General features: G+C 44.0%; 5 protein-coding genes across 6 annotated transcripts; 3 read left to right on the top strand and 2 right to left on the bottom strand.

The window, feature by feature from the left end:
• The first annotated feature begins 4,154 nt into the window (after nt 1–4,154).
• mynn (myoneurin) lies at nt 4,155–20,018 on the top strand. Its single transcript, XM_083631901.1, has 9 exons — nt 4,155–4,178; nt 5,523–5,807; nt 7,597–7,739; nt 7,830–8,693; nt 10,894–11,053; nt 11,170–11,348; nt 12,775–12,861; nt 16,247–16,372; nt 17,157–20,018. Exons 2-9 carry the CDS (start codon nt 5,542–5,544, stop codon nt 17,753–17,755), a joined length of 2,424 nt encoding a protein of 807 aa, XP_083488027.1. The 5' UTR covers nt 4,155–4,178; nt 5,523–5,541; the 3' UTR covers nt 17,756–20,018.
• A 1,025-nt stretch (nt 20,019–21,043) lies between these two features.
• Nucleotides 21,044–69,495, top strand: LOC310771951 (uncharacterized protein). 2 transcript variants are annotated; one of them, XM_083631957.1, is made up of 13 exons: nt 21,044–21,201; nt 24,563–25,121; nt 26,881–27,040; nt 29,202–29,380; nt 36,201–36,239; nt 37,058–37,633; nt 41,350–41,412; nt 54,664–55,239; nt 59,624–59,783; nt 59,888–60,066; nt 61,726–61,812; nt 64,563–64,688; nt 68,387–69,495. In XM_083631957.1, exons 2-13 carry the CDS (start codon nt 24,686–24,688, stop codon nt 68,833–68,835), a joined length of 3,030 nt encoding a protein of 1,009 aa, XP_083488083.1. In that variant the 5' UTR covers nt 21,044–21,201; nt 24,563–24,685; the 3' UTR covers nt 68,836–69,495. The 2 variants fall into 2 exon arrangements, with proteins under 2 accessions (XP_083488083.1, XP_083488084.1); XM_083631958.1 differs by lacking the exon at nt 36,201–36,239.
• Nucleotides 69,496–78,902: 9,407 nt separating this feature from the next.
• Nucleotides 78,903–92,585, top strand: LOC310771320 (leucine-rich repeat-containing protein 34-like; the record flags this gene model as incomplete). Its single annotated transcript, XM_083631902.1, has 9 exons — nt 78,903–79,008; nt 80,214–80,278; nt 80,368–80,451; nt 82,313–82,441; nt 86,866–86,961; nt 87,856–88,010; nt 90,298–90,453; nt 90,594–90,720; nt 92,172–92,585. 9 exons carry the CDS (start codon nt 78,903–78,905, stop codon nt 92,583–92,585), a joined length of 1,332 nt encoding a protein of 443 aa, XP_083488028.1.
• A 2,678-nt stretch (nt 92,586–95,263) lies between these two features.
• Nucleotides 95,264–105,980, bottom strand: lrrc31 (leucine rich repeat containing 31; the record flags this gene model as incomplete). Its single annotated transcript, XM_083631903.1, has 10 exons — nt 105,919–105,980; nt 104,697–104,888; nt 103,845–103,988; nt 102,495–102,662; nt 99,841–100,005; nt 98,671–98,901; nt 98,060–98,227; nt 97,319–97,483; nt 96,965–97,120; nt 95,264–95,652 (listed from the first exon to the last, which is right to left on the bottom strand). The coding sequence occupies exons 1-10, from the start codon at nt 105,929–105,931 to the stop codon at nt 95,264–95,266; spliced, it is 1,791 nt and encodes a 596-aa protein (XP_083488029.1). The 5' UTR covers nt 105,932–105,980.
• A 1,112-nt stretch (nt 105,981–107,092) lies between these two features.
• Nucleotides 107,093–142,711, bottom strand: LOC310794643 (eukaryotic translation initiation factor 2 subunit 3). Its single transcript, XM_083656633.1, has 12 exons — nt 142,628–142,711; nt 135,723–135,786; nt 128,056–128,183; nt 127,190–127,314; nt 121,679–121,773; nt 117,978–118,136; nt 116,990–117,124; nt 116,263–116,357; nt 115,659–115,803; nt 114,341–114,510; nt 113,284–113,456; nt 107,093–108,078 (listed from the first exon to the last, which is right to left on the bottom strand). Exons 1-12 carry the CDS (start codon nt 142,694–142,696, stop codon nt 108,015–108,017), a joined length of 1,422 nt encoding a protein of 473 aa, XP_083512759.1. The 5' UTR covers nt 142,697–142,711; the 3' UTR covers nt 107,093–108,014.
• Between the last annotated feature and the right edge of the window lie 1,468 nt (nt 142,712–144,179).

A 144,179-nucleotide genomic window follows, 5' to 3' on the forward strand; every position in this document is an offset into this window, starting at 1 on the left:
ATAATGGCCATGTTTCCCACTGTCTGAAGATCCAAGTGTGATTTACAAAAGTACGAGTACATAAATCACTTCACTGAACCTATCAAGCTCCACGAGAGCCTGTCTGTCTGTCTGTCTGTCTGTGTGTGTGTGTGTGTGTGTCTGTGTGTGTGTGTGTGTGTGTGTGTGTGTGTGTGTGTGTGTGTGTGTGTGTGTCAGTGTGTGCGCACGCACACGTGTGCGTGCGTGCGTGCGTGTACAGTATGTGAGAGAGAGAGAGTGTGCTGTGAAGGACCACAGATGAGGAGTCTGACACCCTGACAGAAGGAGAAAAAGAGAGAGAATTCAGTTACAGAATATTTACAACCTTAGCAGAAGACTAAGAATATGAAGTTTGGATACAGAGGATTATGTTGTTATTATTATCATTATTACTAGAAGAATTGTGCGCACACTCAATTTCTAGGGTGAGGACTCTTGAAACGATGAACCAAGCTTTGCATGCTCAATTCTGGGACATCACTGAGTCTCCAGAGAAATCTTGTTCCCTGTTCTGCAATTCGTTCTCCTCATCATACATAATGATGATTTCTGTGTACTTGGGCTTCTGGTTGCTCTCAGACAGGGATCATAACACTTAGGACACAGATCTGGCCGGACATTTTGAAGGGTGCTGGACCAGTCCCCTTGAACTCGATCATCTTCCCATCTTTGATAAGCTTGGAGGCCATGGCAACCATTGTAGCTCCTGATGTTGGCGAGGAACTGGCAGGACTCCGGGCTGTCACTGGTGTAGAGGCTCTGCAGCTCCGTGCTGGGCTCAGAGGGGGTGAGTTTGATGGCTCCATAGCCACAGCATTTGAGCGCTGAACATTTTCCCTCCCTCCTTCTTCCTGGACAACTCCCAGGGTAACCTCGCCTTGCAGTCCACGCAGATCTGTCATGTCTTCCATATGGAAGGGCTGCACTTCGTTGAGGTGGTCAGGCTCACTCCAGGCTGTGCTGGACATGAGCAAGAGTTGTCCAATTTATAACATCAGCAGGGAAGGATTTATGATATCACTGATGACATGATAATGTCTATGACATCACTGATGATGTCATAGGATTGTGGATGTTGATAGTGTTCGATCACTGGTGATGACATCACTGATGAAGTCATAGGATTGTGGATGTAGATTGTGTGGGTGTGGGTCGGAATCTGCCCTATTGTATAATGCAGGGATTTTCAAAGTGGGAGGGGGGCCTCCCCAGGGGGGCTCCAAACAGTTTCAGGGCAGGCTCAGTGAATGAAAGTAAAAAATATTACATTAGTTATTACATTACTTATCAAAAGGAGATCACATAGAATAGCCTGTGTGTGATTTGGTTAAAGAGGTAGTTCAGAGATAGTCTTTTTGGGGAAGTTTACTGTGAAACAAATGCCTTCAGACAGACCTTTTTTTATGTATTTGGTGTAGTCTGAAGCATGTCAACAGCAATATCAGACAATCTTGGCTCAATTTGTTGAGTGGTAATGAGATGAAAGAACATCATCTGATGTGGGCCTTTGTCTGACAGGCAATGTACACCAGATGCGTTACGGCTGCGTTGCGAATCCGGCAAAACTGACGGATCAACTCTCGCCCATGTTAATTGATGGCGATACATGCGGTATGGAAGAATACGCACCTGTTCTATTTTTGTTGGATCCCACATACGTCTGGCAGATTACATGAGTGCGGGTCTGTTCGCAGCCATACCGGAGCCGTATCGTATCTGTTCCCGAGGCGGTGTACATTAGCCCTGAGTGAGGGGAGGCCCAGAGTCACAATTTTGAAAACCCCCCTAATGTATAAGATTATTATTATTATTATTATTATTATTATTATTATTATTATTATTATTATTATTATTATTATTATTATTATTACTACTACTACTACTACTACTACTACTACTACTACTACTACTCGAAAATAAAATAACTTTGGACTCATTTATCCCCATTAAGTGATGTAGCATGTGATGAAATGTGTATTTTGCACTGATGAGCAACTCTTGTGGCTCTAAGCATGGGGTCCTGGGACCACCAGGGAGGGGCAGCTCCAGCAAATTAATTAATTATTAAAGTTATTAAATTTTAAATACGTGAACACAGTAGAGAATGCAGAAGAATGACTGTTTTGTTCAGTCATGGAATTCTGTACAAAATAATTTCTAACAAAAATATCAGATTTTGGTCTGAGAGACAAAATCAACATCTACCTGTTTAGTCTTCATCAGCTAAGGCCTTTAGAATGGAACAAGTACCATTTGTTAATACATGTTAATAGTGAAGGATTTTTGTTTTTGTTTTTTTCTTTTATTAGGTTGGAACATGGATGGACCTGTGGCACTGTCTGCAGCAGGCAGCTGCTGCCATCTAATGTTTAGACATTTGAGTTTTTCCACTTCTTTTCTTTCCAAAATTGCTATAGCTTATAATTTTGAAATGATCTTCAGTTAGTTCATCATCAGCCACCCAGTCTCATCTCCATGTGTTCAAAGCGTTCATGTCAGATGTTATACAAAAAAAAGTACTGCACAGTCCTCTTAGATCTCCAACATCCAGTTAAATCCTATCAATGTTCACATATTACACAGACACACAGAACAATATTTTATCTCAGGGATTCCCTTTAGATGCAAATAAAGGGTTTCATTTCCAAATGAATTGTAGGCCTAATATGTGAAATTCTTTAGTCAGCATTTCAAAAGATATATAACATTACTCCCAGGGTCCAGAATTGACCTTTTTGTCTATGAACCAAATGGCTAGTGAATGTTCAAATTTCACCAGTCATAATAGATTACCCACGGCGTTGTGTTGGTGGTACTTGCAGCAACCTATGTTAAGGGCCTGCCCAGGGGTGGAGTAAAACTGCCGACCTTCGCCTTGGGAGTCCGACAAGTTAACCACTGCACCAAGAAAACTAGCTCCCTTGGTATTTTACCAGCATTTGGGTGGTGCTAATTTTGGACCCTGCATATTACTTAAATAAAATGTAATGTATTAGATTATAAAATAATCTCAATCACATAAAGAAGGTGTTCATGAGAAAGTAGTCAAAATAAATTCAGTGACTTGGATCAGAGTCAGACTGCACAGACTTTCACCAAAACATTCCGAAATTTTAAAAGTAGGCTAATGTTATTGAAGTTATGTATGGTGTGGTGTCAGATATGATATTTCACTTCCATGGGGGCTAAATACGCATCTGAGTAGCCTACTGTTGATCTTTGTTTTTGAGCGTTACATTGCACTCACATGCAGTTGAAATAACAGTTTTTAGATTTTGAGTGCACTGTAACTTTAACAGCAGAGAAGTCTCGCGAGAACCACATTGTGTCCTTCCTTACGTCACCGGATACTGGCTGTTCGACGCGGAATTTAGAAGGTACTTTTCTGCTTTTATTTAATCACTGAGTTTGATCAAAATACTGTATTCGCAGCAATAATTTGTTACTATTTAATATCGTGTTTATGTACCTTGTTGCCGAAATAAGCGTTTTTAACACGTTACGCTAACTTAACGTCACGCTGAAACCGACAGTACCAAATCTTGTCAAACCTTCGAAATAAGAGCACAATGTTTTGCGCGCCGTCGACTGAAAATATTTAGTTTTAGCTTCATAAGTTAGCCTCTTCGGTTAATACGAAAGCGCTTCGGACGAGCTTTGGTATGTTGATAAGATGCTAAAGATACATGTGTAACCATCAGAATGTATTTTTAAATAGTCCACGACAACAGTGTTGACGTTAGCAAAGCTATGGTAGCAGCTAGGCCTCGTTTAGAGGAAGCAGGCACCAGCTTGCTTTTATTTTCAAAAACGGCTTCATCTCAAGTGTCAAGTCTGCTAACGTTAGTTAGTTCAAGAACACCGGATGTTACAAATGTAGATTTTAGACTAACGTTAAGCACAGTGGAGTCCCTATATTAATTTTACTTTGCATTCATCATTAACGTTATTGGAATAATAGTAAGGAGATTACACTAACGTCACTTCTCACCATATCACTGACCAACTGCTAAGATAGACTGTGGATAATAATACACAAAATAGCGCTTTAGGGCTTTAGTGATTTAGTGATGTGATTTATTAAACTGCAGAAGAAAACTAATGATTGTTTTCTTTTTGTACTATCTAGCCCTGACATTGGATTCTCATTTGTGGAGGTGAGTTAAATTATGTAACATGATGTGCATTGTCCCCTGGTCCCATTCAGATTCATTTTTAAGAATAACAATGGAGTTTTCATAGCTGCCTAGAAGGTTAGGCCTACTACATATCGCAGAGCAGATGAAATTATGATCTTAACTCCCTCGTCTTTGGGGTCTGAACTGTATTCAGATTCAGATTATAGTTTTCACTGCATAATAGTAGTCTCTCCCCAGACTCAAAAATATTGCGTTGAATCGCTGCGCTGTGCATACTACATAATAAAGTCTGTGCCACTTTGCAGCCCCCGGCCGCTGCTGTTTTGAGGGGAGAACTGACAAGTCGTAGCACCAATGAGAGAGTGGTTCATTTAGTCTAGTCAGGTTGGGTGGGCGTGCCTGATCGTGACAGTCGTTACTGAGTGGAGGATTCCGGGGCAACCAATCACTGGCCAGGATTTCAACATCAGTTTGGAGTGAGCCGTGTCCCAGATGCAGCGTTTTTTTATTTTATTTTTTTATTTATTTATTTTCTTCCTGATCCCCCCCTATTTTCTCCCCAATTGTACTTGGACAATTCCCCCTGCTGCCCCGGTCGCTGCTCCACCCCCTCTGCCCATCTGGGGAGAGCCGTAGACTAACACCATGCTTCCTCCGACACCTGCGCAGTTGCCAGCCGCTTCTTTTCACCTGACAGCGGGGAGCTTCACCAGCAGGACGCAGCACATGGGAGGATCACGCTATTCCCACCAGTTCCCTTCCGCCTCGAACAGGCGCCCCGACCTACCAGAGGAGGCGCTAGTGTAGCGACCAGGACACATACCCTTAATCCGGCTTCCCACCTGCAGACACAGCCAATCATGCATATATGGACACCCGACCAAACCGGAGGTAACACGGGGGAGCAAGCCTCGTGTTGGTAGGCATGGAATCTACCACTACACTACCCGGAAGCCCCCAGATGTGTTATTATAAAACCCACTGGAGTTTTGGGCAGAACACGCCCTGCACCCGCCTACGCAGCAGGCAAGCGCCGGGATTGGCCAGGAGAGAGCCTTTTGACAGCTCAAATCTCAACCACACAGACACACACACACACACTCTCCGCCCACGGGTCATAGCGATTTCATTAACCAACTGAATTACTTTTGATAGCGGCCATTGAAATAAATGATGGGTCACGTACATTCCTTAATGTAATATATGAACGCTAATGTGGCTTCATTGGATCAATATCGCTCGACCATCCAACCAATATTAGACTTTTATTTATTTTAGTAAGTATGCTACCCCATTCCCTCTGCAAAATTAAACAAGATTTTTTTCCTAATCAGCTGTGCTAATGTTGACTGTGTGTTTCAGCGTAAACCCGACAGCAGTGATGACTCGTATTACAAACCATGGAAAGCTGCTCTTGCAGCGTCTACATCAGCAGCGAGAGATGGACTTCCTGTGTGACATAACCATAGCAGTGAGAGAAGTGGAGTTCAGAGCTCACCGCAACATCTTGGCCGCGTTCAGCAAGTACTTCTCCTCCCAGGCCGACAAGGGTCAAGAGGTCATGACGCTGGACCCTGACAAAGTCAGCCGGTATGCACTGGAGAAGCTGTTGGAGTTCGTCTACACAGGACAGATGAGCCTCAACAGGTAAAGTTGTAGTTAGGTATTGCGCACTGTAAAAAGATTAAACATATCATATGCATACAGACAGACAGTAGGCTATATTTTCCATTTGGTGGATCCCATTATCCAAGATTTGCTTTGATGCAACTTCACACTACGACTGATTTGGTGGATGGTCCCTCTATTACAGGGGTGGGCAATTATTTTTCCTGGGGGACCAGATGAGAAACCCAGATTGTTGCCGGGCATTTGCATTAGACCTCCTGGGCCAGGCAGGACCATGATGCGGGCCGGTTCTGGCCCCCGGGCCGCATAATGCCCAGGTGTGCTCTATTAGGACTGTATCCATCTATGTAGTGATCACATCCAGCTACAGGGATGGTTCACTTAGAGAGGGCCACAACAAAATGTCCTCGCTACCAGAGGGCCAGATTGTGACCGAGCACTTCCACCTGTAGCCTACTGTAACACCATCACTCCAAATTATAGCTACTAATTTGATGAAAAGGACTGGTAATGAAAGTTTATTATACCAACATTTATATTTTTCATATTCAAATTTACTAATTCTTCCACTCAGATGACACCAGAAACTTTTCTCTAGCTTTAAAACAGCCCGCTACAGCAATTTGATGGGGTACATCACCCAAATATGTGATATTAATCAGATTAGTAGTGGGCTGCCAGTTGCCCACCCCTGAGCTACACAGCTTTACCAGTCAAATCATGTATTTTTAGCTGCTTTGGGATTGCGTTTTATAATTTAAAACATAATAAAAATAAATAGAGATGCACCAATACTGATATCGGTCCGATACAGACTCAAATAGCTGGATCGGATATCGTGTCACTGGGCCGATCTGATATAGGAATGGATACCATTATTCTAATAACAATTCAGTACATTTATATCTATGTATTTATTTGTCACATTTTCTTTTACAAAGTTAGGAAAGCAATGTTTAGGTCAAGCCTCATGTTGCCTTACACATAAAAGAATGATCCCAGTCTCTTCCACGCAATGAGGCACCTTATTAATTAAACATTGGATCGGTACTCGGTATGGGCCAATACCCAAAGCCCAGTTATTGTTATTGGGACCGAAAAAGTCTGATTGGTGCATCCCTTAAAAAACCAAAATACAATTAATCTAAACTTTAGATTAATTGTATTTCTAAAGCTTGCTGTCGACCCCAATGATGGATGTACCGGCACTCTCCAAGCTTAGTAGGCTTCCCCCCGACATACACATACCCGATATGTGAAGCGCTTTGAGTACCTTGAAAAGCACTATATAAATGTTGTTGTTGTTATTGTTATTTATTATATTGTGCATTTTACACTTGTCAGGAACTGTTGTTCTGTTCATGAAACACTTCTGTAGCATAACAAGGAAGCCTGTACATTTGATTGCCTGCTGAGGGCCGTTCAGCCGTGGCAACAAGCTTGTTAAAGCATGGGTGTGGATCAAATGTTCAAATCTCAGTATCAACAGCAGTTAGTTAGGCAGCATTCACACCCAACACGCTTATTTGAGCTGCCAGCACCTTTCTGCAATTCATTCTCTATGTAAGGACGCGCTAAGCGCGCTCCTCTTTCAAGGAACGCACCTGCCGTTGGTGGCGTCTAGTTTTTTGGCGGAGCGCTCTGGGGGTTTTAAGCTGAAACATTTGGAGGAAAAGCGTGCCATTTGCCCGCAATGGAAGCGCTCTCGACATGATTTCTAAAGCGTTCACGCGCATCCTGTGTGAACGTCGCCTTAGTGTGTTATTTTATGCAATATGTAAATTTCCATCAATGTCCTTGGTTTCAGTAACAGACTGGCAGCTGTGCGTAGAGCGGCGGTGTTCCTGGGAATGTCTGAGGCCACGCAGTATCTGGAGGAAAAACCCCACTGGACGGAGACAAGTGGGACGACCCAATCTGAGGCAGGGGACGAATCTCCCTCTTCTCCTGGTTTGTCTATCCCTCCTTCTCCCCCCAGTCCCGCCTCTGCCGCCAGCCCCAATACCCCGGTAAGATTTGCACCTCTCTCTATTGCTTCAGCGGTGGGTGAGGAGATGGAGAAAGATGGAGAGAGGGAAGAGGAAGACAGAAGTGATGAAGATTATACTCCTACACCTGCAAAGAGTGCTGGTAGAGGACGGGGCAAGAAGAGAGTGAGAAAGCCAAAGATACCCTTCGGTGACCAGGCGCCGTCCGGCAGCACGTCTGAAGGCATGCCCAAGACTCTGGCCTCCAGAGGCAGGGGGAGGGGCCGGGGGAGGCCCAGGGGGAGGGGCAGAGGGAGGGGGAGAGGCGCGGGTAAGACCGAGGATAAGACCGAGGATGTTGTGTTGGAGGATTCTGACACGAGCATGAAGGACGGAGACATGTCTGCAGACTGGAGCCCCTCGATGGAAGGTGTTAAGGAAGGAGAGATGTCTCCAGACGGGAGCCCCTCGATGGAAGGTTTGAAGCAAGGAGACGTGTCTCCAGACTGGAGCCCCTCACAGGAAGGCGCGAAGGAAGGAGACATGTCTGCAGACTGGAGCCCCTCGCATGAAGGCATGAAGGAAGGAGGCATGATGGAAGGAGACATCTCAGCAGACTGGAGCCCCTCGCACGAAGGCTCCCCGGCCAAGAGAGCACGAATGAGCAGAGGACGTGGGAGGGGTCGAGGTAGAGGGAGGGTCAGGTGGAGTAAGAGGTCGAGCAACCTGGAGGGGGAGGAGGGCGAGTCCGGGAAAAAGAAAGTATTAGAAAAAGAAAAACTCGAGTGCATCGAGTGCAACAGATTGTTTCCAGAGTCAACTAGCTTGCGCAGACACATGAAAATCCATAATGGACTGAAGCCGTTCAATTGCATCTTCTGCTCCAAAAGCTTCAGACAACAGACTCAGCTGAAAACACACCTGCGCATACACACAGGTGAGTGGATAATGAGCACGTTTGTGGGAAGTAACTAGCCTATATTGCATTTATTATAGCAATAATAGCAGAGAGAGCTTTCTTCACTGAGATTCTGGGTCCCGCAGTGCTGCAGTCGGTACGAGAGGACCTTACACAGAAGATTACACCTGATCTAGTCATTAGCCTATCATAACACCGCAGATTACAGCTGCTCTAGTCATCGGCCTATCAGAATACTTTGAATTTTTTGAAGCAAAAGATACCCACCAATGACAGGGAGAGAGAAATCAGTGGTATGTTTGATTTTTCATTAAGAGAAAGCACTGCTGATTTGATACAGTTGCATATGAGTATTGTATCTGTTTCACATTTTTAGGATTGATACTCATAGATACTATCGATACCTGTTGCAAATGAGTGTTGTATCCGTTTCACATTTTTAGTATTGACTTTTATCAATACTATGGATACATTTGACAACCCTACTCGCTAGATATATAAATATTGGTTTGCAGGCATCTAGTAGGGCTGAATATCACATTTAGCTCCTTATTTTTTTTTTCTAATAATTAATAAAAGCAAGGCCACCATACAAAAACAGGCCAACATGACCTAAGTACCTATAATCATAGTAAAGATGGATATTATGGCTTTTCTACAACAATTACCAATACCAACCAACTAGGGGTGTCACAATATATCGTCCCACGAAATTTCGCGATAGTAAAACGTCACGATATGTATCGTTGAGATGAAATCTCATATCGTGAAAAAAAAAAAAAAAAAAAAAAAAATTTTTTTTTTTTTTTTTTTCAAAAGTAGACAAAGAAACGTCTTTGTTTGTTGAAGTTCAATGTGTGGAAAGTAGTTCAGTTGAACAAGTCTCTGAAGAGACACGAGAAGTTATACAGGAGAGAAACCATTCAATTGAGTTTCTGGCAAAACTGTTTACTTGACAGGAAAAACTGAAGATGCATAAAAAATAGACTAAGAAAAGTCTTGTTGTTTGAGTTTGAAGAAAAACTGAAGATGCATAATGAGAATTTATACTGCTGAGAAACCTTTTAGTTCAAAGTAAATCTAAGTGACGGTGTAACTCATTCTATTTCAAGATAAGCCTTATCTCCAATCTCATGTTTTTTCTAGTTGTTATTGTAATAACAATTTCCCACAACAGCATGTTTTGTATTTGTGCATTTCAAATAAAATACTACTTTTCCAGTCATTTATTGTCATTATTCAAGTTTAAAAAAATATTGTTAAAATCGTATCGTATCGTATCGTTATCGTGAACCCAGTATCGTGATACGTATCGTATCGTGAACTGAGTGTATCGTGACACCCCTACAACCAACACATGTACACTCAATTGAAATACAAGATGGTGACAGAGAGGAGGAAAGATTGCTAAGCAATAATTAACATGGAAGACAATTCCATCTTTGACAAAGCATGTATAGATTAGGGATGGGCATCGAATTTTCGAATAATCGTTATTATCAAGGTCGACTTTTAGTATTGAAAGTCGAAATTCGAAAATAAATAAAAAATTTATTTTTTATTTATTTTTTATTATTTTTTTGTGAGTGAAATGTTGCATTGTCTCCCCTGATTCTAAGTACCGTATAGTCGAATCGCTTGGTTTGAGCAAGTAAAACAATTTTTATAAGCATTTTAAGCAACGTTTATGGAAAAATGAATGGCGGATGAAATCCCATGAAGAGGGAGAGGGGGTGACTTTGGCACCCCTTTGGCACTCAGACCTGAGCCTACTAAATATTTAATGAACCACTCATGATTGTCAAAACTGTTTTTTATTTTCGAAAATGTCAATGTCATGTAACATGTTCTTTACTTCAGTGGTGCAATGCTTGTTTGAGCTAAAAATCCACAGCAGAAGCTTTTTCTATTAATTAATAAAGCCGTAGACTTAGAATCAGGGGAGACAATGCAACATTTCACTCAATTTTTTTCTTTTCTTTTTTTTTTACTTTTTTTTTTTTTTTTTTTTCGAATTTCGATTAAAAGTCGACTTTGGCCAGCGAATTTCGAATAGTGTTTTTGCTAGAAATGCCCATCCCTAGTATAGATGGGCCTTTTGTGTCAAATGAATTATGCACGGCCACGGAATTAAACATGCATCATTTTATTTGGGTGAATGAAGTCCCACTGTCTCTAAAATGAATTATCCTGTCTCTTTCTCCATTTTCTCTCTTAGGAGAGAAGCCGTTCGCCTGCTCGCAGTGCGACAAGTGTTTTGCTCAGAAGTGCCAGCTGGTGGCTCACTGCAGAATGCACCATGGGGAGGAGAAGCCATACACCTGTGAGCGCTGCGGCCTGAAGTTCGCCACCTCCTCCAACTTCAAAATACATGTCAGGTACTTGAGCTGCATTCAGAATACATCATATCTTACCTGTATTATAGTTTTGGGAGTTCGCATCCCTTACTGTGTGTGTGTGTGTGTGTGTGTGTGTGTGTGTGTGTGTGTTACAGACTGCACAGCGGGGAGAAACCTTATGTGTGTGACGTCTGCGGTCAGGCGTTCGCCCAAGTGAGCACGCTGACCTATCACAAGCGACGACACACGGGAGAGAAACCGTACCAGTGTGATCTGTGTGGCATGTCTTTCTCTGTCTCCTCCTCTCTCATCACACATGCACGCAAACACACGGGTAAGACATGTTTTTACACATTTATTAACTCATTAACGTGTTTTTACGTCAATTCGTGTTTTCACCGCCATGCGATAGATGGCGCTCTTGGCCACCTTATGAAGTGCTACTTCACTCCGAAAGTCACCCAGAAGCCAGAGTTATTGTCCCACAAAACCAGCCAGCAGAAAAAGCAACAATCTCCCTTCGGGAAAAAGCTCCATAAAACAGCTCCAGCCTGGTGCCTCAAAGTGCTGCAACAAACAGCTTTGCTCGGGCTCGACGCGCTGTCAGACGGACTCGTGACAGTCACTCAAAGCTGAAGGATTTCACCAGACGCTGGTAAACGCACACAAATCACTTCTCCTGTCCGGTAGATTAGTAGTCCGCTTTGTGAACCCTCACATCGTGTACATTTTAGCCGTCAGATATGCCCCCAGACCTCCACACATTGAGCTCCAGAAGCCCCAGCCCCATGGGCAAGATGAGAGTGTGACCCACCACGTCCACTCTCTGAGTGCGGCGTGAATCTCTCCCTCGCTCCGCTACACAAAAAGGAATTTTTCTCAGCTTTCTGGGGAGAGGACGAAACGACCTACATTCAAGTGTCAACTAAAGAACCGAAGAAGGCAGAAACTAACTTTTTCCCCCCATGAAAGTAGAGGCTCTCTTCTTTCTTTTGAGATATTCGGTGTTTACATAGTCACAGAAGAAAATATTCTGTGGATCAACATCCATGATTATGTATTTAATGTGCTGAACTAAAACTTTATTCATTGGAATCAAACAGACATTCAGCTCTTTGGCAGGGCAAACTCATTTCCCCCCACCAGCTACAGATAGTGGTTGGGACATTTTCAAATTCACCTGCTACTTTACCTGTTTGATCAGCTGGTTTGATTTTACCCCGGTGCTGGGCCAGCGGCCCTGCCAGGGTCATAAGATGGAAAAGTCTGGTCAGTCAGTCACGGATGTTTAGCGAGTTTAGTGGGAAAAGGGCCGTACCTAAGGATAGGAAGGTGCTAGAGAGTCAGGATTCGAGGGGTGTGAAGGATTAGTGGCTGGGTGGTGTTGGGGGGCGGCGGGGGCATAGGGAGAGATATAGTTGGTAGAGAGATGATTTGAGGGCTTGGTAGGTGGAGTGGCTAGGGGAATATGGGTGGTGGGGGGTGGCATAGGGGGAGTGGTGCCATGGTCTTACAGTTTTGCATTTGTTAAAACAGAAAAGCAGCTCCAATTAAATCATGTTTAGTTACCTGCTAAAGTGGCCTGAAGCCAAAAACCAGCTTCTAGTTTGTGGCAGTGCCAGGTGGTTAGTAATTTCACTCTGCTCAACACTGTTATTCTTAATTCAAGAAGTCCTTCTTCATTACAGAACAATATTGAATATATTCTGAATATGCCTTTGCTGTCTGTGTTTTGAGTGTTTTTTGTGCTTGTGTTCCAGGTGAGACTCCATACAAATGTTCTCACTGTACAGTGAGTTTTGTAACCTCTTCTGAACTGAAGAAACACATGAACAAGCTCCACGCAGGTGAGCCTCCTCATCCCAGTTCAACATGAAGTCTTTCAGCGTTGGGTGGTGATGCGTTACAGTAATCATATTACTAGTCCCAGTAATGAGTAGTGTAATAAACTACAACTTAAGTCATATTAGTTATCAATACAAAAATAGCTGTTCTTTTGGTTATCACCCGCACTAAATATCAAATTGAAGTTAATCTCGCCACACTTTAATTGGAGAGGGAATAGCGTGGCGCAAAGCGGGCGAGACCTCGAGGGGAAACCAACGAGGTACGGTAGAAATGAGCGATGAGGACGAGGCACGGTAGGCTAGAAAGCACAAAACCACCCACCATCCCTCACAGTTTGTTTTATTCTTGATCAGTTGTCCTCTCAGTTGATGCAGGCATGCAGTAAGATAGCTTAGATGAGAAATGGCAGTAAAAGTTTACTTTCTTTGGGTGGAAGTATTTTCAATACTTCGATTTTCATCAAGCAAAAGGATGACAAGTACATTGGACATCAATTTGGTGTAAGATACAGTCAACATATTTGGTGATGTAAGGTTGGTAATTTACAAAACGGATAGTTCCGGTCCTTGATTATGATTGAATACGTTTGAAGCTGTTGTAAAATACTATAAACACACCCCTGTGACCGCATCACAGTATCACTGTGCCAAACAACGTCTGTGTTGCTGCGTCTGTATGTTGCTTGGCAACCATTCTGCTAAATGTCACGGCTGAAGGACTTAGCCCAAGAATCATTATTTGTTATCAATATTACATTATTTTTTGTTTCTGTGTTTATTTATGAAACTTTGCCAGGTATATGTAGTAACGCTTTTATAAAAGCAATAAGCCTTGTGAGGCTGTGATTTACACAACAGCTATGGGGGTTTTATAGCCTAGGTAAACCCAGCCACCACGTGACCTGCTCTCTCAGTTCCCAGTCACACATAGTGACTGAGAACAGGTCTGAGAGCAGGTCACGTGGGGGATGGGTTTACCCAGGCTAGGGGTTTTAGGCATTCCGCTTTGCATCGTGCTTAAGAACGCCTCTTAACTGTTGTACAATTCACTGTAAACCATGACCTGCTGGGGCTTATTGCTTTAATAACAGTGTAATAAATAACTGATCATATGGAATAATATGTCAAGCAATAATATTAGTTTTGAAATGAGTACGGTAATAAGTACCGTAAATTCCGGACTATAAGCCGCGGCTTTTTTCCCGTTTTTTGGCCCCTGCGGCTTATATAACGGTGCGTCTTATCTATGGATTTTTTCAGAAAAAAAAAAAAAAATACAAATAAAATCTCTCTTTTTTAGCACTCTTTCTAACTATAAATCCACTTCTGTTTTAATTTCCTCTCTTGCCCTCTTTTCACCACACCGCGGACACTGTGTGCACTGTAAAAATAAACAACGGTGGTGTTGTGTTATGTTGTTTTGTTGAAATGTTACGGTAATACGGTAAATGGGAGCTTCCTCAAACAGCCATCTCTTTCCCGACAATCCCCTCTGTGCGTGACCACTTACATATGGTAATTACGGTAAGCAAACGGCCACTCGGCCATCAACTCCCTCCCCCGACTACCAGGAGAAAATCACAAACTTCGGCGAATTCACACAAAGGAAGATCAAGGAATATTCCATCGAACCGGAGCAGATCATAAATATGGATGAAGTGCCTTTGACGTTCGACCTGCCACTCACTCGGACTGTTAACAAGAAGCGCCCTGGAGGATTCTTTCACCAAAAAAAAGCTTTGCTCGTTCTCGACAGCATGAGAACGAGCAGTAGAAGCAACACTCTCACTTACCATGGGGAAGGTACGCAGAAATTCACACGACGCAGCTTTCAAGTTGAAAGCAGTCAATCTCGCATTAAAAGAGGGAAACAGAGCAGCCGCGCGTAACCTGGGCATCGATGAGTCAATGGTGAGGCGTTGGACGGTGCAGCAGGAGGAACTGTCTCAGCACGGAATATTATAGGAGTGTGAAAACATCCACAATCACCAACGGGTTCCAAAACGCTGGACTGCTGCGGGATGAAGAGGATGACGCCGCCACAGCTGGCGCTGAGGGCCGTCAGAGGTTTCAGAGGCTGTTCGATGCCGACAGTGATGAAGAGGAGTTCGTTGGTTTTGAGTGACAATGAAGGAGAGAGGAGAGTGGTTGACGAAGCCACCCTGAACCTGTTCGTTTCCGACACTGAAGATGAGGACTTTGGTGGTTTCAGTACGCAGGAAGAAGAGGAAGACGAGGATTAGTGACTTGACTTCTCTGGTTACAGGTTTGCTGCACATATAGCCTATTGTTGTGTGATTTTGTCTGGGGATTAGTGACCTGACTTTTGTTTTGTTTTGTTGAAATGTTAATAAATGGGAGCTTCCCCAAACAGCCATCGCTTTCCCGACATTCCTCTCTGTGCACGAACCCTTTCATATGGTAATTAAACATCAAAACACCCGCGGCTTATAGACCGGTGCGGCTTATAGAAGAAAAAAATAGTCAATTTTGGTCCCGCGGCTTATAGACCGGTGCGTCTTATAGTCCGGAATTTACGGTAGTATAGTTCTTACATTGTGTGTCCCATGGGATCCTCACAGCACTTCAGTTTTTTGGCATTGTGAACAGCAAGGCTACAATGCTGAGAGCTTGGCATTTGTTGACTGAGTGTGAAGTTACTAGCAGTTCAAAATATTCCAGCTTTTTACAAAAAACAGCACTCTTCTTTCTCATAGCAACAGCAGGCAGCGCCACCGGTGTTGCAGGTACAAGTTGAAAAAGAGGAGCCCAGTGGACACAGAGGCTAAATTGTTTCAGGTGTTAGATTTGTAGACATTCTATGTAAAAAGTGAGGGAGAGTGGAGGTGCTGATTTTCCAAAAGGTTCCCTCTAGTCCCGGGAAGATGCGATTGAGATTGAGACCATTGAAGTAGAGATTGAGAGCATTGAAGATGAGATTGAGAGCATTAAAGCGATAGTTCAGTTTGTTTGAAGTAGGCTCCTGTGAGGTACTTGCATACAATCAGTGTACTGGGTAAAGCACTCTGGACCCATCGCGCACCGTGTATCGAGATCCGGCACTCTCAATGCATCAGGCTCAGAGCTGTTTCCCTGTAGCTGTGGGGGTCAGCTACTAAAACGTAACTTAGCCACCTAAGAGAACGCCCACTTAAACAAATCAATATCAGTCTACGCTCTATTTTTTAAATTTTCAGCGTTTTACTTTACCGTCAAACAGCCCTCTCATTTGGCACTACAATTTCTCTGCACCGCACAACTACTGTATTCCTCCACCAAATGCCTGCACAGCGCCGCGGGGCTGGACTACTCTACTACTACTTACTACTACTTGAAGTATGCACTGTGCAGCATGGTGGTACTGACTGTGGTTGTGTTTGTGCAGAGGGGAACCCCGGGGTGCAGTGTCTGCTGTGTGGCAACAGGTTTGCCAGCGTGAAGAACATGATGAAACATCAGAAGAGGGCTCATGCCGACGAAGAGAGGCAGCACAAGGAGAGAGCCAGGGCCGGTGAGCTTTAGCACATCGTGTGTGTGTGTGAGTGTGAGTGGGAGAGAGAGCGACTGTGTTCATGTTTCATGTCATTTTACATTAATTGAAAATCTCTTGACACTATCATAACAGAGTTGTCCCGGTAGCAGTATTTTGACTTCAACACTAATACTAAGTTTAATATCTAAGAATTAAATACTGCTATGCAAAATATTTCCAGATAGAATTCTTTAGCAGGCTGCTATGTCTCCCTCTCCTCCCAGTAGGCACTGCAGTGCACTTGTTGTCTCAGTCCCTTGTCCCAGACACACCCACTTTTTAACAGTCAAATCAAATTCCTCCCAACGCTATGTCCCGCCTACCGATGCTGTTTCTGCTGCTGCCCAATACTCACACATGCGTGTTTCAACAATGATAGACTTCTACTACTACTTCTTCTTCCTCATCTTCGTCTTCTTCTCCTCCTCTGTATGTATCTGGAGGTGCTTGAGGAACAGATTTGGTGAAACTATCATACATTTCTAAAATTCAACATAGAATTCAATGTTAGTATCAACAGTATCAAGGTGTGTATGTGTGAGCGACCATGTCTATGTTTGGTTTTACTGTGTTCATTTTACTGTTCTTACTGTTTAACATTTCAGTTTGAAAACTAATGTGTGGAAATGAATGGTAGCACATTTCACCATCTCCTTGTTTGATAACTCAGTGCTTTTCTGTGTGTGTGTGTGTGTGTGTGTGTGTGTGTGTGTGTGTGTGTGTGTGTGTGTGCACGTGCGTCTGCGTGTGTGCGTGCACACAGTCATGCTCCTGGCTTCGACCCAGCCAGTTGCCATCATCCAGAGCAAACTCTCCCAACACAGTAAAGGCTTGGTTTCCATCTCTGGCGTGGAGCCTCACAACCCCGAACCGGCCACGCCCAACCCCAGAACCACAGTGGCCGCTGCTGCGGCTGCCGTTGCCGCCGTGCGAGGCTTCAAGACTGAGCCCGACCACCCCGCCGTCACCAGCTCCAACCAGGTGACCCAGGTGACCTTTGCACCCGACCACCCTGCCATCACCAACTCTAACCAGGTGACCCAGGTGACCTTTGCACCCGACCACCCCGCCATCACCAGCTCCAACCAGGTGACCCAGGTGACCTTTGCACCCGACCACCCCGCCATCACCAGCTCCAACCAGGTGACCCAGGTGACCTTTGCACCCGACCACCCCGCCATCACCAGCTCCAACCAGGTGACCCAGGAGACCTTTGAACCCGACCAGGAGCCTCAGACCATCAACTCTGACACCCTGCACGCCCTGGTGGAGCAGCTGCGGCCTTCGCCCACCCATAACCTGCAGCAGATCGTCATCATCAGGACCGTGGACGAGGGCGGGCACAGCGCTCCTCAACAGTGAGAGCTGAGCCCCCTCCCATTTCAACCCATGTGACCCATGCTCACTCACACTCAGGCTTGTATAGAGTACTGCAGGGATGACAAATTTTTGTAGGATTTATCCAGAAATCGCCACCATTGGGTTCTTCAGTGGAAAAATCAATGGGGTTTTAAAATGAGGATTTCACTTAAATGCATAAAAAGGTCTGTGGTTAACAAAGGTTTATGGGAACACGAATATGCGTTCAGCATGATACTCTTTAACAAATGTGAATAACTTTTATGCCTTTTGAAGCATTTTCTAAAAATCGCGTTTAAAGAAAAACGCATTTACGTTCCAAAAGTCATAAAAGTTATTCACGTTTGTGAAGATTATCATGTTGAACCCAGATTCGCGTTCCAATAAACTTTTGTTAACCACAGACCTTATTTTATGTGAAACCACCATGTTAAATCCCATAGACTTTTCCACTAAAGAACCCGGAAGTATACTTCCGGACTCATTCCTGCGGCTCTCTATTCTATAAAAATACAAGGGGCACTAAGGAATCTGTGATTTGACTGACATCTGTCAGTGACCAGTAGGAACTACGGTCAAATTGTATTTGGATAGTCTGGCTACAGAGAGTCTAGAGTATTTGTAACATTTCAACAGCTTATTCATTGACATTCAACAACTGTTTAACAGATTAATGTATATTTGACAATTCATGAACATACCCACATATTACACTAGGTGCAGGTGTGTGGAACGGGAAGCAAACGGAATCTGTTTGTGGAATCTCATCTAATAAGCTGTTAAAACAATCTACCGACAAAATTAATTGTTGAATGTCAACTAATCAGAGCCGAGATCCAGCGGAAACGTCTTCTAGTGAAGAGCTAATATACATGTATCACCCGGCTAAATACTGCTTTGGCATTTGCTTTTTTTTTTGGTGGGAGTATTGAAAATCCAATAGGTGTTGGTGGTTTGTTGCATAACGGAGTACAAGCCAGAAAATTAGTTTTGAAAGGCAGAAATCTCAGTGCCTAGTGAAGTAATTGTTGAGTAATTAGGTGGGTTTCCATCCACCTGTTTAATACGCATTTTCAATTGCCGCATTAAAAAAACTAAGTGAAAACGTGGCAAAATTTAACCAAACCTTGAAATATCAAAAAGAAAAAAAGCTTGAGGAAGGTGGAAAAGTTGGAGTATTGATAAAGGGTAAATGCGACTAAGTGCATTGGAAACAGATTAAGCAAATCTTTAACCAAACTCAATCCAAAAACCATGCAGTTTTAACGGAAGAAGACTGCAGGATAACAGGTGACATTGATTTTATTCACTTGCAGTAACTACTCCGTGGATTATATATATGCCAAATTGAAGAGTGGCGCCTGGTAATCAAGAAACTTTAATGTTGTAGATATTTTTCATAGCACTCGCACGACAACGGCACACACAGGTATGTGTGGCAGATCAGCAGAGGCAGACAGCAGTGTGCTCACCAAGCTTTCCATCAAGTTTTTGTCCTGGATGTTTTCTCTTTAACTTTACCTCACATTTATCCACGTTATTTCGTTGCGCCTCCTCTTCACCGACTCCTTAAATATTCGCATAACAGTGGTGGATGGAAACGGACATAATTTCTCATTTTCTTTTGCTGACTTTCTGAAAATTCTGTGAAAATTTGTGATACACTTGGATGGAAACCCAACTATTGGTATTGGTCATTCTAGTTAGATTGAAGAATCAACTCTAATAGCAAAGAAAAGTTGCATTTAGATTTTATTTTAATGTGAATGGAAGGGAATGTGTAGAAAGACTGTCCTATGTGAAATATCCTTCCTCAAGTCCCAACACAATTTTGTCTTATATTGTTTTAGTCTTTTTTTTACACGGTAATACATGTTTGTTGTTTAATCTGTTTGACTTGTGATGGTGGTTTTATTAACATCTTCCAGTAGCCATGTTGATGCATACCAAGCTATTTGTTTGCGAGATGTAAATGACTTGTCTTTTAAAAAAGTAGCTGTTTGAAGTCTCACTCTCTTATCAGAATGATTTGTGCTAAAATTTAGAAAATGTGCATAATATTGTTGATGCTCTCCTGCTTTCTTTACTCTTATAATTTTTTTTTAGGAAAATGGGTGTATCCCTTGTAATGGAGATGAAACAATAGGAAGTACTCAAAGTTCACCACTGTAAAAAATACATCAGGAAAATAAAATAAGTACAAAAAGGAAAAAAAAAAATGTATGAGTTTATCTTTACTTAATCGAGGTTATAGTCAAATTGTTAATTTGTAAAAAGAAAAAGAAATCTTCAAATGTGTCCTTTGTTCTGTATTTCCATTTGTCTTTCTTACAATTAGACACTGCCTATGACCTACAGTATGTGATTAAAAGCCTGATTGCTTCAACTGCAAGGCCAGGTTTGTATTGTCTCTACAGCTTCTTCAGGTAATATTTCTATTAGATATATCTAAATTTATGATGGGGGGGGGGGGGTTATATTCATAATATACATGACATATTTAATACTGTCTTTACAAATTGAACCCTGATACACAATAGATTTAAAAAGAATAAACCAGAGCCATGTAGATAGAAGAGTCCCGACATCTCCATTCATTCCAATGGACCAGTTTTTTACTCTCAAGAGTTCCAGGAAGTAAGGTCCTGGATTAAGCAGCACTGTGGAGTTGCAGCAGAATAGACAGTTTGTGTTGTACTCTGAAAGGGTCCCCCCCCCCCGGGCCTTGAATCAAATTGTATCAGCTTTATTTTAGCATGCAAAAGTAGCGCGAGACCCATTCCTGGCTGTTCATTGGCTAATGAGTCTCGCATTTTGGTCCTCTGCTGACGCCACTCTCTAGAGGACACTAGAATAAACAAGCTAATAAGACAATACTTTGAATTTGTTGAAGGTTAACAAAAAAAGAAAACTGAAACTGAAATATGAACTCTTATTTGGCAATGTCGATACATTTAATGAGAAGTTAGATAGGCCTATTTAGCGTTACTTCAGAACTGTGTCAACATGACATTGTTTGCATTCTCACGCATTTATTTTGAAAGGATAAACGTCCAACCAGGAAGTCGTTCTGTCTGCCCGGAAGTTGTATATTGTGTAAGTTTTCGCCAAGTCCCGCCCTATTCTGCCTCGTATTGGCTTACCCTGATTTTTTGTTTTTGTTTAGCCCTATCCCAACCAATCACCCCAATCCTCATGCCAATCATTACTCCCAAACCGGGTGCTTCGCTAGCGGATCTCGGAGCTAGAGGACGGCTATACTGCTACTAGCTTACTAGCCCTAGCCTAGCCGGCTAGGCTAGCTGGAGGCGGCAGGAAGGAAGTGAGCTCGGAGCCGACGTAGATGCAGGACAAAAAGGCCCGGGCGTCCGAGATTGCTATGCTAGCTGCTGTTTTGTTGTTCGCTAGCTTGTCACGGTGTTTGGCTTCAGCGTGGTAAGAAGAAAAAGGTTAGTAACGCGTTACCACTGAATTCTGAAAACAACCGATTTTTCACGGTGGTAGTTAGTAGCTAGTAAGACTGTTCCCATGAAAGTTACACCATGAATTCTATACATTATGGTAGCGTTATAACTTTTATTATTTTTATTGTTATAAACATGTATTTTTTTTTAAATAACATGCATGCATGGTGGGCTGCATAGATATACAGAAGAAACATAGCGTTAATACCAGTAGCGGCTGGTGCATTTTTGTCCAGGGAGGGCTATACCAAATAGACACTGCATGTAATAGGCCACGCCCATCACGGGGGAAGAGCTCCGTTCATTTCCACACACCAGCATCATTTTCCTTGAATTAAACATAGCTAAAAGCTGTCACGTGGTGGGCTGCGCAGACAACAAATGTAAAAAAATCATCAGTTAAAATTCTTTTGTACTCCTGAGCAAAACAAGGAAGCCATTGAGAATTGGCGAGAAGAAAAATGTGGATCTAGGTGTCAAGAAGTAAGTTGGAGTGTTCATCTTCCGTATCTTCCTTTTGGTGCAACACGCAACCCAGAGCCGCAGAAGAGTTCCGACATCTCCATTCACTCCAATGGACCAGTTTTTTTCCAGGAAGTAGAAAGTGGAACTCTTGAGTAAAAAAAACAGCACTGTCGAGTTGCAGCAAAATAGACAGTTTGTGTTGTACTTTGAAAGGGTTTTTCATCCCTTGAATCAAATTGTACATTATCAGCTTTATTTTAGCATGCAAAAGTAGCGTGAGACCCATTCCTGGCTGTTCATTGGCTAATGAGTCTTGCATTTTGGTCCTCCGCTGATGCCACTCTCTCTAGAGGACACTAAAGGCTGAATTATGCTCACCCTGCCGTGAAGGGCGCGGGGGTGGAGCGAGGGCCGGGCGCGTCAAATGACGTAAATTTGTTGGGCATGGTTATTCACTAGCTCCGTCGGGCGCTCGCCTTGTGCATGATTTTTTTTCTAACAGCGCGAGCAGCGCACGGCTTCTCTCCAACCATGTCCGCTTTCAAGCCACTGAACCCTGAACACCGAGCTGTGTTTTCGCCACATTTCTTGACCCATGTGGTAGGCTATAAACTTTGATTTGCAACTGTTCGTTTTTAGTAATTTCACCAAGTAAATGTGTTGTGTTGAGAGCATTATTGAGAGAGATTAAAAGCAGCACAGAGTAGGCTATCAGGGCTGAGAAGTAAAACGGCTTTCAGTAAAAACAAGTTTGGTGATTTGATTCCTTCATGTGCTGATGTGCGGTCGTTTGAGAGTGAAAGCGCACTCAGTACTGCACATAATAGCGTTTCATTGCGACTTTTCACGGGCTGTTCTCACCATTGTACAATACATGCTGATCACTTTCTGAGTATAATGGCATCTGCCCCAGCGCGAGGTCTGCACGGAGACTCGCGGGGCCCCACCCCACGGAGCTTTGCTCGAGTATAAGAGCACCTTTACGCAACCATGCACGTGACATAGGAGAACGCCAGGATTGGACAGGAGTTTGTGTTTTCCCCCGTCTTGGGCGTGGTTTCTGAATGATGACCCGTTATGCAGTGTCTCTAATAGGCCTGGACGATGGGGTTGAAATCAATATGATAATCATAAGGATTCTTCTCAATATCAATATCATGTTTCACGTATGCAAAATCAGTGTTCATCTCATTGAACTGAATGGTGATGTCAAACAAACCATATATTTTCAAATAATATTCCTGCCATACCTCATTTGATCAGTTTTTAAGTAACATTTGCTTGTTGTCATCATCAATTTAGACAGCAGAAATGTCACTATTAAAATAACTTCATATCATCACGATGATTCCACTGAAAGACAACAATAATAGGCTATTGAATTATCGTCCACTCCAGCCCTAAATCAAGCAAGTAGTAATGGAACTTACTAGCTACTAGAAACGTCTGAAAAAGACCCGAGTGTATTTTCTTCCTCTGTCTGTAGCCTGTTGTTTAATGGCGAGCTCATTTCTTTCTGCTAGTGTTTATATATACTGCATCGCTACCCATCTACGTCACGACACTCACTCTATACCTGACCCCACCTCCATCTGGTCGCTAGATACACGTGCCCAGAGCCCTCCCAAGTCCCTTTGTTTTTGAGAGTGAGTTATTTTCCCCTCCTTCTAGTGGGTATAAGTGGGGCGGCGCCCTCTAGTGGCCAGCCGCCACTGGTTAATACCGCATTCATTGGCTTGTGGCTCGTATCCGTAACGTACTTCACCGTCGCCGCCATATTGTTCAGGTCAAGACTGCCCTGTAAACAGTGTAAAGAAATGGAAGTGAACGGGGGAGATGCGGTTTTGCTAGAAAAAACAATGATATATGGTTTACCTTTCTCAGCCACTTTCAATTATTTTTTTAATCCAATGGATTATGATCATATATGCGTATTCACGTTGAAGTACTGAAAAAGAAAGAGAAGACTGGATTGTAAAAAAGATGCCAGAGTCGTGACTCGTGTGCAGCTTTGGGCTGTCTGACAATACAAACCAGAACTCAGGGAATTACCTTTCACAAATCCATCCCAGAGAATGGGGACATTTTGAAACAATTCCTTTCCATTGAATGAGGTGATTCATAGTAGATCAGGTGTTCACAGGTAAAGTTGGTTGGCTGGTTGTATTTGGCCATTATAACATTATGTTGAGAGATACCGGGATCTCAGTAACGTCAACGCGATAAAGCTAGCTAGCTAACGTTATGAAAGCTGAGACTTTATTATGCCGGGGTCAGACTACACAAATTCACCCTAATATCAACACTATTTGCTGACCCAATATGAACATCGGGAACGACGAACGGCCGCCAATACCTCTTGTAGTGTGACATAATCAAAGACCAGCGTCGTGGCATCTGGGATGCCTCACGACACCCTGACGAATTGGCAAAATATTATAGAAAATATATTTTCTCGACTAGTTTGACATCTGCTACGATGAGTTCCTTTTTACTTCAGCTTGGAGTTCGGCTTGTTTTCTAACTACATTTACTATCTATACAATTGATGAAGTATTTTGGTCCGAAAACCCTTTTTTCTCCCCACCAAGTATCCTGCGTGATAAATACATGTAACAAACCAAAGCGCTTGAAAACCGGTTGAAAATTCAGTGAGTTATGATGACTTTAATTGTGGATAGCCTTCCTGCCTCCATAGACATTACACATTTCTGGAGGTGCGGCTCGCCTGGACCGATATGGCGCTTGCGTTGACACATCGTTCCAATGAACAGCAGCAGCCAAGGCGGTATCTACGTGTATATATCTATGCATGGTGGTGGTGGATATGAATTGTTCTGCTATATGAAACCTAAAAGCTTCTCTCTTTATCCTGTGCAAGGAGTCTGCTGAGAGCCCAGTGGGCAGAGGTGGAACTGCAGGGACCAGGCCGCCGTCCTCAGCCACAGCGGAGAACAGGAACTGGGATGACCTCGGAGGAACGGAGAAGATAACAGCTGTTAAAATGGACGACTCTGCAGAGTTACAGGCGCAACTGGGGGAGAAGGGGAAAGAGGAGGGTGCGGGTGCAGCTCGCTACCAAGACAAACACTCCAAGCCCATGCAGGAAGAGAGCGAGAGGTGTATGGCCGGAGAGATAGAAGAGGAGGAGGGGGTGTATGTCATTGAATATTCCAATCCAGAAGAGGAGGGAGAAAGTTACCAATTTAAAATTTCTGTAGACAAACAGCTCCCAGTTTTGGATGAGTTTGGGGAAAATAAAGGTGTTTTAGAAGGTAAATCAGTGCCCTGCACCGAGTGCAACAAAATGTTCTCAAACTCATGCACCTTGGGCAGACACATGAGAATCCATAAAGGACTGAAGCGATTCAATTGCAGCTTCTGCTCCAAAACCTTCAGACAAGCGACTACCCTGAAAACACACCTGCGCACACACACAGGTGAGTGTGTACTACTGATAATGAGCGGGTTTGTTGGAACCCTACATTGCATGTCTTATAGATTACATTATTACATTACATTGTCATTTAGCAGACGCTTTTATCCAAAGCGACATTTTGTCAACAGTACAGAAATCAACTATGCAGCACAGTCAATGACATAGCATATACAAGGGATCAGCCGAGCAGCATTTTGGTAAACCGCGTCACTGGGTGGCAACGGCAATGGAGCCCAAGTGGTGCGAGGCTTGGTTGTCTGACTCTAGCCAGCTAACTCTGTTTACATTTTAAAAACTGCGACAGTTCACACAACTTTAACATGACATGCATATAGTATACATCAAACTCTTGAGCTATTTCTGCTCTCACTCAGAATGTCAAAATATAAGCGATGTCATGTATAGTTTTTAAGATATTAACCTATGTTTGGCACAACTCATAATATTAACTGCCCGGGGTTCTGCATTGCTGGGTGTCAAGTGACGTCACGCTGATTCGTCCTATCCACCTTATTTTTGAATGCCCCACTGTACAAATAATTGTGGGTACAAGTTCCGGTTTAACGTGACTTATTGTTGCAGCTTGACATTTCCTTTGTTATACTCTGGCTGCAGACCCGAATTATAAACCGGAAACTGGAGTACATTATAAAAGTTATAAATATAGTCACGTTATAAACAACTAACCAACGCTGGGGGTCCGTATGGAAACAGTGTTACTCGAAATGGTTAAAAGTTAAATCAATTTGGTCATTTAGTGGCGTTTTACTGCCATGTAACATAGCTAGCTAGCCGCTAACATTAGCCACAGTAGGCTGCGCACTGCGCTCTTAAAGGGATATTTATCGACGAGATTTCTGCCAAGCTGGACCTGATTAGTGATTTGCTCCGTTCGCCCAGACGGGTGTCAAGCTGTCAGCAACAAGGCTGGGAGGATCAAACCAGAAGAGAAACGCATAGGCATCATGGCCGCCAGAAATAAGGTAGATAGCAATAATAGAGAGCCAAAGTCACGCCCACTTCCGGATTAGGTATGTGCATCAAGAGATTTAATCCACCATTTATTTTCCCATAGACATCTATCTATATTTTATTATTTTATCTATAAAAGGGAGCTAGGACTCTGTCTGTTTCTCTGTCCCACATCACTGATGGCTGATGGGATGTCATAAATTCCACTGATGACATCATCAGTGATGTCATAAATTCACTCACACACAGTCCCAGTGATGTCATCAGTGATGTCATACATTGTGACATCAGTGATGTCCGAGGCATTGTGACATCATCAGTGATGCACACCCACATACACACAACAGACAGACAGGCACACACAGACACACACACTGATGACATCAGTGATGATGTCATCAGTGATTTCATCAGCCTGAGGCTCACGAGAGACTGAGGGAGAGGGGGAGAGACTGAGGCAGCAGGCGAGCCTAGGAATCGAGCTCGCGAGATGCCTAGTAAAAATATATATCATCAGTAAATGGGAGCTGGGGCTCTGTCTGTTTCTGTCTGTCCCACTGATGACATCATCAGTGATGTCATAAATGACATCATCAGTGAATTACTCACACACAAGGCTATAGTTCAGTGATGATGTCACTGAGGACATCACTGATGGTGTATCAGTGATGTCAGAAATCCCACTGATGACATAATCAGTGATGTCATAAATTGAAAGTACCTTTTATTTGAAATTAATTATACATGCATTTCAGTGTGAATTAAGTCTCACTGTGTTTCTCTCTCAGGAGAGAAGCCGTTCGCCTGCTCGCAGTGCGACAAGTGTTTTGCTCAGAAGTGCCAGCTGGTGGCTCACTGCAGAATGCACCATGGGGAGGAGAAGCCGTACACCTGTGAGCGCTGTGGCCTGAAGTTCGCCACCTCCTCCAACTTCAAAATACATGTCAGGTACTTGAGCTGTGTTAAGAATACATCATATCTTACCCACTGTATACAGGGTTCCCACGGGTCCTTGAAAACCTTGAAAGTTTGTGAATTTGAAAAATAAAAATCAAGGCATTAAAAGCTTCTGAAAATAGACATGGGTCATTTGAAAGTGCTTGAATTTAGGGTTTTTCCTGCATAGAGAATTACGAGGGGGACACCTGGGTCAAATGTAGCTTTTTTGCAGTTTAGAAGTGTTCACACATTCAACCCTCCTTCTTTTGAATGGCCTGTGAGCTTCTGCTAGTTCTCATTATACAAACTAGTGCAGTGCCCATTCCCCAGTTCAAAGTCGTCTTCTTCTTTGGTGTTTTATGGCAGTTGGCATCCTTTATGTTGCATTACCGCCTCTTTCTGGACTTAGCCATCCACTGTTCCCCAAATTTTGTCCTGGTCCTCTTCCTTTTCGAAGTTGATTAGATGAACAGTCCTGGAGATACGTGAAAGCCGTGATTTTATTGGTAGAATTGCGCGAAATTCAACAATGCAATTTCTGGGGTTCCCCGCAACACACCCGCCAGGTTTGAAGTAGGTCAGACGGTTCTCGAGATAAACCGCTTTTTGTGTTGCTAGTAGGTGTCGCCATGACTATGCATGTGTCCAAAATGCATGAAATGCGGCACCGTACTCCCTCGGGTTTCAAGCAGCACACTCCCCAAGTTTGAAGTCAATCGGACTCTAGATAAACCACTTTTTGTGGTGCCAGTAGGTAATGCTAATACGCGCCCTCGATTCCTAGGCTTTGCCCTTGTCCCTGGCTAAATTCCTACACTGACAATAGAGCAGGCAAGGCCATGCAGCAGGCGAGGCCATGCAGCAGCCGAGCTGCGGGCGATCTGCGTATGCGAGCCTGTGCAGCGGGCGAGCCTAGGGGTTACGCTAGTAGTGTAGATTCTCAGTGTTGTAACAGTAATTACGGTAACCTTGATTTATGTATAAAAACTAAGCTGTGTTGGGTCCTTGAATTTGGGGAGTTGGGCCTTGAAAGTCCTTGATTTTGACTAGGGATGGGCATTTTTAATCAATTTCCATAATCGAAATTCGGGAAAATTAACGATCAATTATCGATTATCGATAGCGTAATAATAATAATTATATATATATATATTTTTTTTTACTCTGGTCTGGTAATAACGTTGCGCGTTAGCGTCGGCCAGCTATAATGGCGATGCCGCTGTGTAGTAAGAATATCAGACACTAGCGCTGTGGCCAGGTAAACAAACATGTTACATGTCAGGTTACATGATGTAAGGCAATTGGCGTCTTCCAGCTTAGCTGACAGCACAAGAGTAAAAATCGACAGGCCTGAGCTCGGCGCGTCCTTATAACATCATAAGCGCGCCCGCGGTAACGTTGACAACCACACAATCACACAGCCTTACACTAGCTAGCTAGGCTACTGTACTCACATTTTGAAAGTAGGACTCAGCTCACCGGCCGCGGCTTCCAGGCTTATAAACTCGTGACAAAAACCGCATCTGTCCTGATGGTCGAGTTCCATCCAGCTGCTCTCAGAGTCCGACGCGTGGATATTATTATTTGCCACGAGATGTGAGTGAATTGATTCAGGTGGGCGTTAGCAGCTAAAGGCTACTAGCTGAGTCCATGCTGACTGCTGCTACTTCATAGTTCATAACGTTATAAACAAATAAAATGACTTGAATTCACTTAAACACGTGTACCATTACTCACACTTTGTTGAAAATTAGGAGAGAAGTGTACGAAGTGTCATAGTTATAGTTATAACAGCCTCACTGAGGTCCGCAGACCGCTGGGTGCGTTTGTGTCCCTGGCGCATGCCGGTGTGAATTCCCCATGTTTAAAACAGTTTTGTTGGCACAAAGGCCCCCGCCCAGCCAGAAAACTAGAGACTATATGAAGCTCCACCTCACGTTAGTCGGCTGTGCAATGGAGTGGGGCGAGGAGGAACGAATTCCACCCAAACCTAGTCCACAAAAAAACAATAATCGATAAAAATTCCACGTGATCGAATTCATTCCTCAACGATCAATTATCGATTATCGATTGTTGATGAACATCCCTAGTGGGATCCCTGTGTATATTACCGATAGTGCATTGGAAGTTCACATACCTGACTTTGTTTTTGTTTGTGCTTGTGTTACAGACTGCACAGCGGGGAGAAACCATTTATGTGTGACGTCTGTGGTCAGGCGTTCGCCCAGTCGAGCACGCTGACCTATCACAGGCGACGACACACGGGGGAGAAACCGTACCAGTGTGATCTGTGTGGCATGTCTTTCTCTGTCTCCTCCTCTCTCAGAACACATGAACGTAAACACACGGGTAAGATAAGTTTTTCCACATTTATTTATCCAGGTAAAGTTGAGAGCGGCATTGTGTGTGCTCTGTAGCAGAGATGGGAAAAGTACACACATTCTTTCCTTAAGTAGAAGTACAGTTAATTGTGTGTAAAAAAGTACAGGCTCTGAAATGTAACGTGTCTTTAAGAAAGAACACGAGGTCTGGTGATCTGTATAAAAAGAACCATGATCTCAATAGATCTCAATAAGAAGAAGAAGAAGAAGAAGATCTCAATAATTGGTCATTGTCTATACTAAGTTTTAGTTCGCGAATTGAAACTGTTAAAATAACTGTTCTTCCTAGACTGCTCTATTTATTTATGTCACTGCCTGTTAAAGTCCCAAATACCCAATTTCAGGAGTGGGACAAGCAGATTTCACGTTTTGTTTGGAATGGAAAAAAGCCAAGGGTTAAGTACAGGACATTGACCATTAAGAAAGACGGAGGCGGTATGTCTCTACCTAACCTTAAAGATTATTACCACGCTGCCCAATTAAAAAACATAGCTCTTTGGTGTGATGATATGCATGTGGCAAGATGGAAAGAGATTGAGACTGAATGCAGGGGGATTCCAATACAAGCAATGATTGGAGATCATAAGCTAACATTATCTCATCAGGATTACCTGAGTCCCTTTACATTGTTTACTCTGTGTACTTGGTTTGATGTCATAAAACAATTGAAATTGAGGTCGCAGGTGAAACAACTCAGATGGATTGATGCATATGACACAGATTGTAAGCCAAACTGCATGGGTACCAGATTCAAGTCCTGGGCTGATAGAGGTATTACTGCCTATTGTAATATAATGGATGGGGATACATTAGAGAGCTTTCAAACACTAAGTAAAAAATATGACTTGGAGAAGGGCGATTTTTTTTTGGATACTTACAGGCACGACACTATATATTGAAAGAAATTAAGATTGGGGAAATAACTTAATGGTCTAATACAATTAATGGTAATGGCATACAAAAGTAATTCTAAATCAATAGCCTCAAAATTGTACCAGGGAATTCTAATGGGGAGGGGAAATACTACAAATTATATAAAAAAAAGATGGGAAAAAGAACTAAACGATGCAATAACTGAACGTGAATGGGAGAATATGTGTGAAACAGTCTTTTCTACTTCCTGCTCCTTGCAGTGGCGTGAATTTAGTTGGAAGAACCTTGGAAGGTTTTTTATTACACCTAAAATGAAACCATATATGTCACCAGTAAGCCAGACATGCTGGAGAAACTGTGGGTCTGATGACATGTAAATCACTGTAGTTAGTTAGTTGGTTAGTTAGTTTTTATTTCCGTGTCATGCCATTTCTGTCCCATCCCACATGGGATTACAAGACACTATCACACCAAATTATATATAAACATAACATCCGGTTGTACCTCAATATACAAACAAAATAAACAAAGTATATAATATATACACATACGCATGTACATGTACATATACATACACATATACACACTTACCGGTACTGTACATACATACGTTTTTTTTTTTTTTTTTTTTTCTTACATTGCCTTTTCCTGATAAAGAGCTTTTTTTCTCATGTCCCAGGCTTTTTCCAAATAACAAGCCAGTCCAAAAGTTTCATACGTAAACAACCAACTCAAATTATGTGCATCATCATTATTAAGAAAATCTAAATCTGTTTTTATCTTACTGAACAAAATATTGCGCGGTTCACTATAAAAAGGACAATAAAAAACAAAATGAAACTCATTTTCTATGTCATTTAAACAACACATTGGACACACCCGCTCTTCTTCTTCCAATCTGACATACCGTCCAGTTTCGATCATAAGCGGTAAAATACCAGATCTCAGCTGGGCACATAAGGCTCTCTGCTTTTTTGATAAATTATAATTAACATAATTTTCAGTACCAAAATCATGTCTAATCATACGAAACGTACGCAGCTTTGGTTTAGTCCATATATCCTCAGCGCATCGCACCTTATACTGAGTAAACACAGTATATGGGTGATATACCAGAAGATACATTGTATATCAGGAAATGATAAATACTTCTTTAAATTGTAACTGTGGCTGCAAAGAAAGCGATTACTCGTAGATGGTTGCAGACCGACTCTCCCACAGTAGACAACTGGCTTGAAATCATTAAAGGAGAACTAACCTCCAAAACACTTTTTTTCAGCTTTTAACCAATATATATGACTTTGGGGGTGATGTGTGAAGAATTCTGGTCAGAATTTCCACATTTGACACCAAACTGTTGCCATTTTACCATTTGTATCATTTTTCAGCAGCATATCTGGCATAAGCGCCCTCTTAGGGTCCAACACTGCTTTTTTTTTTTTTCTCAAATGAATGGGAGATTTGGTACAACCTGACGTCAGGTTGTCCCCAAAGACTATGGGATTTCAAGATAATTACTCCCCTACCCCCTCTGTACCCTTTCGGCTCCTCAGAACTCCAAGCCTATTCTTATTGAAGTTTGCTCTTAAAATACTGAACCAAACGTTGTCAAAGTTGGCACATGTCTTAATTATAGTTAGTTTCCCGCTGAATGTGTCACTACTTTATTAATATCTTACCTGAATAAGCTCGAATGATGATGTATATATTATCAGTCCGAGTTGGAAGCAGCTGTCTCCAGCCCAGCCAGGCGGGAGAGAGTCCTACTGTAAACCTCATGCACTAGCTCCAAGCTCCGCGGGCGCGCGCAGCAGAGCAGAGCTCTCTGTGCTCTGAGAGTAGAGAGAGCAGTCTGATATTTCCGCAAACAAATATGGTCGCAGTTTAGCGCACATGTAAAATATAACGCTATACTACGACGTGACAACGTGACAAAGCTTCTCTAAACACATCGGCTACTATCATTTCCCTGCATCCCTCCTACTGAGATTATATCGGTAATGATTTTGGACAGACTGAATGCGCGGAGGAGAAGGAGAGATCTGCAGCTCTGCCCTGAGTAGCCCTGAGAGACACTCGCCTCGCTCCGACTACTGTGCCCGTCTGTGAAAAGCGTCCTGTCCAGTCGCACCTTCGCAAACAGATGCGGGATTCCCTCAATCCTGTACCCAATCTCAGACTGTATTCTCTAAATCGCACACCAGCTATTTCTGTCTGTTTGTTTGTTGCTCCGTGAGGTTACAAGCGCCCCATGCATGCAACAGGCTGTTTCGCCAGCCGGGGTCTGGCAGGAGGGAGGAGGCGCAGGCAGCCTGCACTGCGCTGAGAGGAAAAAACTTTTGCACAACTTTTAACAACAATCACGAAAAGCCCCCAAACTAAAATGAAAAAGGGACTATATGGCAACTTGGACGAGGGAATGACGTAGAGAAATCTCGCATTGTGTTACCCCAGAACGGGGGGTTTGTCGTATTGTGCGGTGTGCTGCTGTAACGAGCCCATGCCACTTTGCTCTCGTAACGTAGTTCAACACACTGCTATAGAGGGAATGCACGTGACGTCACGGACGCGACAGTCAGTGCGGGTACGCCCACTCAGCTGCACTGAGTGTCAAAACGTCTAAACAAGCCAGGCGCCGCCGCCGGGTCACGGTGTTTAGCGTTCAGCTTCCGCGAGAAAACAACGAAAATGGGAAAGTGCTGTTGTGCCATTGACTGTAAAAATAGATTCAACAAGGCGTCGGAGGTATCTTTTTACAGGCTGCCGAAAGCTAATGAAACGGTCCGGTCTTCTCTGCAGCTATCCAGGGTTTCAATGAGGGCTTTCATTCTCTGGCTGTGTTTTACCTGCACATAACGTTACATGAGTGACAGTGTTAACTATGATTGAACAAAGCTAGCGTGTGTTAGTGACAGCGTATGCTATATTTTTCTTAATAAAAGTTGTAATAAAATAAATATTTACCTCTCCACATACAACCAGAATATCCATTGCTGTCCTCCTTACTTTAATGTCGCCAACAAATCCAGCCTTGAAGTACGACCACGCGTCCATGCTCTTGTATGCTTTCATGCTTTGGTTTGTGTATTTCCCCGGCGTCGATATTAAGTACATATAAATGTCAGGAAACCCTATTCCTGGCCACATGTCTACATCCATGGACCACTGGTTCTTTGGCAAGCTGTACGGGTCACATTCGAGTCCAACTGCCTTTAATTTAAGCAGATAATCGTTTATATTAGCCGTGGTTTCGCTACTACCCCTGGCGCAAGCCACTGTTTGTTTTGGAAATTTGACACTCAGTGCTGCTCAGTCCGGCTGAGGGGGCGTGTTCTGGAGGGGGCGTGGCGTCGGTGCATTCCCTCTATAGAGTTACATGCAGAAAAATAATTAAATTTCTAGTTCGCCACTGAATTACCAAATTGATATAACTTTCAACCATTTTGAGCAAAGCTCTTTCCATACAGGCCACCAGCGTTGGCTAATTGTTGATATTTATACAGATATGGCCCCTCTCAAATAAATTATTTTTGAGGCAATAGGCAAACTGTAATGGCGTCGATTTCCGAAAAAAAATCTGGACTTCAACACAGCCAAAGAGTCCAGTATAGACAAGAGCATATGTCATTTCTTGGTTTTTTCCATAGGTATTTTCAAATCACTGTTCTAATACATATCTAGGGGGTTAGTCCCCCTTTAAAGAAATTCATGAAATGGAGAGACTGACCTTTCTATTGAGATTGAAATATGACCTGTACATCGCAAGATGGACAAAGTGGTTATTATATGCATCGGAATGAGGAATGTGGATGGTTTGTCTCCCCTCTGAAGTATAACAAAATATGCCCACTGACCCTCTCTATTTATATGGCTATGCCACGAGTGCTTTTTGTTTTTGTTCTGTCTTTTATTTCAAGAATAACTCTCATGAACCCAGAGATGTGCTAAGACACCTGTTTTTTCTGCTTTGTCTGATTTTTGTCTAAGATAATTTCATGGTTTGGCAATGTATTATGTTTTATGTACTGTGACGACCTTTTTGTTTTTGTTTTTGTTTGTATGTCTGTTTGAAAGAAAAAATGAATCAACTTTGAGTAAAAAAAAAGAAAGAACATGAGGTATTTACACGACATACATGGACTATCATATCCCATATCCCCCACAAAGAACATCAAAACACAACAAAACAAAACAAGAAAACTGCATACGATACCCAATAATCCAAGAACAAACAAGACTATTGGACAAACAACCAAACAAAAACAATGCATTCAGCTCCTATCCTGATAAGCCTAATGACACTGGGGTAAAAAGTTCTTAAAGTCAAACTCTGTATGTGGTTGCCATATTTTGGGGATGTCTAAGAATCTGCCTTTGCTCTTGTAGTAAATGTTATCCAACGTATGGTAGCTTGAGAGTTCATTCCACCAGTGAACTACAGCTGGGGGATTGGATGCTTTCCAATTTAAAGCTATGCATTTCCTAGCTGCCAACAGGGCAAGATCTATGTATTTACTTTGAATGCATTGTTTTTGTTTGGTTGTTTGTCCAATAGTCTTGTTTGTTCTTGGATTATTGTGTATCTTATGCAGTTTTCTTGTTTTGTTTTGTTGTGTTTTGATGTTCTTTGTGGGGGATATGGGATATGGGATATGATAGTCCATGTATGTCGTGTAAATACCTCATGTTCTTACATAAAGATTTTTTTTTTTTTTTTTTTTTTTTAACAACTAGTCGACTACTAAGCAGAGTGTCGACTAGTGGTTTTACTAGTCTACTAGTCGACTAGTCTGTGAATGCCCTAACCTGTAGTGCTATTTATCCATCTATATTGTTTTCGGATAGTTGCCTGGGTTTTGGAGATATTGGCTGTAGAGATATCTGCCTTCTCTCCAATACAATGGAACCGGATGGCACTCGGCTTGTGCCAAAAAATTTTTTTTTTGAAAAACTCAACAGCAATGTCTCTTTCCAGAAATCATGACCCGGTTACTCAAGATAATCCACAGACCTTGTTGTGAACAGTTTAATGTAGGAACTACTTTCGACCAAACTACACTCACTAGCTGCTAGCTAGTTCCTACATGAAATTAGCAGCAGCTAGCTAGCGGTCCTAAATAAATGAGAGAGGGGAAAAAAGATAAAAAGTAAATTGGGCTATATGTGTGTTATGCAATTCTCAGCTGTGGTGATTTTCGAACATAACTGATCATTGAAATAGGGCTGTGCCGATTCACTTATCTCCCGATTCGATACTATCACGATACTTTGGTGCCGATTCGATATATATTGCGATTCACGATTATTGCGATTCTACGATTATTGCGATTCGATATTACGATTTATTGCGATTTTTGTTTATTTTTTTCTTTTCTTTTTTCAGTTTGTTTGCTTTTTTACACTAGATTAGAACATGGGAAAAGTTGAATCATACACTAGAGACTGTATATTATATATCATGAGTAGGGCTGGGCGATATAGTTAAAAACAGGGGCGGACTGGGATCATAATTCAGGCCGGGCATTAGATACCAAGCAGGCCAGGCCGATATGGGCCAACGCGCGTGAAATTTGGGCCGTTTGAAGCCAGATTTGGGTCCAATTTTACAATGAGATGCACCCACTTTAACCCTGAAGTGTAATTATTACTTCAGACTAACTAATAAAGTAATAAAACCACTAGTAAACCAGTAGGCGGCGCCTGGCCTGCTGTTCAGTGAGTGGCCTGACTGCAAGCACCCAAAAAAAAAAAAATTTTTTTTTTTTTTTTTTTTTTTTTTTTTTTTTTAATTTGCGATTATCGATTCTGGAATAAAAGATCGATCCAAAAAATCGTGACATTAAAAATCGCGATACTTAGGTGAATCGATTTTTTCCCCCACCCCTAGAAATTATGCATTTTATTTACATTTTTAGGTACCACAGTGTGCAGAACTAGGGGAAGAAAAAGAAAAGGTGAGAATAGCAGTTTCACTGCATTCAGAACACTGTGCCTTTAGGACCCTGGGGCTAGTGTGGTCATTGAGACCACCTAAACTGAGACTGAGTCAAGACCAAGACCGAGGGGAGGCGAGACCGAGAAAAAAGACCAAGACCGAGGGGAGATGATTGCTTCATCTTTTATACAATTGCTCTGCTAACAATGAAATAAATCATTATTTAGGATTTTTTGTGAAATACAAATGCTGTACAGTATATACTCAATGACAGAAGGCAATCCTTTGATCTGAAACACTGCAATTCCATATCACTGACCTTCAGAAAGGCTTTAAAAAAGTGGGCAGAACTCTAACCCACTTGTTTTGCAAATCAACTCTTTGTGGTTTGTGTGAGCAAATCATATGCTCAACATCTCAGCAGCCAGTGCTCTGCTCTCCCATGCCTTGTCTCCTTGTGTTGTCTTCCTTGGCGCGTGAGGGGAGTGGGTCAAACTTTCCAACTGCAAAGTTATTGGTTGCAATTGATGTTTTTTTTACACCCAATCACAGTAAAAATGAAAATAAATAAATCAGACAATATACAGTACAGGCAGGTAATGATGTCACTGCAGTTGTGGTCTCGACCGGCCTTGAAATAAAATCCCGAGTCTGGCTTGTCCAAGACCGAGTCAAAACTGAGGGAGGACGACTCTGAGATGAGACCATCAAAATCTGTTCTTGAGACCGGTCTTGATAACTACAACACTATCTGTAGCTCTTAAACCTATGTAGCTGACATATGCCTATGTCAGACCTGGCTGTAAAGCTAAGACTCTTGTATTTCTTCTATTTCAGCTGTTCCTCTGGACCCCCAGCAGCTTCCGGTCAGTAAAGAAGTGGTTTCCCATAAGCAGCAGGACTGGAGCCCCAGTCTGGACCAGGAGGACCCAGAGCCCCCACACATTAAAGAGGAACTGGAAGAACTCCGGATCAGCCAGGACGGAGAGCAGCTTCAATGTCCGGAGGAGGCTGATATCACAGAGGTCCCATCCACCTCTGTCACTGTGAAGAGTGAAGATGAGGAAGTGAAACTTCAGTCCTCACAGCTTCATCCAAGCCTAACTGAGGACAACAGAGAGGCAGAGCCTCTAGCCAGCAGCTCAACTGAACAGATGAAAACAGAAGTTGATGGAGAGGACTGTGGAGTATCAAACCCAGCCAGGAACTTAGATCCAGCTAGTCATTTACAACCAAGTGATGACAAGACTTCAGACTCTTCTGAATCTGAGTCTGAAGACAGTGATGATGAAGATTGGATGGAAACTAGTGAAGCTCAGTCAGTTCTTAGGAAGAAACGTTTTAGTTGCTCAGTTTGTGGTAAAAGATTTGCGCGCAAGGGTGCTGTGCTGATTCATATGAGAGTCCACGCAGGTGAGAAACTATTGCTTTGCTCAGTTAGTTGCTTAGTGTTTACTAGTGAATCAGTCAAGGTTCGGGTCACCTATAATAATTAAGTGAGATCAGGCATAATATGAAAACCGCTTATTGTTTAATAGCCTTGACCACCTCGTCCTTTTTCACTTCACCAAGGAGTGAAGTAATCACAAATAAGAGTAAAATGGTCATTACCCCCTGTGCAGACATCCAGAACAATACGTTTAAACTAGAACAACGCACTCTTCGGGCATTTCTAACCACCACCAAGCCCCCTCCATAGCTTGTTTGCAACCATGCGATTCCGATGACGTCAAAAACAAAGGTGGCGAGCATGCAGCGAAAAGCAGAATGGACGAGATGGACGAAAGCTCGTACTGTGCTAGTTTAGACAACATTACGAGTGAAAGGTGTAAACAGAAAATCTCAATATATGTTGGTGATCCTTATGTTATGAAGAGGAGCTATTTTTCAACTGAATTGAAAGACTTACCTGTTTTTATATTATGTCCATGCGTCCAATCACATTATCATTTTTAACGCAAAATCACATCCATCAGCTGTGTCATGTATGCAGTCGTGCAGATGTTTTCTGTTGTTGAAGTTTGACCGATTTGAGCAACCGTGAATGACACAAAACACAAGCATTTTGAGAGCTTGTGATAGTGCTTCTCTATAGAGAATTCACTTCCCTGCCCTGCAGTGCCCTCCAGGCGTAGTTCGCTCCATGACATGACGTCACCTGAAAAGAAGCTATTGGCCCTTCACCCAGCCTCATGCTAGCCGTCCTTCCTCAGAATCAGTCGTCCCTGTGTCTGTATTTGGGCGAGCTCAGAGCCGTGTAGATAGAAGAGTCCCGACATCTCCATTCACTCCAATGGACCAGTTTTTTACTCTCAACAGTTCCAGGAAGTAAGCACTGTCGAGTTGCAGCAAAATAGACAGTTTGTGTTGTTCTCTGAAACGGTTTTTTCCCCCTTGAATCAAATTGTACAGCTTTATTTTAGCATGCAAAAGTAGCGCAAGACCCATTCCTGTTCATTGGCTAATGAGTCTTGCATTTTGGTCCTCCGCTGACGCCACTCTCTCTCTAGAGGACACTAGTGGCCCATTTCCACCGCTGGTATCAGCACGGCCCCGCCCAGCTCGTCTCGCTTTTTTGTTTCATTCCACCGATCAAAAACGTGGACAGCCCGGGTTGAGTCGGCGTTGAGTCGTGCTGCTTTTGGTCCCTGCTTTGATGAGGTTCCAGCGCTGTGGACCCGGTACCATACCGTGACGTGAAAACACTGCAGACGACTGATTGGTCAGGCAGAATCGTGTTTACTGTATCTACTGACTGTCAATGCTGGATACCAGTTTAGTGGAGCTTACCTTCTCTTCTGTTAATGTTTTTCCATCAGTCTTTTGTGTTGCTGCCTTCGGCTCTGGTGAAATAAAATCGATCTGCTTGCTCAGCTTTAACATGACGGTGGTTTTCAATTGTTTTGAGAGAGAAAAAGTCCGCTCCTCGCGTTGGCTCCGCTAGGCCGGAGGTTTAGTGAAGCCGCGGTCTTGCCTGGTGAGAGGCCGCCGGGGTAGAGGCTTCCCTTCTCCCTGTAGTGCAACTCCCGCCCCCCGCGCAGTGCATGCATGTGAGTTTGAGTAACAACAAAGTGATATCCATTCTCCTAGCCGATTGTCACATTTGCCCATGTACACTGTAGGTCATTTAGAGGCACCAGTATTTCATAAACAGTTTAAAAGTTCTGTGTATGGATTTAATTTTAACGTTATACGTTATAGCCTACTTCGGCTATGGGCGGAGGGCAGATATGCGGTCGCTATGATGACCAGGTGTGGGCGGAAGCGAGTAAACTTGCTATGGAAACAGAGTCTATATCAAGTAGAGACGAGTAAGACCAGGTCGAGTAGAGCTGTACTGTGCTGTTATATGTGGTGGGAATGAGCCATAGGCGAGCTGTAGTGACAGACACATGTGACTGTGCACAGCTGTCATGTTTATTCATTCAGAAAGCTGTCCTGCTATCTTTTGCTGATATGCCAATATTATATTCTACTTTTTTAACTGCTGGAAATTAACCTACTAGATTATTCCATAGTGAAATAGTCTACTTTTGCTCCCCTAACATGAATTACTTAAAGGGCCCATATTTTGCTAATATAATGTATTATTATTTTATTGTTGGCCTCCAGTAGAGTAACTTATTGCATCAGTCATAGTTTAAAAAACTCATTGTTTATCTTGTACTGGCTCTCACTGCCCCCTTCAGTTCACCCTCTGTCTGAAACGCTCTGTTTTTAGGTCCTGTCCCTGAACCCCCACCCTCCGGAAAATACTCCAGGTGGGCAGCGCGAGGAGTTTTTGCGTTTGCAAACTTCTGCCCAGAGAGCTATCGCTGTAGAAGCGAGACTGTCTGTCTGTCTGTCTGACTATCTATCTATCTATCTATCTATCTATCTATCTATCTATCTATCTATCTATCTATCTATCTATCTATCTAGATAAGATAGATAGATAGATAGATAGATAGATAGATAGATAGATAGATAGATAGATAGATAGATAGTCATCCATAACAGAAACAGACAGGCGATCTCTGCTATGGCTACTAAATTTGGTAGTTGTAAAACAATTATATCAACGAGCAACTGATTGTCAAAACGAATTTGACCATCGATGAAAAACGTGACTTGGACATAAAGCAAGCTATCAATTGATTTATCAACATCCCCCTAGCTATCTACAGCTCCGCTAGGCCGGGCTGCACCCGGACATTTCCTTCAGTGGCTGGCCAAGCAGGGATTCTATTACCACGGCCTGCCATAACGTTACACCGGGAGCTTCACACTAGCTAATGTAGCTAGTTAGCTAACTTCCCAAATGCTTGTGACTATAGTGTGCCTCTCCTAGCAAAGGCTACACGGACCAAACCAAAATGAGGACTTGGAGAAGTCAGCAAGTTGGACTAACGTTACAAGTTCTGAAAATATGTGCCTTTCGTCATTCATCGGTTGTTCATGTCTATAAGGCAGCTGTGCTGCTAGGCTAAATAGCAAGTGCTAACGTTACCCAGCCGGTAAGTAACGTTAGCGCTTCCTAGCAGCACATTGGACCGATGCTGGAATGAGACACATATTTTCAGAACTTACCACTTCAGTCCTACATCCTGGCTCACTTCCATGTCGTCTCCTTGTTTTTGCGGTCTGGAATCCGTTATTCCATGAGACTACTACTGTTGTGTTAGTCCCAGACAGCCAGGCTAGAGAGAGCCTGGTGAGTGGTGACGCCGCCGCGGGTTACTGAAACACAGAACAGGGAAGAGAGGGGAAGGGTGGGAGCTAGCGTGCGCGCGCTGCGCGCCGGCCGGCGGCAACGCTTTGTTGCCAGGGTAACAAGTCCTTACTGACGTCACAAAAATTATGGTTCTCGCACAAAATCGCCATAAATCCATGTCATCTCGTCTACGAGAGTTCATAGGCGCGAGGGGTGGTTCATGGGGGTAACATTAAAACACTTTCACATATTTATTTGAAGCTTAGCCCATGTTTAATATGACCATCCAAGATTGTAACAACATATATATGATACAAAATTAAGAAATGCATAATATGGCCCCTTTAACTTAATATCTTCACAGAAAAGAGTGTTTGTCAATGCAGGCAAACTTTTAGCAAGCTATACTAAATTGGTTGTCCTTGCCTGGTTCCAGGCCCAACAGATGCAGCTGCAGGCTCCACCAATGAACCAGCCCTACTCCCAACTGAAGGAGAAGGTGAGCATCATTGTGTTGAATGACATGTCAGTTGTCATAATTGCAGGCGGTCCGTGGGAATTTATTTTGTTATTATTACGGACGAAAGAAAAATTATTACATCCTTTTCAATGAAAATAATTCAAACACCAATTATTTTTCCACATAATGATCATTATATGAAACAAAAACGGCTTATATTGTGTGTATTGGATGGTGGACAGTTTGAAGCATTGAGTGATCAGTCTGTATAGTCGATGTTAAAATAATACCTTTGAGTCATATGGCCAAGGTATGTCTCCATGGCTTTGATACAGACTTAAATATGGTCATTTACTATACACCTAGTGGTGGTGACTGTGATACGCAACTGCAGGTCATTTTTTATAGATGGTAGCACTCTTAACCTTGAAAGGCAGCTGGATTCACGCGAGATCATGAGATCACGATCACACGACAACTCCATCTTGCCACACTCCAATCTATTGGTGTGAATCCGAACCATCAGTGGTTCACTTCACACCAATCCGCATCCTGTGCAGCAGCTATGGGCGGGCTTTCGTGTGACGCCAGTGAGAAGCGAGCCCGTGATAGACAGATGGTTGATCCAATCACCTGCCAAGTACCTTTTTGAAAAGTGCCTGCCCCTTTCAAAGGTCTGCCAAGCATGTTCCCAGATGGTTCTGTGAAAACAAACCATATGGCAGCGTCAGGTTATATCAGATTTCCATCAAATAGTCAATTCCACTGTATGCAGAAATGTTTTATGCAAGTCTGCACAGTTATATTTTCACAGCTCACTGTCAGTAAATATTGTACAGTAAGTATTGGACTACATGAGAGTTGCAAGCCTGCAAAGGTAGTTATTTAAAGCTTTGAATGGGTTGATTGGGTTCTGGAGGTATGTGGTTACAGCAAAAGCACAGGGATGGCATGGCCTGGGGTGGTGTGGCCCAATGTGATATATTTTTATGGGGCCCAAAATTCCTGCCGGCGCCCCTGATCTTTACATTTATTAAAGACGATGAAGTCTAGCCTAAATGACAACAAATATTTGATCATTATGCCCGCGCACACACACACACACACACACACACACACACACACACACACACAGAGGGTCGGGCTTGGGCTGCACACACACAAAAAATATGACATGAGTCATGAGCAGCAGTGGGCACTCAGTGCTGTCTATGGTGCTGATTGCTAATTTAAGAGTCAAAAATTGTCAAGACTTTCTCCAAGTTTGTTCAAATGTAGCTATTTTATTTATTTTATTCATCCATCCGCAATCTCCCACAGCCTATGGGTTATAGGGCAAATGTCACCACCACATCACATCATCTCTCTTGACCAATAGAGACACTGCATGAAATAGGCCACGCCCATCACGGGGGAAAAGCTCCATTAATTTCCACACACCAGCGTCATTTTCCTTGAATTAAACATAGCTAAAAGCTGTTGTGTGGTGGGCTGCGCACACAACAAATGTAAAAAATCGCCAGTTAAAGTTTTTTTGTACTCCTGAGCAAAACAAGGAAGCCATTGAGAATTGGCGAGAAGAAAAATGTGGATCCAGCTGTCAAGGAAGTAAGTTGGAGTGTTCATCTTCCGTATTTACAATCTTTTTGTGCAACACGCAACCATGCACGCGACATAGGAGAACGCCAGGATTGGAGGGTGGGTTTCCGTTCTCCCCTGTCTTGGGCGTGGCTTCTGAATGATGACGCGTTACGCAGTGTCTCTATGGGATGGGGGTGTGTCATGCTATCAATTAACAACAGGTCAGAGGAGAAGACAACACCGTTACATGAAGATGGAGGTGATAAAAAACAAGTTAGCCACAGGAGAGCACACTCTGGTCTCTAAGGAGGGGAGGAACTCTGACGTGTGGAAGAACTTTGATTTGGTCGTTGACTCGGACGGCAACACAGCAGGCTACGTGCAGTGAGGCAGGCTATGTGCAGTGAGGCAGGCTACGTGCAGTGAGGCAGGCTACGTGCAGTGAGGCAGGCTACGTGCAGTGAGGCAGGCTATGTGCAGTGAGGCAGGCTACGTGCAGTGAGGCAGGCTACGTGCAGTGCAACACAGCAGGCTACATGCAGTGAGGCAGGCTACGTGCAGTGAGGCAGGCTATGTGCAGTGAGGCAGGCTACGTGCAGTGAGGCAGGCTATGTGCAGTGAGGCAGGCTACGTGCAGTGAGGCAGGCTATGTGCAGTGAGGCAGGCTACGTGCAGTGAGGCAGGCTACGTGCAGTGCAACACAGCAGGCTACATGCAGTGAGGCAGGCTACGTGCAGTGAGGCAGGCTACGTGCAGTGAGGCAGGCTACGTGCAGTGCAACACAGCAGGCTACATGCAGTGAGGCAGGCTACGTGCAGTGAGGCAGGCTACGTGCAGTGCAACACAGCAGGCTACATGCAGTGAGGCAGGCTACGTGCAGTGAGGCAGGCTACGTGCAGTGAGGCAGGCTACGTGCAGTGAGGCAGGCTACGTGCAGTGCAACACAGCAGGCTACATGCAGTGAGGCAGGCTACGTGCAGTGAGGCAGGCTACGTGCAGTGAGGCAGGCTACGTGCAGTGCAACACAGCAGGCTACATGCAGTGAGGCAGGCTACGTGCAGTGAGGCAGGCTACGTGCAGTGAGGCAGGCTACGTGCAGTGAGGCAGGCTACGTGCAGTGCAACACAGCAGGCTACATGCAGTGAGGCAGGCTACGTGCAGTGAGGCAGGCTACGTGCAGTGAGGCAGGCTACGTGCAGTGCAACACAGCAGGCTACATGCAGTGAGGCAGGCTACGTGCAGTGAGGCAGGCTACGTGCAGTGCAACACAGCAGGCTACGTGCAGTGAGGCAGGCTACGTGCAGTGCACAAAATGTAAAGTACTGCTCAAATATGACGGCAAGAAAACGGGTACATCTTCTCTCATCCGACATGTGAACACATGCGCCGGGACGCCCTCAGGCCAAACATCAATGAGCACATTTGTTACAAAAAGTGCTGCTACTGTCCCTCTGAAAACAAAGCAGTCCGTGACAGAGAAGTGTGTATATTTCTGTTCCAAGAACATCAGGCCCTTTGACACCAGGAAAGGTGAAGGCTTTCAGGAACTGGCACAGGAGCTAATTAATGTGGGCGCCACTCATGGGAGAGTTGATGCTAGCGCTCTGTTACCCTGCCCCAACACAGTAGCCACACTCTGTAGGGCGTTGGCCGATGAAAAAAGGGAAGCCTTTACCGCAAAAATAAATGCTGTTCTGGACAAGGGAGGCACAGTTGGAATGTCAACGGATATGTGGACGGACGATTTCCGCAAAGTTTGTTATTTATCACAAACATGCCACTACATTACGGAAGAGTTTGAACTGATAGGGAAAAATCTGACCACAGCCATGTTTCCACTGGAAGACATAAAGATGGGGGATAATATAAGGCGAGAAATTGTGAAGCTCCTGGTCACAAAGTTTGGATTCGACTCACTTTCGCTCGGCAAAATAGTGTGGCTGACTGACCAGGGAGCAAACATTGTTAATGGCCTTCGACTATACAAGAGGCTGGACTGCCAGGATCACCACCTAAACACAGTGCTCCAACATGGCCTGGAAGATGATGCACTGACGGAGCATGCACCTGACATCGCTGAAACACTGACAGCAGCTAAGGCCCTAGTAAAGTAAGCATAGTTTAATACAGTGGTTCTCAACTGGTCTAGCCTCACGACCCACATCTTTCCTTAATCATTAAGTCGCGACCCAAATTTCAGATTTTTCCCTCGCCAAAATTTTGCCTAACTTTAGAGCATTATTTAGCCCTCTTTACCTTTACCCCCTGACCAGCTAGCATGACAATTATATGACAAGTATACTTCCGGGTTCGTGAGAGGAAAAGTCTATGGGGATTTAACATGCGGGTTTCGCTTAAATGCATAAAATAAGGTCTGTGGTTAACAAAGGTTTATGGGAACCGGAAATTTGGGTTCACATGATAATCTTCACAAACGTGAATAACTTTTATGACTTTTGGAATGTAAATGCGTTTTTTTTTACTCGATTTTTGTAAAATGCTTCAAAAGTCATAAAAGTTATTCACGTTTGTGAAGATTATCCTACTGAACCCAAATTTCCGGTATTTACATCTAAATCATGTGAACAGTGTAGGAATTACATCACATTATGGGACCAAAATTACATTTTAAGGGACCAAAAGTAATTGGACAAATTAACATAATCATCCAATCGTCCAATGAGTTCTGAAGCATTTGGTTGAATATGAGCACATAATATTGCCAGAAACGTCAGAATTCATCCTGCTGCTGTTGTCAGTAGTCACATCATCAGTAAATGCAAGGGAATCAGTTCTATGAACAGCCATACATGCCATAGATTGACAGCTGATGCAACTGCTGACAACAGCAGCAGAATAAATTCGGAAGTGTTTCGGACAATTACATTTGAATTTGAATCTTGAAAACTATTGAATCTTGAATATTATCTGCTCATATTCAATCAAATGCTTCAGAACCCATTGGACAATTGTTAGTTTGTCCAATTACGTTTGGTCCCTTAAAAAGGGGGGGGCGGGACACATGTAGAAACTGTTGTAATTCCTACACTGTTCACCTGATTTGGATGTAAATACCCATTAAAGCTGAAAGTCTGCACTTAAAGCACATCTTGATTGTTTCTTGATTGTGTCTATTGTGGTAGTGTACAGAGCCAAAATTATGAAGATTGTGTCAATGTCCAAATATTTGTGGACCTGACTACAGTCACTATGTTACTACTATATTACTATAATATGTTACTATAATTACTATAGGCTATAGATCACTATACTATTACTTAAGCCTATTAGTCCATTATTTTATTATAGGTTACACATGCTGTTTTTGAAAGTTTAATCATTTTAATTATTATCTACCCTCTATAGCAGTGTTTCTCAAACAGTGGTCCACTGGTGGTCCGCGGGCGCCCGCTAGTGGTCCGCGAGTAGATTTATCTTTTTTTGCCTTTTTTTTTTACCTCCCACTATCCAATCAGAGAAATGTTACATTTTCTGGGAAGGTCAGATTGCGATGCCTATAAAGGACTATATGTATTTCTTCACCCCGAATCCAACGCCACCATCCCCGAGTCTCTACGAGTTACAGTTGCGGAGATAGGTCCACTCTGCATGCAGGGCTACAGGAGAGAGACAGAGTACAGCGGGGGGTTGGGAGTTCCAAGTTACTGACCAAACACTCTATTTCAGTGATTGCTGTCAGAATATAGAGCCATTTAACACTTATTTGAATACAAAAACATCACTGAATGCAACTTTAAGATGGCAACAGATAGCCTATTTGACTTTGGCAACATTGTGCATTTATTGAACTTGAAAAAACTTTCTTTGAACTTATTATTTATATATTTGAACTGAAAAGGACAAATAAATGTAGGCCTAAAATAAAGGTAAATGGACTAAAATAAATTGTATATATTTTTTTATATCTGTTATCTTGTTTTCATAATTGTGGGGCGCCAGAAATGTGATTAATTGTACAGCCTTAATGCTATTTGTCATTTAATTTGCCTGTAATTTGTAATTTACAGTTGAAGTAGTAGGCCTACTGTTTTTGGGGATGTTTTGGGAGTTAGGTGGTCCCCGAGTTTTTTTTTATTGGTTAAGTGGTCTTTGGTCTGAAAAAGTTTGAGAAACACTGCTCTATAGGTATGTCAAGCAGCGCAGCTTTCAAAGACCCTGCTGCAGATGGTCGACACAAGATTCAGCACTGTGTACATGACTCTGAAGTCTGTGCAGGATGCCTACTGGGAAGCTGGAGGCTCGTGGAGAGAGCGAGAAAGTGGAAAAGATAGCCCCTGACACACTGGGCTTTCTTGTAGACTTTCTGAAGCCTTTTTATGATCCACAGTACGAACTGGAGGGCTACAAATATCCCACGCTAAACCTGGTGTGTCTTTGGTCAGGAAGACTGAAGTGTCACTGTGAACCCCATGCCCAAGACTCACCACAGCAGGCTGCTGTGCGCCAGCACCATGCGCAATGGTTGGACAGGAAACTGAAAGTCACTGATCTTCACAAGGCTGCAACCTTCTTGTGGCCAAAGATGCTCCCCAGTGAACAAAGAGAAGATGTGCGAGATTATGTCAAGTCCCGACTCCCGACTGGCACAACTACCACCAGAGGAGGATGATGCAGAAGAGGAAGAGGCAGGTGCGTCCATGTCTGTGCCAGTTCCACCACCCGCTTCCAAGAGAGCACGAGTGTTTTCAGAGTGGGAAAATGTTGCTGGACGACCTGAAGACGATGAGGTGGAGAGATACGTCACACAGCGGCCAGTGATGACCAACGAGCGGGACAAACATATGGTTTATCCCAGGCTCTCCCAGTTGGCCAGACAGGTGCTGTGCATGCCAGCAAGCAGCAGCGGGAGGGTCTTCAGTGTGACAGGCCGTACCATCAAGCAGCAGCGGGAGGGTCTTCATTGTGACAGGCCGTACCATCAAGCAGCAGCGGGAGGGTCTTCAGTGTGACAGGCCGTACCATCAAGCAGCAGCGGGAGGGTCTTCAGTGTGACAGGCCGTACCATCAAGCAGCAGCGGGAGGGTCTTCAGTGTGACAGGCCGTACCATCAAGCAGCAGCGGGAGGGTCTTCAGTGTGACAGGCCGTACCATCAAGCAGCAGCGGGAGGGTCTTCAGTGTGACAGGCCGTACCATCGAGAAAAGTAGGACGCACCTCAAACCCGACACCGTCGACACGTTGCTGTTCTTCCACGGTGTGTTGTGAAGACACATTCGTTATGTAAGCACTCAAAAATCAGTGGGAAGCACATGTAGGCTATAGACTGGCTTATCTGACATTATTCTTATTCTAAATCATTGTCCATCTTTTTTCATGCTCCGTGAGGCGTTGGTGTTGTCCCCGCCAGCCTGGATCACAGCCGGACGAAAGCTGCTGCAAACAGCACAGCAGTCTGAAAATGTTTTTTTTTTTTTAAGAAAGTTTAAACTGAGAAAATGCATACAGAAAACTAGAATGACTGCAACGCGGACTTATGCCTCCGCCATTAGTTCATTCTTGAGTCCAAATCACCATTTGAGGCAAATTGGAAGAAATTCCGTCAAGGCGCTCCTGAGATGTTGCGTTACAGAGCTTGGAAATTGGGTGTGTGAGGTCACAGTGACCTTGAACTTTGACCACCAAAATGTAATCAGTTCATCCTTGAGTCCAAGTGGACGTTTGAGGCAAATTCGAAGAAATTCCATCAAGACATTCCTGAGATATCGCGTTAACAAGCTTGAAAATGGCATTCGAGAGGTCACAGTGACCTTGACCTTTGATAACCAAAATGGAATCAGTTCATCCTTGCGTCCAAGTCGATGTTTGAGCCAAATCAGAAGAAATTCTATCAAGCCGTTCTTGAGATATTGTGTTAACGAACTTGGGAATGGCGTTTGTGAGGTCACAGTGACCTTGAAGTTTGACCACCAAAATGTAATCAGTTCATCCTTGAGGCCAAGTTAATGTTTGAGGCAAATTTCATGAAATTCCGTCAAGGCATTCCTGAGAAATGGCGTTAACAAGCTTGAAAATGGCGTTGGAGGTCACAGTGACCTTGACCTTTGATCACCAAAATGTAATCCGTTCATCCTTGCGCCCAAGTCGACGTTTGTGCCAAATTGGCAGAAATTCCATCAAGCCGTTCTTGAGATATCGCTTTAACGAACTTGGGAATGGCGTTCGTGAGGTCACAGTGACCTTGACCTTTGACCACGAAAATCGAATCAGTTCATCCTTGAGTGCAAGTCGATGTTTGAGGCAAATTTGATGAAACTCCGTCAAGGCATTCCTGAGATATTGCGTTAACAAGCTTGAAAATGGCGTTCGAGTGGTCACAGTGACCTTGACCTTTGACCACCAAAATCTAATCAGTTCATGCTTGAGTCCAAGGCGATGTTTGAGGCAAATTTGATGAAATTCCGTCAAGGCGTTCCTCAGATATCACGTTAACGAACATCGTACGGACATACGGACGGACAACCCGGATCCATAATGCCTCCGGCCTGGCTATCGCCATCGGCGGCGGAGGCATAATAAAACATGTGCATGTGATGTAGAAACTCACTCCAGTACAGGGCAGACTTAACCCTGACTTTTTTTGTATCAAGTTATTTGTTTATTATGTAATTATTAAAGATTTTAATATTAATATTATTATTATTGTCATGTTATTGTTATTGTCAAAGATCATGGCCGGTGGTGCTGGCCTGGCATGGGGGTGATTCCGCAGACATGGCCATGTGAAGTCTGTGGAAAGCGAGTTCAAACCAACTTAATTCAGTGCAAGGGCTGTCAGAAGTGGGTCCATCGGAGGTGCAGTGGGGTAAAAGGCAGCCTGCAGGCAGCAAGTGAGACATTTGAGTGTAATGGCCCATTTCCACCGCTGGTATCAGCGCGGCCAGCTCGTCTCGCTTTTTTGTCTCGTTCCACCGATCAAAAACATGGACAGCCCAGGTTGAGTCGGCGTTGAGTCGTGCTAGTTTTGGTCCCTGCTTTGTTGAGGTTCCAGGGCTGTGGACCCGGTGATATTATACCGTGACGTGAAAACACTGCAGACGACTGATTGGTCAGGCAGAATTGTGTTTACTGTATCTACTCACTGTCAATGCTGGATACCAGTTTAGTGGAGCTTACCTTCTCTTCTGTTAATGTTATTTCCATCAGTCTTTTGTGTTGCTGCCTTCGGCTCTGGTGAAATAAAATCGATCTCCTTGCTCAGCTTAACATGACGGTGGTTTTCAATTGTTTTGAGAGAGAAAAAGTCCGCTCCTCGGGAAGCCCTTTGTAGTTGTGTGGTGCGTTGGTTCCGCTAGGCCGGAGGCGGGGGTCTAGTGAAGCCGCGGTCTTGCCTGGTGAGAGGCCGCCGGGGTAGAGGCTTCCCTTCTCCCTGTAGCGCAATTCCCGTCCCCCGCGCAGTGCATGCATGTGAGTTTGAGTAACAACAAAGTGATATCCATTCTCCTAGCCGATTGTCACATTTTCCCATGTACACTGTAGGTCATTTAGAGGCACCAGTATTTCATAACCAGTTTAAAAGTTCTGTGTATGGATTTAATTTTAACGTTATACGTTATAGCCTACTTCGTCTATGGGCGGAGGGCAGATATGCGGTCGCTATGACGACCAGGTGTGGGCGGAGGTGAGTAAACTTGTTATGGAAACAGAGTCTATATCAAGTAGAGATGAGTACGACCAGGTCGAGTAGAGCTGTACTGTGCTGTTATATGTGGTGGAAATGAGCCATAAGTGGTCTAGAAGAAAAGTCTCACAGGTAGTCGCAGACGAGAAAGAGTGTCTAGTAGTAAACGGAGAGACATTAAGTGGTGGATAGCTTTTGCTATCTTGGAGACATGCTGAATGCGGATGGAGGGGTGGACCTGGCGGTGACTGCAAGGGTGCGGAGTATATTTAAGCAATATCACACGAGAGGGAGTGCTGTTGTTGGCTAATATCGGCACTGCTGTGATTCGGTCGTAGGCACGAGGCCGCAGGCTGAGTGCCGAAGATAATCACGGCAGTGCCGATATTAGACAACAACAGCACGACCTCGAGTGTGATATTGCTTTTATACAACAGTTCTATTAAACAAAGCTGATTTAAAATTTTTTACAAAAAGCTGAGAAAATATATGATTTCTCTATTTATTCCTCCGCCAAACAAAAATAGTTCCCTCAGCTTTCTGCTTTGCCGAAAATGTAGCCTAATCAGCCTAATTAACTGCAGGCTGTCTACTTTACTACTGTCTCCTCTACAGCTGTGAAGCATTTTGTTAATTAGGGCAGCTGTGAATATATATATCTGACTCTCTCATTGTGACATTGTGCTATTTGGTTGTTTTTTGTCTGGCTTTTTCTCAGGCTCAGGCTCTTAATTGTATTGTCATTATCTTGGGTGAGCCGGGCTTGGGTCCAGTAAATGGAAGTTGCCAATTTAATAAGATGAAACGCAATTCATCAACGTACGCACGTGGATAAAAACAGGCTGTCAGCGCATGTTTCATGAATCCCATGTAGGAGATTCTTATTTTCCTCTTATTGCATTGTGCTAATAAACATTATTTACTATAACTTTCACTACTTTTGAAGCGCAGAGCTTTCATCTTGGATTTTGAGGTTGGGGCCCCAAGACCGGGTAGGTCACAGGGGGGCATTCCCATCTTTGACCTGGGAGGCTGGGAAATTCCTAGTTCCCAATACAGATGAAATGCGCTATAACTGTGGTTGTGTTTGTGCAGAAGGGAACCCCGGGGTGTAGTGCCTGCTGTGTCCCAACAGAAGGGAACCCTGGGGTGCAGTGCCTGCTGTGTCCCAACAGAAGGGAACCCTGGGGTGCAGTGCCTGCTGTGTCACAACAGAAGGGAACCCTGGGGTGCAGTGCCTGCTGTGTCCCAACAGAAGGGAACCCTGGGGTGCAGTGCCTGCTGTGTCACAACAGAAGGGAACCCTGGGGTGCAGTGCCTGCTGTGTCCCAACAGAAGGGAACCCCGGGGTGTAGTGTCTGCTGTGTCACAACAGAAGGGAACCCCGGGGTGCAGTGCCTGCTGTGTCACAACAGAAGGGAACCCTGGGGTGCAGTGCCTGCTGTGTCACAACAGAAGGGAACCCTGGGGTGTAGTGCCTGATGTGTCACAACAGAAGGGAACCCTGGGGTGCAGTGCCTGCTGTGTCACAACAGAAGGGAACCCCGGGGTGCAGTGCCTGCTGTGTCACAACAGAAGGGAACCCCGGGGTGTAGTGCCTGCTGTGTCACAACAGAAGGGAACCCTGGGGTGTAGTGTCTGCTGTGTCACAACAGAAGGGAACCCTGGGGTGTAGTGCCTGATGTGTCACAACAGAAGGGAACCCTGGGGTGCAGTGCCTGCTGTGTCACAACAGAAGGGAACCCCGGGGTGCAGTGCCTGCTGTGTCACAACAGAAGGGAACCCTGGGGTCTAGTGCCTGCTGTGTCACAACAGAAGGGAACCCTGGGGTGCAGTGCCTGCTGTGTCACAACAGAAGGGAACCCTGGGGTGTAGTGTCTGCTGTGTCACAACAGAAGGGAACCCCGGGGTGTAGTGCCTGCTGTGTCACAACAGAAGGGAACCCTGGGGTGTAGTGCCTGCTGTGTCACAACAGAAGGGAACCCCGGGGTGCAGTGCCTGCTGTGTCACAACAGAAGGGAACCCTGGGGTGTAGTGCCTGCTGTGTCCCAACAGAAGGGAACCCTGGGGTCTAGTGCCTGCTGTGTCCCAACAGAAGGGAACCCTGGGGTGCAGTGCCTGCTGTGTCCCAACAGAAGGGAACCCCGGGGTCTAGTGCCTGCTGTGTCCCAACAGAAGGGAACCCTGGGGTGCAGTGCCTGCTGTGTCACAACAGATTTACCAGTGTGAAGAACATGATAAACAAGCAGCACCATCACAAGGATAAAGCAAATGGGTGGTGAGCTTTAGGCAAGGGCGAAATGTCCATAGGGACAGGGGGGCATGTCCCCCTCCCTTTTCAAAATCCAGATCTTGACTCCCCTAGGGCATTCAGGATATATGGTTTTCCTAGGTAGATTGTCAATAAGGCGGTTTCTGAGAAATTTCCAGAACACAATTGCTCACCACCATAAATGCAATTCTTTTATACCAAATGACAACCAGATTTTTTTCTATGGTCTTCCTCAAGGTCTTGGGGCCCTATCTTCCCAAAAGCGCTAATTTAGCGGCATAACACCTGGCGGATGGCGCAAGGCGGACTGCTATCTTCCCTGCCCTAAGGCACGCGCAAACAGGTGCGCAAGCGCTATTAGGGGATAGCGCCTGTCGGCAGATAGGGCCCTTGGTGTCTTAATGTGTTTTGGAGCCATAACCACACAAATAATTGACAAATCTCTAAATAAATATATTTACCCTAATGAGAAAAGGAGCAAATATGATGGTTAAAACTGAATAATGACATCACAACAGTCTAATCCTATTGTTAATTTAAAATGAGATATTCCTCTAAATCTGGCTTCAAATGGCAAAAAATTTAGAAAAACGTTTCGCCGGCGACCTTTGATCGTCGCCGGATTTGGGCCTGTACAAATTGTGTCCCCCCGCCTCACCCCCCCCCCCCCCCCCCCCCCCCCACACACACACACACACACCTTTGAAATCAGAGTGAGTGAGTGACGGTGTTCATGTTTCATGTTTTCATGGGGGCGGCTTTAGCTCAGGAGGTAGAGCGGGTCGGCCAATGACGCAAGGGTTGGCGGCTCGATCCCCGCTTCCTCCCAGCTGCTGTCGTTGTGTCCTTGGGCAAGACACTTAACCCTCCTTGCTCCCGATGGTGTGTAGGCACCCGCCGCCATCGGTGTATGAATGGGTGAATGTAGACTACCTACTGATTGTAAAGCGCTTTGGATAAAAGCGCTATATAAATGCAGGCCATTTACCATTTTCTCTTAATTGAACATCTCTGACACAATCATAGGAACCAGGTCACTTTACAAGCACCTGGAAGAAACAGTCACAGGCCCTGTTCAGACCTGGTATTAAAGCCACAATGTGTAACTATTTTACCACGTGTCCGAGCCGGTTTTGATCCGGGGGGGAAAGGGGGGCTGGCTGGCAAAGTCCTGATTCGTGGGGGCTTTTGGGTCTCTTTGAGGAGGCAGATGGGTACAGGACGACAGTATTGTCACAGTAGCAGGAGTTTGACTTCGACACAATACTAAGTTTAATATCTAAGAATTAAATACTACTATCCAAAATAGTTAGGCTACATTATCCCCCTGGCACCAGTTTGTCCAGTTGAGGTGAACCGGGATCCAGTTGAAAACATGGTGGACTGTTTGATGTTGTTTCCCATGTTTTAAACTGTTTGGGTACACTCTAGTCTACACAACAAAACTGAGGCTCTGCTCCTCCTCCTCCAGCATCTGGAGGTGCTTGAGAAACAGATTTGGACGAACTGTCATACATTTATAAAATTCAACATAGAATTCAGTGTTTCGCAACGGTATCAAGGTGTGTGTGTATGTGTGTGAGGCTGTGAGCGACCATGTCTATGTTTTGTTTTACTGGGTGTGTTCATTTTACTGTTCTTACTGTTTATCATATAAGTTTGAAAACTGTCAAACTGAATGGTCGTACATTTCACTATCTCCTTGTTTGATAACTGCTTTTCTGTGTGTGTGTGTGTGTGTGTGTGTGTGTGCGTGTGTGTGTATGTACGTGTGTGTGTGTGCGTGCGTGCATGCACAGTCATCCTCCGGTCTTCGTCCCAGCCAGTTGCCATCGTCCAGAACAAGCTCTCTGAAGACAGTAAAGGGTTGGTTTCTGTCTCCGCCGTCGAGCCACACAACCCCGAACCGGCCAGGCCCAGCCCCAAAGCCACAGCGGACGCAGCCGTGGACACCATGCAGGGCTTCAACACTGAGCCCGACGACTCCGCCGTCACCAGCTCCAACCAGGTGACCTTTGAACCCAACTGGGAGCCTCAGATCATCAACTTGGAGACCCTGCGGGGGCAGCTGCAGGAATTTTCCAGAAGGCCCTTAGCTCAAATGACTGGGTCGAAAGATGAGAGGAAGAGGAAGCTGAAAGGAAAGAAAAAAAGAAAGAAAAAAAGTGATTTGGATTCTGATTCTGAAAAGAAAGATGTAGTAGAAAAAGCATTGCAATGCACTGCCACTGGGTGCGACAAAATGTTCAATGATTTAAGCACCTTGCACAGACACATGAAAATCCATAAAGGACTGAAGCCATACGATTGCATCTTCTGCTCCAAAAGCTTCAGACAACTGACTCAGCTGAAAACACACCTGCGCATACACACAGGTGAGTGGATAATGAGCACGTTTGTGGGAAGTAACTAGCCTATATTGCATTTATTATAGCAATAATAGCAGAGAGAGCTTTCTTCACTGAGATTCTGGGTCCAGCGGTGCTGCAGTCGGTACGAGGTGCAACTACATTTCCACTGACATGGCTTTTCCAAGTCCAATACCAATACTATACTGTATCTTTATTGAAGCTGCATGTGTGAACCAGCGTCTGAAAAAATATAAATGGTGGTAAATGGCGAGAGACAATCATTTTGTGAACCTGTTTGAATTGTGCCATGAGGTACACATGATGTTTGTCCATTTAAAAGATAACTTTGCAAGTCAAGAAAGTCGCAGTTTGTCGTAATACTGTTGCACTGTAAATGATAAATCAGAAGGACTACACACAACCAGTCGCCTAAGTAACATCATAACCTTCTCTCCCACTAGGCCATGTTGGTGTTGGTGGGACGTATATTGTGCGAGACGAGAGATGTAGTTGATTGAGTGGTTTCATACAAAACTAAATGTAAAGTTTCAGTTTTACGACAAACTGCGACTTTCTTGACATGCAAAGTTATCTTTTATATTGACAAAAATGTACATGTGGACTTCCTGGCACAATTCATACGGGATAAAAAAAGTATCGTCTCCTGCCGTTAACCAACATTCATATTTTTTCAGCGGCTGGTTCGTATACTGTATGCTGAAGCAGGAAGTGACACCAACTTTGGCTCTCTATTGTTGTCAGTGTGGAAAAGTCTCTGAAACAACATTGAGATCATCATAGGACATTAAAACTGTGTTGTCTAATTCATATTTAATAAAAGGCCAGTATCAACATCACCAAAGTACCCATAAAAATCATATACCTTTTTTTACATCCGTTTATATGCGGGGGTTTTAAATGCAGGTAAACAGCGTGTGTTAAACGCAGAAAAATAGGCCATTGACACTTTCACATCACCTCCAAACCCATTACAGCTGATCGCTCAAGAGCAGTGGTACGCAACCTTGCCCTACTCAGGAGCCACATTGACAAAAATAATTATTTGCAAGAGCCACAATCCAAAAACATCCCTTTCCTCAAAAACAAATATTTTGACCTTTCCATCTCCATTGACAACACTACTGTGTTTTCCTCTCAAACAGCTAAGAACCTTGGAGTGATCCTTGACAACCAGCTGTCCAACTCAGCCTACATCGCAGCAACTGCTCGCTCCTGTAGGTTCTCCCTGTACAACATCCGCAAAATCAGTCCGTTTCTCACAAGGGAAGCAACACAACTCCTGGGCCCCGTTCCAATACCCATACTTCCATACTATTTAGTAGGCAAAAAAAGATTTAGTATGTCCCAATACATAGTATGTCAGATGCAGTCCTTTGCGCAGCAGGAAGTTATGTCTTCTTCTTCTTCTTCTAATGTTTTATGGCGGTTGGCAAACAACTTTTTGTGCATTACCGCCACCTACTGGAGTTACGTCGCACTGACTGAGCTGCGTGTTCATGAATGAGATAATTAAGTTTAAGAAAGCCTTGAAATATGTTAAAACCAAACAAGCATGGTGTGTACCAAAACATGCATATCTTGATTCCTGTTTAGAACTCTGACTTAATGTTTTTGCTTTATTTATTTTGTTTTGTTTATTTGATTGTCTGTTCCAATTTTGTAAATGTTTAGTCTGAATTTTTTGTATAATGTACTGTTTGTTACTGCCAGACTTTGTTTATTGAATTAAAAAAAAAATGTGGCGCTGCGGACGTCGGCGGAAGTGAGCAAGAGGTCGGAGTTCAGGAAGCTCACGTGACGACAGATGTAGTGTGTCCCAATAGTATGCATTTTGCATGCATGCTGCACACTACAATCCATACTTTGTGAGGGCAGCGGCAGTACATACTACAAGAAAGAAGTACAAGTATGGGTATTGGAACGGGGCCCTGGTCCAGGCACTTGTTATCTCTCGCTTGGACTACTGCAATGTTCTTCTGGCTGCCGCAGCCATCCAACCGCTTCAGCTCATTCAGAACGCTGCAGCCCGTTTGGTGTCCAACCAACCTAAATTCTCTCATGTCACTCCCCTCTTCCGTGACCTTCACTGGCTTCCCATCTTGGCTCGCATCAAATTCAAGACACTGGTACTGGCCTACAGGGCAGTCCACATGTCAGCCCCTTCGTATCTCAAATATATGGTCAAGTTCCAAACTTCGCATCGCTCCCCCCGCTCCTCCACCCCGCCAGAATGGCCGAATCACTGCCAATTTTTCGGCGGAGACTAAAAACTAAAAACCCTTCTTGAACTAACATCTTTTAATTTAAAAAATAATAATAATAAAAAATACTAATGCTACATGTTACTTATTCCTTCTCTAACTACTTCCTAGTGGTGCTAGTCTATCAAAATATCTTAGCTGTCATTGATTGTGTTGCATAGTTGTTTTCTGTACTGTTGACAAATTGTGATATTGTAAGTTGCTTTGGACAAAAGCGTCTGCTAAATGACGTAATGAATGTAATGTAATGTAACAGGAACGCCTTGACGGAATTTCTTCCAATTTGGCTCAAACGTCAACTTGGACTCAAGGATGAACTAATTAGTATTTGGTGGTAAAAGAACAAAAGTTAAGGTCACTGTAGTCTCCCCTCCCTACTGGGAGAGGAGTCTGGCGCCACAGGTCTACATAGTGGGATTGCGATGGCCGGCGCTTAGCGGCAGTGCCCATGGAAAATAGTTTCCAACAATCCAACTGGCAGTTTTCAGCGTGTAGCAACGAGCTAGCGTGTAGGTTTCTACTGTTAGCTTGCTAGCTAGTTAGCGTTGTTGTTTTCACTGAGGCGGCAGGGCACTATTTACAGCGACACACAGGGAGGAGGGAGCGGAAGCCGCTCTGATTGACATGGTCGGAGCCAATGACAGAGCTTGTAATAAGCCGGGAGCGGACATCCGGCAGCGACTGAAACAGTCGCTCTAATGGGAGAGCAGAGTAGAGCAGGGGAGGGTTTATCCCAGTTATGGAGACCTGCGGCGCCAGCCTCCTCTCCCAGTAGGGAGGGGAGGCTGGCCAGCGAGACTAAGGTCACTGTGACCTCACAAATGCCATTTTAAGCTCGTTAACGCGATATCTCGGGAACGCCTTGATGGAATTTCATCTAATTTGCCTCAAACGTCCACTTGGACTCAAGGATGAACTGATTACATTTCGATGGTCAAAGGTCAAGGTCACTGTGACCTAATGAACGCCATTTTCACGCTCGGTAACGCCATATCTCAGTAACACCTTGACGGAATTTCTTCACATGTCAAAATCTGGACAGACATGGATGTCGACTGCTCACTTGTTGGTGGAGGCATATATCGTTCCAGTTGTGTATTTATTTATTTTAAGTAGGACAAAAAAGAGCCAACTACCCATGAAGGAGCTGCATGTGGTTCAGGAGCCGCAGGTTGAGTATCACTGCCCCAGAGTGTGCGTTTCAGTGGAGGAACTGACTGTCACCATGGCTGCAGGTGCACAAAGTGCTTGTGCTTTTTTGATAACAGCGCTCCCGCCTTGATGTTGCACTGGAACAACCTATTAGCCTTCAGTTCTTATCGATTTAAGTTATTTGGCACAGAATCGTCAAAGTTGTCCTGCTTTGCTACTGTGATTGGTCAAAGAGTTCAATGATTGACAACAGACAGCAACCAATCAGCATCACCATCACCGAAGGACACCAATGAAGGATTCATTGGGGCTGGATACCAGGCTACTAGCTTCCGGTGTTATTGCGAGATTGATGTAGCGTTGTCTCCTTGAGGAGAGGAGTGCTGTAGCCTAATGCACGCTTTCCCCTTCTGTTGGCATAATCTGTCAGTCTGGCTTCGCTGGACACTGTAAAGACATTTTAAAATAACCGTTAAGAAACATTTTCATCAAGTGCGAAGCACTGATGTCTGTTCTCAAGCGGCCAAAAATAGCGTTTCCATCGGTGGTTCTATTTATATTGCATGCCTATGCGATCCAATAAACTATTGTAGAGTCATTTGAGCCGGTAGTAAATTGCCCTTTGCATCTTTTAGACTGAAGAAAAAGACTGTCGTGTGGAGTGGGTTTTTGTGCCAATCTAAAAGGATGTAAAGGATGTACTCATGGATATTATGGCTTTTATACAACAAGTAGTACAAGTACCAACACATGTACGCTGTCTGAAAAGTTAAATAAAAGATGGTGATAGAGGGCATGAAAGATGGCTAAGCAAGAATTAACATGGAAGATAATTTAATCTTTGACAAGGTATGCATAGATTTTAATGGGGAATTATCAGAACTAATATAATGTCTTAAGAATAACTAGATTGACTGAAAGTATCTTTTGTTTAAAATGAATTATCCTGTCTCTTTCTCCATTTTCTCTCTTAGGAGAGAAGCCGTTCGCCTGCTCGCAGTGCGACAAGTGTTTTGCTCAGAAGTGCCAGCTGGTGGCTCACTGCAGAATGCACCATGGGGAGGAGAAGCCGTACACCTGTGAGCGCTGCGGCCTGAAGTTCGCCACCTCCTCCAACTACAAAATCCACCTGAGGTACATGAGCTGCATTCAGAATACATCATATCTTACCTGTATTACTGATGGTGTTTTGGGAGTTCACATACCTGACTTTGTTTTTGTTTGTGCTTGTGTTACAGACTGCACAGCGGGGAGAAACCTTATGTGTGTGACGTCTGCGGTCAGGCCTTCACCCAGTCGAGCACGCTGACCTATCACAAGCGACGACACACGGGAGAGAAACCGTACCAGTGTGATCTGTGTGGCATGTCTTTCTCTGTCTCCTCCTCTCTCATCACACATGCAAAAAAACACACGGGTAAGACATTTATTTATCCGGGGAAAGTTGTGAGCGTTGTGTGTGCTCTGCAGTGAAAACAATATAGCCATGGTTATGTATTTAATGTGATAAAACACCAAAAGCTGAACTAAAACTTTCTTCATTGGGATCAAACCAGTGTTTCCGTTATCCAGTAATTGCCAGACTTTTACCATTCAAATTTACACATGGTGGTCCAACACACTTTCAGAACAGACAATAGGCTAATTAAACTTGACAAGCTCAGCTGGGAATATTTCCTCTTAACTTTAAACTGATGGAACAAAAGGTAAGAATAGGCTATTATTGTTAGTTATCTGTAGCCTTCATCTGAGAACTGAAAGCACTTGCCAGTGATATGAGCATTATATCCACCTTTTTTCTTTTCTTTTTTTACTCCTTTCGTCATCTCAAACAACCCCCTGCGAATTCCACTGTGGGCTCCATTTAACAAGCCCTTCTGTGGAATTTATGGGCTCTTGCCTGAGACTCAGCACTCAAGGCAGCATGGAGACATGCATTTCTCAATTCCCAAGCTTGCATTTTGGGTCGTTCCGTTTGATAGACTGGTCATAGAAGCATGGTTGGCGCAGATAATTTACGGCAATCTTGAGGTTATAGGCTATAGCCTGCTATCAATTGTTTTTAAGCTCAATAAACACAGATCTAATATTTTAATATTTGTCTGGTATCCCATCTGTCCGTTAAACTGAAATCATCCAGGACACATGTCCGGGACCAATTTTTGATAGCGGAAACACTGGATCAAACACACATTCAGCTCTTTGGCAGGCCAAACTCCCTGTTCGCCACCAGCTACAGTGGCTGGGGCATTTTTTAATTCACCTGCTACTTTACCTGTTTGATCATTGTTATTTTTTTAATTTAAAGGTAGCTCCAAATAGGGCATAATTATATGCCAAAGTGTATGGAAAGGAGGTGAAAGTTGCAAGACAAAACCATAGATTGTATAAAAAATATGGACGTAGCTACCATGACTCATTGGTTTATTGACGCTGCCATCTTGGCTCGAGACCACAGGTTTTCGAGAGCCACAGCAACGCCTGCTATTGGTCCGTGAACGGGGAGCTGCACGATCACTGGACAGGCGACCTGTCAATCACGCCCAAAGGTTTTTTAATCGTCTATTTTACTCTAAATGTGTGAGTTATATAAAAACAACAACCCCCATACAGTTGCCATGAAAGGTGAAATTAGTTATAGAGCCCAAAACCATTTTTTGAACCAGGCTGTAAACATGTTTATTTCTGCTGTAAACTGGGGCATTTTAACATGGGGGTGAATGGGGATTGACTCCCTTTTGGAGCCAGTCTCAAGTGGCCATTTGAGGAACTGCAGTTTCTGGTACTTCCGCATTGGCCTCAATCCGATGAAACAAATCTGCCCCCTTTGCTGCTTCTGGCTCCACAAAACGCCAAACTCGAGTGTCCAAATCAATGGGTGACGTCACGGTGGCTACGTCCATATTTTTATACCGTCTATGGACAAAACTTGGCCAAAAACAGGTGGTTAATTTCATTCTGCTCAACTCTGTTATTCTTATTGTAACAACTCCTTCATTATGCAACATTTTTGAAAGTATTCTGAATATGCCTTTGCTGTCTGTGTTTTGAGTGTTTTTTTGTGTGTGTGTTCCAGGTGAGAACCCTCACAAATGTTCTCAATGTACACTGAGTTATACAACCTCTTCTACACTGAAGCAACACATGAGCAGGCAACACCCAGGTAAGCCTCCTGATGCGTTGATGTTTCAGCATGTATTACTTTTCCCTGGATTGAGTAGTGTAATAAACTACAACATAAATACTATTAGTAGAGATGCACCGATTGATCGGCACGTGACCGGAAATGGCCGATTTTCAGCTGATCGGCCATGACTGGTCCCCTGCGTCAGTCTACATATCCATGACTGGTCCCCTGCGTCAGTCTACATATCCATGACTGGTCCCCTGCGTCAGTCTACATATCCCATTCTGTGTGCCGGGCGGCTCCCCCCCTTTTTTCACGTGACGAGCACGCAACCCAAAGCAGAGAGACAGATGCCCAGCCACCACACACATGCCAGCATGTCCTCCTCTCAGTGAGGAAATTCTTCACCGTCAATGAAGAAGACAACGCTCGCAGTTTGTCACGCATGCAAGTCGAAAATAAGCCATGGAGGAACAGCTGGCCGAGTCCCGCTCGGCTGGAGTTCAGTCTGAGCGGCTCATTCACCTCTCTCTCCCTCTCCATCTGCCCCCTCTCCCCTGCAGCAGGGCCACAGCGCACCACAGCTGGCTTGGCGAGGTGAATGTGAGCATTTATGGAGCCGTGTGTCCAGTATACAAGAGAGGACTAGGCCTATTTGTTTCGTATTGCGAATAGAACGACGGACGAGCATAATAATAAAACAAATCAGACTCTGTTCAAGGTTTTCTGTAGCCTGGTAAACCAGCCCGTCACGTGAACTCACATTTCATTTGGTTCTGCGAGACGGTCTGGCCCCGGTCTCACCCAGTCTTTAGCAGGGGCAGGAGCATGGGCGGGCGTAGTTGCCTTGACAGACAACTCCTTCAGCCAATCAGCGTCGGATCCAATCAAACCCAAATCCACTCGGGAGAATGGCAAAAACATATTTTCCGCCGAGAAACTCTGCGGTTGTGGCGATACTCCTGTACTTGTTTAATTGTTGTTATTGAGTCTATTTCTGCAATAACTGCACTTTATGGCTGTTTAAACTAGACAAACGCTGACATGACTCCTCGAGACGATCAGGCAAGGAGGCGGCCATTACTGTTTTGTTAGTGCAGTGCTAGTGGCGTTCCTGATTGGCCAACTTGTGCTGTCAATCACAGTGGAGTCGCTGATTGGCTCTTCCGCTCTGCAGCTTCTGCTAAACCCCCCCACTGGCGTCGGGGCCAGACCGTCACGGAGAACCAAATGAAATGTGAGTTCACGTGACGGGCTGGTTTACCAGGCTAGGTTTTCTGTGCGTGACGATTTATTTTCGGACGAAATTTCGGACTGTGTGTAAACTCTGACTCAACTCGGACTGAATCGTCAACTCATAAACTAATTTCCTCTTCTACTCAAGAACAGCCTAGAACAGCCAAATCCACAACTGTGGAGTGGGCGTGGCTTCGAAGGTCTGGAGGAGCTGCTAGCGTATAAACTCCTTGATCACATTTTGATGTTCTGTTGCACCCGTTTTCTTTTGGAAAAGTAAATGCATGATAGCTGTGGGATATACTGGATTTTCTTCTTTTCTTTATTCATTGTATTTGCACACAAAAAGAAAATCACACCCAAAACAGTCTTTTTTATTGTCTATTTTGCTCTAAACGGGCAAGTTATATAAGAATTCACCCCCCGTACAGTTGTCATGAAAGGTGATATTTGTTTTTTGTACCAGGCTGTAAACATGTTTATTTCTGCTGTAAAGTCATAGAGTATAGACACCCTATTCTTTCCTGTGCATGCATTAGAAAGTAGCCCCCGCACCCCTCCTGCTAGTTTCAATGCTATTGAACGGTACAGCAGCCCATTCAGTCACCAAAAAGACACATTCCAACTAGAGGTTAGATTCTCTGCCCGACCCTGAGCCCCGCCCGACTGGGCTCGGGGCCGGGTCGGCCCGGAATTGCCCTTCTACTCTTCGGACCGGGTCAGGCCAGGCTAGTGATCAGATATTTATATAATTGGGGTAATATTTGGTGTGATAATGAGAATGTTATAACATTCTTCTAACCTTAAAACCTTATGTCTTCATAAAACTGAACAGACAACAGGGTTATGGTTTAAACAGCCAACTTACTAAGAACATTTCGGGGCCGGGCTCGGGCCCATAAATGCAGCCAATGGGATGGGCCGGGCCCAGACAGAACCTTTTTTTGGGCCCTATCTAAGCTCTAATTCCAACAGCGCCAAAACACTTATGTACATTTTGTGACTTGTGTACTCACCACACGATGAAATAATAATCCAAAATTATGGGAAACCGTCAAGTAAATACATAGCCAGAACTAACATGGCGGAACTAAAGTAACTTCCGCCTTGACTGAGGCGCATGCGCTGTGTGCAGTCATCAGTACTTCCGGGTATGTGACCGTTTCCCGTAACTTTGGATTATTATTTGATCACGTGGTACACGCTGTTGGAATGTGTGTTTTTGGTGACTGAATGGGGTAGGTTGCTGTACCGTTCACTACCATTGTAGTTAGCAGGACGGGCTCATTTCTAATGTGCGCACAGGGAAGAGAAGGGTATCCATCTTCTCCTCTTACTATCAGGAATAGGGCAAATAGGCGAATTTCCCAAAATGTTGGTGTGTTCCTTGAACATGGGGTCAATGGGGAATGACTCACTTTTGGAGCCAGCCTCAAGTGGCCATTCGAGGAACTGCAGTTTTTGGCACTTCCGCATTGGCCTCAATTCTCTTAACAACCAGAAGCAAACAATCCACCCCCCCAGTACTGAGTGCCATTGTGTTTGTGCAGAGGGGAACCCCGGGGTGCAGTGTCTGCTGTGTGGCAACAGGTTTGCCAACGTGAAGAACATGATGAAACACCAGAAGATGAAACATGCCGACGAGCAGCAGCACCACAAGGAGAGAGCAAATGCTGGTGAGCTTTAGGCCATGTTTAGACCATCATTCTCTCTGCATAAAACGGCAAACTGTCGCATTCTGGCTTTTGATTCCGTGTTTATACACAGCGTTTGTGATATTGATTGCCGTGCAGATGGAGCCACAAATGTCACCGCCAACTCTGAGCAGCGTCAAGTCAGCCAGTCAGGAATATGAGTGTCCTCAGCTCTGAGTTCATGTGTCAAGTCAGCCAGTCAGGAATATGAGTGTCCTCAGCTCTGAGTTCATGTGTCAAGTCAGCCAGTCAGGAATATGAGTGTCCTCAGCTCTGAGTTCATGTGTCAAGTCAGCCAGTCAGGAATATGAGTGTCCTCAGCTCTGAGTTCATGTGTCAAGTCAGCCAGTCAGGAATATGAGTGTCCTCAGCTCTGAGTTCATGTGTCAAGTCAGCCAGTCAGGAATATGAGTGTCCTCAGCTCTGAGTTCATGTGTCAAGTCAACCAGTCAGGAATATGAGTGTCCTCAGCTCTGAGTTCATGTGTCAAGTCAGCCAGTCAGGAATATGAGTGTCCTCAGCTCTGAGTTCATGTGTCAAGTCAGCCAGTCAGGAATATGAGTGTCCTCAGCTCTGAGTTCATGTGTCAAGTCAGCCAGTCAGGAATATGAGTGTCCTCAGCTCTGAGTTCATGTGTCAAGTCAGCCAGTCAGGAATATGAGTGTCCTCAGCTCTGAGTTCATGTGTCAAGTCAACCAGTCAGGAATATGAGTGTCCTCAGCTCTGAGTTCATGTGTCAAGTCAGCCAGTCAGGAATATAAGTGTCCTCAGCTCTGAGTTCATGTGTCAAGTCAGCCAGTCAGGAATATGAGTGTCCTCAGCTCTGAGTTCATGTGTCAAGTCAGCCAGTCAGGAATATGAGTGTCCTCAGCTCTGAGTTCATGTGTCAAGTCAGCCAGTCAGGAATATGAGTGTCCTCAGCTCTGAGTTCATGTGTCAAGTCAACCAGTCAGGAATATGAGTGTCCTCAGCTCTGAGTTCATGTGTCAAGTCAGCCAGTCAGGAATATGAGTGTCCTCAGCTCTGAGTTCATGTGTCAAGTCAGCCAGTCAGGAATATGAGTGTCCTCAGCTCTGAGTTCATGTGTCAAGTCAGCCAGTCAGGAATATGAGTGTCCTCAGCTCTGAGTTCATGTGTCAAGTCAGCCAGTCAGGAATATGAGTGTCCTCAGCTCTGAGTTCATGTGTCAAGTCAACCAGTCAGGAATATGAGTGTCCTCAGCTCTGAGTTCATGTGTCAAGTCAGCCAGTCAGGAATATGAGTGTCCTCAGCTCTGAGTTCATGTGTCAAGTCAGCCAGTCAGGAATATGAGTGTCCTCAGCTCTGAGTTCATGTGTCAAGTCAGCCAGTCAGGAATATGAGTGTCCTCAGCTCTGAGTTCATGTGTCAAGTCAGCCAGTCAGGAATATGAGTGTCCTCAGCTCTGAGTTCATGTGTCAAGTCAACCAGTCAGGAATCTGAGTGTCCTCAGCTCTGAGTTCATGTGTCAAGTCAGCCAGTCAGGAATATGAGTGTCCTCAGCTCTGAGTTCATGTGTCAAGTCAGCCAGTCAGGAATATCAGTGTCCTCAGCTCTGAGTTCATGTGTCAAGTCAGCCAGTCAGGAATATGAGTGTCCTCAGCTCTGAGTTCATGTGTCAAGTCAGCCAGTCAGGAATATGAGTGTCCTCAGCTCTGAGTTCATGTGTCAAGTCAACCAGTCAGGAATATGAGTGTCCTCAGCTCTGAGTTCATGTGTCAAGTCAGCCAGTCAGGAATATGAGTGTCCTCAGCTCTGAGTTCATGTGTCAAGTCAGCCAGTCAGGAATATGAGTGTCCTCAGCTCTGAGTTCATGTGTCAAGTCAGCCAGTCAGGAATATGAGTGTCCTCAGCTCTGAGTTCATGTGTCAAGTCAACCAGTCAGGAATATGAGTGTCCTCAGCTCTGAGTTCATGTGTCAAGTCAGCCAGTCAGGAATATGAGTGTCCTCAGCTCTGAGTTCATGTGTCAAGTCAGCCAGTCAGGAATATGAGTGTCCTCAGCTCTGAGTTCATGTGTCAAGTCAGCCAGTCAGGAATATGAGTGTCCTCAGCTCTGAGTTCATGTGTCAAGTCAGCCAGTCAGGAATATGAGTGTCCTCAGCTCTGAGTTCATGTGTCAAGTCAGCCAGTCAGGAATATGAGTGTCCTCAGCTCTGAGTTCATGTGTCAAGTCAGCCAGTCAGGAATATGAGTGTCCTCAGCTCTGAGTTCATGTGTCAAGTCAGCCAGTCAGGAATATGAGTGTCCTCAGCTCTGAGTTCATGTGTCAAGTCAGCCAGTCAGGAATATGAGTGTCCTCAGCTCTGAGTTCATGTGTCAAGTCAGCCAGTCAGGAATATGAGTGTCCTCAGCTCTGAGTTCATGTGTCAAGTCAGCCAGTCAGGAATATGAGTGTCCTCAGCTCTGAGTTCATGTGTCAAGTCAGCCAGTCAGGAATATGAGTGTCCTCAGCTCTGAGTTCATGTGTCAAGTCAGCCAGTCAGGAATATGAGTGTCCTCAGCTCTGAGTTCATGTGTCAAGTCAGCCAGTCAGGAATATGAGTGTCCTCAGCTCTGAGTTCATGTGTCAAGTCAGCCAGTCAGGAATATGAGTGTCCTCAGCTCTGAGTTCATGTGTCAAGTCAGCCAGTCAGGAATATGAGTGTCCTCAGCTCTGAGTTCATGTGTCAAGTCAGCCAGTCAGGAATATGAGTGTCCTCAGCTCTGAGTTCATGTGTCAAGTCAGCCAGTCAGGAATATGAGTGTCCTCAGCTCTGAGTTCATGTGTCAAGTCAGCCAGTCAGGAATATGAGTGTCCTCAGCTCTGAGTTCATGTGTCAAGTCAGCCAGTCAGGAATATGAGTGTCCTCAGCTCTGAGTTCATGTGTGGCCATTGGCATCTCAATCTCACACCATTACTCCACGCATGCTCCTCTCAAGCATCTCCTCTCAACATATTCCCGCGTCAGCGTGGTCATTAACCTCCTGCATGTCCCACACTCTCATTCATAAAGTCCTTCCACTTCCTCGTTTGTCGTCGAAAATGGCATCACCAGCCCTACACGGTCAGGAAATCGTGCAAGCTCAAATGTCCTTTACACCCGCATACTCCACCTATCATCCATTCACCCAGCGCAAATGGCCTACATTCCTAGATAATTTTACAATTGAATACATTTTTTCATTAGACCTACATGAAGTATATAAGCCGATTCAATTATTTAATTAAATAAAATGGAAACCCTGAACAGGAACATGGGTTTTATTCATAGTTGACATCACTACACTTTTTTTTACATTACAACATACGTTTCTCTAAATACTTGAAAATGAAAACATTATGTTAAAATATACCAAAAATTTTTTTTTATGCAATTCACTTATGGTTATCAGTTTTATAAGCACACATATAATGAAATATTGATCATGAAAAAAGTTTTAAGCAGGTATACTCAAACTTTTGATTTGTGTGAGCGTGTGCAAAGCAAAGTGGTGCAAAAGCATGTGAAAAACTTTAAGCCCAAAACAAACCAGCGCTGCAGCACTATGCGGTGCATCCTCTTATGGGTCTCGTCGCCAGTGTGTGGTACTCAAATTTTTTCCCAAGGTTGGCAGGTCTGGATAACTTTGCGCTGTTCTGTCTGTGTGTGTGTGTGTGTGTGTGTGTGCATGCATGCGCAGGCGTCCTCCTGGCTTCATCCCAGCCAGTTGCCATCATCCAGAGCAAACTCTCCAAAAACAGTAAAGGCTTGGTTTCTGTCTCCGGCATCAAGCCTCACAACCTCAGAGCCAGAGTGGGCGCAGTCAAGGCCGCCGTGCAGGGCTTCAAGGCAGGGCCCGATGACCCCTCCGTCATCTGCTCCAACCAGGTGACCTTTGAACCCGACCACCCTGCCATCACCAGCTCCAATCAGGTGACCCAGGTGACCTTTGAACCCGACCAGGAGCTTCAGACTATCAACTCGGACACACTGCATGCCCCGGTGGAGAAGCTGCGGCCGCCTTCGCCTGCAGAGAACCTGCAGCAGATCATCATCAGGACCGTGGAAGAAGGCGAGCAGTGCTCCTCAGCAGTGAGAGCCGAGGCCCCCCCCAGCTCATTTAGCCGCCATCTTTCATTGGCTGAGTGACAGAAAACGCATAGTGACATGGTGCAGGGTGTAGGCCGGTGGTTGGACCAGTCATCAGCAGCCATGCGTCTGTCTCTACTAACTGGACACTGAACCAAAACCCGCTCACTCTGGATAACAGCTTTACTTCAATGGTCAGTCTATCAGAGAGTGGATTTCAGCTCAGAAGTTAGTTCTTCCAGTGCAGGGAACTAAACAGTTTCTTCTTTTTTCTTTTTCTTCCCTGTCAAAATGAAAATGACTAGAAAAATAAGGAAATCTGGATGGAATTTACCAGCATTCATCCGGTGATAATTTGCACTTCTGGTTAGATTGAAGAGTCAACTCAAAAAAATAGTAAAGAAGAGTTGAATTTATATTTTATTTGAATGAGAATGGAAAGAAATGTGTAATGAGAAAGACAGTCCTGTGTTGACAGTTTTTTTTAGTTTGTATCTGTGTTTGACTTGTTTGTGATGGTAGTTTTATTAATAACATCTTCTAGTAGCCATTGTTTCGTAAATGACTCATCTTTTTTTAAAGCGGTTTGAATTTTCGTATCAAAATTTGTGCAAAAATTTAGAAAATGTACATTGTTGATGCTCTCCTGCTTTCTTTCCACTTTCTTTACCTCTTCCTTTTTTATTGTGAAGAAAAATAGGTGCATTGCTTGTTAATGGAGATGAAACAATATGAATATGAAGTTCACCGCTGTAAAAAAAAAATACAGGAAAATAAAATGCACAAATGTATGTCCGTTTTTCTCAATACTGTATTTCAGATATACTATCAAGGTTAAATAGACAATGCTCCACCCTTTCCACCCCTGTGTTCACAGGTATAGATCAGTCTCCAGTGGGAGTGTCTCAATAATTGACTACACATTTATCACCTTAAAAAGACCCAAGACACTGACAGACTTGAACACCACAACATTATTTACACATAATGATGCCTAATAACATACTCTATTTACAATGATATTTACAAAAATAGCGCAACAGATAGGCTAATGAAGACATTGGCCTTGCAGCTTTCACTAATCATTCCAAAGTGTGCCACATTTATCTTGGATACACCACCAAACAAGGTATATTTGATACCCAAAACTGTACTGCTAGAGATTACCCAATAGCAGCAGTACATTTCAATGGCTTCAAACATGACTTCTCATCATTCAGGTTCCAGGGCATTGAGAAGTGACTGCCAGACGGAGAGAGGTGGTAACATTGACTAACTAACTTAACTAAGCTAACTTTATCCCCCAAAGGTTGAACGATGAGATTCCATGGCATGTTAGGATCTAAGGCAGTGGTGACCTTGCCCTACTCGGGAGCCACATTGACAAAAAAGATCTTTGCAAGAGCCACAATCTGAAAAAGACCCTTTCCTCCTTTTATTTTTCTTTAAGATTTTTATTTATTTTAAGTAGGAATTAAAAGAGCCACAACTACCTATAAAGGAGCCGCATGTGGCTCTAAAGCCTCGATTTGAGTATCACTGCTCTAAGGAGTTTTGGCTATCAAACAGACCTTGTTTGGTTGTGTAGTGTATCCAAGATAAATGTGGCACAATCAAATGCTAACTAGAACGACCACACCGCGGATAGCCTATATGCCTCCGCCAACAAGTGAGCAGTCGACAGCCATGTCTTTCCAGACTAACCTGGCGTCACCAGGCTCTCTCAGAGGGGAGAGGGCCTGGTACTGTATGCGTTACTGAGGCAGGAAGACAGAAGAAGACCCGCCCCCATTTTCCGGTGGCCTGTGCTGCAGTGTTTTCGTTCCCCCACAGAAATGCAACAGTAGACAGTCGCTACGAGTTAGAGAAGAAATAAGAAGCATGGCCATACCAAACGAAGTGTTTGTTTTTAGCTAACGCTAGTTACTCGCGCCGCCCATGTTCTCTAAACGGAGCGCAAGAATTGAGCGGAATATTTTTCCTGGAGCACACCATGGTCTTCCGCCCACAGCCGGAAAACTCGGAGCGAGGTTTTTCCATCCGGGCTAGTCCAAACTTTGATGTTTGAGCCAAATGGGAAGAAATTCCGTCAAGGCCCTACTGAGATATGGCATTAACGAGCTTGAAAACGGCATTGGTGAGGTCACAGTGACCTTGACCTTTAACCACCAAAATGTAATCAGTTCATCCTTGAGTCCAAGTGGACATTTGAGCCAAATGTGACTATTAATCAGTCAATACGTTAGTGAGATATCGCATTATGAGCTTGAAAATGCCGTCAGTGAGGTCACAGTGACCTTGAAATTTGACCACCAAAATCCAATAAGTTCATCCTTGAGTCGAAGTGGACGTTTGAGCCAAATGTGATAACGTTCAGTCAAGGCATTTCTGATCATGTTAACAAGCTATAAAATGACGTTCATGAGGTCATAGTGACTTTGACCACCAAAATGTCATCAGTTCATCCTTGAGTCCAATTGGAGGTTTGAGCCAAATGTGACGAAATTCCGTCAAGGCGTTCCTGAGATGTCGCGCTAACGAGCTAGAAAATGGCATTGTGAGGCCACAGTGTCGGGTATTAAATTCCTGACACGGCCTAATTGTAACCGGGCAGCTCCCCTTCTGAGCTCCTGCCCCCTCTTCTCAAAACAAAACATGAAAACCCTAATATGGTTTATCTGTATGAAATGCAATGTTCTTCAAATGAGAAGTCAGTCCAGTATCGTTTCTTCAAAGTGAGGTTTATTCTCAAAAAGTAGCATGATACAGATGATAGATTCTGTGAGAGCCGAAGGATGCTCTGACAGAAGGCGACGCATGTGTGTAAAAGCCCCAACAGTGTCTTAGTGAAGCCCTGTTTTATACACTCTTGGTCAGTCAAAGCACATTTTCCTGGCAAGAACGTCACTTAGCTCATCGTGTCATCGTGACCTGGCTCTACTGCTTCAGGACAAAACCATTCAACTATTGCTCAATGTTCAGAGACTGATCCTCCAAACATAATTTTCGGCCTTCAGTGTTATTTCCCAATCTTATGGAACATCAGTTTGATGAATGACCATATTTTCGCAAAAACATATTGACGACAAACTGTGGTTGAGCAATCTGGTTATACAACATGCTCAATAGGCCTTATACAACATCTCAACCTTGTTTTCCACAAACCGGTGGACCACCAAACAGGGTGCGAACCAACTCTACACCCACAACAGTGACCTTGAAGTTTGACCTTTGACCACCAAAATATTCCATCAAGGCATTCCTGAGGGATGGATGGACGGACAACCCTGCCTCCAGCTCGGCTATCGCCGGCGGAGGCATAATAAAAGGAGGGCAGAGGCGTTCAATGCAGGTGAGGTCAGACGGTGCTCTTTGGTCAAAAATGTGATAACATGCAAGTAAAAAAAAAAAAAAAAAGATTCAATGCACTCTTCCCAGATTTACAAAAGCTGTAATTAGCTAAAGGCTTAGTTCATTCATTGCTGAACAAATTAAAATGCATATAACCTCACAAGTATGCCCTCCCAACATAAAAAGCACCACCAGAGGTCAGTACTAGAAGAAACTGTGGAAAGGGTGGAGCAGGGCCACTGCTCCCTACATGCGCACAACGCACTGAGCGTAGTAGGGCACCAAGTCTAGGGGAAAAATGCTGTAAAACAAAAAAATTAGATGAAATCTCTTGATGCTTACTGCTGACTGCGTAGCCCATAGATATAAATGCGTGTTTATATCTATTGTAGCCTACTTTGTGCGTATGCCTAAACCAGAGCCATGTAGATAGAAGAGTCCCGACATCTCCATTCACTCCAATTGACCAGTTTTTTACTCTCAAGAGTTCCAAGGAAGTAAGGTCCTGGATTAAGCAGCACTGTCGAGTTGCAGCAAAATGGACAGTTTGTGTTGTACTCTGAAAGTTGTTGTTTTTTCTTGAATCAAATTGTACATTATCAGCTTTATTTTAGCATGCAAAATTGGGGCGAGACCCATTCCTGGCTGTTCATCGGCTAATGAGTCTCGCATTTTGGTCAAATAAATTTGGACCGGGCTCGTGGCCCGGTCCGAGCAGTGGTCCCCAACCACCGGGCCGCGAGCCCGGTCAAAAAAAAAAGAAATTGCAAACATTTTTTTTTACAAACTACAAACAAATAAATAAACGTCAACTTGAAACTATGTTTCAACTACCACACAGCCTATAGCCTAATATTATAGCCTATGTTATATATATATATATATATATATATATATATATATATATATATATATATTATTATTATTTTTATTAAAATTGACAACTTTTTTTTCCATCTATCTACGGGTCCGCGGCACAAAAAAGGTTGGAACCCCTGCTCTAGAGCAGTGGTTCTCAACTGGTGTAGCCTCAGGACCCACTATTTTCCTTGTCATGAAGTCGCGACCCAAATTTCAGATTTTTTTTTAAACCACTCAAATTTATTGCACAAAAAATAGCGCATTAATTTAACCTGTTAACCCCTAAGCCCATTTTTCAGCTCACCTGCCGAAAATGACATGCCTGAACTGAATTGAGTATATCTCCACAACTACAGGGTATTTTCTGAAAATTATTTTTTTCAAAAGCTAGCCAACACCTGTGAGATTGCTGTAAAAGTGTCAGAATTAATTACAAATGTACTGTATCAGAGTAAAATCAGTTAGAACATGGCAAAAAATTAAAAATTCAAGCTCCGCCCAAAAACAACAACACTATTTTGGATGAAAAGCACCTGAAAATCATGGGTTGGTAGCCAAATTATTCTATGGAGCAGTAGACTAATATCTTATGAGTGCTTGTATCAAAGGAAATCCTTAGAAAGTGAACCAGAGCAATTGTACAGATGATTTACTACATGTAGGCCCAGGCGGACATGATCTGGGCACAATTTGGGTATCATGGGTGCCATTTGACTTTTCTATGGTAGAACACTGAAATACCTTTTTTTTCTCCTACTTACATATCACTATAGGTACTCAGTTAATATGCGTTATGGTTTGGATAACCCTCAAGCGTTATATCTGTATTTTTACTCTGTGAAATGCATCAGAAAAGCCTCTTGAAATTGCAGGCAAAGCTTGGGACGTTACGCAGAGGGATATCTCGGGACCCCATTGGCCGATTTCGATGATTGACACCTCTATGGAAGCGTCAGAGCCAATAGAATCGACGTAAACTGAAAGAATTTATGTCAGACCGTTTTCCAGGAAATGCTGTCGACTGAACCCAAAGCTCGTCTATTCTGTGAAGATGACCACTCCATGTAAAATCCTCCATATGGCTTTGTAAACACGATGACTGTAAAAAAACAACACTTTAAGATGATGAAGAGGCATTAGGAGTAGCAATTAGTAGCGTTTTTATGAAGTCAAACACAACTTTTGATTTGAAAACAGCAAAGGTAAGACATAACTTGTAGTTTTATCTGTAAAACGTTAAAACTTTTTTGCTGTTCTTTGACAGCCTACTGAGTGAGTTTTCATCTCTCAGAGACGATCTATACCTCTTTGGAAAGAGCAGAGCCCTAGCTATCCAAAGCCGCCTCGTTTGGAGAGAAAAGATTCACTCGCAAAAACAAATCACCACATAAACGCAGGCATGCACGGTTTTCTTGTTTTTGCTACATGGTGATATTGTTGCTTGGGGTTGGAATTATTTTTCGTTTGAATACAAATGCTTGTCAGAGTCTTGTAGCCACGTTTCTTCCTGACATTTTGGTGTACTGTATGTCTCGCTGCCTGCTTCCTAGGCTGCTGTAGAGAGTCATTTGTGAGAGATGACAAGGGCTCAGCCCGCCGGCGGGCCCGCTAGGGGGGACACAATGCCTTCATGCACTGTTATAAACCTCAAATGAACAAAAAAGTGCAACAGAAGTGCAACTAGGGCTAAAAACCAATTGAAATAAGGCAGACTTGAATTACAGGCAAGTCAAACTGGTCATGCTCAGAAAGTCTTATTGGAACTGTATGAAATATGAAATAAAAGGCAGACTTATCTTGAATTACATGCCTATATGTTTTTAAACAAGTTAATAATAATAATAATAATAATAATAATAATAATAATAATAATAATAATAATAATAACAATAATAATAATAATAATAATAATAATAATAATAATAATAATAATAATAAAACAAGTTAACCTGGTCATGCTAATCCAGTTTCAATAGTCTGAATTTAACTAATATGAAATAAAAAGGCAGACTTTTCTTGAATCACAGGCAGGCTATATGCTTTTTAGTTAAACTGGTCATAACTTTTAATTAAACTGGGGCCATGCTAATCCAGTTTCAATCATCTTGAACTAAAATTAAATAGCCTATGAAATGAAAAGGCAGACTTCTCTTGAATTACAGGCAGAGCATATGCTTCAGCTTGTTAAACAAGTAAAACTGGTCAGGCTATTCCAGTTTCAATAATCTGAATTTAACTCAAATTAAATAAGGGGGGGGGGGGTTTTGGGCCAATGTCCGCGACCCAATCAAAACGACCCTGCGGTCGCGACCCACCAGTTGAGAAACGCTGCGAGGACACTACACTAGCCCACTAGCCTAAACCATGGGGGGGCCTAAACCAGAAGTGGGCCTGACTTTGGCTCTATTTACTTCCGTATTCCCTCGTGCGCATGCGCCCCGCGTTGCCATAGTAACTCAAACGCCTCACTCCTGCTAGCATGATGTGCAGTAGCCTGTCTCTGTCAGAGGTTTACACCGCCGTCTGCCAACAACACAACCTGCTCATCAACCCGTACGTCTTACAGGTTTTACAGGAGACCACGGAACTAAAGTAAGTTAAGCAGTTTGTTTAACATAGTTACTGTGAACCGCAAGCCTTGGTTACTGGTAACGTATGTGGGGGAATGCGTTGGTGCTAATCTGGTGCTAATGCTGCCTTCAGGTGCTTTGGAAGATGTTGAAATTTAGAAGTGAACGTATCGGAACGACCAAAAAAACCTAGCGATTAGTAATGGGAAAGTGGGAGCAAAATGACCTAATAGTTTGATCATCTGACTGTTATTTTCACCCCCACGTTAGTAATGAGTTGACACTATAGTTGAAGGATGGCTATTTGACTTGACTCCATGTGCAATGTTCTGTAAAGTCACGTCTACAAGGGATGCAAACTAGTCGCCTAATTAGGTGACAGTCACCTTTTTCATCCCAAAATAGGGCATGTGAATGATTTTGTGTCTGGTCGGGTATCTGTCACCCTTCTAACTATTCATGACTTTGCATCCCTGCGTCTAACAACCTAGACTACTGTACTGCACATCACATGTGCAAAGGTTTTTATTATTTGTAGTATTATGACTCGCATGCATTTCCTACCAATCACTTGTTATTTTCCTATCAAGATGATAAAGTCTTAGGGGGGATGTTGATCACGAGAGTTGTGTTCACTGTTCACAATCATAAAAGTTGTCTTTTTATTCTAGGCTATGTAAATAATTATTGTTTGGTTCTATTTTCAATTTCTTTACCTTTTAGTTGTCATGCATCTACCCTATCCTTAAATCAATTAAATCATTTATTACATTCCTGATTCACGTTTCACCTGTTCATTCAGCAGCATTACCTGCAGCAGTAGCCACTTGATTTGTTATTATTATTATTATTATTATTATTATTATTATTATTATTATTATTATTATTATTATCACTATTATTATTATTATTATTATTATTATTATTATTATAAACAACCACAAATAAAATAAAATAAAAATATATTTTGTTATTTCCTACCAAAAGCACTTGAATGCGCCACAATTGGTATTTTCAAATTCAGGAGCAATTAGCTTATGGGGGCACTTGACTGGCCTTTAAATCCATTAAATTCCTGTGTTAGGAACTCGATTTAATTGATGCATCCCCCCTGCCACTCATCATGAAGCTAGAAGCAATCAGACAAATAGCACTGGCCAAGGTTCAACACTTGTTTTCCAATGTACATATTCCATGTAAATCTCTACGTGAAATGAATGATAGAACTGTGCGTTTGGTAAGGCAGTGGACTGGACTAAATACTCATAGTACACGTGACATCATATTTCACAGTAAACAGGAGGGTGGGCTGGGGGTTCCGAATTTTGAATGGACTTATTTTGCTACGAGGCTCGGACGGCCACCTTTTAAATATGCTGAACAGTGATGACCAATATGTCAGAGAGCTCACCAGAGCTTCTCTGTTCATACACCTAAAAAGACGCAAGGTCCCCCTGGCACGTGGGTCGGATTCTAACTTCCTGGGATTCAAGACGAAACCCAGCAGGAAGCTGGACAGTCGCTCCCCTGGCTTTGGCGTGTGGTCTGACTGGCCTGACCTGAATGACTTACGTTATGTGGCTGGTGTGAAGTTGCCCTGGAGTGGGTGGGGCCTAACTCAGAGGCAGTGAATGTCTCTGAAGAGGTTATATCTGACCCCAGTATCTCTGTGAGAGCAACCGTGAATATCTGTGGAGTAGATCATCATCTCCCTCTAACGAATGCCCGAGGTCACCTCATGAGGGCACAACAATGTGAAGTAGCCGTACTGTACCGTACTGTAGCTGCTACCATTACGTATGTCTAATGTTTAATTGTATGTTTAATAAGGAATATGCTATTTGCACCTGTATGTCAAATACGCCGAATTTAAAACGCCGAGTTTAATTGTATGTTTAATAAGGAATATGCTATTGGCACCTGTATGTCAAATACGCCGAATTTAAAATGTTTAAGCACGTTTAAAGTATGCACATGACATGTGCACCTACTGTATGTGCAGTGAATATGCCACTGTCTCTGACTTGTCTTATCACTATACTGCCTTATTGCTTGTTGTGTCTCTTGTTGTTTTTGCACTCAAATGCCCTGTTATATTTGTACTATGTTGTAAACGGAGTTCACAGCACAATAATTTCACACGTGATACTTGTACCATGGAGTGACAATAAAAATCTTGAATCTTGAATCTTGAACAACAAAGACAACGACAACACAGGACTGAGTTAAAACTCCAAGGGAAACTTGCATGTCTCCCTGCAGCAGATCACTCTGTTTCTCATGCACTGTTTAAAAGTGTTGCTCTGGAAGAGAGCATTATCATCTTCACTCTAAAAGCAAGACTGCAGGTTTTACCAACCAAGCTCAATCTTTCCATCTGGCTTCCTGACAGTCATGCTCCTCACTGTATACATCATGGTCATGAACAGATAACTGAAACCATGGCTCACATCTTAAATGGTTGGTATGCATACAAAGGGCTTTACATATGTAGGCATGAGAGATTAGTGGATCTGATATCAAAAGATATCTTTTGGGTCTTCAATATCGCTTTTTAAACATTCTATTGTGAAGCCGAGCATGTTCAGTCTGTGTAGTGACGATTCAGATGTGTTCTCGAATATCCCAGCTAACACTCCTGATGTTGTTGTTGTCAATGAAAATCGTAGATAGGTGTTTGTTCTAGAGGTTGGCTGTACCTTTGACCACAGCCTGGAGGAGGCCTTTCTAACCAAGATGATGAAATACCAACAGCTAGAACAGACCATTTCACAGCTGGGCTACAGGTGTAAACTTCTAGTTTTCATATTTGTAGCCTAGGTCATGTCCATGCTGGTTGTGAGAGGCCTTCAGATGGCTGGTCTCCCAAAGAGAAGGGCCAAGCAGTTAGCGAGATATTGTTCAATATCTACTATTATCGGCAGCCGCTCAATATGGAGGAGACACTGCTTTTTGTACCCATGAAGTGGATAACGCTATCTTACATTACAGTATAACTGTATATATCAACCTGTCATGTTATCATCCTGTGTGTTTATGTGTATGCATTATTGTGGTTGCCGTCTGGGCACTATGTAACTGACTGACTCCCAGCATTTGACTGCACTATTACTGTTTATGTCCTTTGCATACTTGTATTTATGTGGACATAAATAAATATTTCAAATGTGTGTGTGTGTGTGTGTGTGTGTGTGTGTGTGTGTGTGTGTGTGTGTGTGTGTGTGTGTGTGTGTGTGTGTGTGTGTGTGTGTCTGTGTGTGTGTGTGTGTGTGTGTGTGTGTGTGTGTGTGTGTGTGTGTGTGTGTGTGTGTGTGTGTGTGTGTGTGTGTGTGTGATAGAAATGCCATGTTAAAGCTGAGGGGAAACAGCCAGCTGAAGGGAGTTCAGAAGCTGAACGACAGCGACCTTCTCGCTCTGTCGCTCAGTCTGAGGAACAACTGCACTGTGAGAGGTGAGACCAAACTCAGGTGAGACAGACTCAGGTGAGACCCAACTCAGGTGAGACAGACTCCGGTGAGACAGGCTCAGGTGAGACAGACTCAGGTGAGACAGACTCCGGTGAGACAGGCTCAGGTGAGACAGACTCAGGTGAGACAGACTCAGGTGAGACAGGCTCAGGTGAGACAGACTCAGGTGAGACAGACTCAGGTGAGACAGGCTCAGGTGAGACAGACTCAGGTGAGACAGACTCAGGTGAGACCAAACTCAGGTGAGACAGACTCAGGTGAGACAGACTCAGGTGAGACAGGCTCAGGTGAGACAGACTCAGGTGAGACAGGCTCAGGTGAGACAGACTCAGGTGAGACGGGCTCAGGTGAGACAGACTCAGGTGAGACAGACTCAGGTGAGACGGGCTCAGGTGAGACAGACTCAGGTGAGACAGACTCAGGTGAGACAGACTCAGATGAGACGGGCTCAGGTGAGACAGACTCAGGTGAGACAGACTCAGATGAGACAGACTCAGGTGAGACAGACTCAGGAGAGACAGACTCAGATGAGACGGGCTCAGGTGAGACAGACTCAGGTGAGACAGACTCAGATGAGACAGACTCAGGTGAGACAGACTCAGGAGAGACAGACTCAGGTGTGACAGACTCAGGTGAGGCAGGCTCAGGTGAGACAGACTCAGGAGAGACAGACTCAGGAGAGACAGACTCAGTTGAGACAGACTCAGGTGAGACAGGCTCAGGTGAGACCAAACTCAGGTGAGACAGACTCAGGTGAGACAGACTCCGGTGAGACAGACTCAGATGAGACAGGCTCAGGTGAGACCAAACTCAGGTGAGACAGACTCAGGTGAGACAGACTCAGGTGAGACAGGCTCAGATGAGACCGGCTCAGGTGAGACAGACTCAGGTGAGACAGACTCAGGTGAGACAGACTCAGATGAGACAGACTCAGATGAGACAGACTGAGGTGAGACAGACTCAGGAGAGACAGACTCAGGTGTGACAGACTCAGGTGAGGCAGGCTCAGGAGAGACAGGCTCAGTTGAGACAGGCTCAGGTGAGACAGACTCAGGTGAGACAGACTCAGGTGAGACAGACTCAGGAGAGACAGGCTCAGTTGAGACAGGCTCAGGTGAGACAGACTCAGGTGGGATAGGTGAGGGAGCAGATCTATAGTTTTATTGCTTAACTGTGTTTTGATTGACAGGGCTTGACGTCCGGTACAACAACATCACAGACGAGGGGGCGGGACACCTGGCTGACCTCCTACAGGTAAATGCACCTGAAGTTTTGCTGTACTCAATATTGTGGTTTTTTATTTAGGATTATTCACATTGTTGACTGGTTGGTTTGCTGTGCAGGAGAAGTCAGCCCTGCTCTGTCTGGACCTGATGTGTAACGACATACAGACAGAGGGAGCTGAGGCCCTGGCCAAGAGTCTGCAGGTTCACCGTTCACACACACGCACGCACGCACACACGCGCGCGCACACACACACACACACACACACACACACACACACACACACACACACACACACACACACACACTACACTAACTATACTGTCTAGAATGAACATCTCTGCATACTCCCCCCCCCCCCCCCCCAATATTGTATTTTTCAATTTTTCTTGAAACAAAACAAGAACAAGACAAATTAACAGGCTCAGACACAGGAAAGGAAAGGAAAGGAAAGGAAAGGAAAGCATACATAACATCGACACTCAATATTGCAATTTTGTAATGTGGTGCTACCAGCTGCATAGGGTGATTATGTGCTTCTTAAGAGATGTTGTGTATGGGGTCCCACGCAAGGGGTCAATGAGGAACCAGCCGGGCAAGTCATGTCTGTCAACCACAATTGGAAAGAGGGTGAAGAGGGGGATTTCCATTCCTTCAGAATTAGTTTCTTTGGTACCCCAGTGTCAGAGACTGCTGTACAGCTGTAGGGAAGTCCAGAGAGGTCTCTGAGCAGCCGGAGATGGCGAGTTCTGCCTCTGGCTGAATTATTTTGTAGGCCTTAGAGTACCAGTCAAATGTTTTTGCCCGGAATCCCGTCAGTGAAGGGCAGAACCAGAAAGCATGAGACAGAGTGCCCTCTGATGTCTGACACCTGTCACACAGTGGTGAGACAGAGGGGAAGATCTTGTGCAACTTATGCTTAGAATCGTGAAGACGATGAGCGACTTTGAATTGGATCAGCTGGTGTCTACTATTAACTGAGCAGAATTGTATCACAGACTCCTACCCCATACAATGTCAGACAAATCAATGCCAAGTTCCCCTGACACGCCTCTCTCATCCTCTCAGTAGAGGCCAAGGTGCAGTTATCAAACAGCTCAGAAAACATTGAAAAAGGCAAGTTAATTTGGGAGTGCTTCAAAGGTATGAATCTTGGATCGAACATAGTTTCTGATTTGCAGGTATCTGAACCAGTGCATGCCGGGCAACTCAAACTTCCTCTTCAGTTGATCAAAGGATGCAAAATGACCATAGGTCTCTGATGGAAACCAGCTGCATGCTTTTTTTAATAGCTGGACAGTAGGCTACTGCAGCCAGCTCTACAAATTCGAATGTTGCTGAGTGAGTGAGTGAGTGAGTCGCTGAGTAACAGTGAGTGAGTGAGTGATGAAGTTCCATTATTGGTGGCATGTGGCACACTCATACAGTTGGCCCATGCAGGGTCTCCTGAGACCCGACCAGACAGGACTCTGTTTGCTAGCAAGCCTCAGACAGTACGTGCTGCCTAGCCTGCAGCTAGCTAGCTGGCTAACAAGCCATGACAAGAGTCACATAAACAAATGGGATTCAAATATGTCAGACAATGGTTTTGTACACCGGAGACAAAGCTACATTCAACAGCAGCACTGCAGAGAAGAGATCTGGTTGTAGGCTAGCTGCTAGACGCTAGCGCTAGCTATCAGGACGCATCATGACAGCAAGTCCTGACTGTAGCAGCTTCGGTTCTGGCTGGAGAATTTCCACCGTGCTGTTGCCGACTTGCCATTAGCTGTATCAAGCTAGCTGGATTTAGCTTTGACGAGACAGGAAGTGGGGCGGTTTTGCCTTCAGAGTTAAAGTGTAGATTGTGTCACTTTTGAGGGGAAACATGTGAATGATGCTGTCTTGGCCTGTGCAGAGCAACATAAATGGGTAGGCAGGTATAATAGTATAAAAGGAAAAAGTGTAAGTACTATAAACATCAAACACCACCCAGCTATACTAGGTTCAACCCTGTCTTGTCATTTTACATGTCAAAAAGTAATGATCTGTCTCTCTTTTTGCTCTCTCCTCTCTCTCTCTCAGTGTAACAGGGTCCTCCTCTCTCTAAGGTTGACCGGTAATAAGATTGGGAACAGTGGAGCAATGCAGTTAGCCAGCACGCTGCAGGTGAACAACACACTGCAGGAGCTGGACCTGGCTGACTGTGACCTGGTAACAGCGCGCACACACGTGCACGCACGCACGCACGCACGCACGCACGCACGCACACACACACACACACACACACACACACACACACACACACACACACACACACACACACACACACACACATTGAGCTTCATTAAAAGAATAGTTCACCCAAAAATGAAAATTGTGTCATCATCTACTGACTCTACTCACCCTCATGCCAAATGAAACACAGGTGAAATGTGTTAACATATTGTAACGTGTTTGGGTAATCCAGGTATTACCTGTAATGTGGTGTGCAACCTAAGTGTCTGGATCGCAGCTAGGAACTGATGTGTGTGGGTGTGTTCCTAGGGGTAAGGGGATATATGTGACCAGCGGCCGGGGCGGAAGCCAGTCAGTGCCATGCGGGCGAGCAGACGGTTGTTGTGTCTAGAGCTAGCGTTGTGAAGCTAGCTGCTAGGGGCAGTCAGGCCAGGGTGGGCGAGCTGACCGGGTGGTTTAGAGCTAGCAGCGAAGCTAGCTGCTAGGAGCGTGTATTGTGAAGACAAGAATAAAGAGCCTGTACCAACTTCAAGTCTCCAGTTCCTTGGACGAATACCCACTTCGTTACATTGGTGCCAGACAGTAAAGCGGTAACGCCTCTGATTCGGCCGAGAGGGGAGAGGGTGAGAAGGAACGGCAAAAGAGACGGGTGGTGCGGCTTTTTGGCTCTAGAAACTAGCGCTAGTAAGTTAGCTACCAGGGGTGCTAACTGCTAACTGCTAGCTGCAACCACGTGCGATGGTGCGCGGAGAATCAAGTATCTCCGGAGAATGGCCATCGGTGAACGGGAGGAAAGGAGAGCTGACGGCGGGGATCAGCTCGATGCTGGCGGGCATGGAGGCCCGTGTGTTGAGAGAGGTCGGACGGCTGGTGCAAGAGACTCCTGCCTGGGCAGTAGAGGTGATGCGGGCGCTGCGAGAAGTCATGCAGCGGGTGGACTTGATGAGCGCGGAGGTAATGCAGCGGGGAGAGCGGCCGGAAGAGCCACGAAAGAGACTGTGTTGGACCTGCAGAGAGCCGGGCCACGTGGCGAGGTGGTGCCGATGCGGTTCCGGGAGACGGACCGGGTATGCGGGACAACGACATGGACAGCAGGGAGCCTGCTGGACATGTAGCGAGATTGGACATTTAGCCAGAGAATGTCAAGAAGCTGTCGGAGATTGGAGAACAGCGAGAGAGGAGAGACGTGCAGGCGGTGAACAGGTGAGGCTTTGTTGGGCTTGCCAGTCGCCTGAACATTTAGCTAGAGACTGCACTAAGAGTGCGAACGCTGGAAGAGACACACAGCCAGGGGAGCAGCCTGAGCTACAAGCAGCGGAGCAACGGGGCAGTACAGAGCCGATTGTGCTGGGCAGGAGAGTGACTGTTGAGCCGGCCCAGGCTAGCTGCTCTGGAGCGGGGATCGTTTTGAACAGCCAGAGGGAAGTGAGCGACATCACCTGCAATGCTGTTACAGTCGGGGGAGCGGCGCTCGTGTCCCCGGGGGAGCGAGAGGGGTCAACGCTGGAGGAGCCGGCCCAACCATGCCGCTACACAACCCCCACGGCTGCGCTGCAGAAAGTCGAGGTGGAGATCGACGCCGATGGTGTCCGCCCTGCTGTCCTCAACACGCCGCCCCCTGGGGGAGCGGGACGGGAGGACGAGCGAGTGCGAGGCCGGGAGGACGACGCCAGGGTCAGCTGGAGAGTCGACGGGCGCGAGTGGAGACCGGAGGACGAGGATGTCGATCCGGTGCTCGTTCGTGCATTTGCTACTGGAACAAGCAAAAAGGGGGGACCGAAAAGAGTGCTTCAGGGGAATTGGTGAAGCTGGGAAAAGGGGGGATGGAAATGGGGTTTAAAAGAAAAGCTAAGGAAAATGTGGGGGCTTGTGTTTGAATTGAAATGTGTAAAAAAAGAAGGAAATAATGAAAAACTAGACATTATGGAGTGCCTAATGGGAAACTAGACATTATGGGGGTACCTAATGGAAAACTAGACATTACGGAGTACCTGATGCAAACTGGACATTATGACGGGGGTGTTGGGAAAAAAGAAGGGACTAATTGTGGGGAATTGAAATGTGGGGTTTGTGGGAATTAGAATTTGATGTGGTGATGGGAAAAATATTGTGTTGGGTGTGTTTTGGTACAGGGGGATGTGTGTGGGTTATGCATGTCGCGTGGAAGCGACATTAAAGTTGTGTGGGGGAAGTGTAACGTGTTTGGGTAATCCAGGTATTACCTGTAATGTGGTGTGCAACCTAAGTGTCTGGATCGCAGCTAGGAACTGATGTGTGTGGGTGTGTTCCTAGGGGTAAGGGGATATATGTGACCAGCGGCCGGGGCGGAAGCCAGTCAGTGCCATGCGGGCGAGCAGACGGTTGTTGTGTCTAGAGCTAGCGTTGTGAAGCTAGCTGCTAGGGGCAGTCAGGCCAGGGTGGGCGAGCTGACCGGGTGGTTTAGAGCTAGCAGCGAAGCTAGCTGCTAGGAGCGTGTATTGTGAAGACAAGAATAAAGAGCCTGTACCAACTTCAAGTCTCCAGTTCCTTGGACGAATACCCACTTCGTTACAATATAACACACAGGGAGGTTCCAGCACACCTTCATAGCAGCCTTCTCCAAAACAACTGAAGTCAATGTAGAGTTCCAAAACAAAAACAACCAATCACACTGTGGATAGAAGACCTATACACCATTATTTGTTGATTTGCTGATCCTCACTGACTTCAGTAATCTAATCAGACCCATCTTATAATGATGCCATTATAATATTACTTAAAAGACCTAGATGATGTAGTAGTGCAAGTGAAATGTTTGTGGCTGCAGGATTCAATACTTTTCAAGCTGTTTTAAGAAATCATTATCCGGCTTTCCTGATCAGTTTGTTGATCTTATAAAAATAAGATCAACAAACTGATCAGGAAAGCCGGATCATTGGCGTGATGCCGGATTCCCTTGAGACGATCCTGGAGAAGAGAATGGGTCGGAAGCTCAGGAGGATCATGAACAATGAGGATCACCCAATGCAGGCCGTCTTTAGAGACCTGAAGAGCTCCTAGTGACAGGCTAATTATGCCTAGGTGCTCTTAAGAGAGATTTAGAAAATCCTTTGTACCTGCTGCTGAGGTTTTTTAACGATTATAAATTGATCTCCCGGTATAATGACTGTAAATGAAATCATCTTGGTTTGATCAAACATAAGGTTTAGTACCAGATGCTACCAATCCCAGCTGGAGATGTGGAGATATTAGTACAGTTATCTCTCTATACCCCTTTCACACCAAGGGTCCAACCAAGGTTCTGGTCTTGACAGACCTCAGTCTCTTGCAGAGGGGGAGTGTTTTGAAGAGTTTGTGACCAGGGTGGTAGGGGTCGGCCATGGTCTTATGAGACCGCTTCAGTGTCCTGGTTGCATGCAGGTCCTGAAGGGATGGCAGGTTGCATCCGATCACCTTCTCAGCACAGCGGATGATGTGCTGCAGTCTGTTAATAAATTAATGTTATCATCATTGCACTTAATGCTAATGCCTGGTGTGTTTCAAAACCACACTATGCCTCATGTATGTATGCCTCACATATCTTATTCTCATGTTTCACTTCATTTTATTTACATTTTCTGTAAAATAGTTTTTAAGTAAAATATTCTTGGCATCATGTATTTATACAGCAGAAACATACGATGATTCCACTGGAAAAACTATAAAAGATAATACTAATATTATAATTATTGGCCTAGCCCCACGCTATGTTGGGAAAAACTATCCATTGGAACACCTTTCTACTATTTGAAAATCTTTTTATATTTTATATTATATATATAAAATTTTATATGAAAAAAAACAACATTCAATTAGAATTGGTTAAAGTACAAATTCATATAAATGTTTGTGGCAACTATAATATTGATTTGTTCGAAATTGGAATGAACACTGCTAAAATGCATAATTGTTATAAAGATTTGATTGATTCACTGAACATACAAAGGAGCATAGAACTGATTTTGCTATGGTAAGAACACTGCATGGAGTGGAGAATTGCTTTCTGAAATATATCTCTGATGTACATTGAAAGATGTAATGCGATTCCACTGAACACTGTGATTCCCACAGCACTACGTCATGATCCCCCCCCCTTCCCCCCCACACACACACACACATTACTCCAGTGTTTCCCAAACTATGGGTAGGGACCCAATTTGGGTCGTGGACCCGTGGGGGGTGGGTCACCAACTGGTCGTCATGGCAACTCATAGCCGTATGTTTTTTGTGAGTTTGGGTCCCAGGGAGACACAACATGTATCTTTTTGGGTCCCAACATGAAAAGGTTTGGGAACCCCTGCTCTACTCTGCTCTACTCTGCTCTATTCTGAGATAAAGTGTGAATGAATGAATGTGTAACAGTGTAACGTGGTGTCCTCCAGTCCACTCAGAGCGCCATCGCGTTCGCCATCGTGTTGAACAGCAACAGAACTCTGCGCTCAGTCAATATCAGCAGACCTCTGCTGTACAGCCTGCAGGTACACACACACACACACACACACACACACACACACACACACACACACACACACACACACACACACACACACACACACACACACACACACACAATCACAATCACTTTTATTGCCACAATATGCAAGATTACATACATGTACAGTACAAGGAATTTGTCTTAGTGTAGCCTAAGTATGCAGCGTAGTGTTCATATCAATATTCTGAGATAAGATAAAATAGGAAAAATATCTGAAAGACACAATCACAACATTGCAGTCCAATATAATACAATATACATGAATAGGGAAACACACACAAGCCAATGTAGCTATCATTATATTGCATCATATTGAGAACCGTAACCAACACAACTAAATGCCTAACAGTAACCCTAACCTGAACCCAATTCTAACCTAATCCTTAAAACCAAGTCTTAACCTTCAAACAGCCCTTCAAAGCCAGGTGTGAGAGAAAGTGAGGTCAAATTGGTTCTCACTTATAGAACACATCACATACACATGAAACCAACTTTCTTTATGTACCTTTGTTCAATGTCCTTCTTTGTTGCTTTAGCTTGTTTGCATACTCTTTCCCCGCCTTGTAAGTACATTGAGAGCAACGTATACCGGAGTCAAATTCCTTGTATGTCTACATACTTGGCCAATAAAGCTGATTCTGATTCTGATACCCACACACACACACACACACACACACACACACACACACACACACACACACACACACACACACACACACACACACACACACACACACACGCACATACACGTACACACACAGTGCAGACAATACAAAGGAAAAAGCCCCCTGCCTCTCTTTCCCTCTCAGTCTCTCTCTCTGTTTCCCTTTCCCTCTCTCTCCCCCTCTTTCTCTCTCTCTCTCTCTCTCTCTCTCAGGATGAGTTAGCGGTTCACTGGTCTGGGATGCTGGCGGTGAACGGGACCCTGAAGCAGCTCCACCTGGGGAAGATGTGTGTGACGGACTCTGGGGTGGAGCGGCTGGCTGAGGGCCTGCGGAACAATCACAGCCTGCACTACCTGGACCTGCGCTGGTAGGAGACCACACCCACTGACACATACAGCCAATCACAGAATGCACTACCTGGACCTGCGCTGGTAGGAGACCACACCCACTGACACATACTAGGGCTGGGCGATATAGCCAAAAAACATATCGATATAAAATATTTCATATCAGTCATAATAATTATTGATACTTTTTAATTACCTATTTTTAATAAAGATCATGAGAAAAAAGGTTGAATTTAACCACTTTATTTTTAACTAGGTAGGAGAACACACCCACTGACACTAGCCTGGGTAAACCCAGCCTCCACGTGACCTGCTCTCAGACCTGCTCTCAGTCACTACAGTGACTGAGAGCAGGGTAAGCCTGAGAGCAGGTCACGTGGGGGCAGGGTTTACCCAGGCTACGCTGACACAGCCAATCACAGATTGCGCTACCTGGACCTACGCTTATCGTGCATTCCTTTATAACTGGGAACTGGTAATCTTACGACTTCAAAGGTCTTGAGCTGGGACAGTGACATCACCAGAGCTGGTATTTCCCATTCCAAACTCCTCAGTAGCCCCGACCTAAAAAATCCAAGATGGCTGCGCCGCGCAACAACAGTAGTTATAATCGTAGTAATGTTGTTTAGCACTTCTGTTTTGTTTGTGTCTCATTAAATCAGCTGTACACACAGCACTGCCTAACATCTATCTGTGTGGACATGAGGCTGCAGTGTTTGTATGCGCAAAATGCCGCAAAATGCCATGTTATCAACTGTTATTGCTAACAATGGCTAGCCTGGCTAGCGACTGGATCTGACCGGTTCCATGTCGCTGTTCCGACCTCTCGCTGTTCCGACCTCCCCTCTCCCAGCCCCCATGCCTAAACCTAACCTCCCCCAGACCCTAACCCAAAACCTAACCTCTCCCACCCCCACCCCTAAACCTAACCTCCCCCAGACCCTAACCCAAAACCTAACCTCTCCCCCCCCACGCCTAAACCTAAGGTCGGCATTGCGGGTGGTCGGCATAGCGGGTGGACACCATCTGACCAATGAACAGTGAACTTCCCAGCTCAAGTTTTCTGCAAATGGAACGCTAACAAAACGGATGTGACGTCATTTAGCCTCAACATCCCAGTTATTTTGCGATAAAGGAATGCACCACTACATACAATGAAGAAAGTACACAGTCCAAAAATAATCCCACTGCTGTTCAGGGTTATGGCTGTTTTCTCCCAGTTTTTGTCCCTCTTCCTACCTTTTTGCCTGGGTCCAGACCTTTGACTCCGCCCACTCCACCAAGTTGAGTTTGGCTGCTTCTGGTCTGGCATCGTGACATGCAACAGCATTTCCTCAGTTGAAAAAATGACTGGTCCAATGAGCACAGAGGGGGACTAATGATTAGCCAATCTGCACCAATAAACAGCAAGCAGCAGTTGTCAAGCTGTTTCCTGTTGTCAAGTGCGCTGAGGAGTAATAACAATAGACTAGACGAGATAGACGCTGCTATCAAGGCTGTTTTAAATCGATTAAAAGTACCAATTACTTTGAAATCCAAACAGCACTCTGCTTTGAAGGCATTTTTTCAAGGAAAATATGTTTTCCCCCCGTTCTCCCCACTGGATTATATTCAGGCAAATACGTTGTTGGTCTCTAGTGATTGGTTAGGGAAAATGGAATTCCCCTGCGGGATTCCTCTGGAAATCAGTTATCATGGAGTAGACAAAGTCAGACTAGAACAGGGCTTCCCAATAGGTAGATCGTGATCTACCGGTAGATCTCAGGCCATTAATAAGTAACCTGCCAGATGGATGGTTTTGTTTTCACGCCGAGTGAGATCTCAAGATCTCGTGAGAATCCAGCTGCTTGCCAGGTTAATCAATATTAGCTCACCAAAGAAATCCAACATTTTTAATTTAAATTTTTAATGCATAAACTAACTCCCACTCGTGTATAGCTGACTCAGTATCTACAGTATTTAGCATTATAGCATTAAATAATGTTAAATAAATAATACTGTTAAAATGTGCTAAATATGTAGGCTACTTGGGGGGGACAAGGGGAAAAGAAGTAGCCTAGCTCATGACTGGTTTTATTTTTTGTAAGTAGCTCTCATCCGAAAAAAATTGGGCACCCCTTGACTAGAAGATGGAAATGGAGTGTAACGAGTTGACAACTCAGGGAAAACTTTTTTAGTAGGTTCTACTATAATTATTTGATGTAGATAGAGCCAGATGTTCCCAGCAGGGTTCCAGACCTTCAGCCTGTTAAGGCCTCAGTATAGAAGACACACATGCTTTAATGTGGTCGTGTTGTGTCTCTGTAGTAACCGTGTGACTCGTGACGGCGCGTTGCATCTCGCCGCCTTGCTGAAGCACAACCCCACCTTGCGGATCCTAGACCTGTCATCCAATCGGATCGAAGATGACGGCGCCATGTGCCTGAGCGAGGCTGTGGCCCTGCCGAACTGCGGCCTGAGAGGGTGAGCGCACGGCACGCACACACACACACACACACACACACACACACACACACACACACACACACACATCAATCCTATAACGACCATTCTATCATATTTAACACTTAACTTTTCTCTCTCTCTCTCTCTCTCTCTCTCAGTCTGTCCATCACCAGTAACAACATAGGGACAGACGGGCTGCTGTCTTTGGCTCAGGCTCTGAAGTCTAACAGCACTCTGACTCACATCTACATCTGGGGAAACCACCTGGAAGAGCCTGTGTGTCAGGTCACACACACACACACACACACACACACACACACACACACACACACACACACACACACACACACACACACACACACACACACACACACACACACACACACACACACACACACACACCTCTGATTTGGATTTCCTGATTTGATACAAGATATGGGGTTCACAGACCATAACCAAGATATGATGTAATAAATAGAGGTTCAGTGACGACAAAGTCTGACTGTGCAGACTTCTGTTTCTGTGAGACAAATCTTTCTAGCGATGCCATTGGCTGCTAGACTGACATCGCCAGATCAATTTGCAAATGCGAATGAGTCTGGAAACTATCCGTTCGATTTAGATTTCCTGGGGGCATTATTAACAGGCGCAGACCAAAATGGCCTCTGGACGCACAACCAAGTCAAGTCAAGTCAAATTTTATTTATATAGCACCTTTCATACACAAAGGCAATTCAAGGTGCTTTACAAAAAAATAATCGAAAAAACAAGCAGCAAAGCAATGCACATATAAAAAAACACATAAAAAACACAGCCGACAGTTTTACCAATCAGCAACAAAACGTGAATTAGAATTTAAATGAACGAGAAAACTAAAATGCCTCAACGGCGCTCCTCTGTCAGTCATTATATCAAACCTGCCCCATATTAGATAAACGGTTGTGATTGGTCCAACCATTTTCAGGTCGGATAGAAATGTGCCTGAATGGGAGGGGCCACTAGGCCACTGCCAGACGCAAATAAAACATAAGCTTGCACATTGGTCAGGTTTCCAGGCAAACTGGCTGCTAGAATGTAAACAACAATTAAAAAATGTCATTACAAAGTGACAGTAATATAATGTGGATGAGAGCTTGTGAAACTGTGATGTCAAGAGTCTCATTTCATGTTCTGGACACATACTGTATACATATATACAGATCCTTTCCAAAGAATTTGAATATCATGGAAATACCATGGATGAAGGTGGGCTTCAGTGGATTGTCAAGCAAAGATGATTTAAAAAATTGGCGGAGATTCAGAGGGAGTGGACTGAAGCTAGAGTCAGTCATAACTGAGAAGTAACTGCTGATTTTCTTCACACTATTCTAATTTCTTGAAATACTGTTTTGGGGGTTTTCTGGAGCTGTAGGCCAAAATTAGGAAAAATGAAACAAATAAAGGCTAGAAATATTTCACTTTGTGTGTAATGAATCTATAATCTATGAAAGTTTCACTTTTTGAAAGGAATTATGGAAGAAAATGAACTTTTCCATGATATTCAAATTTTTGGGAAAGGATCTGTATATGTATAGAGTCCCACAAGGATGACATATTTTTGTAGGCTTACCCCAGAAGTCCTTGTGCTCCTGGTTCGTAGGGGGAAAAGGCAATGGGATTTTTGTATGGGAATTCCGGTTAAATGCATTCCTGCGGTACTCTATTGTCACATGTTTGTATTGCTGGTCTCCCCGCAGGCGTTCAGAGAGCTGGCAGCCAGCGGCCGGCTGCCTCCGGAGCAGACGGACGTGAGCGCGTACGAGGCGGGTGGCGAGGCGCGCCTAGCCGAGACATCACACGGCCTGAGGAGGCATTACTACTGGACGCCCCAATCCGGGCCAGAGGGGGGCCCCGCCACGGACGCCGCTCTGATGCTCGCACGGGACACGCCCACACGGGAGACGCACACACAAGACATGCCCACGCGGAACACACCCACACAGGACACGGCCACAGGGAACATACCCACACGGGACACGGCCACACCCTTCCCCCCACTCTCCGAGTCAGGCCGCACAAAACACACCCAGGACCAGCCCGTCGCAGCCCTGCTAGACCCTCACACACACACACTCAAACTCCAAATTCCCAAGCTCTCCAATTCACGATAATACTCTGTGATCAAATGAACCTCCTAAGCCACAAACCCTTTTATGTGTGAGACTTTTTTCCTCCTTCCTGCTTCCAAAAAATAAAAAGATATTAAGTTCCCACTTAGATCTGTGCAAGACTGAATACTTCCCCCCCAAAGCTTTTTCCCAGCAAGCAAAATTACGTCATGATAACGTTGTGATGACGTCTTTCAGTGACATCCAGGACGTGGCCAAATCACAGCCGGTTTGGGGATGATTTAGACGTCTACGCGGGAACGTCAAGCTGACGTCAAAATATGACGTTACCATGAGTGGGCATGTTTAGTTATTCTGCTATGTACAGTGTATATTCAGCAGCTTTATACATAAGGCTATAATTATTAATACTGCCGCGAGTGGGATTTGGCTATTCTACCACTAAGCTATCTGTTCACTGAAATAATCTGCTGTATGTTGGAGTAATATAGCCTACCAATAAAGCCTACTGCTTCAAAATATAGACCCCTTGTTCTTTTTATAGCGGTATAACATCCATGGAGTCTGGACAGTTTTAATAAAAACTAAAGTTAATTTAATTCAAACCTTAATCTGGAAGAATCATTGAGGGTTCCCTCAAAATTTACAAGTGTCACCACCAGCCTATAACGTTTGTTTACCCAGTGTTCCTGCACACACAGGCTATACGAGACACGAATATAGCCTATACCGTAGGATTATGGCAGAAACGTGTTTTTTTATTTAAAACGTGGTGTCAAGTCTTTGTGGATCGGACAGCACAGTGTAACCGTCTAATCTGTGTAAGCAGAACCCCAAAACACATTAATGCCGCCCAATGCTGCATTCCAACTTCCAACTCATAAATGTAGTTTACGCCTCGCAGTGTATGTTTTCTCTCTCAAAACAATCTGGCAACAAGATGCAATTGAGACAATTGCAGGATTCCCCCGCAATTCATCTCCTCATAGTCCCACCTCCACGACCACGAATAAACAGTTTGTTAATCAGCGCAGATTGTCCACATGCAAGTGCTGATCACTCGGATTTTGGATAAATAAATAGCCCTGGCTGAGAAATATGTGATTGATTGCAACCATTTAGTTATCCTCATGGATATTTCAGTGGTGAGTGAAATGAGTTGGATAGTGATGATACAGTGATAATCTGGGCTAGATCTGACTCATCATGATATGACTTGAGCTGGCCCCGATTGGTCTCTCTCGATTCGAAGATCTAGGAATAATCAGAAACACTACTACTTTCACACATACTTTTCCAGATCTTCCAGAACTCTGATGAAATCTACAGCTTGTCTTTATTGTTGTAAAAAATACAGTAAGTGGTCTAGAATCATAAATAATACATATACTTAAGCAATAGATCACGAGAGGCCATGGTATATGCTTATTATACCACACCTAAGGGTCATGCTATGGCGTTGGGTGAAAACACCCATAGGTGTGATATATAAGCAAACATATATCACGGTCTGAAGTGATCTATTGCTTTCATAAAACGGTTACCAAGTATGGAAATATGAAAGCTATTCTTATTCTTATTATTATTATTATATTTAAATGTCTTAAATCACTGTTTGGAGCTGAGCCCCTCTGGCTCAGGTCCAAACAGCTCAACTCTCCGATAAATGGCCCCAATGGCCCCTCACCTCATTTTTGACCCAATTTGCTTCAGGGCACTGAGTGGCTCTAACTGTGGTATATTTACTGTGGTATATGCTAAATATATCACAATATATCATCAGATTGCTTGATTTGAGAGAGCCGTTTTATAAGACAATATGGTGTGTTGGAATCTTGTGTGCATCAAATCTGTAATAATTCAAAATGTAAAGGGACAGTTCACCCAAAAATCAAAAATACATATTTTTCTTCTTATCTGTAGCGCTATTTATCCATCTATCGTTTTGGTGTGAATTGCTGAGTTTTGGAGATATTGGCCGCAGAGATGTTTGCCTTCTCTCGAATGCAATGGAACATGGAACCGGATGACACTTGACCGAAATACACTAGCAGCTAGTGCCTGTAGTTCGATTGAAAGAAAATAGTTCCCATATGAAAATGGATGAAACAGGTCCCAAGAAAAAGAAATACGCTTCCAAATTTCAGTCCACTTGGTGCGAGACCTTCCCGTTTCTAACAGCTAGTCACATCAGTCAACACCATGCGTTTTGCTATGTCGGGCCGACTAGAACACGGTGGGAAAAACGACGTTAGCAAACATGCCAAACACAAACAAGCTGTGGATGCACAGAGAGGGACATGAGAGGTGTCAGAAGCTGGCAAGGCAGAGATGAAAATGGTGAAAATTTAGATCTTGACTTTTGGTCACATCTTTTGTACATTATGTAAGTTTATTTTATTATTATTTATTTTACTGTGTGCTATGAATTTAAGACAAATTTAAAGTTATTTACTTTACATCCTTATTGTATTCATTTGTGGTGTAGGGTTATAAGGGGGTGCAGGGGACGTTGAGACTAGGCCATTCACCGATATCCCAGAAAATCTCCCTCTCTTTCACAGCTCAATGTTAGCAGGTATGAGTTCCATTGTATTGGAGAGAAGGCAGACATCTCTACGGTCAATATCTCCAAAACTTGGCAACTCACACCAAAATGATCTAGATGGATAAATAGCACTACAGGTAAGAGGAAAAAGTCAGTAAGAGGCATGATCTAATCACTCCTCAGGGCGGCTCTCTTCTGGCCCGCCCTGATCGGTCGGTGTAGACGATGATGTAATGGCGCTCGCGGGTGGGTCACACTCCCACAGGATGCCCCTCTTGGTCAGGGAGTGGTTCAGCTGCTCCCGGGCCTGGCAGCCGAAGCTCCAGCGCTGCGTGGCGAGGCGAGCGAGGGCCGGGAAGCGCGGCAGGGCACCGAGCAGGGAGGGCAGCCAGGGGGCGCCGGACGCTGAGGTCGAAGGTCGCAGGCTGAGGTCCAGGTCCTCCAGCGAGCCCAGGCCTCCAGCCACCAACAGCGCAGCCAAGCCGGACTCCCCCGCCCCGCCGTTATAGGACAGATCTAGAAGACGCAGAGAGGAGAGGCAGCCGCGTCTACACACTGCAGCTGCACAGGGAGGAAGAAGACAACAGGGTTAACAGGGTTCCTAGAGAAATGTTAAAAACACGCACATCCAGGTCGAATCTGGCAGGTGCAGAGCTGGAGAGAGGCTGGAACAGTGAATAAATAAAACAGCTCGCACACTGCATGGGCTCCAGTGAAAAGATTTATTGCACTGTTCTTAACGTTTCGAGCAGACTGCTCTTCCTCAAAGTCTGGAAAATTATTAAAATGAATTGGATCATTTCCAGGTCTTGAATAGTTTGGTGGGAATTTGAAAAAATGTTTGGAAAAGTAGCCCATGGAAAATGTTTCACCCTCCCACCCTGCTAGCTCTCTCTTTAAACTCATGCCCTCAGGTAGGAGGCTTCAGTCTCTGAGGTGCAGGACCTCCCGTCTCAGGAACAGCACTTATCCTGAGGCGGTTCGCCTCCTGAACTCTGACCCTCTTTGCATTCGCACCTTAAATCGCACCTTAAATCCGTAGGCTTGAATTGAACTTGAACTTGAATTGCACTTTGTAGGCAGCTCGATACTGCTTTTATGAACAAATGCTGCTTGTAAAACTGTGCACTTTATTGATCTATTTCAGCCTCTCTCATATTTTATGTAGTGTTTTTTTCACTTTTCTTATTCTCTTTTGTGTCTGAATCTGTGATTTGTTATGTCTGTTTTTATGTCTGTTTTTTTAGAGCTGCACTGAAACAAATTCCAATCAACTCTGTTGACATGGCAATAAAGTATTGAATCTTGAATCTTGATCTTGAATCTTCATACATAAACATAATTCTAGCTTTTATGTTGTTGTAGACCCACTTTGAGTCCACAGCTTTTGTTGATGTGAAGATAATATAGTAGATCATATAATACAGATAGAGGGATGCTCTTATTGCCCAGCTGCTGTCAGCATGCATTACATCAAATACCCACCAATATCAATCCATTCAAGAACATGGAGTCTGCCTGGAAAAATATGGAATTTTAAAATTGAAAGCATGTAGGAACCCTGCCAATCATCTTACATATTCTGTATTTGTGGCTGTGAAGAACAATCTTCATCTATACAGTGATAGTAGGAGCAAGATGTCTATCTACATAAATCATATTGAACACCAGACAAAAACTTCAAAACAAATCAATGTCTCCTATGTTGTAAATGTCAGAACAATTTTTCATCTGAATTGAAGTGAATTCAAGCATACTGGACATGCAACAATTAAACTTGACATTTGTGTGTGTGTGTGTGTGTGTGTGTGTGCGTGTGTGCGTGTGTGCGTGTGTGCGTGCGTACGTGCGTGCGTGCGTGCGCGTGCGTTACCTAGGTAATGCAGGTCATCAGTGGTGAGCTGGCAGCTGCTGAGGTGGAGCTCCAGGATGATTGATGGCTGCAAAGCGTCCAATAGCAGCGCTAAGCGACCGCCAACCACCTTACACCAGGAAACATCCACACTGCTGAGGTATGGCACAGCCAGGGCTGACACACACACACACACACACACACACACACACACACACACACACACACACACACACACACACACACACACACACACACACACACACACACACACACACACACACACACACACACACACACACACAAAAGTACTTGAATATTGTTAATCGTTTTGAGTAGTAGTAGTAGTAACATCAGGTCAGTAGTATCTGGTACCCAGTGCAGTGAAGGACTCATCAGTGAGGCTGCAGCTGTTGAGTGGCAGCTGTCTCATCCGTGTCAGTGGGAGGGCGGAGACTAGAGCGTGGACCATGCCCCCTACCTCCTGATTGGACGACACATCCAGCTGCGTCAGCTCAGGAAGAGTAGGAAGCACCTGGACTGGAGATGAGACAACAGGCTTACCTGATGATTCTATCATTTCAGTTCAATTCAATTAATTTCAGTTCAGTTCATACATATACTGTAGGTCAGGGGTCAGCACCCTTTTTGATATGAAGTGCCATTTTCAATTTTGCAGTGTGCCACACCAAGATTAATGACTCGCACATCAAAAATTTACGTTATTCCTTCCAAAATCAGGACAAAATCTCTGTCTTCCACGCTAGCATTTTTCATCTCTTTCTGCTACCCAGAGCCATGTACTGTATATAGGATATTTACGGTAGTGACCCACTCTCTGCCTCTGATTGGTTGCCTTCAATGGCAGCAGCAGAAGAGAGTGGCGTCTTACTAGATTACTCTGCTGCTGCCATGGAAGGCAACCAATCAGAGGCAGAGAGTGGGTCACTACTGTAAATATCCTAAATAACATGCCGCGCAATTGCAAATGGCTATGAAGTAGGTAATTTGACAGGGCACTTCAACATTTCTACAAAAAAATCTCAATTGCGCACTAGGTTGCTACTTGCTGACTCCTGCTGTAGGTACATTTACTCTGTCAAAGCACACACTCACTGAGGTCTTCCAGGTCGGTGTGTGTGAGGCAGCAGAGGTGAAGGTCCAGGCTCTCTAGGTGTGAGAGGTGAGCTAGGTGGAAGGTGAGCTGGGACAGTCCTCCAGATACGCTTCTGTTACAGGACAGGTCCAACTCACGCATTGCGGGGAGGTAACGGAGCGAACCACCTGCATGAGACGGGGTAATCAAGGCTGGGTTGACACCTCATGGACATCTTATATTTGCATTTAAGGTCATTACCAATGCACAGAATCTGACATGGCTATCCCATATCATACTGAATTATAGTGGGTGCCTGCACTGGAAGGATCTGTCATTTTAAACACAACTGTATGTCTAGTATGGGATGGCATGCATTTGTGTTACTTTTTAGAATCCAGTTTGAACTCTGTCCTCCCATTCTTTTAGAACTAGTTCATACTTGGGGATGCGGGTGACACAACTACGTCCAAACTAGCCAAAAATGCTGATGCTAAAGTATATTTTTACAAGGGCAATTGTAATTCTCCATAAGCAAAAGTTTAACAAATTATTAACAATACATCTACTTGAATGGTGCTATTTCCACCACTGCTAGATGGCATTTCATATGTGGGTTGAAATGACAAACCAAGGTCGTGGAGGCTGCCTGGCGTCAGCCCGCAGGCCTGCAATCTCAGTATGGTGAGGGAGGTGGCGTGAGAGAGCGAGGAGGCCAGCTGAGCAAAACCCCCGGACCCCACCGGCTGGCCCCATGCCCCGGACCCGACCTGCTCCGGCTCCGAATCCGGGTCCTCTGTCAGCAGCGAGTTACAGGACACATCCAGCACACATAGTCTGGGCAGGGACGCCACTATTCCCCCTGGGACGGACAGACAGACAGACAGAGGACACAGCCAGTATTACACAGACCAGATCATACAGAAGCTATTGCAAAGCATTAAAGGGATATGCCAACATTTTTAGAGTTTTGTCTATTTGCTAATTGCCATATTGCCGATACTAAAACTAGATGTAGATGCCTTTATCTTCACTGTGCGTGCAGTACAAAGTGCGGTACACCCCTCACTGCTAGTGAGCTTAGCACTACAATGGCAGTATATGGTATAGCTGCCTACCCCCGTTCAGTTACCCAAAATACACATTCCAACAGCGCCAGAAACACTCACATGTACATGTCATGTTGTGACTCGTGTACACACCACGTGATGAAATAATCCAATGTTACGAGAAACGGCCGTTTTCGAAGTAAATACATACCAGGAAGTCTGATGACTGCACACATCGCATGCACCTCAGGCAAACGCGGAAGTAACGTTGATTCCACCACATTAGTTCGGCAATTGGCAATATGGCAAATAGGTGAAACTCTCAAAATGCTGCCGTATCTCTTTAAAGTCCCCATGAAATTAACTCCTATTACTTTTCTTCAGAAATCAGAGCATTTTTCCATTGCTCATGTTGCAGTAGGTGTAAATATAAATTACAACACTAGACTTAGCTATATTGTTAAAAAAGAGGATCATATTTAGGTGATTTCACAAATCACCTAAAGAGATAAGAGATAATAGTCTTCTAGGATCTTGCGGGGGAGAAAATATCCCCAAATGCGAGGTCCTCCGAAGCCTTTTGGAATAAAACTCGTTATGATTTGGTGCTATATAAATATAAAATGTATTGATTGATTGATTGACCCAAATTTCTTTGTAAAATACCTGGACTATTATGTACATTTTGACAAGCTACTGCATCACCAGTGTGGCTGCAGTCATGAAGAAAACATCACTGGTGCGTGTGTTACCGAGCTGCGCAGCATCCGCGGCGCTCAGCTGGCAGGACACCAGGTGGAGCTCCCTCAGTGGGGGGCAGAGTTTACCCAGCAGGCCATGCAAAGCCCCGCCCCCGATGCCGCCGTTCCACGACAAGTCCAGGATCTCCAAGAGGGGGACGCACGCAAGAGCCTCACCTACACACGCACACACACACACGCACACACGACTCATTCCAAAGAACTTGAAGTTTATTTGCCTATTGATGAATTGTTTAACTTCATTATTTTGTCATTTTAGATTGACTGTTTCAATAATAGTTTCACTGCTTTCTCTCTTATAATTCTTCACACCTACAATTGCTCAAGATTTTGCCTTCCCACAATCATGAAAACAAGAAAAAGCTTGCAGTAGTGCCCGCCTCCACTCCTCCTCCAAAGCCCAAACACGTTGTGGTGCGTGACATCGTTTTAGCTCGAGTCTAGAACAGAGAGCCGGCACGTTTTATTTATTTTTAAACCTTCCTTGGTAAAGAAATACAGTGTTCTTTTTTTAAGTTCAATAAATGCATGATGTTCCCAAATTCAAAGCGTGATTGTGTTAAATAATCGTGATCTCAATATTGATCAAAATAATTGTGATTATCATTTTGACCATAATCGTGCAGCCCTACCTCCTACAATACAGATAGTCATGTATTTCTGGACAAAATCAGATCTGGCAATAAAAAATATTCTCAGATATTCTCATCAATCAGAATCAGAATCAGAATCACTTTTATTGCCACAGTAGGTAATCAGATTACATACGAGGAATTTGACTTAGTGTTAGTAAGCAGTGATGGGGGTCTGAGGCATTAAAAATGTCATACTTTTCCAGACTCAAATTTCCAGACTTCTCTGTCAGACCATATTTGACATCTGCGTACACAAGGGCGTCACATTTACACCTGGCACTAACATGCGTTTTCTGTGATCAGATTGCAATCGGATAGTGCTTGACCACTAAGTACAGGTGTAAATGCCCCCAAGAGACATTCAGGACGGATTGCGATCTGATCAGCCATGCTGAGATTGAAATTATTTTGTGATTAACTTCCTCTTGAAAACACGAGACACATCTAGACTGTCTATAATATGCATTGACTGTATATATAATATGTCACAATGCCGATGACTTTCCCTTTCTGTTTTGACCAAGTTTTCCCAGCTCGATGTACAGATGTTTTTTTTTCTTTTCTTGAGACTAATGGCAATGTTGATAAACTACTCCAACAAGAGGAGGACGTGAGGAATTAAGACCATAATCAGTGGGTCAAGTTTATAATGGTTTGTTTACTGGTCTGAGATGCACACCTTTAATATACTTTATTTTTCCTTTCCTATGTATGTAGGTATGCATGCATGCATGCATGCATGTATGCATGCATGTATGTATGTATGTATGTATGTATGTATGTATGTATGTATGTATGTATGTAATGTATGTATGTATGTATGTATGTATGTATGTATGTATACTGTAGTATGCACACATGTGCATGTGGGTATGTATGTATGTATGTATGTATACTGTAGTATGCACACATGTGCATGTGGGTATGTATGTATGTATGTATGTATGTATGTATGTATACTGTAGTATGCACACATGTGCATGTGGGTATGTATGTATGTATGTATGTATGTATGTATACTGTAGTATGCACACATGTGCATGTGGGTATGTATGTATGTATGTATGTATGTATGTATGTATGTATGTATGTATGTATGTATGTATGTATGTATGTATGTATGTATACTGTAGTATGCACACATGTGCATGTGGGTATGTATGTATGTATGTATGTATGTATGTATACTGTAGTATGCACACATGTGCATGTGGGTGTGTATGTATGTATATATATATTTTTCTGTGTTTTTGTTTTGTTTTGTGAGGGGTTGGTGGCATCGGGGTGGTGGGGGAAAATGGGGCGATGGATGGGAGGGAAGTGGGAATGGTTATATATACCCGTTTGCAAAATAATATATTATAATGTGTGTTTGTCATCATTTGCAAACTGGGGGGGGGATATATATATATATACATATATACATATTTACATATATATATATATATATATATATACCTGATGAAGCACGTCTGCGAAACGCGTTCTCAATAAATCAAGTCTTTTTGACAAATTTTGGTCATCATCTTTGGAGTGTGCGGTCTACATTATGGACTTGTTCCTGATTAGCTGCTGTTTTATTGAGTCCCTTGGATTTATCTTGCTGTGACCTGCACCTCCCTTTGGATGTGCACATGGGCAGAGTAGTTCCGGAGCAGCGGATTTAGTGGCCCTGACCACGTGACCACCTTCGACCCTTCCTAGAGGGCTGACCGTGGGTAGCTACTGGGACGTAAGTTGGGGCTTGGCCAGCCCCGGCTGGGTCACCTGGGCGAGGGTGTATGATGTTGCGAGACCCGAAACATCCTATGACCCCAGGGTACATCACTGAGGATACGTCCCAGTTGCATCCATGCAATGTTTTTTTCTTTATCTAAACAAAACACAGCGTGGTGGCAAATGACAGAATGATGAGATGCATCAAATAAAAATGTAAATGCATAAAACCCTAACCCTAATAAAATAGCTAATGCACAGAAAATTGAACAGAAAATCAGTGTTTAGCCCCACCCAGAGCAGTGATGTCATCAGTGTTCAGCCTACAGCTGCAGAGCCTCAGGGTCCTGACCCCACCCACAGGCTGCAGGTGACAGGTCAGCGCCCGCAGAGATCCACCAATCAGATCGTTCCAGGAGAAGTCCATCTCCTCCAGCTGAGGCAGACAGTGGAGCACAGAGGCTGAAGGCAGAGAAGAGGACAGACCATAAACGGTATAGACAGTTTTCACTGAACTAGGCATCTCGTGCGCTATGTGCGCTCGATTCCTATGCTCGCCCTGCAGCTCGGCTGCTGCGTGGCCTCACCTGCTCTATTGGCGCGCGCTTGTGTGTTGCTCACAAAATGTTATTGCCCTTAAGTTTACATGCGCATGTGTGTGTGCCCCTTATGTTTACATCCATCAGTCTTATGACATCACTGATGACATCATCAGTGTCTTATGACATCACTGATGACATCATGAGTGTCTTATGACATCACTGATGACACCATCAGTGATGTCACAATGCCGATGAGTTTCCCTTTCTGTTTTGACCAGTTTTCTCAGCTTGATGTACAGACATTTTAGGTGGAAGCATTTGAAAATTGCGAGAGCCAACTGTCTGTTTGAGGAGACAACGCCCGACCATCTGCACATCAGGCTCCGCCCAGGCCTCTCCATTCATTCATTCGATCTGCACCACTGACGTCACCCATTGATTTGTGGACTCCCATTTTTAAGCCTCGAGTTTGGCTTTTTTACTGTCCCATTTTTTTTCTTTTTTGCCAGAAATGGCCATATTTGGACGAGAAGTGCCGCAGCGCTGCCTGCTATTGGTCTGTGATTAGCGAGCTGCGCGATCACTCGACAGGCAACCTGTCAATCGTGCCCCAAAGCATAGATTGATGATTGATTCTTTATTGCAGACTCAGGGGAATCCATATCACAAATTACATAGTGTGCTTTATTGTCTATTTTACTCTAAATTTAACCATCATTTTCTAAATGAACATGATGCTGTATTGAAGAAGACTGGAAACTAGTGACTGAGACCATAAACTCATTAGGAAAGTGTTTACTGATAATAAATCAAGTGAGAAGTAGGGTCCTTTTCCCATTGACTTCGATCAGACTTCTTTTTGCAGCCAGTGGAGTCGCCCCCTGCTGGCCATTCGAAAGAATGCATGTTGGCTTCATCTTTCAACCGCAGAGGTTGCCCCTGGTCTAACCCTACTACTGTATTGATCCACAGAAAGGAAAAATTACAACAGTGATTCATCGGGTGAACAGTGGGTCACCCTACTCACTTTAGACACTTCTCTATGTGTGTGTGCGCGTGTGTGTGTGTGTGTGTGTGTGTGTGCGTCTGCATGTGTATTCACCCAGTTCCAGCAGGTCAGTAGCAGTGAGGTCACAGTGGGGTAGACAGAGGCTGGTGCTGTGGGCTCTCTTGCCGAGCCTCTGCAGGAAGACACTCACTCTGCCCCAGCCGCCGTCCCGCTCTCTCTCTCCGGGCGTCCCCACTCCTGGAACACCCAGCACTTTATAGATGCTTTTCATGGAATGGTGTTGCTAGTGAACAGTTTGGAACCTCGCTATGTCCTGTCAGTTATTGTATTAGCAAACACTGCAACAGGAAGTAAGCTGGGGGCAATTTAGAATGTTTATGTTGTCGAGTTGAAATCGTCCTCGTCATGTTTTACAGTGCTTCTCTTTCCTCAACTATCAATCAATCAAATCCATCAATCAATTAATCAATCAAGTGTCCTCCTTAGGTTTTCAGTAACTTAAAGGAACAGTTCACAAAAAAAAAAAAAAAAAAAAATCCTCTCACCTGTAGTGCTATTTATCCCTGTAGATCATTTTGTTGTGAGTTGCCGAGTTTTGGAGATATCAGCCGTAGAGATGTCTGCCTTCTCTCCAATACAATGGAACTGGATGGCACGGCTACATGGTGCTCAAAGCGCAAGAAAAAAAATCTACAGCAATGTCTCTTTCCAGAAATCATTCAGTTCCATTGTATTCAGAAGGCAGACATTTCTACACCTGATATTTTCAAAACTCGGCAACTCACACCAACACGACCTAGACCTAGACTGCTGTACTATTGAAGATGACATCATTACCTGACACAAAAGATATGGCAATAGCATGCTTTTAACCATTAGGCCCATTTAACAAACACTCCTCACTTGAACGCTCTCCCTCCACACCTGAAGTCTCTCCCTCCTCACCTGAACTGTCTCTCTCATCTCTCTCCTCTTTTGTCTCTCTGTCTTCAGGAATCCCTCCGCGCTCTGAGGGGCGGGACAGGAATCGGATGGACAGCTTCCTTTCTGTGGCCGAGCGTTTCCTGCGGATCTGGTTTATGATGACGTCAAGTGGGGAGCGCCTCTGGCCCACTGTGTCCCGCCCCCGCTGCCCATCTGACCAATGAGAGGCAGAGAAGAAGAGTTTCATTCCAACGTTTTGACTGACATCTCTTAAAAAATGATTGATAGGACAAAATTACAGCAAATTTACGGTACTTCTCAAAGCATTAATTGTACAGTTGTTTTTTCAATTATCTGTACTTTAAATATATTGTTTGAACTAAACTAAAGGTAAATCATTTTTTATTCAAAATGTATAGCATTTGGAGTAACACTCGCTCTGGCTGTGTTATTAGGCTTTTGGGGGTGTGATAAGACAAAAATATATAATTTCTGGTATAATTTAGAAGTGAATTATATAGATATTAAAACAGTTGCCTGTCCAAAGAGGACGCATGTGCATGGGTTTCATTCATGTGATGTGAATGCAGTATTGATGGACCAGATGCAACACATTCTGCAATGATGCAAAGCATGTCAGCTGCAAATATGTGCAATGTTTCCTGTATTGAGTTTGAGCTTTTAGCATCTTTATCTGATTCATAGATTTGTAAATAGGTTGGGAAATAGCCTATACAAATAGGTGACTGACTTTGATGCTTGCAGTAGGGTAGCTACTCAAACAGCTGCAGAATTTTACATCAGTAACATTAAGATAATACAAATATGGACATATAAGCGACTGTAAAAAGGACAATTTTGTACACATGAAACAACACAAGGTTAAAAAAAAGTTTACAAAGACAAAGATGATAATAGGCTACTATAAGCGGGGCTCACTAGATTTTAAAACATGACAATGTATAAAGCTGTTCAAAGCGATACAAAAAGTAAATAAATGTAATGTAGGCTACTAGTTACTTCCTATGTTATCAAAAAAAACGGCAAGAATACAAACGAAATTCTCATCACCTGCTTCGTAGCCTAAATATGTAATGCTTTCAGTCGGTTGGTTATCTAAATAGCCTAGATAGGAAAATATGATCTTGCCTATACATTTAGGCTACTGATGTAATATTTGTCGGGTGTGTAAGCCTAACTGCAAAGTGTCATTCTAAAAGTGAGATGACTAGCCTACTCTTACCTGCAGACTCCATGTTTGGGCAGCTGGAGAGTTGAGCGGTCAGCTGGTCAGATAGCCTACAGACACATCAGCTGGTCAGATAGCCTACAGACACATCAGCTGGTCAGATAGCCTACAGACACATCAGCTGGTCAGATAGCCTACATACACAACAGCTGGTCAGATAGCCTACATACACAACAGCTGGTCAGATAGCCTATAGAGTAGCCTACAGACACATCAGCTGCTTAACACAAAATATTCAATCAGTTTATCATGCTTCATTGGCAGGATCGTCCGGGCGCCTCTGAAGACGGTAGTGATTTGATCGGGTCGCGGCTGTAAATGCCACACTAGTGCGGATATCTGAGACTTAAAAACAAAACAAAATTATTTACCTGTAAAGTAGCTCAAGCAAGCAGTGAGACTACTGTAGCAGTTGGACACCTGCGTGGCGTCATGTCCCGTGGTCGTCAGGTGCATCATCCCGGAAGTGCTACTGGTACAACCATGGATCTATAACGGCTGCAACACCTTTGGTAAATAGGCCTCAGCCATACATCACTGGCTGCTAAATGTTGAACCTATGCTATGGACTCCCGCGCCCTATTTCATATTGAGGAAACCAACTGGGACATTAGGCTATAATGCAAGTTCAATAGGCTACTTTACAATAGGGTAGGCTACTTAATTACAACTTTTAATAAAGAACATTGAACATTTTTAAGTTCATGTTGAAGCAAAGGTTTCCAATATGGACTCGGACTCACACAAGAAAACGAACAAATATTCTAAGGCGGATATAAATGGTTTAATGCTACCTGTCAACTATTAGGCTACCTTTGCTTATTTTCAAAACAAATATAATGGGTGATGCTGGATATTGTAACCCATAAAAATGTCCCTCAGAATGAGTCGGGAATCACATAGGCCTACTTGATAAAGCCATTTTAAAATATCAGAATTTTGTCAATGTGACAACTCGAGCTATAACATTTTTGTTATGCATGGTGTTATTACATCATCAGTCCATATTCTTACAGGTGTTATACTCTGCTGATAAAGCTTTGTCAGTAAATGTAACAATGTGATTTTATTTTATTATCTGCAAAAATTCATTTTATTTTAACAGGTTTTATTAGCCTGGTATCCAGCCTCTATGAATCGCAATTTTCAGCACTTCGAATTGCCATGCAAATTCAAAAAGTGCTGAAAACTGTGCTTCATAGGGGCTGGATACCAGGCTACGGTTTTGTTACATTTTCAACCCATTCAGAGTGACATTTAAAAATGATCAAACAGTTATTACATTATTAGCTGCAACAATGCATTTTCAAATAAATAGCAACCGAAAAGCAAAACCCAAAGAAGAGAACATTTCTTCCAAATGTATTTTTATTAGATTTGACCGAAAGCTGTACAGTACAGCATTACCTCTGCACTGCACCCCTCCCTCCCTGTGATGTAGAAACCAGAACAAAGGCTTATAGAGAGCCAAAGTCATGCCCACTTGCGGTTTAGGCATACGCACCAAGAGATTTCATCCGCCATTCTTTTTCCCATCTACATTAATAAAAGGCTTATAAAAATGGTTTTACTTGTTCAAAGCAAGCGATTTAACTATATTTTGAATCACGAAAGACCAAAACAATATGTTTCCCCCCACATTTTTTGTAAAATACCCAATTTTTTTACGTTTTGATCTGAGTGAAATGTTCAATGGTGTCTGGTGATTCCAAATAGCTGAATCGCTTGGTTTGACCAAGCAAAACTTTATAAGCATTTTACAAAATGTAGATGGAAAAAACAAGGGCGGATTAAACCTCTTGTGCGTATGCCTAAAACGGAAGTTGTCGTGACTTTGGCTCTCTATTCCTGAGCGGCAGCACCTGCTAACATGAACTATATGACAGGTCAGAACAGCAGCCTGAATAAGCCTCTGGCCGCCTGGAGGGTGGTGTTAGTCTAAAAGCCTCCTCTCCTCTACTGAGCTGTTCCTGTGTGTCTGTGTCCCTCCCTCCCCTCTGTCCTCCTGTACGAAAAGAGTGTGTGATGGTCGTGTTGTCCGGCCGATGGGAGCATCGCCGCGGCGAGGCAAACGTCCTGGTTTGTTCGTCTCAGTCGTCGTCCACTGTGGGTGTGATGGTCACGCCCCTCCTGATCTGGCCCCAGCCAATCAGACTGAAAGAGGAAAGAGAAGAGTCAGATAAACATGCCATACCAATCGATTTAGCGTGCAATCAACCATTAAAACTCTGTCTGACCAAAATGCACTAGAGCACCTGTGGGCCACGAAGGTATTGGGGGTCGGTGCGCGGTGCACAAATGCTCAACTGCACATGCTGTTGAGCGAGCTGCGTGAGTCACGCTAGAAATGAGCGCACGCTATTTCTAGTCATCATGTATGAGAATGCATTTCTCCATCTCATCCATTGTTGAATGATAGTTATTTAATTTGTAATCAATTATTTGTTAAAGCCCCAATCAGTAACTTTTTCACCTTAATATAGCAGCGTTTTAGTCATTGAGGATGGTAGAGTGACATGTAACAGGGAGAATGTCACCTCTATTAGTCACACACCGCCCTCTAAAGGCCTCTCCTGGGACTAAGCAGTTGTGTGCCTGTGTCCCGGAGGCAAGATGCGCGCATGCGCTGTACAGCGGCAGCTTTGTGTTCATGAATACAAGGAAGTAACTCGGGTGTGGATTTGCTATGAAAATGGCCTTTCATGTAACTATGGATTATTATTTCATCACGTGGTGAGTACCCGACGTCACAACATGTACATAGAGCTTTCTGGCGCTGTGTTCTGTTGACTTTGAACGGCGATATCGATACTATTGCACGCAGAGGACGCAGTTTCTCCAATAGGAAAACTTGGAAAAGTTGCTGAATGGGGCTTTAATTAGCCTATTGCAGACAGCCCCTCACTTTTAGTTGCTGATTTCTGTGGTGCTGATGGAACAGCTTTTTTTATCATTAAAATAAACTAGTGACTAACGACCGCAACGCAAATTCGCCATTTGAGGCAAATTGGAGGAAATTCCATCAAGGCACTCCTGAGATGTTGCGTTACAGAGCTTGGAAATTGGGTGTGTGAGGTTACAGTGACCTTGAACTTTGACCTTTAACCATCAAAGTCTAATCAGTTTATCCTTGAGTGCAAGTGGAGGTTTGAGGCAAATTTGATTAAATTCCGTCAAAGCGTTCCTGAGATCTCACGTTAACGAGCGGTCGTGATGTCACAGTAACCTTGAACTTTGACCACCAAAATCGAATAAGTTCATCCTTGAATCCAAGTGACGTTTGAGGCAAATTCGAAGAAATTCCATCAAGACAGTCCTGAGATATCGCGTTAACAAGCTTGAAAATGGCATTCGAGAGGTCACAGTGACCTTGACCTTTGATAACCAAAATGGAATCAGTTCATCCTTGCGTCCAAGTCGATGTTTGAGCTGGGGCATTTTGCTTTTATTTGATAGGACAGTAGGCAGACGGGAAAGGTGGGGAGAGAGGGGGGATGACATGCGGCAAAGGACCATGGGCCAGATTCGAACCGCGTGAAGCACTAAGTCATTGTCTACTAGGGGTGGGGGAAAAAATCGATTCACTTAACACATTCACTGTCAGCCGTTTTTTTTTTACTGTAGGTAGCTTCTGCCAGAGGGGTTTTTTGAGGATTCTGGCTCATCTTTCAAGACCCGAGGATTCTTTTCTGCTAAGATTTTGTGAACACAAAATATCTCAAAAGAACTAATAGAATGTGTGCTTTCTCTGTCTAAAAGAGTTAGTTTGTAGAGTTAGTAGTTATGTAGGCATTAGCACTTGAATACAGCATGGTTTCAGCGTCTGGAAATTTAAGCTGAGATAAATACGGTAGCTTTTTGTGAAATTCGATAGAACAGTCACTTTAACCATTCATTTTTGGCATCAGTAAGACGTCAGACATCTAAACAATAGTTTTGAACAGTAATTTCCTCCATAACAGCAGGAAACACCCCTCTCCTTCAAACTCCTCCCTCCGTGTGTGTTCTTCTTGGCTGCAGCGGGCGTGTCACAAGCTTGTTGCTGCTGCTGCTGCTGTAACCTCGCGTCACCAGGCTCACTGCTTTGCTGCTGCTCCTGTCTGCTGGCGGCCGCTGGGCAAGTCTGGATGGGCTCGCTCGTTTCTTGGGGTTCTGAGAGCTTTGATGAAGCTTTTGCGATTCTGGTCTTATTTATGCTGCGTGTTTCAAAGTGTGTTCCACCCGTAATCTATTATGCAAATTTGCAAAACCCCACCGCCAGCTCCCAAGCGCGAAAGCGTTTTCGCCAATCCATTTTCATGAGAATGGCTTCCTCACACTGCTTTTTGCTTGCCTTCCTCTAGAATGGAGAGCACTGTCGCCACTTAGTGGGTCGGTGGAATGGGTTGTACACGTTCGGTGGCTCCAATATTTTTATAGGAGACGTGGGGGGCATTGATCCACGTCCCACCGTCAATTTTTTTTTTTTTTTTTTTTTTTTGACGACTCAACTCGTCATTGGCAGTCAACCGTTGGATTTTTTTTTGACGAGTCAACTCGCCATTGGCAGTGAACGTGTTAAGTATCGCGATTTTTAATGTCACGATTTTTTTAATCGATCTATTATTGCAGAATCGATAATCGCATTTTTTCTGTTTATGTATGAAATGTTACCACTTTCATCCAGCACATTAGAGTGCTTCCCTCTGCTCCATGGCTCATACAGCCAATCATGTACCTTGTTAGTACAAGTGACGCGGAAACAGCCAATCATTTAACAGACAAACTCCGAGTGCACCCGCCCCCACTCACACACAACTAATCATATCCCTTGATCCAGAGCCGAGAGTCCCGACATTTCCTGGATGCAGCACTGTCGAGTTGCAGCAAAATAGACAGTTTGTGTTGTACTCTGAAAGGGTTTTTCCCCCCTTGAATCAAATTGTACATTATCAGCTTTATTTTAGCATGCAAAAGTAGCGCGAGCCCCATTCCTGGCTAATGATCGAGTCTCGCATTTTAGTCCTCCGCCACTCGTTTGATCTCACCGGGCGTTACAAAGAATTCAATGTGGGCGAGTTTCAATTCGTGTTAACGTAACGTGTTAACATGTGTTCTATTAATAAGCGCCCGGGAAATTAACGTTAATGTTAAGACACCAATTTCACAAATACGGACGTCTGCAACGTTACTTTGCAGTGAATTGAGCTGCGGGGCAGCCCGCAGCTCAATTCCCTTCTGTGATGTGTTGGAAAGGTTTTACTTGTACTTTGGCAGAGGAATAACTCATTGTGTCATCTATTGAGCACACAGCTTATGACTTTATGTCTTCTGCTTGGGCGAAGTCTTGATGGGTATATACAACTGATATGGAGAAATGTACCGCATTTTCAGCGAGGCAAGGCTTTTTCTCGCCCAACTAACGGCGCGCGGTCCCCAGCGCGGTCGCCCTCCAGCGCGGTCGCCCTCCAGCCCTACATAAGCCTATGGCATATTAGTTAAGCAAGTCAAAGCAAAACCCAGGCTTTTCCACACCTCTGATTCACCTAACGTTAACCCTACAACCCTGAAATACACGTTACCAAACGTTTTTTTAGAAGGCTGGCAACGCTAGGCTGTCATCAAAGTAAAATGTCACCATGTCTGTAAATAATGCTTGCAGTTGCACTCAGAGCATGTATGTGTGTGTGTGACAAATTAGACCTACCTGTGTGCCTTGAAAATAAGGTGGTTCAAAATAAAGTGGCTAAATGCAACCTTTTTCTTCTCATGTTTTTTTATTAATAAAAACAGGTAATTCAAATTATCAATAATTATCAATATAGACTGATATGAAAGATTTTATATCAATATACTTTTCAACTATATCGCCCAGCCCTACTCATGATATAATATAGTCTCTAGAAGTGATTCAATTTTCCCATGTTCTAATCTAGTGTAAAAAAGCAAACAACCTGAAAAAAGAAAAGAAAAAAAGAAACAAAACTCGCAATAAATCATAATATCGAATTGCAATAATCGTAGAATCGCAATACTTAAGAATCGCAAGATATATCGAATCGGCACCCAAGTATCGTGATAGTATCGAATCGGGAGATAAGTGAATCCGCACAGCCCTATTGTCTACCAGGTGAGCCCCTAACTAAAGAGATTTAAACCCTGCTCAATTGATTTCATCAATAAAAATAGTAAGAGATACATAAACTGAGTTCTGAGTATTTGAACAATCCAAGATTTTAAAGATAAATTCTTTAACACATTGACTGCCAGCCCTTTTTTCAATGCTGTAGGTAGGTTCTGCCAGTTTTTTTTTTTGAGGATTCTGGCTCATTTTACAAGAGCAGAGGATTCTTTTCTGCTAAGATTTTGTCAACACACAATATCTCAAAACAACTAATAGAATGTGTGCTTTCTCTGTCTAAAAGAGTTAGTTTGTAGAGTTAGTAGTTATGTAAGCATTAGCAGTTGAATACAGCATGGTTTCAGCGTCAGAAAAATTATTCAGAGATAAATGGCTTTTTGTGAAATTCGATAGAACAGTCACTTTAACCATTCATTTTTGGCATCAGTAAGACCTAAACAATAGTTTTGAACAGTAATTTCCTCCATAACAGCAGGAAACTCCCCTCTGCTTCCAACTCCTCCCTCCGTGGGCGTTCCTCTTGGCTGCAGCCAGCGGCCGTGTCACAAGCTTGTCACCAGTCTCACTGCTTTGCAGCTGCTGTGCGGCTGTGCCTGTCTGAGCGGCCGCTCTTTGAGGAAGTCTGGTTGGACTCGCTCGCTTCTTGGAGTTTTGGTTGAGAGCTTTGATCAAGCTTTTGCGATTCTGGTCATATTTATGCTGCGTGTTTCAAAGTGTGTTCCATCCGTGATCTATTATGCAAATTTGCAATCCCGCACTGCCAGCAATCAGCGCGAAAACGAAAGCGTTTTCGCCAATCCATTTTCATGAGAATGGCTTCGTCACACTGCTTTTTGCTTGCCTTCCTCCTTCCCTGTCGCCACTTAGTGGGTCGGTGGAATGGGTTGTACACGTTGTACACGTCCAATACTAATTTTTTTTTGACGTATTAATACGTCAATGGCAGTGAACCGCTGGATTTTTTTTTACGTATTAATACGTCAGTGGCAGTGAACGTGTTAAAATGGACAGATATCAAAGATTCGTAATCATAGGTATGCTGTCCTATAAGGAAAATGGGCAGCAATTGGATTTTCTTTTTTTTAAAGTTTGCGTTACATCTGATGAGCATAAGACCATAAAGAACAACCTTTTACAAAGTCTGCAAATGACATTTTCAGAGCTCTGACAAGTCAAGTGGCTTTTGGCCAAAACATTTCCCTGCCTTCCATTTGGGAGGCATTAGGACTCTTACTTACCGCCAGTGTTTCTCCACTCGGCGACTCAGAGCGATCTTCTCTCCCACCTCTGTGCAGACCGGGTTGGTGAGGACGATCTTGGCCAGATCGGCCTTGACGGCACTGACGCGGCCGCCCGTCGACAGCGAGCCGATGTTCACCATCAGCACTTCATTCTTTGACAGCTTCTGGACCTGCAGGGATGAAAACACACAGGATGATATCACATGCTCTTTGTTAATCCAACCATCTTTTAAAAAGAAATCAGCCCAAAACATAATTTAGGTCCTTGTTGAATCTGAGTCTCACTACTGTGGATGAGTGTATTGTAGTAAATAAAAATGAGACTGGATTTGAAAAGTAAAAACCATTTAATTTCTGATACAACAGGGTGTGTACCAGTTTAAGAAACTTCAATTTCTATTCTTGCACAAAATATATAAATTCAAGTACTTTCAAGGATCCATGTGTATTATGTCCATTTACAAAAACTTTCAAGGCCTTGATTCTCAAATTTTCAAGGATTTCAAGTAGGGATGCACCGATATGAAAATTTTGGCCGATGCCGATAACCGATATTAACATTGCTGTTATGGCCGATAACCGATATTTACCGATGTCGATATGATCTGTATAAAACCAAATTTTTATGATCATCACATTTTGTACATACTGAAAAACACATGTTAACACTGAATTTGAAAAAGTTATGCATTTCTTTATTTGCAAAGCCTTTGGAAAAGCCCATAAATCATAGATTTACTGCATTATTTCATATCAATGTGAAGAATTTGGCTGATAATGATAACCGATATTAACATTGCAACATCTGACCGATACCGATATGACCGATATGTTAAAAAATGACTAACATCGGCCGATACCGATATGATTGCCGATATATCGTGCATCCCTAATTTCAAGGACCCATGGGAACCCTGAAGACTCTTCAAAACATTTTTAATGCCAGTAAGAATGAAATAAAGACCCATTTCTCCACTGAAAGCATGTTGAAAATGAAGAAGAAAAAAACATCTGACTGACTGACCGACTACATTTCCCAGGATGCCTTGCTCACCTTGGCGGCCTTCTTGTCTCCCTCTGTACGGACTCCCAGCAGCCTCCTAAGCAGGAAGTAGGAGATCTCGAGCTCGGTGAAGATCTCCGGCAGTGCTCCCACGGCTCCCAGCACCTGACCCACCATACGATCAGCTCTGCACAGCGTCGGGTCAATCTTAGTGCCCACACCTGCAGGCGCACACACACACAGTTAAGTCATGGACAACAACAATGGATGAAAGCAGGAAGGACAGAAGGGAGAGAGAAGCTAAACTGTATGTTTGTCCTCCACACATCTCGAGAACCATGTGGCGGGTGTGTTGCTGGGGACCCAAGGACGTACAGTGTGGGATTTGGACATGCGGCACGTATTACAGTAATAAACTTTGACTAAACAAGCAAACAAGTGAGCTGCTCAGCTCTGTTTCTGAGTGCAGTGGGGCTGTTTGATATAAACGTCGTCACATCACAGCAGGGCGGGGCTTCAGGGCTCTGACTGGCTGAGTGGGACAAAGGCTCAGTTATGCTCAATCCAAATATACACCCTCCGTCCACCCTCCAGACTTGTGCACTGAGCCCTGGTAGACTTCAGTCGTACTTACAGTGACATTATATAAGCCGCTGATATAGAGGCCTTTATTTCCCCCCCTCCTCCACCAATTCTCCCCAATTGTACTTGGCCAATTTTCCCCCTGCTGCCCCGGCCACTGCTCCACCCTCTGTCGATCTGGGGAGAGCCGTAGACTAGCACCATGCTTCCGACACATGCACAGCCGCTTCTTTTCACCCGACAGCGGGGAGCTTCAACGGCAGGACGTAGCACCATGCATCACGCTATTCCCACCAGTTCCCTTCCGCCCCCAACAGATCAACCAGAGGAGTCACTAGTGCAGCGACCGGGAGTCCGTGACACATACCCCTAATCTGGCGTCCCCCCGCAGACACAGCCAGTTTTGCCTGTATGGATGCACGACCATGCTGAGGGGCACGAACCTGTGACCCTTGTGTCGGTAGGCAGGGAATCTACCGCTACACTACCCGGACGCCCCGACAGGCCTTCCTTTCTATACAACATATAGGCTATACACACATTCAAATATAGAAATGTTTGTGAATAAGGACCGGCTATGGCTAAATTGGGTATTTCTTACATCACACTCAAAGTCCTCGAGACTGCAAGTGCAGTGAAGTCCAGTTATTCATTATGCTGGATTTGAACCTCTTGGCTGGTGTCACACAAAAAAGTCCTCTTGAGCAAAGATTAATTTCTCTGCCTCTCCATCACAGACGAGCCAGAGCTCACGCACAAAAATAAATTAAAGTAAATGCGGCCGTACCGATAAGGCCTCCGGGGGCAGCGTACTGCAGGTCATTGTGCTCGGCGAACAGAGACACGATCTTGGAGAAGATGGGTTTGCACATCAGCTTTCCTTCGTGGTCCTTGGACACGATGCCTGGACGCACCTCCAGCTCCTGACCCACCTGGAAGACAGACAGACACTTGGTACAGTGTGACAGACACTTGGTACAGTGTGCCAGTCACGATACATAGGAGTACCGCATGGATGACATATTTTGTAGGTTTACCCAGAAGTCCCTGTGCTGCTGGTTCAGAGGGGGAAAAGGCAAAGGGATTTTTGTATGGGAATTTCAGTTACCGGTAAATGCATGTTTCCGGACTTCTTCTTGCGGTACTCTATTCACACCACAGACCGTGCTCATATTTCAACTGCTGCTCATGCTTGACTTTTTGGATTCTGTTCACTTCTACTCTATAAACCCTTATTTGAGAAAATATGAAATGACATCGATGTTGAAAAGACACACAAAGTAACCGCAAGAAAATACATACATTTTTCTACCTAGCCTGCTCGTCTCAAACTCTGCACACATTTCACTTTTTATTTCGAGGCGTCTCCCAAAAGCCAAAACAAGCCCTACCTTCAGCACGCCCTTCAGGATGCTGCCTCCTGCCACTCCTCCTTTCAGGTCGTCCACTTCACAGCCAGGCTTGTTCACGTCAAATGATCGGATGACTGAAAGGTAGAAGTTTGAAGACATTAACATGCACACACAATCGGCATGTTTCAGTGAGAGAGAGAAAAGATCAAAGCCGCTTTTCTCATTGAACAAGTTGAGATAAGATGCGCATATTGGGGAGAGTTTGCAGAGGTCTATTTCTTTCCAAAAGTGACAATTTCAAAACAACTAGGAGGTAACAAATTAATGTCTGCTGGCAGAAAGCAGCTGTAAGGGACCAGTGAACAGCACAGACGATTGTTAAAACCCATACAGATGTAAGCAGAACTACAGTATAACACTCTTGCTGTTGCAATCAGTTTTCCCTAACATGTTTGCTGGGATAGTTTGGGGATGAACATGCCAGAAATTCTACAAGGACACAAAAACTAAACCCCTCCGACAGAAAGCAGCTGACAGACACTAGAGACTGGATCATCCATGATGGTTACAAAACCAGATTTGACTCACAAACTGACAATCTTTTCAGGTAGCACCTTTAAAAAGATGTTACTGCCTAATGTCTTGCATAATAAATAAATGCTTAAGTTTTGTAATGAGAGATCTGTCTTGAATCTTCCTTTTTCCTAATATTGCCTGTGAAATTCCAGATTTCCGTGTAGTGAGATCTGTGTGTATGCGTTCTCACCGATGAGCCTGGGCTCAGAGATGAAGTCTCTGATGGGCTCTGGGATCTTCTTGACGATGTACTCACACACCACCTCGATGTTGTATTTCAGCTGGGCCGAGATGGGAATGATGGGAGCGCCCTCTGCCACCGTGCCTGAGGCAGGAGAGCAGCGGGGAAACGGTAAGCGGAAAACATGTTTGTGCAATAGCCTCGACTTGGAGCCTTGCCGGTGGCAGCTAGACCCATATAGTCCAACCTCCAACGTCAGCTTGACGAGGGGTCGCAGGGGAGTCCCCAGCAAAATGTGTAAATTGTGTGATTTCACTAGGATTTCAATGACTAGAAGTTAGCCCAAGGAGAGAATGTAGTGCATATACTTGGTAGTTTCTAATAGCTTTGACTCTGTCCTGTTATCTCCCCATCTACATTCTACATATTATACTTGCGCTGTTCGTGTCAGCTGTGTCGAGTCACATTTTCAAGGAGCTGCACGCCAGCTGTGCACCCCTCGGCACAGGCTTTGATGTACAAGCATGTAAAAGGATTTCACACATCACATCATCTTCAGAGAAACAGTGGGGAGAGTGAATGAGTACATGCACTTGACTCCCTGTGCTCAGTCATATAAAGGTAATAAAAAAACACTACGAAAATAGTATGGCAACTACTTTCTACTACTAGTATGGCAACTACTTTAAGGAACATTTACAGGTTTTCTCAGATTAAAGTAGTCATGCATCTTGATTGTAATATCACAATCCTCTAACATGCAGGGGTTCGTAAAAGCACCTTTGATATTTTTGATTATTTTTCAGAGTGAGAAACACTAAAGGTGTTTTAGATCCTAAAGAACCCCCAATGAATCTCAGTGTTTACAGTGCAGATACACTCGGCCAAATCAATATAGTTCAACCAAATTAGATGACAAACATGACAAATTAGGGCCATAACTCATTCACTCACTCACTCACACACACACACACACACACACACACACACTGCTCACCCTGTACGAAGGCGAGGATCTGTTCGTACTGCTCTTTGGCCTGGCTCTCCTTCACCAGGTCGATCTTGTTCTGCAGGATCAGGATGTGCTTGAGCTTCATGATCTCGATGGCAGCCAGATGCTCCGACGTCTGGGGCTGAGGACACGACTCGTTACCCGCTGCCCGACCACACAGGAGAGGGACCACACGAGACGTCAGAATGAATGAATGAACTTATTCTTGATAATGAATGACAACATCCAAGTGATGAGATGAAAAGTGCGAACACTTATTTCCATCATGGTCCTTGGTCTTGTAAAAACATGACATACAGTAACACATAACATCAGAGAAACAATGCAGAACAATCAAGGATAAGAGGAACAGGAGACATAAACCAACATACCATAACACCGGGAGACTCGCGTATTACTCTAGTTTGCTCAATAAGAATTTCTTCAGAAGGTTTTTAAAACCACTCAGAGAATTAGCAGACTTAATTTCATTAGGGATCTTGTTCCACTCCTCTCCCCCCATATAGAGAAATTTACTTCTTTGTACTTATCTGCTACACTAGCTCTTGTGTTCCGGCTATGAATGTCTCGAACATACTGGAAAGTACTTGGTGAAATAATTAGGACAAAGGTCATGTAATATTTTATAGACCATGATAAGTTTCAGCTGTTGTACTCTGCTTTCAACGGGGAGCCAATTTAACACGTTCACTGCCATTGACGAGTTGATACGTTAAAAAAAATCCAACGGTTGACTGCCAAAGACGAGTTGATACGTCAAAAAAAAAAAAAAAAAAAATTTGACGGTGGGACGTTGATCTAACCCTTTTACATCTCTTATATAAATATTGGAGCCACCGAACGTGTACAACCCATTCCACCGACCCACTAAGTGGCGACAGTGCTCTCCAGACTAGAGGAAGCCAAGCAAAAAGCAGTGTGAGGAAGCCATTCTCATGAAAATGGATTGGCGAAAACGCTTTCGCTTTCGCGCTTGGGAGCTGGCGGTGGGGGATTGCAAATTTGCATAATAGATTATGGGTGCAACACACTTTGAAACACCTTTGAAACACCAGCAGAAAGGAATCGCAAGCAGCTTCATTCCAGCTGAGCTCACAACCGAAAACGAACGAGCCTCATTCTCATACTGTAGGCGAAAACGCTTTCGCGCTGGTGCACACGGGCGCACAACGGTGGGGGGTTCCAAAAATAGACTGGGTGCAAAACACACTTTGAAACACGCAGCATAAAGCCTAGAATCGCACAAAGCTTCATCAAAGCTCTCAACCGAAAACCCAAGAAACGAGCAGCCCCATCCAGACTCGCCGACGAGGGGGCCGCCAGGGAGGGAGGCTGCTCAAACTCGCAGCAGCAGCAGCAGAAGAAACTCGCTTGTGACAAACGCTGCTGAAAGCCACCAGAGACACGTCCACGGAGGGAGGAGTTTGAAGGAGAGGGGGTTCAGAACTATATTGTTTAGATGTCTGATGTCTCACTGATGCCAAAAATAAATCCAGTCAGCTCCCTCTTCCAGGAGCTCCACTGGCTTCCCATCTCGGCCCGCATCAAAGTCAAGACACTGGTACTGGCCTACAGGGCAGTACACCAGTCAGCTCCCCTGTACCTGCAATCCATGGTCAGGTTCCAAACCTCTCAGCGCTCCCTTCGCTCCTCCACCAGTGCAGGTCGCCTCGCCCCTCCTTCTCTACGGGGACTCAAAAGTCGCTCATCCCGATCTCGACTCTTCTCGTCCCTGGCACCTCAATGGTGGAACGAGCTTCCACCTTCGGTCAGGACTGCTGAATCACTGCCGATCTTTCGGAAAAGACTAAAGACTCACCTTTTCAGGCTCCATCTGGGCCCTTCTTGATCTAACTTCGTTCTCTCTCTTTCCTTATTAAAAAAAAAAAAAAAAAAAAAACTCTAACCAACCTTGTACCACTAACCTAAACTTGTACCACTGTTCCTTCAGAAGTTGTAGTTGTCATAGACTGTGCTCCATAGTTGATTGCTCTATTGCTGACAGAAAATGTGTTATTGTAAGTCGCTTTGGATAAAAGCGTCTGCCAAATGACGTAATGTAACGTAATGTAATGTAAATGGTTAAAGTGACTGTTCTGCCTGTTTGATTGAATTTCACAAAACTGCGATTATCTCAGCTTTCAGTCTCAGACGCTGAAACCATGCTGTACTCAACGGCTAATATCTACATAACTACTAACTCTACAAACTAACTCTTTTAGACAGAGAAAGCACACATTCTATTAGTTCTTTTGAGATATTTTGTGTTCACAAAATCTTAGCAGAAAAGAATCCTCGGCTCTTGAAAGATGAGCCAGAATCCTCAAAAAAACCCTCTGGCAGAAGCTACCTACAGTAAAAAAAAACGGCTGGCAGTGAATGTGTTAAAGGCGCTGACAGGGTTCTGCGCAGCCTCGACTTGGAGCCTTGCCACAGAGTAGCGGGGACAGCGAGACTGCGCATACTCGAACGTAACTCGGCGCGTTGGCTGCGGTACACCTCCAGAACACTAGGTGGCTTGTGGTACACTCATGTCCATTACATAATCACGCTATCGTGTTGTTTACTTTAGAACTTACAATCATGTCGGTGGGGGGACATTTTATTGTCCCTCCATTTCAAAACTCATTCCGGTGAGCCTGCAGAAGGCTTTGCTAGATGAGGGACAAGCACTGTTAAATGAGGAAATCCTCTTTCCTCACAACAAGTACGTCAGCGGATATGTGCGCGGCCCAAGGCAACGGCCAATCACAGCTCTCGTGCTGGTCACATCACATCAACGCCGCAGAGTCACATTTTCGAGGAGCTGCACGCCCCCCTCCGCCGAGCTGTGCCGATAGGCCGGCCAGCTGCGGCGACTCCTCTGCGATTTCACGTAAGCATAAAACCAGTTGTGCGTTCTTGGACTGAGGTTAAGGACCCTCATTAGTTTGTTTTGGGCTTTTTGGAGCCTGCCTTTTGATTTTTTTGTTATGCTACTGTACCAGGATATACAGGTATAGTCATAGTGACATTGAATTAAAGACATAGCTAAAGTCCTCCTTGTCTTCCTTTCCAGGAACTTAGGTATTCTTGCCAAATACTAATTTTCCCAATGACAGAGAGGGCCATGACTTCACTCGTCATACACACTGATCTATTTGACTTCCCAGATACGTTAGACAACACTTTTCTTGTAACATGACACCAGAGCAATTTAGAGAGAGAGTGGTGTCAACGGAGGACCAAAATGCATGACTCATTAGCCAATGAACAGCCAGGAAGGGGTCTACTTTTGAATGCTAAAATAAAGCTGCATCCAGGACCTTACTTCCTGGAACTCTTTAGAGTAAAAAACTGGTCCATTGGAGTGAATGGAGATGTCGCGACTCTTCTATATACACACGACTCTGCATGACACAATTACATTCTACCAAAAAATTGGATTGGGTCCTTAGTTTATGCTTAGATCCAAAAACAATACATTCAGATTTGACTAAGTGCAAGGATAGCTTATTGTTGCATAACCAGGTGCTGACATTTTGAAGCTCATTACAGAGTGAAGATCCGAGTACACTTGTTGGGGAGATACTGCTAGTCATTGACAAGATACCGCTAACTATTAACATCAAAATCCAGCGATAGCTTGCCCCTTATTCACACAGCTTGTCAAAAAGGAGAGAGAGGTCGTTATGGGGAAGTCTCACCAATTAGCAGGAGGGCTGCGTCCATGACGGCGGCTCCGTTCAACATGGTGGCCATCAAAATGTCGTGACCGGGACAGTCCACAAATGACACGTGTCTGAGAGAGAGACAGAGAGAGACAGACAGAGACCAACAGATGGCTGCTGTTAGTGTCAAAACCCCACTGAGGCATGAAGAAGGCCATGTACAGTCCACCAACACTGACGACAGACAGCAGCGATGTGTCAAATTAAAGGATGGCTTTACCGCTTTTCAACCAGATTTGTATCCTTAATGTCAGTAGTATGAGTAGATGGGCAGCCTTTACCTCCCCTCAGTAAACCCTCTTGACTGTACTGCCTTTTCATTCCCATACACTCTGCACCGCTCCAACGCGTTTTACGTCATGACCGCGCCACGGCCGCGCAGTACACATGCGGAACTGCTGTCGATTGGAACTACAACTCTTTTGTGTGTGTGCCGCCTCTAGGGGGCCTCCACGCGCCTCCACAGCTCCAAAATCAAAACACTCCGTCAGCCATCTTTTCTGCCCGCATCGGTCTGGAGCTAACTAGCTCACCATGGCTCAACCATGGCTGAAGGAAATATACCTGGTGAAATTGAAGAGTTTGATATGGATGAAGACGATTTCCAAAGTGTGCTAATAAACTCTGACATTCAGGGCTACTTAACGCCATATGAGCCAGACTACAGTGCAGAGGAATTGTGCCGTATGGAAGGAGAGGCAGTTGAACAGGCCACCGGAGACGAACCAGAGGCCGGCGCCGAGGCTCCCCGTGCGGGTACAAATTCTGCATCGTGCCGCTGCCGATGGATCGCTCTGCTACAGCGAGAGGCCAATTTCTTCTTGAAGAAGTCACTGAATATGTAGGTTGCATCAAAGTTTTGGACCCTGATAGATCGTTGGGTTTTAGAGACTAATTTTACACGAAATTACAATAAAAAAGTTGAACCAAAGATTTATCTGTTATTGACATTATCGCTATTATAACGTACTAAGCATATAGTGGGCAATTGCAGAATTATGGCCAGATAATAGCTACTGTGAAACAACAATGTATAGCCACCCCATTATGTAACTTTTTCATGTCATTCCCTGAAGCATACTTTATTTTTTACTCCTACAGCAGAGTTTATCTTGGGTGAGTGTGGCACTGTGGCATGCTGGAAGGACTTGTGAATCTCCTTCAGGTGGACTGGTCTTCGGTCTCTCGTCCAGCAGCTGCAGATGTCATCATCACCATCATCGAAGTCTTTATCCACGTTATCGATGATTATTCATAAAAAATCTCATTGTGTAAATATTTTGTGAAAGCACCAATAGTTAGAGAAGGAAACCTCTCTCTGCATTTTATTTTGGTTGGTGTTTTAATAAAAGTACTTGTGATATCTCACATGTGGCTTTGATTTACCATTGCAAATTTAGCCCAATTTGTAGAAAATGCAGATGTGAACAGGTCTAATGACAAATATGGAATATCACCCAAGGAAATACCACGGTTTAATGCCAACAGATAAACCATACAGATTTGTTGTAATTGTAAAAACTAATAAGGGAGCAGAGACATGGTTTTAAAGTATAACACAATGTACAACTTTTATTCAAAGACAGGATTGAAAAATATAGTTCACTTGCATTCACCTCAGACAAGACTAGACACTACGTTAAAAGTCTGAAATGTACCTAGATTTGCTAGAAGAATTGACATTTCAGCTCGTCACCTGATGTCAGTACAGTAGTAAGGATTTTGAAAGTTTTGATGAATCAATCCAAGTTAACGATACTGTTATGCTAGCATTATTAGCACAGATGGCTATGTAAAACGCTATTTACAGTCCGTGGTCAAACGTTAGCAGTGACCACCGACAACTTCATTCACTCACAGAAAAAAGTGGAAACCACCTTTCTTTGAGGTACGGTTAATACAACCAACTGCATCGCAAGAAGGCATATTTTCTGCCCAATATTAAGAAAAAGCCACAACACCACAAACGCAACCACCAGGTCAGACAAATAGCCTAACGTTAGCTTAGACACTGCAAACAGCCCCCTTGAAACAGGCTGGGCCAGTCTCGTTCTGGAGGGAAGCCCTCAGCTAAATTCACGTTGGATTATGATATGAAGCCTTGATCCATTTTTATTTTACTCCTTAGCAGTGTGGATCGTACACGTATAGTCCTCTTTGGAATGGCGACTGCAAACTCGCAGATCCAAGCGAGCTGTAATGTAGCCGTTCTGCTAGCTATGCTAATGCTAGCTACCCAGAGTAGCCAAGCCAAATGCCTGAGGGGTGGGCGTGGACTACCCGCCTTTCCCCTCCCCCCCCACCGAGTGGGTTTTCTTTGATTTCTCTGGTTAGGAACCACCGATTTAAAAAATGGCAACGGATTCCAACTCCATAGTTGCGCGTTACATTTAATAGATCTTCATATTCACCACGGAAAAGCCATCCTTTAAGGATGAATGCACAGATGCAATGGGGAGTTTCAGCCAAGCATTCTGATTGGTCAAAGATTCTTTCCAACTGTGCCCATAACTCACATAAATTATGGCGAGATCAGGGATTCCGCTAGGCTTTTTTCTGGCGGGCCAATGCAGCCAGTATAATTTCAGAATTGCGGCCTTATAGAATATTTACCGGCCCAGTCAAAATGTATTGAAAAAAGATCGATGTAATCATTTTAAAAATACATACGGTAACATATTTTTAGCAAACGAAATGTTTATTTTAAAATATTTTTTGTTGGCGTTTATTTAAAAATAATTATCTATGCAGTGCAAAGGGAGCGAGGCGAGCCTCACCGCTCGTTACTTAATTAATTAGGTTTGGTTTGAATTTATGTTCAGAAATAACATTTAAACAGCAATAAAACACAAAAAAAACAAAGGCTATGATGATTATTATATACAGTCAATGGCTATGATGCAATCATCCAAGAAATGTATTTTATCGATATAAGGACGTCTTTACTCGACTTGGTGGCTTTATCAGTGTGCTGTTCCATGGCACTTTGCTGTCGCATTAAATGAGCAGCTGATGTGTGGTGCTGTGCTCTCTAAGTGCAGATGCTTTCATTTGGTGAAGCCGTTTTTCTTACCCACCTTTTCACAGATGGTGCAGAACTAGGGTTGCCAACCTTCCCTTAAAATACAGAATCGTCCCGTATTTGTAAACAAAAAAAAGTGTTCCGTATTGAACGGGACACGCTTTGTCCCGTATTCGAGAGACACTGTAGTACAAAGCTATTTGAGCGAGTAAACTCCACAGAGGAGTCTCGTCCGCTGGCAATGGCACCGCTGCCTCTCCCCCTATGTAGCCGGTGACACCGGCCCGGTGTCATGTTACAGCAGCCTAGCGAGAGGCTGTGGACAGTGCACAGGACACACTCAAAGTTCCTCACTCACCAGGCATCACAATGCCATTGTTTTTTCACATTGTCAATATATTTCGATGTGATAATAAAGGCTTCGAGAGCCTGGTTTAGGTACCTTGAAATTTCTTGAATTACTCTTAAAAGCTGTACAAACCCTAGTAGGCTATTGCAGGTGTAAGACTTGTTACGTAATCAGAGATATCCTCAGTCTAATCCATACTTTTCAATAGCCTAATTGTCCTTTTATTCAGAAGATTTCATCTGAAATCTAAAATGTTTTGCACCAATGATGCAGTGTTTCCCATACATAAAGGAATTTGTGGCGGGCCGCCCACACGCACCTGAACGTAACATGCAAGATATCCGCTGAATAAGTGTCCAATAAATGTTCATGTCATTCTGGCCAATACTTCTGTTATAGCATTTCAGTCTGGAATATGGAATATCTTTCAATAATCTATATATCTATAGCTACTAAATTGTCAAATACCGCCATCTGCTCGCTACCCAGGCACTTATGTATGTACTTAACCTAACTAACTTAACCTAACTAACTATCCGGTGTGCACAACATTGTCAGCCTAAACTCCGGCTGACACCCCAAAAACCTACAATCCGCTACAGAAAAATTTATATTGTTTGTTTATTAACTGGCCCCTCGCCTTCTATCATTTCACGAAAGTGGCAAAGCAAGTTGAGTATCCCTGACCTATAGGGAGAAATGTAGTTTGTCATTGTAAACCCACAGCACAGTAATGATGACATGTTCTTCATAGATCTAGCCTTTTAATTTTGCTCTTAAGCTTTCTCAAAGTACACCAAATTCATGCATTTTACTTTAAAATGTTTTAAAAAATCTCACGGGGGGGCATGCCCACGCACCCCCCTAAGGGGGTCTGCGGTCCCCCACCACAAATACTCAAAATCCTGTGGGAAACATTGAATGATGTAAACTCTTGCCGATCTGTCTATTCAAAAGAATAGCTATGTAAAATTGCTGTTTGCACTGTTGAAAGAAATTTCTTGAATGGAGTAGGCTACATGCCAATGTGAAGATCAAAAATATCAAAATATCAGTTGCACTACTGTTTATTGTTTTTCTTAAAATGTTGAACTTTATCCATAGCGCAAAAAAACTGCAAAAACGGATCAAAACCAGGTCTGTGTGTTTGCTTGTATTAAAGGAGAATTTCGTTTTTTTTTAACCTGGACCCCTCTCCTCACATTAACATATACATAACACATAGACATATCGTCATAATCTCATCCCTCAACAACCACCAGACTGATATTTCCTCCTGGGCTGTTTCCTGGAGTCTCCCAGGGATCAAATTACCTCATTCGTGATCTCGGTCACCAAGTCTCGTCAAGTCCCGCGATACTTTCCTGCTGGCTGGCCAACTACCTGTAGGACCAGGGAAGTATCGCGGGACTTGGTGACATCATCAGTGATGTCATAAATCATCTTATGACATCATCAGTGATGTCATAAGATTTAGAGCAAGTGGGCAATGTTCTCCGTTTCAATTTTTGTCCCACTGGTGACATCACTGATGAGCGTGGGCACACACACACACCCGTGCGCGCGCACACCAATAGAGCAGGTGAGGCCACGCAGCAGCCGAGCTGCAGGGCGGGCGAGGCCGCGCAGCGGCCGAGCTAGTGAGCATGCACAGCGGGAGAGCCTAGGAATCGAGCGCGTGTAGCACGTGAGATGCCTAGTGACAGTCTTATCAAAACAGAGCATAGTTAATGAGGGGAGAGACAGAGCACATCAAGATAATTCATAACCTTGTTTTAAAGACCAATGAGACATGTTTTATATAGTTAAAAATAGCACCATATAGGACGTTTAAGCGTTGGGTATCTCAGCACACAGCAGTGTTGTGTCCTATCCTGGAGCAAGAAACTGAACCTCTGCCTGCTCACTCAAATTACGTGTAAGAAATAAACTTTTCACATCGTGGCTGATGATAAACCCACTTTCACCATTTTACAGCCAAACTGATTACAATAGAAAGGACAATAATGGGCTTTTCTGCCACAGTGGCTGTGAGAGCGAACAAACGTTACCAGTCAAACACTTAATGGCTACATAAAGCAGAGTACTTGTGATCCACCTGTACCTCCAGGCTTACCTGACCAGTTTGAAGTTGCCCTTGGTGCCAGGGATGTCTGTGGGGAACTCATCAGGAGTGCTGCTGCCACACGACCTGTAGCACTCCGGCCTGGGACAGCTGGGGTCGTCCAGCAGCTTGTACACCTGGGAGGGAGGAGAGGATGAAGGGATGAAGTGAAGAGAAAAGATAGACGTGATGTATTACCATGGCTGTTGACGCTCTCCATAGACCGCTATTGATTTTTTACCTGCTATGACGAAAGTCTGCTACCTATCCAGCTAATATTAGCTGAACAGTTAAGTCATCATAACATCCAACCCAAAGAGCTTACATTGAAAATAATTTCAGGACAAACTGACTGATGTGTTACTCTCAGGTTGCAGTATTTACACCATCATAAGCGATGTTATTGCCTAATTTCATAACAAAGGTTACTATAGTCATTGAAAGTCAAATGACCTGGTCCATGAATTTTTACTAGAGTGGGATTGGGAACTGTTTATTGGTGAGCCAGACTGGCTTCTACACCTTATTTGATCATATAACTGAATATAAAACTGTGTGTGCTTGTTTGGTTGTAGTATATGCCCTTGTATATTTTTTGTAAAACAAAATATTCACCACATTGTAATATTGGAATGTGTGTGTGTTTTTGTTTTTTGTTTTCCGTCTGTTTGTTCATTTTTGTGTGTTGGTGTTAAAAAAAAGGGAGAAAAGAAAACTGTACATTTTAAGTTGCACATTATCATTACTTGTTCTTGTAAAAAAAAAATGAAAAATATGATTGCTCGACTAAAAATAATTTTCACCTCCAGAGGAGACAAAGTGGGGAAATCCTGAAAGAGACAGGAACCCTCAGCTAAACCCTCCTCAGTGTTGCGTACCTTAGCGTTGGCATAGCCGAGCTTGATGGTAATGTTCCTCTCCAGCTCATTCTTGAACCTGACAGTGTGCACGCCAGAGATGGCCTTCACCACTGTGGACTTTCCATGGGCCACATGACCGATGGTTCCTAGAGGGGGAGAGGTTAGTACAGTTGTCAAAGAAAGAAGGCAGTTCAGGGTGGCTCACCTGGTACAGTGCGTAACACAAAGGCTTAGTCCTTCGCGCAGCCGACCCGGGTTCCAATCCGACCCGTGGTCCTTTGCCGCATGTCATCCCCTCTCTGTCTCTTCACCTTTCCTGTCTGCCTACTGTCCTGTGCAGTTAGCCTGGTAAACCAGCCGGTCACATGAACTCACATTTCATTTGGTTCTGTGAGACCTTCTGGCCTCAAGCCCTGGGAGGGTGTTAAGCAGAAGCTGCAAGCGGGAGAGCCAATCAGCGACTGTGCTCAGTGACCTGTGATTGACAGCGCAAGTTGGCCAATCAGGAACGCCACTAGCACTGCACTAACAAAACAATAATGGCCGCCTCCTTGCCTGATCGTCTCGAGGAGTAATGTCAATGTTCGTCTAGTTTAAACAGCCATAAAGTGCAGTTATTGCAGAAATAGACTCAATAACAACAATTAAACAAGTACAGGAGTAGCGCCGCAACCGCGGAGTTTCTCGGCGGAAAATATGTTTTTGACGTTCTCACGAGTGGATTTGGGTTTGGCTGAAGGAGTTGTCTGTCAAGGCAAGTACACCCGCCCAACCTCCACCCACTGCAAAACACTGGGTGAAGCCTGGCTTCAGGCCAGACGGGAACGAAGAACCAAATGAAATGTGAGTTCACGTGACCGGCTGGTTTACCAGGCTACTGCACAGTACCAAGAAGTGGCAATCTGCCGTCTCAATTTGTCTTGGTGAGAGCATCACACCAACCTCCACTGTGAACTCTGGCAGCTTTCACAAGGCATGTGATCAATCCAGCCCCTGTACTCTAAAACTCTAGAATGAATGTATTTTCAAACCCTATAGAAACGACAAGGAAGCAGCCGGCCAGGAAGGGAAAGTATACATAGATAACATTGATTCTAGCAGTATCAGAATTTCCCAAAATGATACAACAAAAGCATGAAGTGTTATAAACAGATCACAGTAGAAAAGCTCTGTCCTGAAAGCAAGTGGGCAGCAGCAGAGATGAGCCATCTATTTTCAGCTGCATAGGCAAATTCTACATCAAGCGAGATAACAAGCTAAGAGAATGACTTTTCTCCCTGCTTCTTGAAACTTCTGCCTTTCATTCACACTACGGACTTCCCTAAACATCTGGTAAGAGCTGTGCTGTAACAAACTAAACATCTGGTAAGAGCTGTGCTGTAACAAACTAAACATCTGGTAAGAGCTGTGCTGTAACAAACTAAACATCTGGTAAGAGCTGTGCTGTAACAAAGGGGGTGCGTGGCCTAAAAGGTTTGGCAACCGCTGCCCAAATGGAGAACAAAATGTTTTTATTCCAGACAAACAGACCTGAACCAAAATGTATATTTTGTGGATGCTACTACACTACTAGATAAATGTATATTTTGTGGATGCTACTACACTACTAGATAAATGTATATTTTGTGGATGCTACTACACTCCTAGATAAATGTATATTTTGTGGATGCTACTACACTACTAGATAAATGTATATTTTGTGGATGCTACTACACTACTAGATAAATGTATATTTTGTGGATGCTACTACACTACTAGATAAATGTATATTTTGTGGAGCTACTACACTACTAGATAAATGTATATTTTGTGGATGCTACTACACTACTAGATAAATGTATATTTTGTGGATGCTACTACACTACTAGATAAATGTATATTTTGTGGATGCTACTACACTACTAGATAAATGTATATTTTGTGGATGCTACTACACTACTAGATAAATGTATATTTTGTGGATGCTACTACACTACTAGATAAATGTATATTTTGTGGATGCTACTACACTACTAGATAAATGTATATTTTGTGGATGCTACTACACTACTAGATAAATGTATATTTTGTGGATGCTACTACACTACTAGATAAATGTATATTTTGTGGATGCTACTACACTACTAGATAAATGTATATTTTGAGGATGCTACTACACTACTAGATAAATGTATATTTTGTGGATGCTACTACACTACTAGATAAATAAAACCGCTTCGCTACTGAGAGCCCTGCCCATTTGATTCAAAAAGTAACTTTGATGTTACTGCCGGAATAACAGCCATGGTAACTCAAATAGGTTCCAGTTGCACAGGCACCAACGTCAATAGTATGCTATTGCTACACAAATAAGCTCTATTATTAGGGGTTCAAGCCCTGAAGGGGCTGAAACCCTATTGTTTTTCTAAATCCGAATATATTATTATTATTTTTCATCTGCCCCAACGCAAATTCCCGTGAGTTGGTAAATGGTAGAGACCTGACATTTGGTCCAATGAAAGATATTGTTGGCTGGTAGGTGCTCAAAAAAGATTTTTTGAATTGGCCTGAAGGTGGCGCTATAATCGACGGTTTTACGTTAAAGGCCTTAACTTCCACGCCGTTGGTCCGATTTTCAAACTTTTTTTTTCCAGATGTTCAGGTGAACCTGCTCTACAAGTTTGCCATAAGGACCCTCAATGTCCGCCTGGAAAGTTTTTGAGATATTTGGAAAAGTTTGGAAAACACATTTTTTGCATCTCCTCCTAGACCGTTGGACCGATTTCCACTAGAATCGACAGGAAGCATCTATGGAGCAAGCACTACAATCCTGAATTTGGAATTTTTGAAATCTACTTTAGTTTCGGAGATATTGATCGTTAAAGTTGTGAGAGGGCGTGGCCTCACAGCTAAACTGTCATTACTTCATGACCGATTAAGGAATCTTCACGAAACTTGCAGGAGGTCTTCGGAGACCATCCCAGACCATGCGTGTCAAATTTGGTGCAATTCCACCAAAAGGGGGCGCTATAGCAGCATTCAGTACCTGTACCTTCTAAATTGTTTGATTTTGAAGGGCGGCAGGAAGTGCGGATTCATTGTCATTATGGCCAGCCTTCCTTCTTGTATGACACTTGACACTTCTGAGCTGATTTCAGAAAAGAAAGTGTCATTTGGCCTGTAGGGGGTAGGGATGGGCATTTTAAGCAATTTAAATACTCGAGTACTCTCCTTCTATTATGAACGAGTACTCGAGTACTTGCGTGGGGGGGGGGGGCGGGGGGTCTGTGTGATTACTATGGTAATGACGGAGCAGGGGTAATCTGCTGTGTGTGGGGCTGTTCACACATAACGTTTGCATTTTTGCATGGAGAAAGCGCTACCTGGAGCATGTGAGGAGAGGGACTGACTGACTGTGATATTAGGTGAGGTGACGCTCCGCTAACGTCTAAAGCCTACCTCAGACAGCATCTCCGATGGTTGGATGGATGGCATTAGCGCTTCGGAGCGGACAATATTGTTGTGAAACAAGCGAAGGCTCAATTCCAATACATGTCCATTGTCCAGTATCATCAATTTTACTTACACTAACGTAAATCCACGGATTACAAGGTCCGGTGTTCTGCCAAAAAGTGAAAACTGACCACTGACCAGTGTGATTAACGTTACAGCTGCAGCTAAATAGTGATCACCATGAAACGATTGTCTCCCAAAAAGCGATTCTTTCTCCACATTTCTTGTGACTAACGTTATGGGAAACGACAGTGTAGTCAGTAAACTACTGCAAAGTTTTGAATGAGTTTTATCGGGCGTGCGCTATGAAGAAGCGTGCATCTGTCTCCTTCGGGAGCATATCTTCAGCCACCATTTTCGGGATGAGCTGGAAAACTTCCGGTTAAAACTTTCAAAATAATGTTACTTAAACAAAAGTAAATAGCTTATTTATGCACGTTGGAGGAGAAAAGGGTATTTCAACGAACGAAGCAGCAAACCTTGTATCAAAATACTCGTGATGTTATATGGCGTGAAACTATGGCTGTAACGCATTACTCAAAGTAGATAAGGTTACAACTTGCGTTACAATAAGCCTTTTATTTTGAAATCAACAAAGCGGATGATGTACTTGTACATTGTGGCTGACTTGACGCCCGTGCAGTTCATGCTGGCAGATCCACATAACGATGCATGCGTAGATTTAGACCATTTTTAAAGGGGTGGGGAGTGGGGCGAGTACCCGGACAGCGCAAACGTTACTCGAGTACTGACGTTATGAACGAGCACTCGAGTACCCGAGTACTCGCGCCCATCCCTAGTAGGGGGCGCTATTGTTTGCCTATGGGGGGCGCTACAGCAACGTATCTCCGCAACCGTAACTCGTAGAGACTCACGGATGGCGGCGTTGGACTCGGGGTGAAAAAGTAGCGGTAGGAGGCCCGGGATCACCATCGCACCTTCCGTTTCCCATTTATTAGGGGTTCAAGCCCTGAAGGGGCTGAAACCCTATTGTTTTTCTAAATCCGAATATATTATTATTATTTTTCATCTGCCCCAACGCAAATTCCCGTGAGTTGGTAAATGGTAGAGACCTGACATTTGGCCCAATGAAAGATATTGTTGGCTGGTAGGTGCTCAAAAAAGATTTTTTGAATTGGCCTGAAGGTGGCGCTATAATCGACGGTTTTACGTTAAAGGCCTTAACTTCCACGCCGTTGGTCCGATTTTCAAACTTTTTTTTTCCAGATGTTCAGGTGAACCTGCTCTACAAGTTTGCCATAAGGACCCTCAATGTCCGCCTGGAAAGTTTTTGAGATATTTGGAAAAGTTTGGAAAACACATTTTTTGCATCTCCTCCTAGACCGTTGGACCGATTTCCACTAGAATCGACAGGAAGCATCTATGGAGCAAGCTCTACAATCCTGAATTTGGAATTTTTGAAATCTACTTTAGTTTCGGAGATATTGATCGTTAAAGTTGTGAGAGGGCGTGGCCTCACAGCTAAACTGTCATTACTTCATGACCGATTAAGGAATCTTCACGAAACTTGCAGGAGGTCTTCGGAGACCATCCCAGACCATGCGTGTCAAATTTGGTGCAATTCCACCAAAAGGGGGCGCTATAGCAGCATTCAGTACCTGTACCTTCTAAATTGTTTGATTTTGAAGGGCGGCAGGAAGTGCGGATTCATTGTCATTATGGCCAGCCTTCCTTCTTGTATGACACTTGACACTTCTGAGCTGATTTCAGAAAAGAAAGTGTCATTTGGCCTGTAGGGGGCGCTATTGTTTGCCTATGGGGGGCGCTACAGCAACGTATCTCCGCAACCGTAACTCGTAGAGACTCACGGATGGCGGCGTTGGACTCGGGGTGAAAAAGTAGCGGTACGAGGCCCGGGATCACCATCGCACCTTCCGTTTCCCATTTATTAGGGGTTCAAGCCCTGAAGGGGCTGAAACCCTATTGTTTTTCTAAATCTGAATATATTATTATTATTTTTCATCTGCCCCAACGCAAATTCCCGTGAGTTGGTAAATGGTAGAGACCTGACATTTGGCCCAATGAAAGATATTGTTGGCTGGTAGGTGCCCAAAAAAGATTTTTTGAATTGGCCTAAAGGTGGCGCTATAATCGACGGTTTTACGTTAAAGGCCTTAACTTCCACGCCGTTGGTCCGATTTTCAAACTTTTTTTTCCAGATGTTCAGGTGAACCTGCTCTACAAGTTTGCCATAAGGACCCTCAATGTCCGCCTGGAAAGTTTTTGAGATATTTGGAAAAGTTTGGAAAACACATTTTTTGCATCTCCTCCTAGACCGTTGGACCGATTTCCACTATAATCGACAGGAAGCATCTATGGAGCAAGCACTACAATCCTGAATTTGGAATTTTTGAAATCTACTTTAGTTTCGGAGATATTGATCGTTAAAGTTGTGAGAGGGCGTGGCCTCACAGCTAAACTGTCATTACTTCATGACCGATTAAGGAATCTTCACGAAACTTGCAGGAGGTCTTCGGAGACCATCCTAGACCATGTGTGTCAAATTTTGTGCAATTCGACCAAAAGGGGGCGCCATAAACGCCAGAAATGGGCGTGGCTTAACATAAAAAAGGCTGTAACTCCACACCTGTTTGTCCAATGATCGCGAAACTTGTCAGATATATCAAGGAGGATGTCCTAGTCAGAATCAGAAGCTTTGCCATCTGCGCAAGGCTTGAACCCCGCCCATCGCCGCTTGCGGCTATATTCTTGTTATGTTATCACTGCAACAAAGTACATTCACGCATTTTCAGTGAAACTACTTCATCTCTCGGGTCGCATAGCCAGACCTATCTCCACTTCACTGTGCCAGGCTGTCAGACAGCACTTCATAGCCAGACCTATCTCCACTTCACTGTGCCAGGCTGTCAGACAGCACTTCATAGCCAGACCTATCTCCACTTCACTGTGCCAGGCTGTCAGACAGCACTTCATAGCCAGACCTATCTCCACTTTGCACTGTGCCAGGCTGTCAGACACCTATCTCCACTTCACTGTGCCAGGCTGTCAGACACCTATCTCCACTTCACTGTGCCAGGCTGTCAGACAGCACTTCATATCCAGACCTATCTCCACTTCACTGTGCCAGTCTGCCAGACAGCACTTCATATCCAGACCTATCTCCACTTCACTGTGCCAGTCTGCCAGACAGCACTTCATATCCAGACCTATCTCCACTTCACTGTGCCAGGCTGTCAGACAGCACTTCATATCCAGACCTATCTCCACTTCACTGTGCCAGGCTGTCAGACAGCACTTCATATCCAGACCTATCTCCACTTCACTGTGCCAGGCTGTCAGACAGCACTTCATATCCAGACCTATCTCCACTTCACTGTGCCAGGCTGTCAGACAGCACTTCATATCCAGACCTATCTCCACTTCACTGTGCCAGGCTGTCAGACAGCACTTCATATCCAGACCTATCTCCACTTCACTGTGCCAGGCTGTCAGACAGCACTTCATATCCAGACCTATCTCCACTTCACTGTGCCAGGCTGTCAGACAGCACTTCATAGCCAGACCTATCTCCACTTCACTGTGCCAGGCTGTCAGACAGCACTTCATATCCAGACCTATCTCCACTTCACTGTGCCAGGCTGTCAGACAGCACTTCATATCCAGACCTATCTCCACTTCACTGTGCCAGGCTGTCAGACAGCACTTCATAGCCAGACCTATCTCCACTTCACTGTGCCAGGCTGTCAGACAGCACTTCATATCCAGACCTATCTCCACTTCACTGTGCCAGGCTGTCAGACAGTGCTTCATATCCAGACCTATCTCCACTTCACTGTGCCAGGCTGTCAGACAGCACTTCATATCCAGACCTATCTCCACTTCACTGTGCCAGGCTGTCAGACAGTGCTTCATAGCCAGACCTATCTCCACTTCACTGTGCCAGGCTGTCAGACAGTGCTTCATAGCCAGACCTATCTCCACTTCACTGTGCCAGGCTGTCAGACAGTGCTTCATATCCAGACCTATCTCCACTTTGCACTGTGCCAGGCTGTCAGACAGTGCTTCATAGCCAGACCTATCTCCACTTCACTGTGCCAGGCTGTCAGACAGTGCTTCATAGCCAGACCTATCTCCACTTCACTGTGCCAGGCTGCCAGACAGCACTTCATACCGTAGTAACATGTGGGCTAATGATGGTATACTGTACTTACCAATATTGATGGTGGCCTGTCTGCTGATGATCTCTGGAGAGAGCCAGTTCAGTGTAGAGACATCCTGACAACAGAACAACACAGGAGGCTCGTCACTACGGATGGGTATTTTAAGCAATTTAAATACTCGAGTACTCTCCTTCTATTATGAACGAGTAACCGGGTACTAGGGATGGGCGCGAGTACTCGGGTACTCGAGCACTCGTTCATAACGCCAGTACTCTAGTAACGTTTCTGCTGTTCGGGTACTCGCCCCACTCCCCACCCCTTTAAAAATGGTCTAGAAGATCTACGCACGCATCGTCATGTGGATCTGGCAGCATGAACTGCATGGGCGTCAAGTCAGCCAGAATGTAGTATGTCATCCGCTTTGTTGCTTTCAAAATAAAACGCTTATTATAACATACTGTAACCTTATTTATTTTGAGTAATGCGTTACAGCCACAGTTTCACGCCATATAACATCAGAACGAGTATTTTGATACAAGGTTTGCTGCTTCATTAGTTGAAATACCTTTTCTCCTCCAACGTGCATCAATAAGCCATTTACTTTTGTTTAAGTAATAATATTTTGAAAGTTTTAACCGGAAGTTTTCCAGCTCATGCCGAAAATGGTGGCTGGAGATATTCTCCCGAATGAGACGCACGCTTCTTCATAGCACACGCCCGATAAAACTCATTCAAAACTTTGCACTAGTTTACTGACTACACTGTCGTTTCCCATAACGTTAGTCACAAGAAATGTGGAGAAGGAATCACATTTTGGGAGACAATCGCTTCATGGTGATCACTATTCAGCTGCAGCTGTAACGTTAATCACACTGGTCAGTTTTCACTTTTTGGCAGAACACCGTAAAAAGGATGATACTGGACAATAACCTGACATTGCTGGACAATGGACATGTATTGGAAATGCCTGGAAGTAGAGTCCGCCTTCCGCAGTCATTTAGACTTGCCAAAAAGCTTTTTTCAAGCTAAAAAAAAACCCAAACTGTTTTAAAGTTTTAATATTTGTCGGGTGAGAATGTAACATATATGTGAACAGTTTATCAGAATAACGCCTATTGGAAATCTTTAACGAGCAGCGAGGACCGGGAGTGCTGACTGTGCTGACACCGGTCGGACTAGCTATCTGTCAAACCCTACTGTAGTTAGGCTACTGGCAGTGAGAAAACACTGTCGACGTGCTTTTGTAACTAACATTAAATGCCGACCGGGTACAGCCATCGGCTCCTCGCAGCAGTAACGTTCTGAACATGTAACTGAAGTTGGCCGCAGTGTAGCTTAATTCTGAATGTTGCCAAACTTCATTCATACTAGGGATGCACGATATATCGGCAATCATATCGGTATCGGCCGATGTTAGTCATTTTTTAACATATCGGTCATATCGGTATCGGTCAGATGTTGCAATGTTAATATCGGTTATCATTATCAGCCAAATTCTTCACATTGATATGAAATAATGCAGTAAATCTATGATTTATGGGCTTTTCCAAAGGCGTTGCAAATAAAGAAATGCATAATTTTTTCAAATTCAGTGTTAACATGTGTTTTTCAGTATGTACAAAATGTGATGATCATAAAAATGTGGTTTTATACAGATCATATCGACATCGGTAAATATCGGTTATCGGCCATAACAGCAATGTTAATATCGGTTATCGGCATCGGCCAAAATTTTCATATCGGTGCATCCCTAATTCATACTAGGGATGTCACGATACCAAAATTATGAGTTCGATACCGATACCTGCCTAAGTATCTCGATACCGATACTGAAACGATACCATGGCAAAAAACTAAAACATCAGGAAAAGTATTGGAATAAATAGAGGGGACAAAACATGGAACTTAAAACTTATTTTATTGATTTAACAAGGTAATGCACAGCCATGTAGTCATTTTACTACATGCTGGTAGTACTGCCACCACGTGTGGCGCTGAACATGCTAGAACTTTTATTATCTAGTGTAAAATTAACATAATCTCTCCTGTAAACATATTTTAAAGGAATGTGAACCGTTTAAACTTATAAATAATATAAATAAAATATATTTTCACACAGCTGATACACTATTATAGCTATTTGTTTTATCAAAAAAAAGTACTCTGTACTTGCAGCTCCTAAGCTTCATTAACATGAAGTGCCTGATTTATGGTTAATCTAGTAATATATATTATTTTCACACATAAATGTAGGCTATTGAAATGTAGGTTTATTATGTGGTGTACCCCCCCCCCCCATACGTGTAGGCTAGGTGTTTTTTTACAATTAATTCGTATATCATTAATAATTGGGATTATTGTAAATATTAGGATAGGTGACATCATGTAAAAGCTTTAATAACACTGGCATTGAGGACCATAGTGTTATTAAATATTGTACATGGTATGCAGTCATCTGATGTCCCCTCCCCTAAACGTTACATGTCATGACTTGCTCCTTGGCAGAGATATGTGCTCCAGCACATTGCCTCGTGTTTCACTGTAAACGAGTAGGCTATTGTGACAAGCAAACTTTTTCAGTGAAACAAGTTCGCTTGTCACACAATACTCGTTGGACTTATTTGAGGGCATGTATGTTTATCGTTCACGTTCGCTAACCTGTCGGTCTTTAAACTCTTTGACCAGGTCGGGATGCCTGTCGGCAAGATGTTTAGCTAGGTTCGATGTGTTTGAGCCTTTCGCTTGGGTCGCGTTGAAGCACCTTTTACACACTGGTTTCGATGTGTCCACGGGCTTGCCTTCGCTGTCGGCAACGTAAGCAAAATATTTCCATATTTCGCTTCGTGCATCTGCTTTTTCTACAAGCGTTGGTCGGCTTGCAAGACTAGAAGACGCCGCTGCCATTTTCGCTGTGTCTGTCCTGTATGTCGGGTGCTGCAGTGACTGAGGACTGAGTGGCCAGAGAGCGAGCAGAGAGGGAAGAGGGGCACGCCCACACATGAAGCAGACAGAGTCAGGGAGAGCTTTTTTTCACTTTTCACGAGTCACCATTGGTTCAAGGCAAGGCTGTGTTGCCTTCACGTGAAGTGGGAGACAGGCTCTCAACTGTAATGCCGCTGTGTCTCTCTCCTCCGCTAACAAACACCACGGTCGCACACTGACGCAACCCATGACATTTTTTTAAGTATCGGTACTAAATTAACGTGGTATAGTATCCTTTTTAACGGCAGGGAACCGCGGTACCATACTAATACCGGTATATCGTGCAACCCTAATTCCTACTGACGTTTTATTTGGTTGCCAACTCGCGCACGGCTATGGCGTAATCGCGTGTGTCGCGTGTGCAGGCACGTCAGAGTTTCTGAAATGTGCCGTTCCAAAGCGATTACATGGAGCGCTCAGCCCCGCTCAGCGGGAAGCGTCTCAAACAAGTTTCACTCTGGAGGGTGGTTCCAAAATGTGTCGTTTCCTAAGCGCGAATTCGCCGTCGCCGTCTAAAAGGGAGGCACTAACGATAAAATAATTCCCCGTTTCCATAGGAAACCGTCCTCGTGTAAAGTGCCCCTTAGCGTCACCTAATATCACAGTCAGTCCCTCTCCTGACAAAAAATGCTCCAGGTAGCGCTTATTCCATGCAAAAATGCAAACGTTATGTGTGAACAGCCCCATACACAGCAGATTACCCCTGCTCCGTCATTACCATAGTAATCACACAGACCCCCCCCCAGACCCTCCAGCACTCGTTCATAATAGAAGGAGAGTACTCGAGTATTTAAAGTGCTCAAAATGCCCATCCGGGGTAATCTGCTGTGTATGCGGCTGTTCACACATAACGTTTGCATTTTTGAATGAGTAAGCTCTATCTGGAGCATTTTTTGTGAGGGGAGGGACTGACTGTGATATTAGAAGGTGACGCTAAGCTAACGTCTAAAGCAGACGTAGATCTAGACCATTTTTAAAGGGGTGGGGAGAGTACCCGAATCGATATATCTTTCCAATTCATTATTGTATCGTCAAAAATTAATATCCTGATAATAGCAATATTCCAACTTGTTGATGTAATGACATCACACCCTTACACTGCGTAATGGTATGACATACGCACAGCAACAACAAACATGGCTGAAAGCGGCTCCACGGTGGAAGAGTTCATTCCAAAAAGGGGAGTGGCTTCAATAATGTGGAAGTGGTTTGGTTACAAAAGAACAATCACAAACCACAGCATAGGCAGCGGAACGCATCTGAACTTGGGGGGGCCGGGGGGCGTGTTATTTGTATTATTTCAATTGTCACACTGAGGTTTGTTTATTAATTGGGAAAAGGACCACTGGAACAAACGCTTGATCGGCAAACATGATCCGGCTACTTTTTCAATCTGACTGGCTATTCAATAGTTTGGGAAACTCTCTGAAAGCATTGCTTCAGCAGCATTATATGGTGGTCTGTAAAAAAGTGCTCATATCGGCAAACGTACACGCCGATACCGATATATCTGCGGTAAGCCGATATCGGCCGGTAATATCAGCGGACCGATATATCGGTCGGGCTCTACTTTTCAGCCCACTGTCATTTGCAAGCGTATATGCCAAGTTGAAAGCTTTGCTTTCTTTCTTTCGCAGGCGTGGCGGGTCTCCTTTTAACTCCCCCGCCTATTCTGAAGAAACTCTCAAATGACGTTTCTCAAGCTTGCTGCACCCCACACAGCGAACACGTATCAGCGGGCCATCACCATTTAATTACCTCCCGTGCGTGCGTGTGTGTTGTGTGCGCCGGGCTGAGGAAAGGTGCAGGCTGCAGGCGCTGCAATGCTGCTCTGCAGTCCGCACAGACAGGCATGCCAATTGTGCACAAATAGTCTCTCCCATTCTCTCTCTGAGCAGCGCTCTTGAGTATGAACACCTCGGCCGAGCGCGGTCCCGGTTTGCGGAGCTCCGCCTCGCACTGCCTTCCTGGAGTATGTCCTAAGCTTAAAGTCGAAGTGAACCAGAACGGAATGCACTAGCGCGAGCGTCTGAGACTGGAAACAAATCTTGTCTGAGATGACAGGGTTGAGAGGCGGACCATATTGGGGTGTCAATGATTTGATTTGACAATTCTGGGGATTGGCTTTGGCATTGGCCAATCCTGGCGTGTTCCACCCCCAAATCAAGTGGGATTCAGCGTGTTGTCGTGCTACGCGAGTGGGATCCGCCGAGTACTAGGCAGCCAGCTGCCTCTGTGCGGAACGAGCGGACAATCCGATGTATGGGTGCTGCCCACCCGCCTGGAATCTCCGAGGGGCGACCCCTGACAACTACGCTTTCAGGCGCGCGCCATTATCGCTATTGCGGTAAATACAATTTTCCTGGAATGCGAGTTTTAACGAGCCAGTTACATTTCTTTGCATTCTTAGACATTACCGTTTTTGCTTTTTGTTCATGTTTCATACAATTGGCCAAGTTAGTAGTTAGTTTATGGGATAGGAATTCTGCCAGATGACAGGCACTAGTCACCATTTTCTCCTTTATTTGGAATAGAAAATTATCCTGAAATTAAGATTTGATTGACAGCTGCCATGGCGTGATATGATTGGTTGAAATGGGGTAGAAATTTGATAGTACTAGGTGACGTCAGCAAACTGTAGATTACTGTTATGAATGAAATCTTGAAAAATGAACTTTTGATGTGAAAAAGTGTGAAAAACTAAAGAAATTCGATTTTTGTGATTTTTTTTGCATACATTATTAAATAGGTGCACTGCATACCCAGGTATTTGAACTAAAATAAAAGAAAAGTCATTTTTTTAAGCGTTGTGCACTTTTCTCAACGGGAGGTAGAGGACAAGAGGAGAGCAGCAACAGCGCGAGCACCAGCTATCTTCTTTTCCTCCTCTGATTGGTTGCACTCATGAAAGGTCAGCGACAAGTACGGTACATACAGAGACATACAAGTTCAATGTCATTACCACACACATAGCCTATAATATTATAGCCTATGTTTTTTTTTTTTTTTTGTGGACTGGGCTCACGGCCTGGTACCAAATGCGTTGAATATATAGAATATATAGAAAAATTATATATAGAACATTGGGAAAACAGCAAACAACTGAGCCAAATCATGAACAATCATCCAATCTGGCTCACTCATACAAACATTAGCTAGGGTTGTCTTTGTGTTGTTATACTGGTATTCGTTGTCGTTTTCATTGCACATGTAACACATTCCAACAAGTCTATGTATTTTCCATGTGTAATTAACCATGCATTATATTTTAAATGGAGCGAGCCAGGGAAGAAGCTTGTCACTGCATGAAATGGACAGTGTATTTTTCAATGCCTATGACAATAACATTGACATTGAGGTCTTGTTGTTTGTGTAACATGTGTGCCAATAACCTAGAATATAAACAAATGCATGTTTTCTCCTCTTTCGAGCCCAACCTCCTCTATTGTACTAGCCTGAATTGTCTCGTTACTCCGTGGAGTCTGGACCCAGGCAATATAGTACATCTGTTTGATACTTGAGTTTTGGGTTTACTATGAATTTATGTTATACAGACAATATATCAGACTAAAATGGGGGTGGTTTAGCGTTACCCTCCACATCACTGCTTTTGTCACCAGTGCTCTCAGGAGCATGACATGATAGTGCTAAAGCTAGCCTGAGCTAGCTAGCCAGGACTGACTGACAGCCGGTGCTCAATTACGGTGACAGCGATTGCTATTTTGTGCTGTAAACACATTTCATTAACGCTAACTCACATTTATTTATGGGGGGAAAGTATTTTTCTCGTATGGGATGGTCGTGGTCGGAGAGGAAGCGTGGGCCTGACAGAGAGCACACAAGCAGACTCATGTGCCGGGTGGAAGACCATTAGCTCCCTAAACAGCTACAATTCACGTTTATTCGCCCTTTTTACTACAAGACTGACACACCGCCACCAAAACAAACTGTAAACTGGTTAAATGGACACTTACCAGAGTACTAAGATCTTGTTTAGACAGATGAGGCTGTCCAAGCGTTGTACCAGACTCGTCACCCGCCATCTTGAACGAAAAAGGGAATGGAGCAGGCCGCGGCGATCGCCTAAAACCCTAAATAACCGGATAAAACAAATTAACCTTTAATTTAATGCGGTTTGATTTGTGGGACCGTTAGGAAATCACGTCTGTTTGAAACGGACTCGTAGTTACGGTGATGTTTCGCTGACAAACGACGCAGACGTTTTCTACGTTTAAAACGTTACGAGTAGAACGTTAATCGAGCAGGAGAAACGGGGTCCTTTCACAACGGATGATGCAATATTTCTTATTGTAAATCACGCAGTTTATAAAATGAATAGAAGCTGCTGCGCTCTTAAGCAGACTGTTACACTCCCCGAGGTTAAATGTCTTCACTGTTAAGTTGTTAATAGTCAAATACAAAAGGAACAATTTTCGTGTCCATATGTGCTGGGTCCGTCGTTTTTCTATGACGTCATTAGCATACTATTTGTAGTTTTCTAATACCGTTTGTAGTTCTGTTTGTTTTGTTGTTTGCCGTTCTGATACTTGGGTCAAATTGTCAAGTTAACGTGAAAGTTGACGAGCTAGAAACGCTGCCATCCGGTCTAGGGCGGGCTCTAGGCCGGAACCAGTAGGGTGACAAAATCAATTGTGGGCGGGAGCCAGGCTCTTTCTCGCCGAGAAGAGCCTGGTGACGCGAGGTTAGTAATGCCTAGCCTGGAGACGCGAATGCCATATCCCCCGAGAAATAAATAAATCTGTGGCGATTACATTTTATAATTTACAATTATATGTGAGCATAAATAATAAGGATAATATGATGGTAATGATAGTATTATTATAAAATACATGAATGAATGAATGAATGAATGAATGAATGAATGAATGAATGAATGAATGAATGAATGCAAACAGAAAAGATCTTCATCATCATGAAATTGTTATTACAGTCACTTTGTTGATTGAAGCAAAAACTCAGTGTTTCCCACAGGATTTGGAGTATTTGTGGTGGGGGACCGCAGACCTCCTAGGGGGGTGCGGGGGCATGCCCCCCCGTGAGATTTTTTAAAAACATTTTAAAGTAAAATGCATGAATTTGGTGTACTTTGAGAAAGCTTAAGAGCAAAATTAAAAGGCTAGATCTATGAAGAACATGTCGTCATTACTGTGCTGTGGGTTTACAATGACAAACTAAATTTCTCCCTATAGGTCAGGGATAGGCTACTCAACTTGCTTTGCCACTTTCGTGAAATGATAGAAGGCAAGGGAGGGGCCAGTTAATAAACAAACAATATACATTTTTCTGTAGTGGATTGTGGGTTTTTTGGGGTGTCAGCCAGAGTTTAGGCTGACAATGTTGTGCACACCGGATAGTTAGTTAGGTTAAGTTAGTTAGGTTAAGTAGTAAGTGCCTGGGTAGCGAGCAGATGGCGGTATTTGACAATTTAGCAGCTAAATCATAGATTATTGAAAGATATTCCTTATTCCAGACTGAAATGCTATAACAGAAGTATTGGCCAGAATG

This window comes from Poromitra crassiceps (genome assembly GCF_964638095.1).
Source record: "Poromitra crassiceps genome assembly, chromosome: 2".
Taxonomy (NCBI): domain Eukaryota; kingdom Metazoa; phylum Chordata; class Actinopteri; order Beryciformes; family Melamphaidae; genus Poromitra; species Poromitra crassiceps.

Coding starts and splice junctions, on each gene's coding strand:
- LOC310771951 (XM_083631957.1), top strand. CDS start 24,686: ATGGACGACTCTGCAGAGTTACAGGCGCAACTGGGGGAGAAGGGGAAA. Junction 27,041..29,201: donor AACTTCAAAATACATGTCAG/GTACTTGAGCTG, acceptor CTTGTGTTACAG/ACTGCACAGCGGGGAGAAAC. Junction 55,240..59,623: donor ACACCTGCGCATACACACAG/GTGAGTGGATAA, acceptor TTTCTCTCTTAG/GAGAGAAGCCGTTCGCCTGC.
- mynn (XM_083631901.1), top strand. CDS start 5,542: ATGACTCGTATTACAAACCATGGAAAGCTGCTCTTGCAGCGTCTACAT. Junction 5,808..7,596: donor GGACAGATGAGCCTCAACAG/GTAAAGTTGTAG, acceptor CCTTGGTTTCAG/TAACAGACTGGCAGCTGTGC. Junction 7,740..7,829: donor CGAATCTCCCTCTTCTCCTG/GTTTGTCTATCC, acceptor CTATTGCTTCAG/CGGTGGGTGAGGAGATGGAG.
- LOC310794643 (XM_083656633.1), bottom strand. CDS start 142,696: ATGGCGGGTGACGAGTCTGGTACAACGCTTGGACAGCCTCATCTGTCT. Junction 127,315..128,055: donor TCGGCTATGCCAACGCTAAG/GTACGCAACACT, acceptor CCTCCCTCCCAG/GTGTACAAGCTGCTGGACGA. Junction 121,774..127,189: donor GGCAACTTCAAACTGGTCAG/GTAAGCCTGGAG, acceptor TCTCTCTCTCAG/ACACGTGTCATTTGTGGACT.